General features: G+C 43.0%; 4 protein-coding genes and 1 pseudogene across 4 annotated transcripts; 4 read left to right on the top strand and 1 right to left on the bottom strand.

The window, feature by feature from the left end:
* Window positions 1-12,497: 12,497 nt before the first annotated feature.
* LOC142532529 (uncharacterized) lies at window positions 12,498-13,718 on the top strand. Its single transcript, XM_075638805.1, has one exon. The coding sequence runs from the start codon at window positions 12,498-12,500 to the stop codon at window positions 13,716-13,718; it is 1,221 nt and encodes a 406-aa protein (XP_075494920.1).
* Window positions 13,719-23,701: 9,983 nt separating this feature from the next.
* On the top strand, window positions 23,702-27,229 carry LOC142532528 (uncharacterized). The gene is made up of 2 exons (XM_075638804.1): window positions 23,702-26,716; window positions 26,906-27,229. Exons 1-2 carry the CDS (start codon window positions 23,702-23,704, stop codon window positions 27,227-27,229), a joined length of 3,339 nt encoding a protein of 1,112 aa, XP_075494919.1.
* Window positions 27,230-48,407: 21,178 nt separating this feature from the next.
* On the top strand, window positions 48,408-49,342 carry LOC142532942 (proteasome subunit alpha type-4-like; annotated as a pseudogene).
* Window positions 49,343-49,511: 169 nt separating this feature from the next.
* On the top strand, window positions 49,512-51,931 carry LOC142532527 (uncharacterized). Its single transcript, XM_075638803.1, has 5 exons — window positions 49,512-49,574; window positions 49,710-50,202; window positions 50,396-50,549; window positions 50,624-50,926; window positions 51,259-51,931. The coding sequence occupies exons 1-5, from the start codon at window positions 49,512-49,514 to the stop codon at window positions 51,929-51,931; spliced, it is 1,686 nt and encodes a 561-aa protein (XP_075494918.1).
* Window positions 51,932-71,666: 19,735 nt separating this feature from the next.
* LOC142533622 (putative aarF domain-containing protein kinase At1g71810, chloroplastic) lies at window positions 71,667-115,606 on the bottom strand. Its single transcript, XM_075640448.1, has 21 exons — window positions 115,205-115,606; window positions 114,402-114,446; window positions 100,590-100,628; window positions 94,111-94,281; window positions 93,823-93,975; window positions 92,008-92,043; window positions 91,528-91,571; window positions 87,008-87,098; window positions 86,864-86,905; window positions 86,672-86,780; window positions 85,512-85,626; window positions 85,381-85,430; window positions 85,174-85,252; window positions 83,798-83,848; window positions 83,526-83,667; window positions 83,349-83,393; window positions 82,736-82,840; window positions 82,601-82,642; window positions 81,576-81,737; window positions 72,253-72,372; window positions 71,667-71,833 (listed from the first exon to the last, which is right to left on the bottom strand). The coding sequence occupies exons 1-21, from the start codon at window positions 115,544-115,546 to the stop codon at window positions 71,729-71,731; spliced, it is 2,088 nt and encodes a 695-aa protein (XP_075496563.1). The 5' UTR covers window positions 115,547-115,606; the 3' UTR covers window positions 71,667-71,728.
* Window positions 115,607-117,049: the final 1,443 nt, after the last annotated feature.

Genomic DNA, 117,049 nt, shown 5'->3' with positions numbered 1-117,049 from the left:
AAGCTTGAGCGAGGACTTTAATGCCTTCCTCTGGGGGTCGAGACCCTTGGAAAGGAAGTGGCACTGGGCCCGTGGTCCCTGCTTGCCTCCCCGTGCTTGAGGGGGCCTTGGATTCCGCAGATTGAAATCTCGTTGGATGTTTTTCTATAAATTGTGGTTCCGATTTCGACAGGGCTCCTCTCTTTGGGCGAGATTCCTTTTCCGGAAATATTGTCGGCTGGATGCTCCTGCCTGTGTCCCCGCCCGTGGTTCTATATCCCCCATGTTGGCGTCGTCTCCTTAGGATCCGCCCTCGTGCGGAGCCTGGCATTCGCTGGCGCGTTGGTCTTGGAGATGTTTCCTTTTGGGATGACACTTGGCTCGGGGATGCTCCCTTGTCCCTCCGGTGTGTGGTCCGCGGGGGCCGTGATGTCCGGTATATCTCAGTTTTTGTCTGAGGGTCCTGGGATTTTGATCGCCTGTGTGCGGTAGTTGCTCCTTCGGTAGCCGAGGAGATCGTTTTGATTCCTGTTCTTTCGGGAGAGCCCGATCTCGCACGCTGGATCCATAGCTCTGATGGGTGCTTTTTCTGCGAGATATGCTTGGGAGCTGATCCTCAGCGTGCTCCGTCTTCTGATATCTTCCGCCCGTGTATGGGGGAGCTGGTTGAGGCCTACCATGTCGTTCTTTCTCTGGAGATCTGGCATCAATGGCTCCCAGTTGATGAGGTACTCCAGCGCCGGGGTTTTGCGTTAGCTTCGAGATGTCAGTGTTGTGATATTACGAGACATTCACACACATATTCCTTCGCAGCCCGGTTGCTCGGTCTGGTTTGGCGTTTCTTTGGCGCTGTTTTTCGGGTCCGTATTCCCGACACTGAGGATTTCCAGTTTGTTCCTCAGTGCGGTGAAAAGAGGCTTGGTCTGGTCCCAGGGGGGCCATGTGCGGAGTTTCTCCCCTGCATCGTTCCTGTGTTCCTCTGGACTGCGCGGAAACGATGCTAAGCACCGTCATTCTTCCCATCTCTGGGGGAGACGGTGAAGTACCAGATTTTGTCTTACCTTCGCCTCGCCCACTCTGCGCGTATTGTCAAGCCCAGACATTGGCTGGGTGTGTTTCATGTGGGCGAGATCGATGGGTATTCGGTTGCTCTCCACAGATTCATAGGACGGCGATTGTTCGCTGTGGCTTGCGACCGCCGTCCGGGTGCTTCAAGCTTAATGTGGATGGGAGCTCGCGTGGTTTATCAGGGGACTCTGCTGCTGGTGGCGTTGTTCGGGATGATTCCGGGAGGGCTGTGCTCTCATTCAGCGAGTTCATTGGAGCTGGGTCTTCTCTCCGGGCTGAGCTTTGGGCGGTTTGGAGGGGTCTTCTCCTTTGTTCCGATCATTCTTTTTTCCCTCTTGGATTGAGCTTGATTCTCTGACTTCTATTCAGCTCATTCGTTCCCGTCGATGTTGCTGGGATCTTGATCACATTGTATCCAGGATTCTAGTCCTTTTGAGGGGGCGGTCGGTTCATATTTCGCATATATTCCGGGAGGGTAATTCGGTGGCAGATGCGTTGGCGGCGAGGGCCCATACCCTTAGGCACTTTACCTTAGAGTTAGGTCCTTCCTCCCTAGGCACATTTCCACACTTGCTCGCTCGGATACATCCGGGCTTCCCTACCTGAGATATAGATCTTCTTAGCTGTTTGCAGCCCTTCCCTTCACTTGGATCCATTTCTTATGTCTTTCTATATATGTATATGTATATTTTTTCTTTGCAGGTACTGTTATTTCGGGGGTTTTCTTTATTCCCCGTTTTGCTAGTCTTGTGTGAGTGGGTCCAGACACTTGCACCCTCCTTGCTTTGCTCCATAGGGTTGGGGTGGGTCCCAGCACTTGCCTCGTTGGTGCTTTTCTATGGACTACCCCTGTTATCTGGCGGGCGTTCTCTGCAGGCTTCTCCTTGTCCGCCGACTTCTATTCTTATGTTTTTGCCGAGTGATATGGAGTTTCAGGATATTTTCTCTCAGTGGCTTATCTGGCTTAGAGTTCCATTCATTCACGTGACTCATGATGTGACTTTCCAGCTGTTTATTTTTTTGATTGCGGGATCCTATGCAGCTGCCTGTTCTTGGATTAGGATGTACTTTTCAGATTGGCATTACATCGACAGACGGCTCAGAGATGGGTACCATAGATGGTCTTTTGCACTTACTTCTGAGCTGGATCACTACTGTTAGATATGTTTCGATTTGTTTTCATGTATTTAGCGCTGATCACTTGTGTTTATTTGTATTATGCATTTTACTTAGGGATTAGTTTTTGGCTTGTGTATTTGCCACCCTAGGTTTCTGTTTTTTCTATTTGTATGACTAGCCTTTTGAGAGGTGTTGATTTTATCCTCCTCTCTTTAGGTTTTATCTTGTATTTTATGTTTGATGATATATACAGGTAGGGGTCTGCCTAACCCCCCCCGCTTCCGGCGGTGTTTATTCCAAAAAAAAAAAAAAAAAAAAAAAAAAAAAAAAAAAAAAAAAAAAAAAAAAACCCTAAACCCTAAACCCTAAACCCTAAACCCTAAACAAAACCATTTGCCCCCAAAAAAATTTTCTCTGAAAAAACACACAGTAAAAGGTGAGAAAACACACACTAAACCCGTCACTATTCACGCCCTACCCGCCGCCATGCCACCGCCGCCGGATCCCGGCCGGCCAACCACCCCATCCGAACCGCCACCTCACGACGACCCTCCCTACCAAATTTCAGCTCAAATGGAGTCCGATTACCCACTCATTTCTCCGGTCAAAATCGCGGCGGTTTCTTCACCGTCGTCGGCGCCGGCAACCGTCGCTCCTCCTGGTACGGGCCATACATCATTCTCTTCGCCTCACCCTCCCCTTTCATTTCCGGCACCTGCGCGACCGTCCAGTTTCCCCGTTCCGGCGTCATCTCCGTTCAAAGCTCCGCAGTTACTGTTCACTGCGCAGCCGTCGCTTGTTTCGTCGATTCCGGCCAACTCCGACATCCAATGTTCCATCCCGACCCCGATCTGTGACCCTCTCGTCCAGACGATTCCAATGGTTCAGGAATTGGAGTTCAAATCAGCCGTGAATTTCAGATCTAAGAACACGCCGTTCGACGCCTCACTGCCGTCTTTCTCACCGCCGATTTCAGGCACTATTCCGGCTTCTTTCTTCAATTCCTCTTTAGGGGTTGATCGTCCAGCTATGGGTCGCATTTTGCCATCTTCAATTTCTGGTTTCCGGCCACCGGTCGGAAACGCCCAATTCGTAGGGCAAAATCGAGTTTCTTCACATCCTTTGGTTAAATCGGACCCTCCAATGCCCGAGTCTGCACGAATTGGTCCCGGTTCTGGACTCCCCTCACCGTCGCCGGTCCATGGTGGTGCTCCGGTAGGTGACTCACGAGTCAACTCGGTCGAGTCGAATCACCGTGAAGGACGAGTTGACTCGGCAGTCAACCCTTGTGCTGAAACGGTCAAACCAGGTACGCGTGTTCCTATTCCGCTTACTGTCTCATTTCGTGATATCCTGACTCCACCATCCCCTCGGACGGCCAAAAAAAGCTTGATGAGTTGCACAACTCTATGAATGACATGCCTGTGCCGACTCTTCGAAATGGAAAACCGGGTATTCTCTTCCCGGATGAGGTTATTTCTACCCTCGCAGAACCTTTCAAATTTGCTTTGGTTGGAAAAATTTCAGGGAATCGATCTCTAGTTCCAAATTCTGGTATTTCTGCGGCTTTTGCTAAATTGGGACTAGTTAGATCTTTTGACTTAAAGTTCATGCCTCGGGGTTTTCTTGTTCTCACTCTTGCTTGTGAAGAAGACTATGCGTTCTTTTGGACCAAGGGGGTTATGCAGGTTGGACCTCTGTCGGTCCGCTTCTCTAAGTGGACGCCAGAGTTTAATCTTCAGGAGGAGTCACCCATTGCCCCAGTTTGGATCCGCTTCCCGGGTCTTCCCCTTCATTTGTTTTCTAAGCAAAGTCTCTTTGCTTTGGCCAAAATTGTGGGGAAACCGGTGAAGATGGATGATCATACTGCAGATTCTTCTCGAGGCGCTTTTGCTCGCGTATGTGTTGAAATTAATGTGCTCGAACCGCCGGTCAAAGAGATTTGGGTGGGTTGGGGTGATCATGCTCAAGAAATTGAAGTCATTTATGAGCGAATCCCCGGGTACTGCATGGATTGCAAAATGCTGGGTCATTCGACCAGTGTTTGTTATTCCCATGGAAAAAATCCCAAACCTGTTCGTCCTAAGCCTGCTGACCGTGCTTCTGGTCAGTCTCCCCCATCTACAGAGTCTGCCCCTCCAGGGGGTGTTAATTCTGGTTTTAATCTGGGGACCCAGCCTCAGCTTCAGAAAACTGGCACGGGTCCCAGACGTAGAGGGAGAAAGAGGCCAGTTCGGCAGGTTCTTCCAAGAAAGAATCCTCTTGAGTTGAATCCTTTTGAGGTGCTCTCGCATGGGCAGGACGCGGAGCCTGATCCTGTTGGATTAGATTGTGTTGATATGGACCCTCCATGTGGTCATCTGGAGGATGCCGGTGTTGGGTCTTCTGGAAAGGATCCTTTGGAGTCTGTTCTTGTTGAGGGTGTGATCCTCAGTGATGAGGTTATTGATGGAGGGTTACAGTTGGATGATTGTGTGGATGGTATTGGGGTCCCGTCTACTAGTGAGTTGCCTGTGTTTGGCTCTCTGGGGCCTTGTACTTTGAATCACAGTAGTCATTCCATCCCCTCTGTTCCTTTGTCTCCTGATGATGCTTCCTCTACGGTAGAGGAATTGGTTGCTAGGCAGGGTCCTTCTGTCAGTGAGCTGGTCTTCCGGCTGGAATCTGCTGGAGATACTGATCAGGAATTCGATCGGCATTCTGAGTCGGGTGATGGCTGTAGGTCTGAAGGTCGTATTCTGGATGCTGATATGGGGGATATTAAGAAAAGGAAGGAGAATGCTTTTCATAGGTCGCGTAAAAAGCGACAGGGCGGTTCTGGTGCCCATTCTCCATGAATTTTCTCATATGGAATGTCAGGGGGCTCCGGAGCTCGGAGTCTCAACAAAGGCTACATGCCCACGTTAAAGATAAGAGAGTCAAGATCTTGGCTATTTTGGAACCCATGATTGATCTGGATGTTCGTTTATGACTCGTCGTTTTGGTTTTTCTCGAGTTATATCGAACTCCTCGGGTCATATCTGGGTTTTCTTTGCTGAGGATGTCACGGTTGAGTGTCTTTTTGATCACACTCAATTCCTTCACTTCCGGGTTTCTGCTACTTTTTTGCCGACCACTGTCTTTTGTTCCTTTGTTTATGCTAAGTGTGACTACATTGAGCGCAGACAGCTTTGGAATTCTTTGCTTCAGGTTAAGCCTGCTCAGGGTCCTTGGCTTGTTGGTGGCGACTTTAATGTAGTCAGGAATTCGTCGGAGTGTTTGGGTTCTTCTGGTGGGCGGTTGCTTCCCATGGAAGAATTTAATCACTTTATTTTGGATTCTGGGTTAGTAGATGCTGGTTTTGAAGGGTCTTCGTTCACGTGGACGAACAAGACCATTTGGAAGCGTCTTGATCGGGTTTTTGTGTCTGTTGATTGGGGTGACCATTTTCATTCTATTCGTGTGGAGCACCTCATTCGTACGGTCTCTGACCATTGTCCTCTTTTTGTGTCAGTCCCGGTCTTTGCTAGTGGGCCGAGTTCTTTTCGCTTTCAGAGCATGTGGCTCAGGCACCATGGTTTTTTGCAGACGGTGAGGCTTAATTGGAATTTACCGTGTCATTTGAACGGTATGCCCCGTCTTTTTGTGAAGTTGAAGCGCCTCAAAAGCCATCTGAAGTGGTGGAATAAGAGTGTTTTTGGTGATCTTTTTGCCAAACTTGCTGAGGCGGAGCAGGCTGTACGGATTGCTGAGGCAGATTGCGAGGCTGCTCCTTCGGATTTGCATTGGACTAGTTTGTCCAATTGCAATGCAGATCTTGCTAGGGTTACCGCCATGGAGGCGGATTTTTGGCGGCAAAAAGCTGCTTGTAGGTGGTTAGAGGATGGTGAGAGGAACACCAAACTCTTCCACAATATGGTCAAGAAAAAAAGGGTGGCTAATAAAATCTTTCGTATTTGGGATAATGGCTCTTGCATTACTTCCCCTGAGCTTATTCAGCAGTCTGGGGCCGCCTTTTTTCAAAACCTGCTTACTGGGGATCCTTTTGTGCTTTCTTGCCCGGATTTTTCTGATTTCCCCTTGGTGATCTCGGATTTGGAGAACGCAAATATTGCTGCCCCTCCTTCTTTGGAGGAGGTGCGGGCGACTGTTTTCTCCATTCACCGTGATAGTGTGGCGGGGCCTGATGGATTCTCTTTGGCCTTCTTTCAGCATTGCTGGGAGATTGTCCATCAGGATGTTTTTGATGCGGTCCTGGATTTCTTTCGGGGTAGTCCCTTGCCACAGGGGTTTACTGCCACCACGATCACATTGATTCCCAAAGTCATGGGAGCTCAGGCTTGGTCGGACTTTCGTCCTATCAGCTTGTGTAATGTGACTAATAAGATAATTTCCAAACTTTTATATTCTCGGCTGAAGGAGGTGGCGGAGAGGCTGGTTTCGTGGAATCAGAGTGGCTTTGTTCCAGGGCGGGTGATTTCGGATAATATCCTCCTTGCTCAAGAGCTCACTCATAGTCTTTCTCTCCCCACCCGTGGTGGCAATGTTATTTTGAAACTGGATATGGCTAAAGCTTATGATAGGGTCCAATGGTCTTTTCTGTTGGATGTCTTGAGGCATTATGGCTTTTCAGAGCAGGTAGTGTCGATGATATCTGCCTGCATTTCTCATTGCCAATTTTCAGTTAATATCAATGGTTCACTCACTGGATTCTTTGGATCCACTAGGGGTCTCCGGCAGGGCGACCCTTTGTCCCCACTTCTTTTCATTTTGGGGGCAGAGTACCTTTCGCGTGGTCTTGATCGTCTTTATCGTCAGTATCCTGCGATTAGGTACCGATCTGGTTGTGATTTCCTTCTTTCCCACCTGGCCTATGCTGATGATATCATTATTTTTGCCAATGGTGGGACTCGTGAGATGAACAGTCTCATGGATTTTTTGCATCACTATGAAAACTGCTCGGGGCAGTTGGTGAATGCTGTTAAGAGTGTCATTATTTTGCCTCCGAGGTGTTCTGGTCGTACTCGTTCCCGTCTCCTTCGTATCACTGGGTTTGGGGAGGGTTGTTTTCCTATCAAATACCTCGGAGTTCCTTTGTTTCGTGGGAATAGAGTTTGCTCTCTTTTTGATCCCCTTGTGCAGATGGTGAGTAAGAAGTTGGAGGGTTGGGAGCTTAAAACTCTTTCCCCGGGGAGCCGTATGACTCTCCTTAGGAGTGTCCTCCTTTCGGTTCCCATTTACATGTTCCAGGTAGTCCAGCCACCTCTGGCAGTTATGGAGAGGCTTGAGAATGTTTTCAATGGTTTCCTGTGGGGATCCAGATCCTTGGATAAGAAATGGCATTGGGCGAGGTGGTCTCGTGCATGTCTTCCTGTCTCTGAAGGGGGTCTTGGATTTCGCAGGCTCAAAGATATTGTGGATAGCTTCTCCATTAAATTATGGTTTCGTTTTCGTCAAGGTTCATCCCTATGGGCCAAATTCATGATGAGAAAATACTGCCAGTTGGTGCATCCAGCTTATGTTTCATCTGCTGGGTTCATTTCTCCCACTTGGCGTCGTTTGCTTAAGATTAGGGCTCGTGCTGAATCTGGCATTCGATGGAGAATTGGGGTGGGAGATGTTGCTTTTTGGGATGACATCTGGTGTGGGGATGTTCCCTTGTCTAGTCAGGTCCTGCTTAGGGGGGATCGGGGTGTCCGTGTTTCTCACTTTCTTTCAGATGGGGCTTGGGATTTTGACCTTCTCTGCTCAGTTGTCCCACCCTCTGTTGCTGAGACTATTACTCTGATCCCTATTGCATCGGGGGAGCCCGATTCGGCTATTTGGGTGCATAGTTCTGATGGTGTTTTTTCGCTGAAATCCGCATGGGAGCTTGTCCGCTTGAGAGACCAAGTTTCTGATATCTTCACTCCTTGCTGGGGCAGTTGGCTGAGGCCTACTATGTCTTTCTTCCTCTGGAGGTTTTGGCATCAATGGCTTCCAGTTGACGATGTGCTCCAGCGTCGTGGTTTCGAGCTGGCGTCTAAATGTCAGTGTTGTGAGATGCCTGAGACATTCACGCACATTTTCATTGATAGCCCTCTTGCCAGGTCTGTATGGCATTACTTTGGGGCTGTTTTTCATGTCCGTATTCCCCTTACCAGTGATTTCAGACTCTTCCTCAGTGCTTGGAAGAGGCATCCGGGGTGGACTCATAGGGGCCACGTGAAGGAGTTTTTGCCTTTCATTGTTTTATGGTTTCTCTGGACGGCTCGTAACGATGCGAAACACCGTCATTTGCACATTTCCGCGGAGACTGTTAAGTCTCAGATTTTGTCTTATTTGCGCCTCGCTCACGCTGCGTCTACTGTTAAGCCCATGCACTGGCGGGGTGTTTTGCAGGCTGCGAGGGCTATGGGGATTTTGTTCAGTTGCGTAGGGCTCGTAAACTGACGATTGTTCGTTGGTTGCGGCCGCCGTTCGGGTGTTTTAAATTGAATGTAGATGGGAGTTCGAGAGGTAGTCCTGGGGACTCTACTGTTGGTGGGGTTGTTCGTGACTCTTCTGGGCATGTGGTGCTTTCTTTCAGTGAGTTCATTGGAGTTGGGACCAATGTCCGGGCAGAATTATGGGCTATTTGGAGGGGTCTTCTCATTTCTTCTGATCTTCATCTCTTCCCTCTTTGGATTGAGACTGACTCTTGGATTTCCATTCTTTTACTTCGTTCTCGTCGGTGCTGCTGGGATCTTGAACATTTTGTTACACGGATTCTTTTGTTGATGAGGGGGCGATCTGTTCATTTATCGCATATTTACCGGGAAGGGAATTCTGTGGCGGATGCATTGGCGGCGAGGGCTCATACTTTTAGGCAGTACACCTTAGAGTTAGGTCCTTCCTTACCTCCAGACATCTCCACCCTTGCTAGATCTGATCATTCTGGGATTCCATACCTCAGAAACAGATCCTCTTAGCCATTTGCAGCCCCTTCTTCTTTTTTGGATCTCTTTCTTTATGGTCTCTGGCTCTATATCTATTTATATCTATATACATATATATATATATATATATATCTATATATTTATTGCAGGTTAGTGTACTTGGAGGTTGTTTTTCACTTCCGTATGGTCTGTGCAAGTGGGTCCAGACACTTGCACATGATGTGTGTATTCTTGTTTGTTCTGAGTGGGTCTCTGCCCTATTTCTGTTGGTGCTTTCCTTTGGCACATTCATGGTTCCTGGAGGACGTTTACTGCTGGTTCTCCTTGGCCGCCGTATCAGTTATTGTAGAGGTGTTTGCTGGATGTCATGGTGGATTCATGAGGTGCTTTCTAAAGGATCCTCTGCTTCTTATGACATGTTCGTCAGACTCCTACTTCATGGGATCGAGATCTCTGCTCTTTTGATTCAGATGCTAGATATTTTTTGTTCTGGCGGGATTGCGATCTATATATTACTCTGTGATCGCCATTATTGGACTCTCCAGGATGATAGCTCCGGGATGCGAGCTTTTGCATGGACTCTGCGATCATCTCGCCATTATCATTTTGTCTTCCTCAGCATGCGGTTCATAGCGCTTCTCCTTTTTGATTAGTTGTTGCCGCTTATTTGGTAGTCTTCTAGGGTTCGTTTTGCTTTTGTAATTCCTTCCCTAGGTTGCTTTGTATTTATGTTTCTACTGCTTTAGCCTTTTTGAGGAGGTTATGGTTTTATCCACCTCCTCTTTTAGGTTTTTTTTTTTTTTTCTGTATTCTGTATTTTGTTACTGTTTATTTTGTGGATATATACAGGTAGGGGTCTGCCTAACCCCCCCGCATCCGGCGGTGTTTTCCGGAAAAAAAAAAAAAAAAAAAAAAAAAAAAAAAAAAAAACCCTAAACCCTAAACCCTAAACCCTAAACCCTAAACCCTAAACCAACCAAACCATTTGCCCCCAAAAAAATTTTCTCTGAAAAAACACACAGTAAAAGGTGAGAAAACACACACTAAACCCGTCACTATTCACGCCCTACCCGCCGCCATGCCACCGCCGCCGGATCCCGGCCGGCCAACCACCCCATCCGAACCGCCACCTCACGACGACCCTCCCTACCAAATTTCAGCTCAAATGGAGTCCGATTACCCACTCATTTCTCCGGTCAAAATCGCGGCGGTTTCTTCACCGTCGTCGGCGCCGGCAACCGTCGCTCCTCCTGGTACGGGCCATACATCATTCTCTTCGCCTCACCCTCCCCTTTCATTTCCGGCACCTGCGCGACCGTCCAGTTTCCCCGTTCCGGCGTCATCTCCGTTCAAAGCTCCGCAGTTACTGTTCACTGCGCAGCCGTCGCTTGTTTCGTCGATTCCGGCCAACTCCGACATCCAATGTTCCATCCCGACCCCGATCTGTGACCCTCTCGTCCAGACGATTCCAATGGTTCAGGAATCACTCCAATCGGAGTTCAAATCAGCCGTGAATTTCAGATCTAAGAACACGCCGTTCGACGCCTCACTGCCGTCTTTCTCACCGCCGATTTCAGGCACTATTCCGGCTTCGTTCTTCAATTCCTCTTTAGGGGTTGATCGTCCAGCTATGGGTCGCATTTTGCCATCTTCAATTTCTGGTTTCCGGCCACCGGTCGGAAACGCCCAATTCGTAGGGCAAAATCGAGTTTCTTCACATCCTTTGGTTAAATCGGACCCTCCAATGCCCGAGTCTGCACGAATTGGTCCCGGTTCTGGACTCCCCTCACCGTCGCCGGTCCATGGTGGTGCTCCGGTAGGTGACTCACGAGTCAACTCGGTCGAGTCGAATCACCGTGAAGGACGAGTTGACTCGGCAGTCAACCCTTGTGCTGAAACGGTCAAACCAGGTACGCGTGTTCCTATTCCGCTTACTGTCTCATTTCGTGATATCCTGACTCCACCATCCCCTCGGACGGCCAAAAAAAGCTTTGATGAGTTGCACAACTCTATGAATGACATGCCTGTGCCGACTCTTCGAAATGGAAAACCGGGTATTCTCTTCCCGGATGAGGTTATTTCTACCCTCGCAGAACCTTTCAAATTTGCTTTGGTTGGAAAAATTTCAGGGAATCGATCTCTAGTTCCAAATTCTGGTATTTCTGCGGCTTTTGCTAAATTGGGACTAGTTAGATCTTTTGACTTAAAGTTCATGCCTCGGGGTTTTCTTGTTCTCACTCTTGCTTGTGAAGAAGACTATGCGTTCTTTTGGACCAAGGGGGTTATGCAGGTTGGACCTCTGTCGGTCCGCTTCTCTAAGTGGACGCCAGAGTTTAATCTTCAGGAGGAGTCACCCATTGCCCCAGTTTGGATCCGCTTCCCGGGTCTTCCCCTTCATTTGTTTTCTAAGCAAAGTCTCTTTGCTTTGGCCAAAATTGTGGGGAAACCGGTGAAGATGGATGATCATACTGCAGATTCTTCTCGAGGCGCTTTTGCTCGCGTATGTGTTGAAATTAATGTGCTCGAACCGCCGGTCAAAGAGATTTGGGTGGGTTGGGGTGATCATGCTCAAGAAATTGAAGTCATTTATGAGCGAATCCCCGGGTACTGCATGGATTGCAAAATGCTGGGTCATTCGACCAGTGTTTGTTATTCCCATGGAAAAAATCCCAAACCTGTTCGTCCTAAGCCTGCTGACCGTGCTTCTGGTCAGTCTCCCCCATCTACAGAGTCTGCCCCTCCAGGGGGTGTTAATTCTGGTTTTAATCTGGGGACCCAGCCTCAGCTTCAGAAAACTGGCACGGGTCCCAGACGTAGAGGGAGAAAGAGGCCAGTTCGGCAGGTTCTTCCAAGAAAGAATCCTCTTGAGTTGAATCCTTTTGAGGTGCTCTCGCATGGGCAGGACGCGGAGCCTGATCCTGTTGGATTAGATTGTGTTGATATGGACCCTCCATGTGGTCATCTGGAGGATGCCGGTGTTGGGTCTTCTGGAAAGGATCCTTTGGAGTCTGTTCTTGTTGAGGGTGTGATCCTCAGTGATGAGGTTATTGATGGAGGGTTACAGTTGGATGATTGTGTGGATGGTATTGGGGTCCCGTCTACTAGTGAGTTGCCTGTGTTTGGCTCTCTGGGGCCTTGTACTTTGAATCACAGTAGTCATTCCATCCCCTCTGTTCCTTTGTCTCCTGATGATGCTTCCTCTACGGTAGAGGAATTGGTTGCTAGGCAGGGTCCTTCTGTCAGTGAGCTGGTCTTCCGGCTGGAATCTGCTGGAGATACTGATCAGGAATTCGATCGGCATTCTGAGTCGGGTGATGGCTGTAGGTCTGAAGGTCGTATTCTGGATGCTGATATGGGGGATATTAAGAAAAGGAAGGAGAATGCTTTTCATAGGTCGCGTAAAAAGCGACAGGGCGGTTCTGGTGCCCATTCTCCATGAATTTTCTCATATGGAATGTCAGGGGGCTCCGGAGCTCGGAGTCTCAACAAAGGCTACATGCCCACGTTAAAGATAAGAGAGTCAAGATCTTGGCTATTTTGGAACCCATGATTGATCTGGATGTTCGTTTTATGACTCGTCGTTTTGGTTTTTCTCGAGTTATATCGAACTCCTCGGGTCATATCTGGGTTTTCTTTGCTGAGGATGTCACGGTTGAGTGTCTTTTTGATCACACTCAATTCCTTCACTTCCGGGTTTCTGCTACTTTTTTGCCGACCACTGTCTTTTGTTCCTTTGTTTATGCTAAGTGTGACTACATTGAGCGCAGACAGCTTTTGAATTCTTTGCTTCAGGTTAAGCCTGCTCAGGGTCCTTGGCTTGTTGGTGGCGACTTTAATGTAGTCAGGAATTCGTCGGAGTGTTTGGGTTCTTCTGGTGGGCGGTTGCTTCCCATGGAAGAATTTAATCACTTTATTTTGGATTCTGGGTTAGTAGATGCTGGTTTTGAAGGGTCTTCGTTCACGTGGACGAACAAGACCATTTGGAAGCGTCTTGATCGGGTTTTTGTGTCTGTTGATTGGGGTGACCATTTTCATTCTATTCGTGTGGAGCACCTCATTCGTACGGTCTCTGACCATTGTCCTCTTTTTGTGTCAGTCCCGGTCTTTGCTAGTGGGCCGAGTTCTTTTCGCTTTCAGAGCATGTGGCTCAGGCACCATGGTTTTTTGCAGACGGTGAGGCTTAATTGGAATTTACCGTGTCATTTGAACGGTATGCCCCGTCTTTTTGTGAAGTTGAAGCGCCTCAAAAGCCATCTGAAGTGGTGGAATAAGAGTGTTTTTGGTGATCTTTTTGCCAAACTTGCTGAGGCGGAGCAGGCTGTACGGATTGCTGAGGCAGATTGCGAGGCTGCTCCTTCGGATTTGCATTGGACTAGTTTGTCCAATTGCAATGCAGATCTTGCTAGGGTTACCGCCATGGAGGCGGATTTTTGGCGGCAAAAAGCTGCTTGTAGGTGGTTAGAGGATGGTGAGAGGAACACCAAACTCTTCCACAATATGGTCAAGAAAAAAAGGGTGGCTAATAAAATCTTTCGTATTTGGGATAATGGCTCTTGCATTACTTCCCCTGAGCTTATTCAGCAGTCTGGGGCCGCCTTTTTTCAAAACCTGCTTACTGGGGATCCTTTTGTGCTTTCTTGCCCGGATTTTTTCTGATTTCCCCTTGGTGATCTCGGATTTGGAGAACGCAAATATTGCTGCCCCTCCTTCTTTGGAGGAGGTGCGGGCGACTGTTTTCTCCATTCACCGTGATAGTGTGGCGGGGCCTGATGGATTCTCTTCGGCCTTCTTTCAGCATTGCTGGGAGATTGTCCATCAGGATGTTTTTGATGCGGTCCTGGATTTCTTTCGGGGTAGTCCCTTGCCACAGGGGTTTACTGCCACCACGATCACATTGATTCCCAAAGTCATGGGAGCTCAGGCTTGGTCGGACTTTCGTCCTATCAGCTTGTGTAATGTGACTAATAAGATAATTTCCAAACTTTTATATTCTCGGCTGAAGGAGGTGGCGGAGAGGCTGGTTTCGTGGAATCAGAGTGGCTTTGTTCCAGGGCGGGTGATTTCGGATAATATCCTCCTTGCTCAAGAGCTCACTCATAGTCTTTCTCTCCCCACCCGTGGTGGCAATGTTATTTTGAAACTGGATATGGCTAAAGCTTATGATAGGGTCCAATGGTCTTTTCTGTTGGATGTCTTGAGGCATTATGGCTTTTCAGAGCAGGTAGTGTCGATGATATCTGCCTGCATTTCTCATTGCCAATTTTCAGTTAATATCAATGGTTCACTCACTGGATTCTTTGGATCCACTAGGGGTCTCCGGCAGGGCGACCCTTTGTCCCCACTTCTTTTCATTTTGGGGGCAGAGTACCTTTCGCGTGGTCTTGATCGTCTTTATCGTCAGTATCCTGCGATTAGGTACCGATCTGGTTGTGATTTCCTTCTTTCCCACCTGGCCTATGCTGATGATATCATTATTTTTGCCAATGGTGGGACTCGTGAGATGAACAGTCTCATGGATTTTTTGCATCACTATGAAAACTGCTCGGGGCAGTTGGTGAATGCTGTTAAGAGTGTCATTATTTTGCCTCCGAGGTGTTCTGGTCGTACTCGTTCCCGTCTCCTTCGTATCACTGGGTTTGGGGAGGGTTGTTTTCCTATCAAATACCTCGGAGTTCCTTTGTTTCGTGGGAATAGAGTTTGCTCTCTTTTTGATCCCCTTGTGCAGATGGTGAGTAAGAAGTTGGAGGGTTGGGAGCTTAAAACTCTTTCCCCGGGGAGCCGTATGACTCTCCTTAGGAGTGTCCTCCTTTCGGTTCCCATTTACATGTTCCAGGTAGTCCAGCCACCTCTGGCAGTTATGGAGAGGCTTGAGAATGTTTTCAATGGTTTCCTGTGGGGATCCAGATCCTTGGATAAGAAATGGCATTGGGCGAGGTGGTCTCGTGCATGTCTTCCTGTCTCTGAAGGGGGTCTTGGATTTCGCAGGCTCAAAGATATTGTGGATAGCTTCTCCATTAAATTATGGTTTCGTTTTCGTCAAGGTTCATCCCTATGGGCCAAATTCATGATGAGAAAATACTGCCAGTTGGTGCATCCAGCTTATGTTTCATCTGCTGGGTTCATTTCTCCCACTTGGCGTCGTTTGCTTAAGATTAGGGCTCGTGCTGAATCTGGCATTCGATGGAGAATTGGGGTGGGAGATGTTGCTTTTTGGGATGACATCTGGTGTGGGGATGTTCCCTTGTCTAGTCAGGTCCTGCTTAGGGGGGATCGGGGTGTCCGTGTTTCTCACTTTCTTTCAGATGGGGCTTGGGATTTTGACCTTCTCTGCTCAGTTGTCCCACCCTCTGTTGCTGAGACTATTACTCTGATCCCTATTGCATCGGGGGAGCCCGATTCGGCTATTTGGGTGCATAGTTCTGATGGTGTTTTTTCGCTGAAATCCGCATGGGAGCTTGTCCGCTTGAGAGACCAAGTTTCTGATATCTTCACTCCTTGCTGGGGCAGTTGGCTGAGGCCTACTATGTCTTTCTTCCTCTGGAGGTTTTGGCATCAATGGCTTCCAGTTGACGATGTGCTCCAGCGTCGTGGTTTCGAGCTGGCGTCTAAATGTCAGTGTTGTGAGATGCCTGAGACATTCACGCACATTTTCATTGATAGCCCTCTTGCCAGGTCTGTATGGCATTACTTTGGGGCTGTTTTTCATGTCCGTATTCCCCTTACCAGTGATTTCAGACTCTTCCTCAGTGCTTGGAAGAGGCATCCGGGGTGGACTCATAGGGGCCACGTGAAGGAGTTTTTGCCTTTCATTGTTTTATGGTTTCTCTGGACGGCTCGTAACGATGCGAAACACCGTCATTTGCACATTTCCGCGGAGACTGTTAAGTCTCAGATTTTGTCTTATTTGCGCCTCGCTCACGCTGCGTCTACTGTTAAGCCCATGCACTGGCGGGGTGTTTTGCAGGCTGCGAGGGCTATGGGGATTTTTGTTCAGTTGCGTAGGGCTCGTAAACTGACGATTGTTCGTTGGTTGCGGCCGCCGTTCGGGTGTTTTAAATTGAATGTAGATGGGAGTTCGAGAGGTAGTCCTGGGGACTCTACTGTTGGTGGGGTTGTTCGTGACTCTTCTGGGCATGTGGTGCTTTCTTTCAGTGAGTTCATTGGAGTTGGGACCAATGTCCGGGCAGAATTATGGGCTATTTGGAGGGGTCTTCTCATTTCTTCTGATCTTCATCTCTTCCCTCTTTGGATTGAGACTGACTCTTGGATTTCCATTCTTTTACTTCGTTCTCGTCGGTGCTGCTGGGATCTTGAACATTTTGTTACACGGATTCTTTTGTTGATGAGGGGGCGATCTGTTCATTTATCGCATATTTACCGGGAAGGGAATTCTGTGGCGGATGCATTGGCGGCGAGGGCTCATACTTTTAGGCAGTACACCTTAGAGTTAGGTCCTTCCCTACCTCCAGACATCTCCACCCTTGCTAGATCTGATCATTCTGGGATTCCATACCTCAGAAACAGATCCTCTTAGCCATTTGCAGCCCCTTCTTCTTTTTTGGATCTCTTTCTTTATGGTCTCTGGCTCTATATCTATTTATATCTATATACATATATATATATATATATATATATATATCTATATATTTTATTGCAGGTTAGTGTACTTGGAGGTTGTTTTTCACTTCCGTATGGTCTGTGCAAGTGGGTCCAGACACTTGCACATGATGTGTGTATTCTTGTTTGTTCTGAGTGGGTCTCTGCCCTATTTCTGTTGGTGCTTTCCTTTGGCACATTCATGGTTCCTGGAGGACGTTTACTGCTGGTTCTCCTTGGCCGCCGTATCAGTTATTGTAGAGGTGTTTGCTGGATGTCATGGTGGATTCATGAGGTGCTTTCTAAAGGATCCTCTGCTTCTTATGACATGTTCGTCAGACTCCTACTTCATGGGATCGAGATCTCTGCTCTTTTGATTCAGATGCTAGATATTTTTTGTTCTGGCGGGATTGCGATCTATATATTACTCTGTGATCGCCATTATTGGACTCTCCAGGATGATAGCTCCGGGATGCGAGCTTTTGCATGGACTCTGCGATCATCTCGCCATTATCATTTTGTCTTCCTCAGCATGCGGTTCATAGCGCTTCTCCTTTTTGATTAGTTGTTGCCGCTTATTTGGTAGTCTTCTAGGGTTCGTTTTGCTTTTGTAATTCCTTCCCTAGGTTGCTTTGTATTTATGTTTCTACTGCTTTAGCCTTTTTGAGGAGGTTATGGTTTTATCCACCTCCTCTTTTAGGTTTTTTTTTTTTTTCTGTATTCTGTATTTTGTTACTGTTTATTTTGTGGATATATACAGGTAGGGGTCTGCCTAACCCCCCCGCATCCGGCGGTGTTTTCCGGAAAAAAAAAAAAAAAAAAAAAAAAACCCTAAACCCTAAACCCTAAACCCTAAACCCTAAACCCTAAACCAAAAACCAACCCCATTTTGCCCCAAAATTTTTTCTCTCATTTGTGAATAGTGTCAAAAAAGCCCATTTTCGCCTTAAAAATCGCCCCCATGTCGGCGCCGGTTTCCGGCCGGCCACCGGTACGATCAGGTGCGCCTCGGCGAGACGAGGCTGCTGTCCGAATTTCAGGTCCAACGGAGGTCGTTTCGCCGGCCAAATCGACGGTCAAAGCTCCGGAAATTGCGCAGATTCCGTCGCCCGGAATCACACCTGTCTTCGATCATCGTCCGGCGACGATTGTTACACCATTCGAATCGTCTCCTCCAGTCGATCCTCTGGTCCAAAAATCAGCCCAAACGGAGTTCATTTGCATCCCGAAATCGTCCGGCGATGTTCCGTCAGTACTGTTCACCGCGACGCCGAATGTTTCGGCTCCGATTACGGCCAGCTCCGGTCTTGGTTCTCCGATCAAGACCCCGATCCGGAATGCCCAGGACCAGGCGCTTCCATTGGTATCTTCAATTGCTTCGTCGGAGTCCGGTGGCGGCGGGAATTTCAGATCTACGAATTTCAGCCCCCAAGTTATATTTGCGTTGGCTTCAAAACTCAATTACTCCGGATCGGTTGCTGATTTTTGCAATTCCTCTCTACTACAAACTCATCTAGCCATGGGTAAGATTTCTATGCCTTCAATTTCGGAAAATTCATCGCCGATCGGAAACGCCCAAAATCATGTGTTTGGTTCGTCTCCGGCGAATGTTTCCGGTCAATTGCCTCCGTTTCAGCCCGGTTCTTCACCTTTGGTCACCGGTTCCGTGACCCCCTCGTCGTCGCCGGTGGTTGGTGGTGCTCCGGTGGTTGTCTCGCCGTCGCCGGTTTTTGCCGGTCAACCGATGGTCAACTCTTCGGTTTCTTTTGCAAATGCAATTCCGGCCTCTGTTTCCGCTTCCTCAGCAACTCCCTTGGCTTCTTTTAGGGATGTTACTGCTCCTTCTCCAGCCAGACAGAGTTTTGCCGGGTTTGGTGGTTTGGTGGGCGAGATTCCTGAACCGGACTTTGTTGATGGTATACCGGGTATTCTATTCCCGGATCAGGTTATTTCTTCTCTGTCAGTGCCTTTTAAATTTGCGTTGATTGGCCGTGTTACAGGGAACCGGGGTGTTACACCCAATAGTGATATCTTGGCTGCTTTTTCTCGTTTTGGCTTTTTGGCCTCATTTACATTGAAATTTCTTCCCCGAGGATTTCTGGTTCTTATTTTCTCTAGTGAGGAAGATTATTTGAAGTTCTGGCCTCAGGAATTAGTTTCTATTGGGTCAGTGTCGATACGCTTTTTCAAATGGACACCGGAGTTTAAATTTGAGGCTGAGTCTTCGATTGCTCCGGTTTGGGTTCGTATTCCTGATCTACCGTTGCATTTATATGACAAGAAGTGTCTTTATCAGATTGGTAAGCTCTTAGGAAACCCTGTTATGGTGGATGAGATCACCGCTGATGGTTCTCGGGGATCTTTTGCCCGTATTTGTGTTGAGATTGATGTGTTGCTTCCTCGTCTGGATGAGATCTGGGTCGGGTGGGGCAGCCACCGGCAGACTTTGGGGGTGGTTTATGAAAAAGTCCCCTATTTTTGCACGGATTGTAAGATGCTAGGTCATTCAGTGCAGCGTTGTTCTCGTTCTGGTTATAAGGCTCTTGGTGGCCGTTCTTTTGCTCAGGGGCAGCGGTCTCCTTCTTCGGGTCAGCCTCAAGGTTTTCCGCCTGGCTCGGTTCCTTCTAGTGGTCCTGGTTCTGGGAGTACTGAGCCAGGATGGGTTCAGCCGAGACGTAGGCGCCGCCAGGTTTCTAGTCAGGTTACTCCACAGTCTCCTATTTCGAGTAATCAGTTTGCGGTTCTTCACTCCATTTCAGGAGATTCCTTTCCAGGTGGTAATTCTGGTGTTGGTTCATCTTCCTGCCCATCGTCTTCTTCTCATGTTTTAGAGGCTATTGTTGAGGATGTTCCATTGGTGCCTCAGGTTGTTGTGGCTCCGATGCAGTCTCCTTCTGCTATCCCTGTGGTTGTTACATCAGTTATTGTTGGTGATGCTCAGGGGTCTGGTTCTGGAGCGAGCTCTTCTCTGGTGGATGTTGTTCCAGTGGTAACAGACCCGATGATTGTTTCCACTGTTCCGGCACAGATGGTTGTTCCTACAGTTTCTGGTCCCATTACTTCGCTACACATCGACCTTGGGAATGGTTCTCGAGTGGCTGATTTGGATCTTCCTCCTACTACTTCCTGTCAGTCCTTGCCATTACCAGGTCGCACGCGCTCACAGCAGCGTCGGTTTTACAGATCTCAGAAGAGTCAGGCGGGGTTACCCTATGGGCGACCGCCTGATTCAGGTTGACATGTTTTTCTGATGGGCGTTCACTGCAGAGTTCTCCTTGCCCATCAGTATTATTAGTTTGTCTGATGTATTCCGGGGCGCCCGATGTTTTTATTTTCTGTGTTTTGCTTTATTATGGGCTGCCCTGTTGTAGTATGTCGTTCTTTTTTTTATGATGTTATGCTTCTGTAGCCTTTTTCTGCGGAGGTCTTGGCCTAGTCCCCCTCCCATCAGGCTTTCTTTGTACTGCGCTTTCGTTGTATATAAATAAAATTTTCAAAAAAAAAAAAAAAAAAAAAAAAAAAACCCTAAACCCTAAACCCTAAACCCTAAACCCTAAAAAAAAAAAAAAAGAAAAAAAAAAAAAAAAAAAAAAAAACCCTAAACCCTAAACCCTAAACCCTAAACCGCTCTCAACCCCAAAAACCCAAAAAAACCCCTAAAAATCGCCCAAACTTGCTCTCACCGCCGCCATGCCGCCGGCGCCGGTTCCCGGCCGGTTCACCACACCACCCGACGCGCCATACCCCAACGAACATAATATCCAAAAATCATCGTCATCAGAGCACGTTTGCCCCACCAAATCGCCGACACAAATCCCGCAAATTCCGGCCATAAACGCGTCGACTTCATCTACCGTTCCGATTGGCGCCGTTTATGTACCCTTAGATTCACCTCTTCCAAGCGACCCTTGTGTCCAAAAATTAGGTAAATCGGTGTCCATTTGCCCCGCCGATTTAAGCTCCGAACTTCCGCCTGCACTGTTCATCACGCCTCCAGCCACGTTTCTGTCCATGCCGGCCGATTCCGGTCACCTCTGTTCAATTGGGACCCCGATCTGGAATCCCCATGAGCAGTCGATTCCAACTCTACAAGGCCCGTCATCATCGGTGTTCAATTCCGACGGGAATTTCAGATCTACACCTCGCACCACTGAAACCCTAACGCCGACGGGGTTTTTCTTCAATTCCGGCGTCGTCGCCGCTCCGTTGGTGAATTCCTTTCAACCGTGTACTCCACTTTCGATGGGTAATCCAATTTTATCTTCAATTTCAGGTAATTCATCTCCGATCAAAAACGCCCAAATTGGCGATTTTCAATCGATTTCATCCAATTCTAGTGTCCAATCGGCCCCTCCGACGTCCGGTTCTCGTGCTTTGGATACCGGTTCTGTACTCCCCATGACGTCGCCGGCGATCGCTGCAACTCCGGCCGGTAACTCGCGGGTCAACTCGGGCGAGTCAAACCGTCGTGTTGACCGAGTTGACTCGGCAGTCAATGGTTCTGCATCTGCGGTCAAACCCGTCCTTCGTGCTGAGGTTCGGGCTACTGTTTCTTTTCGTGACGCTCTTGCACCTCCGTCTCCTCGTACCGTGCAGAAAAGTTTCGAGGATGTGCGTAATTCGATGGAGGAGCTGCCTGAGCCGTCTATTCTGGATGGCAAGCCGGGTATCCGATTCCCGGTTGAGGTAATTTCTTCACTGATCGAACCTTTTAAATATGCTCTAGTCGGTAAAATTTCGGGGAACAGGTCCTTAGTCCCTAATTCTTCGATTTCTGTGGCTTTCGAAACAATGGGACTAGTGCGATCGTTTGACTTGAAATTCTTACCCAGAGGTTTTTTGGTCATTTCTCTCTCATGTGAAGAAGATTACGCGCGCGTTTGGTCGAGGGGGAACATTTTTGTGGGACCACTTGGGATCCGTTTTTCTAAGTGGACCCCCGAATTTAATCTGCATGAGGAATCCCCCATTGCGCCAGTCTGGATCCGTTTTCCGGGCTTACCCTTGCATTTGTTCAACAAGCGTACTCTTTTTGCTCTTGCGAGTCTTGTGGGTAAGCCTGTTAAGATGGACGACCACACCGCTGATGTCTCTCGAGGCGCTTTCGCCCGAGTATGTGTGGAAATTGATGTTTTACAGCCTCCCATTCAGCAGGTTTGGGTTGGTTGGGGTGATCACACACAGGTTATTGATGTCATTTATGAGAAGATCCCCGCATATTGCATTGACTGTAAGATGCTGGGACATTCAGTTACCGTGTGTTATTCTCACGGGAAGAATCCTAGGCCGTCGAGGCCTAAACCCGTTTTTCAAAAATCTCAAGATCCAGTTCCTCCCAAAGCACAAACACCCCAGGAGGGTGCTGTTCCTATCTTTAATCCTGGACCACAGCCTCAGCTTCATTTAAATGGCGATGGCCCTAGACGTAGACGGAGGAGGCGGCCTGTGCACAGGGGTCATCCTGCTGGAGCCCCCCCTACAGTTCCTGATGTTCCGCATCAAGTTACTTCCTCAAATGCCTTTGAGGTTTTGTCACCCTGGCATGATGAGGCTCAGCGTTGCGACGCTACTGAGTTGGTTGGTCTTAATCCTGATCTTGGATCCCACTTGGAGGTTGTGGGTGATGGTTTACTTGGAGATGCTCCTTTGGATCAGGCTCCTGTTGTTGATGTTGACCCGATTAGTTTGGGTCTGCCCATTGTTGACGCCTTACCTTCGGGTACGGCTTGTGTGTCTGTTCAGTCTTTGGTTCATCAGTTTGAGGAGGGGGGTTTTGGCACTTCTGTTCAGTGCATGGAGAATCACAGCTGCCATTCGATTCCTTCCATTCCTTCTTCTCCAGATGTTTCCTCTCATCTTGAGGAACTTGTTGCTCAACAGGGGTCTCCTGTTTGTGAGCGGATTGTCGAGCGTATGTCTGCTGATGACCTCGACACGGGGTTTGATCGACATTCTGATTCTGGTGCTCAGGATACTGATATGTCGAACGTGAATAAAAGGAAAAAGAAAGCGTTGGGAGTTTCGTTTAAGCGGCGGCCGGGTGCTTCTGCTCATCGATCTCCATGAATTCCCTCATTTGGAATGTTCGGGGACTTTGGAGTTCGGAGTCCCAACAGCGGCTTCATGCTTATGTGAAGGCGCATCAGATTAAGATTTTGGCCATTTTGGAGCCGATGATCATGTTGGACCAGAGATTCATGACTCGCCGTTTTGGTTTTTCTAGAGTCATTTCGAATCTTTCTGGTAATATTTGGGTTTTTTCATCCGCGGATGTGCAGACTGAGTGTGTTTTTGATCATGCTCAGTTCCTGCACATCAAGGTGTCCGCCTCTTTTTTACCGACTGAGGTGTTTTGTTCATTTGTTTATGCCAGCTGCGGCTACGTTGAGCGCAGAGATCTTTGGTCTTCCCTTCTTCAGGTCAAGCCTGCTCTGGGTCCTTGGCTTGTTGGGGGTGATTTTAATGTAGTCAGAGATGCATCTGAGTGTTTGGGCACCCGTGGTGGTAGGCTTCTACCCATGGAGGAGTTCAATACTTTCATTTTGGATTCTGGTCTGGTTGATGCCGGTTTTGAGGGCTCTTCGTTCACCTGGACGAATAAGACCATTTGGAAGCGATTGGACAGGGTTATGGTCTCCGTTGATTGGGGTGATCATTTCAGCTCCATTCGTGTTGAACATCTTCCCCGTACTTTCTCTGACCACTGTCCGCTTTTGGTCACCGCTCCGGTTTTTGCCCGTGGGCCGAGCTCGTTTCGCTTCCAGCGTATGTGGCTTCGGCATCATGGTTTTTTGCAGACTGTTCGGCTTAATTGGTTTCTGCCTTGTAGTTTGAGTGGTATGCCTCGCCTTTTTGCTAAGATTAAGCGCCTCAAACATCACCTCAAGTGGTGGAATCAGGATGTTTTTGGGAACCTGTTCGATAAAATCATTGAGGCTGAGAGGGCTGTTCGGTCCGCTGAGGTTGTCTGTGAGGCTGATCCTTCTGAGTTGAATTGGACTTCTCTGTCTGATCGCAATGAGGATCTGGCCCGTGTCACCGCCATGGAGGCGGATTTTTGGAGACAGAAAGCTGCTTGCCACTGGTTAGAGGATGGTGAGAGGAACACCAAACTCTTTCACAACATGGTGAAGAAGAAAAGGGTGGCGAATAAGATTTTCCGCATCTGGGATAATGGGGTATGCCTGACGTCTCCTGAGTTGATTCAGCAGTCGGGAGCCTCGTTTTTCCAGCATTTGCTTACTGGTGACCCCTCTGCGCTTGCGAGTCCTGATTTTTCGGGCTTCCCCTCCGTTATCTCTGCTGTGGAGAATGAGGGTATTGTTGCGACCCCTTCTTTGGAGGAGGTTCGTGCGACCGTCTTCTCCATACATCCTGATAGTGTGGCTGGGCCTGATGGCTTCTCCTCGGCGTTCTTTCAACATTGTTGGGAGATTGTTCATCAGGATGTTTTTGATGCTGTCCTGGATTTTTTCAGGGGTTCTCCCCTCCCCCAGGGTTTTACCGCCACCACAATCACTCTGATCCCCAAAGTCGCGGGTGCTCATGCTTGGTCGGACTTCCGTCCGATTAGTCTGTGCAATGTCACTAATAAGATCATCTCTAAGCTGTTGTACTCTCGGCTGAGGGTTGTGGCGGAGAGACTTATTTCACCGAATCAGAGTGGCTTCGTTCCGGGTCGGATGATCTCCGATAATATTCTCCTAGCCCAGGAGCTCACTCACAGTCTCACTCTCCCCACTCGTGGCGGTAATGTTATCCTGAAGTTGGATATGGCCAAGGCCTATGACAGGGTCCAGTGGCCTTTCCTCTTCGAGGTTTTGAGACACTTTGGTTTCTCGGAGCGGGTTGTGGAGATGGTCTCGGCTTGCATATCTCATTGTCATTTCTCCGTGAACATCAATGGCTCTCTCTCGGGGTTCTTTGGTTCCACTAGAGGCCTCAGACAGGGCGATCCCTTGTCCCCCATGCTTTTCATTTTGGGGGCGGAGTACCTATCGCGCGGCCTTGACCGCCTCTACCTGCAGCATCCTGAGCTCAGGTACCGCTCTGGTTGTGATATCCTGATTTCCCATCTGGCTTATGCTGATGATGTCATTATTTTCGCCAATGGTGGGTCTCGTAGTTTGCGGCGCCTTATGGGTTTACTGCATCATTATGAGAATTGTTCGGGTCAGCTGGTGAACGCTGTCAAAAGTTCTGTTATCTTGCCTCCGAGGTGTTCTGAGCGACTTCGCTCTCGGATTTTGCGCATCACCAGGTTTGCGGAGGGTCATTTGCCCCTCAAGTACCTCGGAGTCCCCTTGTTTAGGGGTAACCGAGTATGTTCCCTTTTTGAGCACCTCCTACAATCTGTTCGTAGGAAGTTAGAGGGTTGGGAGATCCGGACGCTCTCTCCGGGTAGCCGCATAACCCTTATCCGCAGTGTGCTCCTCTCCATGCCGATTTATCTGTTTCAGGTGGTACAGCCACCGCTTGCTGTCATGGAGAAGCTTGAGCTGGTTTTCAACGCTTTTCTCTGGGGGTCGCGGACACTGGAGAAGAAATGGCACTGGGCCAAGTGGTCTCGAGCCTGTCTCCCAGTGATGGAGGGTGGTCTTGGCTTCCGCAGATTGAAAGATCTGGTGGATAGCTTTTCTATTAAGTTGTGGTTCCGGTTTCGGCAGGGCTCCTCTCTCTGGGCGAGATTCCTTTTACGGAAGTATTGCCAGATGGATGCTCCTGCCTCTGTTCTCCCTCGTGGTTTAATATCCCCCACCTGGCGTCGTCTCCTACGGATCAGACCTCGCGCCGAGCCCGGCATTCGCTGGCGCGTTGGCCTTGGAGACGTGTCCTTTTGGGATGACATATGGTTTGGGGATACTGCTCTGTCCAGCCAGTGTGAGGTCCGTGGGGGCCGTGCTGTTCGGGTTTTTCACTTTTTGTCTGAGGGGGCTTGGGATTTCGATCTTCTTTGCGCTGTGGTGGCCCCTTCTGTTGCTGAGGCGATTACTTTGACCCCGATTGCCTTTGGCGAGCCTGATTTGGCGCTTTGGATTCACAGTTCTGACGGTGCTTTTTCGATTAGGTCTGCTTGGGAGCTTGTCCGATTGAGAGACCCTGTTTCTGATATCTTGACTCCTTGTTGGGGCCGTTGGTTGAGGCCCACGATGTCTTTTTTTCTTTGGAGATTTTGGCATCAGTGGCTCCCGTTGGATGATATGCTCCAACGTCGTGGCTTTGAGTTGGCTTCTCGATGCCAGTGTTGTGATATGTCGGAGACATTTACACATGTCTTCATTGATGGCCCGATAGCCCGTTATGTCTGGCATTTCTTTGGGGCCATATTTCGTGTCCGGATCCCCTGCACAGGGGATCTCAGGTTGTTCCTTAGCGCTTGGAAGAGAAATCTTCATTGGGCACCTGGGGGCCACGTCAAGGAGTTTCTGCCCTTCATTGTTTTGTGGTTTCTCTGGATGGCTCGTAATGATGCGAAGCACCGTCAGTTGCGTATTTCTGGGAAGACTGTGAAGTCTCAGATTTTGTCTTATCTGCGTCTTGCCCATGCTGCTTTCATTGTTAAGCCCAAGCACTGGCTTGGTGCCTTTGAGGCGGCGAGATCGCTGGGAATTTTTGTTGCCTTTCAGCGGACCCATAGGTTAGCGATTGTCCGGTGGCTCTGTCCACCACCTGGGTGCTTTAAGCTGAATGTTGATGGGAGTTCGAGGGGCAATCCTGGGGAGTCGTCTGTCGGTGGTGTTGTGCGTGATTCTTCTGGCAGGGTGGTGCTCTCCTTCAGCGAGTTTATCGGAGTCGGGACCAATGTCCGGGCGGAGCTTTGGGCGGTTTGGAGGGGCCTTCTTATCTGTTCCGATCTCGGTCTTTTTCCCCTTTGGGTTGAGACCGATTCTCAGATTTCTCTTCAGATCCTGCGTTCTCGTCGGTGTCATTGGGACCTTCATCATACAGTCACTCGGATTCTGTTTCTTTTGAGGGGGCGGACGGTTCATTTTTCACATATTTTTCGGGAGGGAAATTCGGTGGCGGATGCGTTGGCGGCGAGGGCTCATACCATTAGGGTTTATACCTTAGAGTTAGGTCCTTCACTACCCAGACACATATCCATACTGACCCGCTCGGATATCTCCGGGCTTCCCTACCTTAGATACAGATGTTCTTAGCTATTTGCAGCCCCTTCCTTTATTTGGATCTATTTCTATATATATATATATATTTATATATATCTATATGTATTTTTTCCTTTGCAGGTACTGTCTCTTTGGAGTGCTTTGTTTCTTTGGATCTGGGTGGACTCTCGCACCTTCTCCATTGGTGCTTTTATTTGGACCACCCTGTTCTCTGGCGGTCGCTCTCTGCAGGCTTCTCCTTGGCCGCCGCTTTCTATATTTTGTGTTCTCTTGCCGGGTTTTATGGTGGCTTTGGATGATCTCTCTCAGTGGTTTCTCTGGCCCAGAGCTCCATTCATGTCGGGATTTATATGTTCTCTGCTTTTGCTACGTGCATTGGTGGCTCTCCATGTTATCTCTTGGCTACCTCTTATATCAACGTTCCAGTCACGCTTGGATTTATGACGTTATGAGCTCCATACGTTTTCACCTTCTTCTGGGGATTTGAAGTTTCTCTTACTTCAGCTGGATTGCGACCGATCTCGGACTAGGACGCCATTTTCATGTTGGACTTACAGCGACAGACGGCTCAGAGATGGGTACAATTGGTTGTCTTTTGCACCTACATCTGAGTCGGATCTTTACAGTTTAGACATGTTTCGATTTGTTTTGATGTATTTAGCGCTGCTCTTATATGTTCATTTTATTATGCGCTTTTCCTAGGGATTAGATTTTGGCACGTGTATTTGCCACCTTAGGTTTTATGTCTTTATGTTTTATGTGTTGTCAGACTCGCTTTTAGAGAGGTCTTGGTATACCTGCCCTCTCTTTAGGCCTTATCTTGTATTTCTTTTGTGTTTATATATACAGGTAGGGGTCCGCCTAACCCCCCCGCTTTCGGCGGTGTTTTATTAAAAAAAAAAAAAAAAAAAAAAAAAAAAAAAAAAAAAAAAAAAACCCTAAACCCTAAACCCTAAACCCTAAACCCTAGAAAATCTAAAAGACGCTGCATCCCACGAGACCCACCATTGGCAAAAATAATGATATCATCAGCATAGGCCAGATGGGAAATCAAAAGATCACAACTAGAACGGTACCTGAAAGAAGGATGACGCAAGTAGAGTCTGTCAAGGCCACGCGAAAGATACTCCGCCCCTAAGATGAAGAGAAGGGGGGACAATGGGTCTCCCTGCCTGAGGCCCCTGGTAGAACCGAAGAACCCCGAAAGAGAACCATTGATATTAACGGAGAAATGACAATGAGAAATACAGGCCGAGACCAACGCCACAACCTGCTCAGAGAAACCAAAATGGCGCAAAACAGCAAAAAGGAAAGGCCATTGGACCCGATCATAGGCCTTAGCCATATCCAACTTCAAAATAACATTACCACCACGAGTGGGAAGAGTGAGACTATGAGTGAGCTCCTGAGTTCATTGGAGCTGGGTCTACTATCCGGGCGGAACTCTGGGCGGTCTGGAGGGGTCTTATCCTTTGTTCTGATCTTTCTCTTTTCCCTCTTTGGATTGAGGTTGATTCCCAGATTTCTATTCAGATCCTCCGATCTCGTCAGTGTTGTTGGGGGTTGGATCACATTATGTCTAGGATTTTGGTTCTCTTGAGGGGGCGTATGGTTCATATCTCGCACATATACAGGGAGGGTAATTCGGTGGCGGATGCTTTGGCGGCTAGGGCTCATGACCTTAGGCAGTTTACCTTAGAGTTAGGTCCTTCCTTACCCAGACACATATCCATCCTTGCCCGTTCTGATCATTCAGGGCTTCCATACCTCAGATCCAGATATTCTTAGCCATTTGTAGCCCCTTCTTCCTTTTGGCTCTCTTTCTTTATCTATATATATGTATATTTTTTCTTGCAGGTCTTTTGTGCTTGGAGTTTGTTTTTTATATCACATTTGAGCGGTGCAAGTTGGCCCAGACACTTGCACTCTTCATATTTTGTTCCTTTGGATTTGGGTGGGTCCCAGCACTTTCTCCGTCGGTGCTTTTCTTTGGACCATTCCTGTTATTCGGCTGGCGCTCACTGCAGACTTCTACTTGACCGCCGCTTTCTTACTTTTATGCTCTCTTGTCGATTGTTATGGTGGCTCTGGATGATATATTTCGGTGGTCTCTTTAGCCCGGAGCCTCATTCATCTCGGGAGTTATATGGTTTCTACTTCTGCTCCGTGCATTGGTGGCTCTGGACGTTCACTATTGGTTGCCTCTTATTTCAGAGTTACAGTCATGCTTGGATTTCTGATTTTATGAGCTCCGTCAGTTGTCCCCCTCTCCTTGGGTCTTTGAGATTTTCTGACTTGAGCTGGATTACGGTCCTCCTTTTGTGTTTCGACCATTTTTGCACAGTATCTTTCCAGCTGCATATTATTTTGACGGCCAGATCGTGTATAGCTGCCCGTTCTTGGATTAGGATGTACTTTTCAGATTGGCATTACATCGACAGACGGCTCAGAGATGGGTACCATCGATGGTCTTTTGCACCTACTTCTGAGCTGGATCACTACTGTTTAGATATGTTTCGCTTTGTTTTCATATATTTAGCGCTGATCATTTGTGTTTATTTGTATTATGCATTTTACTTAGGGATTAGTTTTTGGCTTGTGTATTTGCCACCCTAGGTTTCTGTTTTTCTATTTGTATGACTAGCCTTTTGAGAGGTGTTGATTTTATCCTCCTCTCTTTGGGTTTTATCTTGTATTTTGTGTTTGATGATATATACAGGTAGGGGTCTGCCTAACCCCCCCGCTTCCGGCGGTGTTTATTAAAAAAAAAAAAAAAAAAAAAAAAAAAAAAAACCCTAAACCCTAAACCCTAAACCCTAAACCCTAAACCCTAAACCCAGTCACGCTTGGATTTATGACGTTATGAGCTCCATACGTTTTCACCTTCTTCTGGGGATTTGAAGTTTCTCTTACTTCAGCTGGATTGCGACCGATCTCGGACTAGGACGCCATTTTCATGTTGGACTTACAGCGAAAGACGGCTCAGAGATGGGTACAATTGGTTGTCTTTTGCACCTACATCTGAGTCGGATCTTTACAGTTTAGACATGTTTCGATTTGTTTTGATGTATTTAGCGCTGCTCTTATATGTTCATTTTATTATGCGCTTTTTCTAGGGATTAGATTTTGGCACGTGTATTTGCCACCCTAGGTTTTATGTCTTTATGTTTTATGTGTTGTCAGACTCGCTTTTAGAGAGGTCTTGGTATACCTGCCCTCTCTTTAGGCCTTATCTTGTATTTCTTTTGTGTTTATATATACAGGTAGGGGTCCGCCTAACCCCCCCGCTTTCGGCGGTGTTTTATTAAAAAAAAAAAAAAAAAAAAAAAAAAAAAACCCTAAACCCTAAACCCTAAACCCTAAACCCTAAACCCTAAACCAAACCAGCGAAAATGCTCTCTTCCAAAAAAAACCCCAAATTCACCCCAAAAATCGCCCTACAATGACCCTACCCTCGTCGCCGCCGCCGCCGCCGGTTCACGGCCGGTTCACTTTACCATCGGAACCGCCTCTCTTGGGCGACCATCATATCAAAAAATCAGCTCAATCGGAGTTCGGTAGCACCTCCAAATCGCAGATCGAATTTACGCCGCTACAGTGCTCTTCTTCGTCGCCGGCCACCGCGGCTCCTTCCGGTGCCGGACCTACTCAGGCAGACTCGCCTCAACTCTCTCGTCACTTTCCGACACCTGCGCGACCAGACAACTCAGCCGTTCAGGTGCCATCTCCGGTTGAAGTTACGGTAGCACTGTTCACCGAGGAGGCTACTGGTTTTTCCCAGATTCCGGCCACCTCCGGCAATGTTTGTTCAATCCAGACCCCGATCTATGATCCTATGGTCCAGACGATTCCAACCATCCATGAATCGGTCCGAACGCCGTTCATTCCCGCCGGGAATTTTAGATCTAAAATTCCGGCTGAAATCGTACCTTCTCCGTCAATTTCATCGTCGATTTCTAGCCCGAATCCTGCGTCTTTTGTCAATTCCTCTTCAGCGTCTGATCGTCTAGTCATGGGCAATTGTGTAACACCTTCAATTTCGGAAAAACCGCCGGTGATCGGAAATCCCCAAATTCCGGTTTTTCCTCAATTTTCGACCACTGTTTCAGTTGATTTCCCCTCTCTGCCGCCCGGTTCTGCCGTGTTTGGGTCCGGTTCCTTGCTCCCTGGGGCGTCACCGTTCACTGCTGGTTCATCGGTCGGAAAGTCAACGGGAAAGTCAACGGTCAACCATCATCAGTCAACTCTGCGGAATCGGCGTTTGAACTCAGTCAATACAGGTAATTTTGTGGGCTCTACTCGCACGATTGCACCTGTTACTCCTTCTCTGTCATTTCGTGATATTTTGGCCCCGTCGTCCTCTCGGACGACCAAGAACATTTTCGAGGATGTTCTTGGGTCAATGGATGAGATGCCCGCACCGTCCTTTAGGGACGGTAAACCGGGCATTCGCTTTTCGGATGAGGTCATCTCATCTTTATCTGCACCATTTAAGTTTGCTTTGGTCGGTAAGATTTCTGGCAACCGATCGATTGTGCCCAATCATGCTATTTCTGCGGCTTTTGCCAATTTCGGGTTTGCGCGACCATATACCTTGAAATTCTTGCCACGGGGATTTCTGGTGATTGTTCTCTCTTGTGAGGAGGACTATGCCCGTCTCTGGACTAGGGGCAGTCTGTTTATTGGTCCACTGGGTATCAGACTCTCCAAGTGGACCCCGGAGTTCAATTTCCAGGCGGAGTCTCCTCTAGCCCCGGTTTGGGTCCGACTTCTGGAGTTACCGCTCCATCTTTATGACAAGAAGAGCCTTTGCGCTCTTGCTAAGCTTTTGGGCAATCCCATTAAAATTGATGATCACACAGCAGATGGCACTCGGGGGTCCTTTGCCCGCATTTGTGTTGAGATCAATGTCTTGGAGCCCCCTGTCCAGTCCATCTGGGTGTCATGGGGGGCTCACCTACAGGAGATTGAGGTAGTTTATGAGAAGATTCCAGCATATTGTACTGATTGCAAGATGCTGGGACATGCTACCAGTGTGTGTTATTCGCATGGGAAGAATCCCCGCCCAGTCCGGACTAGACCTGCTGGTCCTGTTCCCCCGCTTCAGGTAGATACTGTGGGCATGACACACCAGGAGGGTGTGGCACCTAATGTGGCTCAGGGTCCTCAGGACCAGAATCCTGATCAGTTCGTTGGCCCTAAGCGCAGGAGACGGAGGCGGGCTGCGCCTCGTGTTCCTCATGTGAGGGCACCTCCTGCTGCGCATGTTGTCCCGGTGGGTACCTCGAACGCTTTTGATGTCTTTTCGCCTTGGCAGGCGGAGGCGGAGCGAGGTAGTGATTCCAAGGTAGTTGGTGACAGTCCTGATGATGTTCTTCCTTTTGGGGATGAGGGTGTTGGTTGTCATGGAGAGGCGCCCTTGGCGCCGAGTTCTCCTGTGGGTGTTGGTTTTGATCATTCGGGTACTCCCATTGTTGAGGTGCTCCCTTCGAGATCAGTTGGTGTGCCTGCTCAGTCTTATGGTCAGGTTCTGGAGGAGGATGAGTCTATCCCTTTTGAGGATTGTATGGATGAGTTGGGATCTTCAAAAGATGGGGTGGCTGTGTTGTTTGGTGATTCCGTTCTGTGCTTGGAAAATCACAGTAGCCATTCTATTCCTTCCCTCCCTGGTTCTCCGGAGGTTTCTTCCATGGTGGAGGAATTGTTTGTTAGACAGGGGCCCCCTGTTTGTGAGTTGGTTGCCAGACAGGTGTCTGAGGAGGATCCTGATTCGGGGTTCGATAGACACTCTGCGTCTGCTGTTCCGGACATTGGTATGTCTGATGTGAAGAAGAGGAAGCAGGACGATCTTGAGGATTCGTCCAAGAGGCGGCAGGGTGATCCTGATGCCCACCCTTTATGAATTGCATGATCTGGAATATCCGGGGACTTCGGGGTTCGGAGTCCCAGCAGAGGCTGCATGCCTTTGTGAAGGAGAAACAGGTTAAGGTTTTGGCTGTTTTGGAGCCGATGATCGATTTAGATCAGAGATTCATGACTCGTCGTCTTGGTTTTTCTCGAGTCATTTCGAATCTTTCTGGTCACATTTGGGTGTTTTTTGCTGCTGATGTGCAGGCTGAGTGTGTCCTTGATCATGCTCAGTTCCTTCACATTAAGGTTTCTGCCCCTTTTTTACCCACATCTGTTTTTTGTTCTTTTGTTTATGCCAGATGTGATTATATTGAGCGTCGGGACCTCTGGTCTTCCCTGCTTCACGTCAAGCCTGTTCTGGGTCCTTGGCTGGTTGGTGGGGATTTCAATGTTGTTCGTGATGCGTCTGAGTGTTTGGGCACCCGTGGTGGTAGGTTGCTACCCATGGAGGAGTTCAACACTTTCATTATGGATTCTGGTTTGATTGATGCTGGTTTTGAGGGGTCTTCGTTCACTTGGACGAATAAGACCGTTTGGAAGCGGTTGGACAGGGTTATGGTTTCTGTTGATTGGGGTGATCATTTCAGCTCCATTCGAGTTGAACATCTCCCCCGTACTGTTTCTGACCACTGTCCGCTTTTGGTTACCGCTCCGGTTTTTGCCCGTGGGCCGAGCTCGTTTCGCTTCCAGCGTATGTGGCTTCGGCATCATGGTTTTTTGCAGACTGTCAGGCTTAATTGGAATTTGCCTTGCAGTCTGATTGGTATGTCGCGTCTTTTTGTTAAGTTGAAGCGTCTTAAGAATCACCTCAAGTGGTGGAATCGAGATGTTTTTGGTAGCATCTTTGATAAAATCACCGAGGCTGAGAGTGCAGTTCGTTCCGCTGAGCTTGCCTGTGAGGCCGATCCTTCTGATTCGAATTGGACTGCCCTGTCCGATCGTAATGCGGATCTGGCCCGTGTCACCGCCATGGAGGCGGATTTTTGGAAACAAAAAGCTGCATGCAACTGGCTAGAGGATGGTGAGCGGAACACCAAACTCTTTCATAACATGGTTAAGAAGAAGCGTGTGGCTAATAAGATTTTCCGCATATGGGATGATGGGGTTTGCCTGACGTCTCCTGAGATGATTCAGCAGTCGGGTGCTTCATTTTTTCAGCACTTACTCACTGGGGATCCCTTTGTGCTTGATTGTCCTGATTTTTCGGGGTTTCCTTCGGTGATTTCTGATGAGGAGAATTATGGGATTACTGTTACCCCCTCCCTTGAGGAGGTGCGTGCGACTGTTTTCTCCATTTCTCCTGACAGTGTGGCAGGCCCTGATGGCTTCTCTTCGGCGTTTTTCCAGCATTGCTGGGAGATCGTTCATCAGGATGTGTTGGATGCGGTTTTGGATTTTTTCCGAGGCTCTCCCCTGCCCCAGAGCTTTACTGCCACCACGATTACTTTGATCCCTAAAGTCGAGGGTGCTCGGGCTTGGTCGGATTTCCGTCCGATCAGCCTGTGTAATGTCACGAACAAAATCATTTCTAAGTTGTTGTACTCTCGTTTGCGGGCTGTGGCGGAGAGACTCATTTCTTTGAATCAGAGTGGTTTTGTTCCGGGACGGATGATTTCTGATAACATCCTCCTTGCTCAGGAGCTCACTCATAGTCTCACTCTTTCCACTCGTGGTGGTAATGTTATTTTGAAGTTGGATATGGCTAAGGCCTATGATCGGGTCCAATGGCCTTTCCTTTTTGCTGTTTTGCGCCATTTTGGTTTCTCTGAGCAGGTTGTGGCGTTGGTCTCGGCCTGTATTTCTCATTGTCATTTCTCCGTTAATATCAATGGTTCTCTTTCGGGGTTCTTCGGTTCTACCAGGGGCCTCAGGCAGGGAGACCCATTGTCCCCCCTTCTCTTCATCTTAGGGGCGGAGTATCTTTCGCGTGGCCTTGACAGACTCTACTTGCGTCATCCTTCTTTCAGGTACCGTTCTAGTTGTGATCTTTTGATTTCCCATCTGGCCTATGCTGATGATATCATTATTTTTGCCAATGGTGGGTCTCGTGGGATGCAGCGTCTTTTAGATTTTCTGCATCACTATGAGAACTGTTCGGGACAGCTGGTGAATGCTGTCAAGAGTTCCCTGATTCTTCCTCCGCGATGCTCTGAGCGCCTTCGCTCTAGACTTTTGCGTATCACTGGCTTTGCGGAGGGGCATCTGCCGATCAAGTACCTAGGAGTTCCCTTATTTCGAGGAAATAGGACGTGTTCTCATTTTGAGCCCCTCTTACAGTCTGTTAGGAGGCGGCTGGAGGGTTGGGAGATTCGTACTCTTTCTCCGGGGAGCCGCATGACCCTCATTCGTAGCGTGCTCCTCTCGATGCCCATATATTTGTTTCAGGTTGTTCAGCCTCCGTTGGCTGTCATGGAGAAACTTGAGAGAGCCTTTAATGCCTTTCTTTGGGGGTCTAGGCCCTTGGAGAAGAAATGGCATTGGGCTCGTTGGTCTCGGGCTTGCCTCCCCGTGGAAGAGGGGGGTCTTGGCTTCCGCAGATTGAAAGATCTCGTGGATAGCTTCTCCATAAAACTGTGGTTTCGGTTCAGGCAGGGATCTTCCCTCTGGGCCAAATTTTTGATGAGGAAATATTGCCTCTTGGCGCACCCAGCTTGTGTCTCTTCTCGTGGTTTTATCTCTCCCACTTGGCGGCGTTTGCTCCAGATCAGGCCTCGTGCGGAGAGTGGTATTCGCTGGCGTGTCGGCCAGGGAGATGTTTCATTTTGGGATGATTGTTGGTTCAGGGATGTTCCCCTGTCCAGTCAGACTGAGGTCTGTGGAGATCGTGGTGCCCGGGTTTCCCATTTTCTTTCGGAGGGTACCTGGGATTTTGACCTCCTTTGTTCAGTAGTTGCTCCTTCTTTTGCGGAGCAGATTGTGTTGGTCCCGATTCTCTTGGGAGAGTTGGATTCGGCTCGTTGGATTCATAGCTCCGATGGTGATTTTTCTGTAAAGTCCGCTTGGGAGTTGATCCGTTTGCGCGCCCCGATCTCTGGCATTAATCGCCCCTGTTGGGGTAGCTGGTTGAGGCCTACGATGTCATTCTTTCTTTGGAGATTTTGGCATCAGTGGCTCCCAGTTGATGAGGTGCTTCAGCGCCGTGGCTTTGCGTTAGCGTCTCGTTGTCAGTGTTGTGATATGTCTGAGACATTCACGCATGTGTTTATTCGCAGCCCGGTGGCTCGCCCTGTTTGGCATTTTTTTGGTGCTGTCTTTGGGGTTCGTATCCCTGACACTGAGGATTTCAGGTTATTCCTTAGTGCGTGGAAGAGGGATCTGGTCTGGGCTCCAGGGGGCCATGTGAGGGAGTTTCTCCCTTTCATTATTTTGTGGTTTCTCTGGACGGCTCGGAATGATGCGAAGCACCGCTTGCTCTCCATTTCTGGAGAGACGGTGAAGTTCCAGATCTTGTCTTACCTGCGCCTCGCCCATTCTGCGCGTACTGTCAAACCCAAGCATTGGGTGGGTTATTTCCAGGTGGCGCGTTCGCTAGGGATTTCGGTTTGCTTTTACAGATATCATCGGACGGCGATTGTTCGTTGGCTTCGGCCGCCGTTCGGTTGTTTTAAGCTTAATGTGGATGGGAGTTCGAGAGGGAATCCTGGGGATTCTTCGGTTGGTGGCGTCGTTCGTGATCATTCTGGGCGGGTCTTGCTTTCGTTCAGTGAGTTCATTGGAGCTGGGTCTACTATCCGGGCGGAACTCTGGGCGGTCTGGAGGGGTCTTATCCTTTGTTCTGATCTTTCTCTTTTCCCTCTTTGGATTGAGGTTGATTCCCAGATTTCTATTCAGATCCTCCGATCTCGTCAGTGTTGTTGGGGGTTGGATCACATTATGTCTAGGATTTTGGTTCTCTTGAGGGGGCGTATGGTTCATATCTCGCACATATACAGGGAGGGTAATTCGGTGGCGGATGCTTTGGCGGCTAGGGCTCATGACCTTAGGCAGTTTACCTTAGAGTTAGGTCCTTCCTTACCCAGACACATCTCCATCCTTGCCCGTTCTGACCATTCAGGGCTTCCATACCTCAGATCCAGATATTCTTAGCCATTTGTAGCCCCTTCTTCCTTTTGGCTCTCTTTCTTTATCTATATATATGTATATTTTTTCTTGCAGGTCTTTTGTGCTTGGAGGTTGTTTTTTATATCACATTTGAGCGGTGCAAGTTGGCCCAGACACTTGCACTCTTCATATTTTGTTCCTTTGGATTTGGGTGGGTCCCAGCACTTTCTCCGTCGGTGCTTTTCTTTGGACCATTCCTGTTATCCGGCTGGCGCTCACTGCAGACTTCTACTTGACCGCCGCTTTCTTACTTTTATGCTCTCTTGTCGATTGTTATGGTGGCTCTGGATGATATATTTCGGTGGTCTCTTTAGCCCGGAGCCTCATTCATCTCGGGAGTTATATGGTTTCTACTTCTGCTCCGTGCATTGGTGGCTCTGGACGTTCACTATTGGTTGCCTCTTCTTTCAGAGCTACAGTCATGCTTGGATTTCTGATTTTAAGAGCTCCGTCAGTTGTCCCCCTCTCCTTGGGTCTTTGAGATTTTCTGACTTGAGCTGGATTACGGTCCTCCTTTTGTGTTTCGACCATTTTTGCACAGTATCTTTCCAGCTGCATATTATTTTGACGGCCAGATCGTGTATAGCTGCCCGTTCTTGGATTAGGATGTACTTTTCAGATTGGCATTACATCGACAGACGGCTCAGAGATGGGTACCATCGATGGTCTTTTGCACCTACTTCTGAGCTGGATCACTACTGTTTAGATATGTTTCGCTTTGTTTTCATATATTTAGCGCTGATCATTTCTGTTTATTTGTATTATGCATTTTACTTAGGGATTAGTTTTTGGCTTGTGTATTTGCCACCCTAGGTTTCTGTTTTTCTATTTGTATGACTAGCCTTTTGAGAGGTGTTGATTTTATCCTCCTCTCTTTAGGTTTTATCTTGTATTTTGTGTTTGATGATATATACAGGTAGGGGTCTGCCTAACCCCCCCGCTTCCGGCGGTGTTTTCCGGAAAAAAAAAAAAAAAAAAAAAAAACCCTAAACCCTAAACCCTAAACCCTAAACCCTAAAACCCTAAACCCTAAACCCTAAACCCTAAACCCTAAAACCCTAAAACCCTAAACCCTAAAAACCCTAAAAACCCTAAACCCTAAACCCTAAAACCCTAAACCCTAAACCCTAAACCCTAAACCCTAAACCCTAAACCCTAAACCCTAAACCCTAAACCCTAAACCCTAAACCCGGCGGTGTTTTTCGGAAAAAAAAAAAAAAAAAAAACCCTAAACCCTAAACCCTAAACCCTAAAAACCCTAAACCCTAAACCCTAAACCCTAAAACCCAAAACCCTAAAACCCTAAACCAAAACCCAAAAACCCTAAACCCTAAAACCCATAAAACCCTAAACCCTAAACCCCTAAAACCCTAAACCCCAAACCCCAAACCATAAACCCGAAACCCTAACCCCAAAACTCCAAAACCCCTAAACCCTAAACCCTAATTTTTTCTCTCATTTGTGAATAGTGTCAAAAAGCCCCAATTTCGCCCTATAAATCGCCCCATGTCGGCGCCGGTTTCCGGCTGGCCACCGGTACGATCAGGTGCGCCTCGGTGAGACGAGGCTGCTGTCCAAATTTCAGGTCCAACGGAGGTCGTTTCTCCGGCCAAATCGACGGTCAAAGCTACGGAAATTGCGCAGATTCCGTCGCCCGGAATCACACCTGTCTTCGATCATCGTCCGGCGACGATTGTTACACCATTCGAATTGTCTCCTCCAGTCGATCCTCTGGTCCAAAAATCCACCCAAACGGAGTTCATTTGCATCCCGAAATCGTCCGGCGAAGTTCCGTCAGTACTGTTCACCGCGACGCCGAATGTTTCGGTTCCGATTCCGGCCAGCTCCGGTCTTGGTTCTCCAATCAAGGCCCCGATCCGGAATGCCCAGGACCAGGCGCGTCCATTGGTTTCTTCAATTGCTTCATCGAAGTCCGGTGGCGGCGGGAATTTTAAATCTACGAATTTCAGCCCCCAAGCTATATATGCGATGGCTTCAAAACTCAATTACTCCGGATCGGTTGCTGATTTTTGCAATTCCTCTCTACTACAAACTCATCAAGTCATGGGTAAGATATCTATGCCTTCAATTTCGGAAAATACATCGTCGATCGGAAACGTCCAAAATCAAGTGTTTGGTTCGTTTCCAGCGAGCGTCTCCGGTCAATTGCCTCCGTTTCAGCCCGGTTCTTCACCTTTGGTCACCGGTTCCGTGACACCCTCGTCGTCGTCGGTGGTTGGTGGTGCTCCGGTATTTGTCTCGTCGACGCCGATTTTTGGCGGTCAACCGATGGTCAACTCATCGGTTTCTTTTGCAAATGCAATTCTAGCTTCTGTTTCCGCTTCCTCAGCAACTCCCTTGGCTTCTTTAGGGATGTTACTGCTCCTTCTCCAGCCAGACAGAGTTTTGCCGGGTTTGGTGGTTTGGTGGGCGAGATTCCTGAACCGGCCATTGTTGATGGTATACCGGGTATTCTATTCCCGGATCAGGTTATTTCTTCTCTGTCAGTGCCTTTTAAATATGCGTTGATTGGCCGTGTTACAGGGAACCGGGGTGTTACACCCAATAGTGATATCTTGGCTGCTTTTTCTCGTTTTGGCTTTTTGGCCTCATTTACATTGAAATTTCTTCCCCGAGGATTTCTGGTTCTTATTTTCTCTAGCGAGGAAGATTACTTGAAGTTCTGGCCTCAGGATTTAGTTTCTATTGGGTCAGTGTCGATACGCTTTTTCAAATGGACACCGGAGTTTAAATTTGAGGCTGAGTCTTCGATTGCTCCGGTTTGGGTTCGTATTCCTGATCTACCGTTGCATTTATATGACAAAAGTGTCTTTATAAGATTGGTAAGCTCTTAGGGAACCCTGTTATGGTGGATGAGATCACCGCTGATGGTTCTCGGGGATCTATTGCCCGTATTTGTGTTGAGATTGATGTGTTGCTTCCTCGTCTGGATGAGATCTGGGTCGGGTGGGGCAGCCACCGGCAGACTTTGGGGGTGGTTTATGAAAAAGTCCCCTATTTTTGCACGGATTGTAAGATGCTAGGTCATTCAGTGCAGCGTTGTTCTCGTTCTGGTTATAAGGCTCCTTGTGGCCGTTCTTTTGCTCAGGGGAAGCGGCCTCCTTCTTCGGGTCAGCCTCAAGGTTTTCCGCCTGGCTCGGTTCCTTCTAGTGGTCCTGGTTCTGGGAGTACTGAGCCAGGATGGGTTCAGCAGAGACGTAGGCGCCGCCAGGCTTCTAGTCAGGTTACTCCACAGTCTCCTATTTCGAGTAATCAGTTTGCGGTTCTTCACTCCATTTCAGGAGATTCGTTTCCAGGTGGTAATTCTGGTGTTGGTTCATCTTCATGTCCATCGTCTTCTTCTCATGTTTTAGAGGCTATTGTTGAGCATGTTCCATTGGTGCCTCAGGTTGTTGTGGCTCCAATGCATTCTCCTCCTGCTATATCTGTGGTTGTTACATCAGTTATTGCAGGTGATGTTCAGGGGTCTGGTTCTGGGGCGAGCTCTTCTCTGGTGGATGTTTTTCCAGTGGTAACAGACCCGATGATTGTTTCCACTGTTCCGGCACAGATGGTTGTTCCTACAGCTTCTGGTCCCATTACTTCGTTACACATCGACCTTGGGAATGGTTCTCGAAAGGCTCATTTGGATCTTCCTCCTACTACAGCCTGTCAGTCCTTGCTATTACCAGGTCGCACGTGCTCACAGCAGCGTCGGTTTTACATGACTCAGAAGAGTCAGGCGGGGTTACCCTATGGGCGACCGCCTGATTCAGGTTGATATGATTTTCTGATGGGCGTTCACTGCAGAGTTCTCCTTGCCCATCAGTGTTATTAGTTTGTCTGATGTATTCCGGGGCGCCCGATGTTTTTATTTCTGTGTTTTGCTTTATTCTGGGTTGCCCTGTTGTAGTATGTCGTTACTTTTGTTATGATGTTATGCTTGTGTAGCCTTTTCTGCGGAGGTCTTGGCCTAGTCCCCCTCCCATCAGGCTTTCTTTGTACTGCTCTTTTGTTGTATATAAATAAAATTTTCTTAAAAAAAAAAAAAACCCTAAACCCTAAACAGTTGCAACTGAAAAAAATTCTCTCAAAAAAAATTCCCAAAAAATCCTCAAATTTGACACTATTCACGTGCCACCGCTGCCATGTCACCGCCACTGGATCCTGACCAGCGCCACCTACCACCAGAACCGCCTCCTCATGGTGGTCATCATACTCAAAAATCAGCCTTATCGGAGTCCTGCAACCCTTCCAATTTTCCGTTCGAAAATGAGAAAATTCCGTCAAAATCTTCGTCGGTGCCGGTTTCTGCTCCTCCCGGCGCCGGACAGCCCTCGCTTGACTCGCCTCTTTAGGCGGTTCGATTGGTACCATCCCCACGCTCAATAAATCAGTATCGCCACCGGAATCGTTGTTCAAAGTGATGTCGTCACTGTTCATTACATCGCCAGAAATGCTTACTTTGATTCCGGCCGATTCTTGCAACATTAATTCAATCCAAGCCCCGATTTGTGATACACACTCTCAGACGATCCCAATCGTACCGGTTTCCTGCCCAACGCCATTCTCCGTCGCCAGCAATTTCAGATCTAAGAATCCAGCGCCGGACGTCTTTTTTTCGTCATTTTCTTCGCCAAATTCCGGTGCCATTCCGACGTATTTTCTCAATTCCTCTTCACAGGTTGGTCATCCGGTCATGGGTAGAGTTTTGCCTCCTTCAATTTCCGGTTTCCGACCACCGGTCGGAAACCCCCAATTTCTAGGGCCAAATCGAGTTTCTTCGAATTCTTTGGTTAAATTGGACCCTCCATTGCCCGAGTCTGCTCGAATTGGTCTCGGTTCTGGACTCCCCTCACCGTCGCCGATCCAAGGTGGTGCTCCGGCAGGTGACTCACGAGTCAACTCGGTCGAGTCAGACCGCCGAGTGGAACGAGTTGACTCGGCAGTCAACCTTTGTGATGAAACGGTCAAAACAGGTACGCGTGTTCCTATTCCGCTTCTGTGTCATTTCGTGATATCCTGACTCCACCGTCCCCTCGGACGGCCAAAAAAAGCTTTGATGAGTTGCACAATTCAATGAATGACTTGCATGTGCCAACTCTTCGGAATGGAAAACCGGGTATACTATTCCCGAAAAAGGTAATTTCTTCCCTGGCAGAACCTTTCAAATTTGCTCTGGTTGGAAAAATTTCAAGTAATCGATCTCTAGTTCCAAATTCTGGTATTTCTGCGGCTTTTGCTAAATTGGGGCTAGTTAGATCTTTTGACTTAAAGTTCATGCCTCGGGGTTTTCTTGTTCTCACACTTGCTTGTGAAGAGGACTATGCGTTCTTTTGGACTAAGGGGATTATGCAGGTGGGACCTTTGTCAATCCGCTTCTCTAAGTGGACACCAGAGTTTAATCTTCAGGAGGAGTCACCCATTGCCCCTGTTTGGATCCGCTTCCCGGGTCTTCCCCTTCATTTGTTTTCTAAGCAAAGTCTCTTTGCTTTGGAAAAAATTGTGGGAAAACCGGTAAAAATGGATGATCATACTGCAGATTCTTCTCGGGGCGCTTTTGCTCGAGTCTGTGTTGAAATGAAAGTGTTAGAACCGCAGTCAAAGAAGTTTGAGTGGGTTGGGGTGATCATGCTCAAGAAATTGAAGTCATTTATGAGCGCATCTCTTGATACAGCACGGATTGCAAAATGCTTGGTCATTCGACCAATGTTTATTATTCACATGGAAAAAATCCAAAACCCGTTCGTCCTAAGCCTGCTGATCATGCTTCTGGTCACTCTCCCACATCTACAGAGCCTTCCCCACCAGGGGGTGTTAATCCTAGTTTTAATTTGGGGACCCAGCCTCAGCTTCAGAAAACTGGCCCGGGTCCCAGGCGTAGAGGGAGAAAAAGACCAATTAGGCAGGTTCTTCCAAGAAAAAATCCTCTTGAATTGAATCCTTTTGAGGTGCTCTCGCATGGGCAGGATGCGGAGCGTGATCCTGTTGGATTAGATTGTGTTTGTACAGATTCTCCATGTGGTAATCTGGAGGATGCAGGTAGTGGTCCTTCTCGTGGGGCCAAATTTGGTTCTGTTCTTCATGAGGGTGTGGACCCCAGTGGTGGTGACGTTGAGGAAGGGTTGCCTTCTGTTGATTGTGTGGATGCTATTGGGGTTCCATCTTCCAGTGTTATGACGGTGCTTGATACTTTGGGGCCTTGCGCTTTGAATCAAAGTAGTCATTCCATTCCCTCTGTTCCTCCATCCCCAGCTGATGCTTCCTCTATGGTAGAGGAATTGGTTGCTCGGCTGGGTCCTTCAGTTAATGAGCTGGTTTTCAGGCTAGAGTCTGCTGGTCATACTGATCAGGAATTTGATCGACACTCTGAGTCGGGTGATGGTTGTAGGCCTGATAGTCGTGTTATAGACACCGATATGGCCGATATCAAGAAGAGGAAGGAGAATGCTTTTCATCTGTCGCGTAAAAAGCGACAAGGCAATTCTACTGCCCGTTCTCCGTGAATCTTCTCATATGGAATGTAGGGGGCTTCGGAGCTCGGAGTCTCAACAAAGGCTTCATGCCTATGTCAAAGAAAAGAGAGTTCAGATTTTGGCTGTTTTAGAACCTATGATTGATCTTGATGTTCGTTTCATGACTCGTCGTTTTGGTTTCTCTAGAGTTATATCGAATTCATGGGGTCATATCTGGGTTTTCTTTGCTGAGGGTGTGATGGTTGAGTGTCTCCTTGATCACATTCAATTCCTTCATGTTAGAGTCTCTGCTCCTTTTTTGCCGACTCGTGTTTTTTGTTCTTTTGTGTATGCTAAGTGCGACTACATTGAGCGCAGGCAGCTTCGGGATTCCCTGCTTCAGGTTAAGCCTGATCACGGCCCTTGGCTTGTTGGTGGCGATTTTAATGTGGTCAGAAATGCGGCCGAGTGTTTGGGTTCTTCCGGTGGGAGGCTTCTTCCCATGGAAGAGTTCAATCATTTTATTTTTGATTCTGCGCTTGTGGATGCTTTTTTTGAGGGGTCTTCCTTCACGTGGACGAACAAGACCATTTGGAAGCGTTTAGATCGGGTTTTTGTGTCTGTTGACTGGGGTAATCATTTTCATTCTATACGTGTGAAGCACCTCTACCGTATAGTCTCTGATCATTGTCCCCTTTTTGTGACAGTCCCGGTTTTTGTTAGGGGCCCGAGTTCTTTTCGCTTTCAGAGCATGTGGATTAGGCACCATGGCTTTTTGCATACGGTGAGGCTTAATTGGAATTTGCCGTGTCATTTGAATGGCATGCACTGTCTTTTTGTGAAAATGAAGCGTCTCAAGAGCCACCTTAAATGGTGGAATAAGAATGTTTTTGGTAATCTTTTCGCCAAACTTACTGAGGCGGAGCAGGCTGTCCGGATCGTCGAGGAAGTTTGTGAGGCTGATCTTTCTGAGTTGCATTGGACTTGTTTGTCCAATTGCAATGCGGATCTTGCTCGGGTTACCGCCATGGAGGCGGATTTTTGGCGGCAAAAAGCCGCTTGTAGGTGGTTAGAGGATGGTGAGCAGAATACCGAACTCTTCCACAATATGGTCAAGAAAAAAAGGGTGGCCAATAAGATTTTTCATATTTGGGATAATGGTTCTTGCATTACTTCCCCTGTGCTTATTCAGCAGTCTGGGACAGCCTTTTTTCAAAATCTGCTTACTGTAGATCCTTATGTGCTTGATTGCCCTGATTTTTCTGAGTTTCATTCGGTGATTTCGGATTTGGAGAATGCCAGTATTGCTGCCCTTCCCTCTTTAGAGGAGGTGCGGGCGACTGTTTTCTCCATCCACCCTTATAGTGTGGCAGGGCCTGATGGTTTCTCTTCGGCTTTCTTTCAGCATTGCTGGGAGATCGTCCATCCGGATGTTTTGGATGCGGTTCTGGATTTTTTTCGGGGTAACCCCATGCCCCAGGGGTTTACTGCCACAACGATCACTTTGATTCCCAAAGTCGAGAGTGCTCATGCTTGGTCGGACTTTCATCCGATCAGCTTGTGCACTGTGACGAATAAAATTATTTCTAAGCTTTTGTACTCTCGTCTGAGGGAGGTGGTGGAGAGGCTTATCTCGTTCAATCAGAGTGGCTTTGTTCCAGGTCGGATGATTTCGGATAATATCCTTCTTGTTCAGGAGCTCACTCACAGCACTCTCTCTCTCCACACTCGTGGTGGTAATGTTATTTTGAAATTGGATATGGCCAAAGCCTATGATAGGGTCCAATGGTCCTTCCTTTGGATGTTTTGAGGCATTATGGGTTTTCTGAGCAGGTTGTATTGATGATATCTGCCTGCATTTCTCATTGTCATTTCTCAGTGAATATCAATGGCTCCCTCACTGGGTTTTTTGGATCCACTCGGGGCCTCCGTCAAGGAGATCCTTTGTCCCCGCTTCTTTTCATTCTGGGAGCTGAGTACCTTTCGCGTGGGCTTGATCATCTTTACAGACAACATCCTGCGATTAAGTACCGATCTGGTTGTGATCTCCAGATTTCCCACCTGGCTTATGCTGATGATATCATTATTTTTGCTAGTGGTGGGACTCGAGAGATGCAGTGCCTTATGGATTTTTTGCATCATTATGAAAACTGCTCGGGGCATCTGGTGAATGCAGTTAAAAGTGTCTTGATTTTACCTCGGAGGTGTTCTGGGCGTATCCGCTCTCGTGTTCTTCGTATCACCAGATTTGCGGAGGGACACTTGCCCCTCAAGTACCTCGAGGTCCCCTTGTTTAGGGAGAATCGTGTCTGTTCTCTTTTTGAGATGCTCCTACAGTCTGTTCGTAGGAAATTAGAGGGTTGGGAGCTTCGGACGCTCTCCCCGGGTAAACGTATGACTCTTATCCGCAGTGTGCTCCTCTCCTTGCCGATTTACTTGTTTCAGGTGATTCAGCCACCGCTTGCTATCGTGGAGAAACTTGAGCTGGTCTTCAATGCCTTTCTCTGGGGTTCGCGGCGCTTGGAGAAGAAATGGCATTGGGCCAGGTGGTCTTGGGCCTGCCTTCCAGTGTTGGAGGGTGGTATTGGCTTCCGCAGATTGAAAGATCTGGTGGAAAGCTTTTCAATTAAGTTGTGGTTCAGATTTAGGCAGGGATCCTCTCTCTGGGTGAGATTCATTTTACGCAAGTATTCCCAGCTGGATGCTCCTGCTTATGTTCCTCCTCGTGGTTTTATATCACCCACCTGGCATCGTCTTCTATGGGCCCGCCCTCGTGCGAAGCCTGGTATTCGCTGGTGCGTTGGCCTTGGAGACGTGTCCTTTTGGGATGACATCTGGTTTGGGGACACTCCTCTGTCCAGTCAATGTGAGGTCCGTGGGGGCCGTGATGTTAGGGTTTTTCATTTTTTTGTCTGAGGGGGCTTGGGATTTTGATCTTTTATGCTCTGTGGTGGCCCCCTCTGTTGCTGAGGCGATTACTCTGATCCCGATCGCCTTGGGCGAGCCTGATCTGGCTCTTTGGATTCATAGTTCTGATGGTGCTTTCTCGCTTAGATCTGCTTGGGAGCTTGTCCGATTGAGAGAACCAGTTTCTGATATTTTGACTCCTTGCTGGGGTCGTTGGTTGAGGCCGACTATGTCTTTCTTCCTTTGGAGGCTTTGGCATTAGTGGCTCCCGGTGGATGATATACTCCAGCGTCGTGGCTTTCATTTGGCTTCTCGATGCCAGTGTTGTGATATGTCGGAGACTTTCACACATGTATTTATTGATGGCCCGATTGCTCGTACCGTTTGTCATTTCTTTGGGTCCATCTTTCGTGTCCAGATCCCCTGCACTGGGGATCTCAGGTTGTTTCTCAGTGCTTGGAAGCAAAATCTTCATTGGGCACCTGGGGGCCACGTCAAGGAGTTTCTGCCATTTATTGTTTTGTGGTTTCTCTGGACGGCTCGTAATGATATGAAGCACCGTCAGTCACGCATCTCAGGAGAGACTGTGAAGTCTCAGATTTTGTCCTACCTGCGTCTCGCTCAGGCTGCTTTCATTGTTAAGCCCAAGCACTGGCTTGGTATGTTTGAGGCGGCGAGATCGCTGGGGTTTTTTGTTGGTTTTCAGCGCACCCATAGGCTAGCGATTTTTCGGTGGCTCTGTCCACCTCCTGGGTGCTTTAAGCTGAATTTTGATGGGAGTTCGAGAGGCAATCCAACGGAGTCATCTGTTGGTGGTATTGTTCGTGATTCATCTGGCAGGGTGTTGCTTTCCTTCAGCGAGTTTACCAGAGTTGGGACCAATGTTCGAGCGGAGCTTTGGGCGGTTTGGAGGGGCCTTCTTATCTGTTCTGATCTTGGTTTTTTCCCCTTTGGGTTGAGACCGATTCTCAGATATCTCTTCAGATCCTTCGATCTCGTCGGTGCCATTGAGATCTTCATCATACAGTCACCCGGATTCTGGTTCTTTTGAGGGGGCGGGCTGTTCATTTCACTCATATTTTCCGAGAGGCAAATTCGGTGGCGGATGCGTTAGCGGTGATGGCTCATACCCTTAGGGTTTATATCTTAGAGTTAGGTCCTTCCCTTCCTCGGAATATTTCCATCCTGACCCGCTCGGATATCTCCGGGCTTCCCTACCTTCGATACAGATGTTCTTAGCTTTTTGCAGCCCCTTCCTTTTTTTGGATCCAATTCTTGTTTTTCTATATATGCATTATTTTTTTGCAGGTACTGCTTTTTTGGGGTTTGTTCTTCTCACTTTTTGACAGGTGTGTGCGAGTGGGTACAGACACTTGCTCCCTTGATGCTGTCTTTCTTTGGATTTGGGAGGATTCGAGTACCATCTCAGTTGGTGCTTCTCTTTGGTCCACTCCTGTTCTCTGGCGGGTGTTATCTGCAGGCTTCTCCTTGCTCGCCGACTTTTATTTTTGACTTGCCGAGTGTTGTGGTGGCTCTGGATGATCTTTCTCTTTGGTTTTTCTTGCCCGGGGCTCCATTCATGTCGGGACTACTCTGTGATATATTTTGCTGCGTGCATTGGTGGCTCTGGATGTTCTCTCTCGGTTGTCTCTTTTTTCCGAGTCACCGTCTTGCGATTCATGATTTCACTTCGGACATTATGAGCTCAGGTCGTTATCACTATCTTCTTGGGTCTTGGAGATTCTCTGATTTGAGCTGGATCGCGGTCTTATTTTGGTGCTTCGACTGTTTTTGCATAGTGATTTTCCAGCTGATTACTATTTTGACTGTGGGATCCTCTACAGCTGATCGATCTCGGATTAGGATGTTCTTTTCAGTTTGGCATTACATTGACAGACAGCTCAGAGATGGGTACCATCGGTGCTCTTTTGCACCTATTTCTGAGCTGGATCATTACGGTTTACATAGATTTCGATTAGTTTTCATGTATCTAGTGTTGTTCTTAGGTGTTCTTTTGTATTATGCATTTCACTTAGGGATTCGCTTTTGGCTCGTGTATTTGCCACACTAGGTCTTTGTTTTTTATATTTGTATGACTAGCCTTTAGAGAGGTTTGGTTTCATCCTCCTCTCTTAAGGTGTTATCTTGTATTGTTGTTTTGATGATATATACAGGTAGGGGTCTGCCTAACCCCCCCGCTTCCGGCGGTGTTTTATTAAAAAAAAAACCCTAAACCCTAAACCCTCTTGCTGCGAAAGCCAAAAGCTGCTCTCTAGGCAGATGTCTCGAAGATATGACAGCCGCACAACAATTTTTTCTCCAGAAGGTCAACTATACCAGGTTGAGTATGCAATGGAAGCAATTGGTAATGCCGGAAGTGCTATAGGCATTTTGGGCACGGATGGAGTCGTACTAGCTGGCGAAAAGAAAGTCATTTCCAAATTGCTTGAGACCTCCACATCAATTGAAAAAATGTACAAGATTGATGACCATGTAGCATGTGCTTGGCTGGAATCATGTCTGACGCCAACATTCTCATCAACACAGCCAGGCTCCAGGCCCAACAGTATGCATATGCTTACCAAGAACCAATGCCAGTTGAACAATTAGTTCAGTCTTTATGTGACACCAAGCAAGGTTATACACAGTTTGGGGGGCTATGCCCCTTCGGGGTTTCATTCCTATTCGCAGGCTGGGACAAAAATTTTGGATTTCAGCTCTACATGAGCGACCCCAGTGGAAATTTCGGTGGTTGGAAGACTGCAGCAATTGGAGCTAATAACCAGGCTGCTCAATCCATTCTCAAGCAGGATTACAAAGATGACATTTCTAGAGAAGAGGTTGTGCAGCTTGCGATAAAGGTTCTCAGCAAGACTATGGATAGCACAAGCCTGAATTCGGAAAAGCTCGAACTTGCCGAGATTTTTCTCTCCTCCGGGAAAGTGAAGTTCCAGATATGCTCACCTGATAAGCTCAACAAGCTGTTGGTGAAGGCAGGATTGACCCAACCTTCTGCAGAAGCCTAAAGTTATTTTGATCATTACTTTTTATAGTATTTGTAAGAACATTTGTTGTCTCTACTCTGTTTAGAGTTTGGATTCAACGGTGTTAGAATAAGCCAAGATTCCTCAGCTTCCATTTTTGTTTGAAATTTTTCGGAATTTATTGCATCACAACTTTCTATGAAAAAAAAACCCTAAACCCTAAACCGTCAAACAGCAGTCAACCCTTGTGCGGATGCGGTCAAACCAGGTACGCGTGTTCCAATTCCGCTTACTGTGTCATTTCGTGATATTCTGACTCCACCGTCCCCACGGACGACCAAAAAAAGCTTTGATGAGTTGCATAATTCAATGGATGATATGCCTATACCGACTCTTCGAAATGGGAAACCGGGTCTCCTTTTCCCGGAAGAGGTAATTTCTTCCCTGGCGGAACCCTTTAAATTTGCTTTGGTTGGGAAGATTTCAGGGAATTGATCACTAGTTCCAAATTCTGGTATTTCTGCGGCTTTTGCTAAGTTGGGACTAGTGAGATCTTTTGATTTGAAGTTCATGCCTCGCGGTTTTCTTATTCTTACACTTGCTTGTGAAGAAGACTATGCATTTTTTTGGACTAAGGGCATTATGCACGTGGGACCTCTGTCGATCCACTTCTCTAAGTGGACGCCAGAGTTTAATCTTCAGGAGGAGTCACCCATCGCCCCTGTTTGGATCCGTTTCTCGGGTCTTCCCCTTCACTTGTTTTCTAAGAAAAGTCTTTTTGCTTTAGATAAGATTCTGGGGAAACCTGTTAAAATGGATGATCATACTACAGACTCTTCTCGAGGTGCTTTTGCTCGAGTCTGTGTTGAAATGAATGTGTTTGAACCACCAGTCAAAGAAGTTTGGGTGGGTTGGGGCGATCATGCTCAAGAAATTGAAATCATTTATGAGCGAATCCCTGGATACTGCATGGATTGCAAAATGCTATCGACCAGTGTTTGTTATTCCCATGGAAAAAATCCAAAACATGTTCGTCCTAAGCCTGCTGACCGTGCTCCTGGTCAGCATCCCACTGCCACAGAGTCTACACCAAGGGAGGAGTTAGTCCTGATTTTAACCTGGGACCCCAACCTCAGCTTCAGAGAAACGGCACGAGTCCCAGGCGTAGAGGGAGAAAAGACCCATTAGGCAAGCTCTTCCGAGGAAGGATCCTCTTGAATTGAACCCTTTTGAAGTGCTCTCACATGGGCCAGATACGGAGCACGATCCTGTTGGGTTAGATTTTGTCGATGCGAATCCTCCAAGTGGTCATATGGAGGCTGCAGGTGTTGGTCCTTCTGGTGAGGCCCAATTTGAGACTGTTCTTAATGAGGGTGTGGGCCCTAGTGGTGGGGATGTTGAGGAAGGGTTGCATTTTGTTGATTGTGCGGATGCCCTTGAGGTTTCGTCTACTTGTATGATGAATTTGTTTGATATTCTAGGGCCTGCAATTTGAATCAAAGTTGTCATTCCATTCCCTCTGTTCCTCCGTCCACTGCCGATGCTTCCTCTATGGTAGAGGAATTGGTTGCTCGGCAGGGCCCTTCAGTTAGTGAACTGGTCTTTCGGTTGGAATCTGCTGAAGATACTGATCAGGAATTTGATCGACATTCTGAGGCGGGTGATGGTTGTAGGTCTGAAGGCCGTGCTCCGGACTCTGATATGTCGGACATTAAGAAAATAAAGGAGAATGCTTTTCATAAGTCGTGTAAGAAGCGACAGGGCGATTTTTCTGCCCGTTCTCCGTGAATCTTCTCATATGGAATATTAGAGAGCTCCGGAGTGCGGAGTCCCAACAAAGGCTACATGCTTATGTCAAAGAGAAAAAATTAAGATTTTGGCTATTTTGGAACCCATGATTGATCTTGATGTTCGTTTTATGACTCGTCGTTTTGGTTTCTCTAGAGTTATATCAAATTCATCGGGTCATATCTGGGTTTTCTTTGCTGAGGATGTGATGGTTGAGTGTCTCCTTGATCACATTCAATTCCTTCATGTTAGAGTCTCGGCCCCTTTTTTGCCGACTCATGTTTTTTTGTTCTTTTGTGTATGCTAAGTGCAACTACATTGAGCGCAGGCAGCTTTGGGATTCCCTGCTTCAGGTTAAGCCTGATCAGGGCCCTTGGCTTGTTGGTGGCGATTTTAATGTAGTCAGAAATGCATCCGATTGTTTGGGCTCTTCCGGTGGGAGGCTCCTTCCCATGGAAGAGTTCAATCATTTTATTTTGGATTCTGGGATTGTGGATGCTGGTTTTGAGGGGTCTTCGTTCACGTGGACAGACAAGATCATTTGGAAGCATTTAGATCGGGTTTCTGTGTCTGTTGACTGGGGTGATCATTTTCATTCTATACGTGTGAAGCACCTCTGCCGTACAGTCTCTGATCATTGTCCCCTTTTTGTGTCAATCCCGGTTTTTGTTAGTGACCCGAGTTTTTTTCGCTTTCAGAGCATGTGGATTAGGCACCATGGCTTTTTGCAGACGGTGAGGCTTAATTGGAATTTGCCGTGTCATTTGAATGGCATGCACCGTCTTTTTGTCAAACTGAAGCGTCTCAAAAGCCACCTGAAATGGTGGAATAAGAGTATTTTCGGTAATCTTTTTGCCAAACTTGCTGAGGCGGAGCAGGCTGTCCGCCTGGCCGAGGAAGTTTGCGAGGCTCATCCTTCTGAGTTGCATTGGACTAGATTTTCCAATTGCAATGCGGATCTTGCTCGGGTTACTACCATGGAGGTGGATTTTTGGCGATAAAAAGCCGGTTGTAGGTGGTTAGAGGATGGTGAACAGAATACCAAACTCTTCCACAATATGGTCAAGGAAAAAAGGGTGGCCAAAAAGATTTTTCGTATTTTGGATAATGGTTCTTGCATTACTTCCCCTGAGCTTATTCAGCAGTCTGGGGCCGTTTTTTTTCAAAACCTGCTTACTGGGGATCCTTCTGTGCTTGACTGCCCTTAATTTTCTGAGTTCCATTCGGTGATTTCGGATTTGGAGAATGACAATATAGCAACCCTTCTCTCTTTAGAGGAGGTGCGGGCAACTGTTTTCTCCATCCATTGTAATGGCGTGGCGGGGCCTGATGGTTTCTCTTCGGCGTTCTTTCAGCATTGCTGAGAGATCGTCCACCAGATGTTTTGGATGCGGATTTTTTTCGGGGTAGCCCCATGCCACAGGGGTTTACTGCCACCACGATCACTTTGATTCCTAAAGTTGAGGGTGCTCATGCTTGGTCGGACTTTCGTTCGATTAGCTTGTGCAATGTGACGAATAAAATTATTTCCAAACTTTTGTACTCTCGTCTGAGGGATGTGGTGGAGAGGCATATCTCGTTGAATCAGAGTGGCTTTAATCAAGGTCGGATGTTGTCGGATAATATCCTTCTTGCTCAGGAGCTCACTCATAGTCTCTCTCTACCCACTCGTGGTGGCAATGTTATTTTGAAATTGGATATGGCCAAAGTCTATGATAGGGTCCAATGGTCCTTCCTGTTGGACGTTTTGAGGCATTATGGGTTTTCTGAGCAGGTAGTGTCGATGATATCTGCCTGCATCTCTCATTGTCATTTTTCTGTGAATATCAATGGCTCCCTCACTGGGTTTTTTGGATCCACCAGGGGCCTCCGTCAAGGAGATCCTTTGTCCCCGTTTCTTTTAATTCTGGGGGCTGATTACCTTTCGCGTGGGCTTGATCATCTTTACAGACAGCATCCTGCGAATAGGTACCGATCTGATTGTGATCTCCTTGTTTCCCATCTGGATTATGTTGATGATATCATTATTTTTGCCAATGGTGGGAATCGAGAGATGCAGTGCCTTAAGGATTTTTTGCATCATTATGAAAACTGCTCGGGGCAGCTGGTGAGTTCTGTTAAAAGCGTCTTGATTTTGCCTCCGAGGTGTTCTGGATGTATCCGCTCCCGTGTCCTTCGTATCACTGGGTTTGCGGAGGGTCATTTTCCTATTAAGTACCTCGGAGTCCCTTTGTTTCGTGGGAATAGAGTTTGTTCCCTTTTTGATCCTCTCTTGCACTCGGTGCGTAAGAGGTTGGAGGGTTGGGAACTTAAAACTCTTTCCTCGGGGAGCCAGACCCTCGGGGGTCCAGACCCTTGGATAAGAAATGGCAATGGGCGAGGTGGTCTCGTGCCTGTCTATCTGTTGATGAAGGGGTCTAGGCTTCCGCAGACTGAAAGATATTGTGGACAGCTTCTCCATAAAACTGTGGTTTCGGTTCTGGCAGGGTTCTTCCCTCTGGGTCAAATTTTTGATGAGGAAGTATTGCCTCTTGGCTCACCCAGCTTGTGTCTCTTCTCGTGGTTTTATATCTCCCACTTGGCGGCGTTTGCTCCAGATCAGGCCTCGTGCGGAGAGTGGTATTCGCTGGCGTGTGGGCATTGGTGCGGTCTCCTTTTGGGATGATTGATGGTTCAGGGATATCCCTCTGTCCAGTTAGACTGAGGTCCGTGGTGACCGTGGGGCCCGGGTTTCCCATTTTCTTACTGAGGGAACCTGGGATTTTGATCTGCTTTGTTCAGCTGTTGGTCCTTCTTTTGCGGAGCAGATTGTGTTTGTCCCGATTATTTCGGGAGAGCCGGATTTGGCTCGTTGGATTCATAGCTCCGATGATGCTTTTTTTATCAAGTCCGTTTGGGAGTTGGTCCGTTCGCGGGCCTGATTTCTGATATTATTCGCCCCTATTGGGGTAGTTGGTTGAGGCCTATGATGTCATTCTTTCTTTGGAGATTTTGGCATCAGTGACTCCCAGTTGATGAGGTGTTACAGCGTTGTGGCTTTGCATTAGCGTATCGTTGTCAGTGTTGTGATATGTCCGAGACATTCACACATTTGTTTCTTCGCAGTCCGGTGGCTCGCTCTATTTGGCATTTTTTTGGTGCTATCTTTAGGCTTCGTATCCCTGACACTGATGATTTCAGGTTATTCCTTAGTGCGTGGAAGAGGGATCTGATCTGGGCTCGAGGGGGCCATGTGTGGGAGTTTCTCCCTTTCATTATTTTGTGGTTTCTCTGGACTGCTAGGAATGATGCGAAGCAGCGCCAGCTCTCCATTTCTGGGGAGACGGTGAAGTTCTAGATCCTGTCTTACCTGCGCCTCGCCCATTCTGCGCGTATTGTCAAGCCCAAGCATTGGGTGGGCTTCTTTCACGTGGCGAGATCGCTGGGGATTTCGGTTTGTTTACACAGATATCATCGGACGGCGATTGTTCGTTGGCTTCGGCCGCTGTCGGGTTGTTTTAATTTAAATGTGCATGGGAGTTCTAGAGGCAATCCTGGAGATTCTACGGTTGGTGGCGTCGTTTGTGATGACTCTGGGCGGGTCTTGCTTTCATTTAGTGAGTTCATTGGAGCTGGGTCTAATATACGGGCAGAACTCTGGGCGGTCTGGAGGGGTCTTATCATTTGTTCTGATCTTTCTCTTTTTCCTCTTTGGATCGAGGTTGATTCCAAGATTTCTATTCAAATCCTCCGCTCTCGTAGGTGTTGCTGGGATTTAGATCACATTGTGTCTCAGATTTTGGTCCTCCTGAGGGGGCGTATGGTTCATATTTCGCATATCTTTCGGGAGGGTAATTCGGTGGCTGATGCGTTGGCGGCGAGGGCCCATGACCTTAGACAGTATACCTTAGAGTTAGGTCCTATACATATATATATATATATATATATATATATATATATATGTATATGTGTATTTTTTTCTTGCAGGTTATTGTTCTTGGAGGTTTTTTCCCTCCCCTCTACTCTGTGCAAGTGGGGTCAGACACTTGTACATGATGTGTTTTGTTACTTCTTGTTCCGGGTGGTCTTCAGCACTTTTTCTATTAGTGCTCCTCTTTGGTCCTTCCCGGGTTCCTGGTGGGCGTTTTCTGCAGGTTCTCCTTGCCCGCGCTTCAGTTATTGTATCTGTGTCTGCTGGATGATGTGGTGGTTTCAGGGGTTCCCCTCTGCATCGCTATATCTCTCTAGTCTGACTCCTTCCTCATGGGCCTGGTGCTTTTATTCTCTTACTTCAGAGGCTGGATTTTTTTGTTTTGTTTTGGCTGGGTTGCGATCTACATTTTGCTCTTTGATCACCACTGTACAGTGACTTCCTGGTCTTTTCTTCTTTTGACTGGTGGGCTTCATACAACTGACAGATACCAAATTAGGATTGTTTCTTCAGGGTGATGGTTCCGAGATGAGGGCTTCTCTATGGTTTCTGCGTTCATCTCGCAGCTATCATTTTATCTTCATCAACATGTTGTGCTTAGCGCTGTTCGTCCTTGATTAATTTTTAGCACTCTTTGGTGGTATTCTAGGGTTAGTTCTATTTTTGTACTTGCTTCCCTAGGTGTTTTGTTTTATGTTTCTACTGCTTTAGCCTTTTCGGGGAGATTGGGTCTTGTCCCCTCCTCTTTTAGTTTTTCTTTATTCTGTTACTGTCTATTTTTGTGGATATATACAGTAGAGGTCCGCCTAACCCTCTGCATCCGGCGGTGTTTTCCGAAAAAAAACCCTAAACCCTAAACCCCAAACCCCAAAAAACCCGAAACCCGAAACCCCTAAACCCTAAACCCTAAACCCCAAACCCTCAACCCTCAACCCAAAACCCTGACCCCTAAACCCCTATACCTTAAATCCCAAACCCCAAACCCTAAACCCTAAATTTTGATCTTCTTTGCTCCATGGTGGCCCCCTCAATTGCTGAGGCGATTACTCTGATCTCGATCGCCTTGGGCGAGCCTGACCTGGCTCTTTGGATTCATAGTTCTGACGGTGCTTTCTCCCTTAGGTCTGCTTGGGAGCTTGTCCGATTGAGAAACCCTGTTTCAGATATCTTGACTCCTTGCTGGGGCCGTTGGTTGAGGCCGACGATGTCTTTCTTCCTTTGAAGGTTTTGGCATCAATGGTTGTGACACCATGACCCGTTTTAAAATAATAAACTCTATAATGCGTAAGCTTTTAAAAAAATAGACTTGGAGGAAAGTATGTACTTTTAAAAATAAATTTGACAGAGTTTCCTCGTAAAAAGAAACTCACCACATGTCTCAAGCAATAAAACCAATACATCATAAAAATTCCCACAAATAATACATAAAGATATACAAAGTCAAAATTATTGCATTTGATTACCAAAATAATTTAGTCACGTTTAAACTCTCAAAATATCAGGTGGGTTACAACAAAATATATTCACCACTTCAACCATTTCAAAACAAAATAAATTCTTAACCATCCATAGACAAAATAATCATTTCATCCTTCCTCCAAGCTTGGCACATTTCCTTCTTCCGTCTCAACACCACGCCGTATCAGTCTCGGTTACCTGCATCTGCATCTCATGAACATAACTGAAATGAGTTATAAAAACTCAGCAAGTAGACCTTTAAATAACAAGTACATATACCATAGTGTAAAGAAGGAATCAATACTATTTCTTAACCGTAATATGCCATCAGTCAATAAAATGTGTATATAAAAATTATAAGATGACATCTATAGAACAATTAATTTTTTTTCATTTGTATGGCATTGATAGGTCACCAGTCAATAGTACACATGTACGTCTCAGTCAAAATCAGTCACAGTACATGTCATTATGTTGATCAACTTCAGTCAAGTGGGTTTAGAATTACCATAGGTAACACCACAATATCATATAACCATCAAGCCATAAAAACATTCATTGAAATATTTTATCAGACATGTGGTGTGCGTGCTAAAGTATTAGCTCATTTACTTTGCTCTTGTCAACAATCTCATTTATTTTCAATATATAATTACATACAATATACATAATCAATGATTTAAAGGAGCTAAAATCAATATAAACTTCATTTATCATATACATAGCTCATGAGATGCATTCAAAGGAAAAGTCTATTGACAACCCAATATACAAGTAGTTGTTTAGCTCTTGAGGGATTCCTACAACACAATGATAATAATAATAATACCATCAATCATTATATTAACAACCTTATCTCAACATTTAAACCTAGCGCACGGAGCTCTGCCCGGAGCGATTCTTATCACTCCGCGCTTGGGCGGTGATGATGTTGCGTCCTAGCGCGTCATGCTCTGTCCAAAATGTGCTTCAATGCTGAGCTGGGGCGGAAATGAAGTGGCGTCCTAGCACGTCGGGTTCTGTCCACAATCTTTTATAATACCGCGCTGGGGCGAACAAGAAGTAGCGCCCTAGCGCGCCATGTTCTGTCTGGAACGCTAGGTTTCAAATTAGCAAAAGTGATCAACATGAAAGTTGTACATCTATGTGTTGGCTTTTATTTGCCACTGATCTCACTCAATTTGCATATCGGACTCGCAAGTTTTGCTTGTTCTCCCAAAATATGTCAGTTCAGAACTTCAATGCACATGATACACTTCAGGAGGATTTTGCCCCTATTTTCAAATGGATTTAGACAAAACTCAAAACATGAAAATTGCATTACTATGTATTAGCTTTTTAATGAAATTGATTTTATTTCATTTGAACTAATACTCAAATCATTATACTATAAACTGTAACATGTGTCACTTATATACGTCATGCACTTAATAATATACAATGTCAGAAATTATCGATAATCAACATATGATTTACGATCATACGATACACAATCCTTACAATGTCCCTCTTGTTCTCATCTCACATAGTGTTTCGTTACAGGGTACTACCTTTGATCCGACCCCGTCCAGTGGTGTTGATTTTGAGCATCCAGAGCAAGCTCCAAAGCGTCCCCGACGTCGGCCTGTTTTGAGGAAAGATCCGGCTCGACCTATTTCTTCGAAGAATTATTTTGAGATACTGCAGAATTTACCTACTTATTCTGGTCCTAGTGAGTCTTCGGATGCTGTGAAACCCCGTCCCCACAGGTTTAAGACTCTTCTCAGTAAGCTTGTAGCGGAACAAAATGCTGGGGTGAGTTGTCTGTCTCCGGCAGCTTTAGCTCCAGTTCTTTCGTCTCAGGCCACGGATTTGGTTGTGGTAGAGGCTACTTCTGTTGCAATTGTTCCTGCACATGTGGTTGTTCTAGTTTCGGTTGTTGAAATTGCTCCTTTTGATCAAGATTTTGTGGAGGATCCTCTTGTTTCTCTTACATTGCCTTCATTTGAGTTTGGTTCGGAGAGTATGGGCAGTGAGGAGAGTGTGGTGTCTTCTTCTACCACTGCCTGTTTATCATTAGCTCTCCCTGGCCTTACGCGCTCTCAGCAACGACGATATTACCGGCTTAAGGCGATACAGTTAAGTTCGCCCTATGTGATGGCGTGGCGGGGGCCTGATGGTTTCTCTTCGGCGTTCTTTCAGCATTGCTGAGAGATCGTCCACCAGATGTTTTGGATGCGGATTTTTTTCGGGGTAGCCCCATGCCACAGGGGTTTACTGCCACCACGATCACTTTGATTCCTAAAGTTGAGGGTGCTCATGCTTGGTCGGACTTTCGTTCGATTAGCTTGTGCAATGTGACGAATAAAATTATTTCCAAACTTTTGTACTCTCGTCTGAGGGATGTGGTGGAGAGGCATATCTCGTTGAATCAGAGTGGCTTTAATCAAGGTCGGATGTTGTCGGATAATATCCTTCTTGCTCAGGAGCTCACTCATAGTCTCTCTCTACCCACTCGTGGTGGCAATGTTATTTTGAAATTGGATATGGCCAAAGTCTATGATAGGGTCCAATGGTCCTTCCTGTTGGACGTTTTGAGGCATTATGGGTTTTCTGAGCAGGTAGTGTCGATGATATCTGCCTGCATCTCTCATTGTCATTTTTCTGTGAATATCAATGGCTCCCTCACTGGGTTTTTTGGATCCACCAGGGGCCTCCGTCAAGGAGATCCTTTGTCCCCGTTTCTTTTAATTCTGGGGGCTGATTACCTTTCGCGTGGGCTTGATCATCTTTACAGACAGCATCCTGCGAATAGGTACCGATCTGATTGTGATCTCCTTGTTTCCCATCTGGATTATGTTGATGATATCATTATTTTTGCCAATGGTGGGAATCGAGAGATGCAGTGCCTTAAGGATTTTTTGCATCATTATGAAAACTGCTCGGGGCAGCTGGTGAGTTCTGTTAAAAGCGTCTTGATTTTGCCTCCGAGGTGTTCTGGATGTATCCGCTCCCGTGTCCTTCGTATCACTGGGTTTGCGGAGGGTCATTTTCCTATTAAGTACCTCGGAGTCCCTTTGTTTCGTGGGAATAGAGTTTGTTCCCTTTTTGATCCTCTCTTGCACTCGGTGCGTAAGAGGTTGGAGGGTTGGGAACTTAAAACTCTTTCCTCGGGGAGCCAGACCCTTGGATAAGAAATGGCAATGGGCGAGGTGGTCTCGTGCCTGTCTATCTGTTGATGAAGGGGTCTAGGCTTCCGCAGACTGAAAGATATTGTGGACAGCTTCTCCATAAAACTGTGGTTTCGGTTCTGGCAGGGTTCTTCCCTCTGGGTCAAATTTTTGATGAGGAAGTATTGCCTCTTGGCTCACCCAGCTTGTGTCTCTTCTCGTGGTTTTATATCTCCCACTTGGCGGCGTTTGCTCCAGATCAGGCCTCGTGCGGAGAGTGGTATTCGCTGGCGTGTGGGCATTGGTGCGGTCTCCTTTTGGGATGATTGATGGTTCAGGGATATCCCTCTGTCCAGTTAGACTGAGGTCCGTGGTGACCGTGGGGCCCGGGTTTCCCATTTTCTTACTGAGGGAACCTGGGATTTTGATCTGCTTTGTTCAGCTGTTGGTCCTTCTTTTGCGGAGCAGATTGTGTTTGTCCCGATTATTTCGGGAGAGCCGGATTTGGCTCGTTGGATTCATAGCTCCGATGATGCTTTTTTTATCAAGTCCGTTTGGGAGTTGGTCCGTTCGCGGGCTTGATTTCTGATATTATTCGCCCCTATTGGGGTAGTTGGTTGAGGCCTATGATGTCATTCTTTCTTTGGAGATTTTGGCATCAGTGACTCCCAGTTGATGAGGTGTTACAGCGTTGTGGCTTTGCATTAGCGTCTCGTTGTCAGTGTTGTGATATGTCCGAGACATTCACACATTTGTTTCTTCGCAGTCCGGTGGCTCGCTCTATTTGGCATTTTTTTGGTGCTATCTTTAGGCTTCGTATCCCTGACACTGATGATTTCTGGTTATTCCTTAGTGCGTGGAAGAGGGATCTGATCTGGGCTCCAGGGGGCCATGTGTGGGAGTTTCTCCCTTTCATTATTTTAAGGTTTCTCTGGACTGCTAGGAATGATGCGAAGCAGCGCCAGCTCTCCATTTCTGGGGAGACGGTGAAGTTCTAGATCCTGTCTTACCTGCGCCTCGCCCATTCTGCGCGTATTGTCAAGCCCAAGCATTGGGTGGGCTTCTTTCACGTGGCGAGATCGCTGGGGATTTCGGTTTGTTTACACAGATATCATCGGACGGCGATTGTTCGTTGGCTTCGGCCGCTGTCGGGTTGTTTTAATTTAAATGTGCATGGGAGTTCTAGAGGCAATCCTGGAGATTCTACGGTTGGTGGCGTCGTTTGTGATGACTCTGGGCGGGTCTTGCTTTCATTTAGTGAGTTCATTGGAGCTGGGTCTAATATACGGGCAGAACTCTGGGCGGTCTGGAGGGGTCTTATCATTTGTTCTGATCTTTCTCTTTTTCCTCTTTGGATCGAGGTTGATTCCAAGATTTCTATTCAAATCCTCCGCTCTCGTAGGTGTTGCTGGGATTTAGATCACATTGTGTCTCAGATTTTGGTCCTCCTGAGGGGGCGTATGGTTCATATTTCGCATATCTTTCGGGAGGGTAATTCGGTGGCTGATGCGTTGGCGGCGAGGGCCCATGACCTTAGACAGTATACCTTAGAGTTAGGTCCTATACATATATATATATATATATATATATATATATATATGTATATGTGTATTTTTTTCTTGCAGGTTATTGTTCTTGGAGGTTTTTTCCCTCCCCTCTACTCTGTGCAAGTGGGGTCAGACACTTGTACATGATGTGTTTTGTTACTTCTTGTTCCGGGTGGTCTTCAGCACTTTTTCTATTAGTGCTCCTCTTTGGTCCTTCCCGGGTTCCTGGTGGGCGTTTTCTGCAGGTTCTCCTTGCCCGCGCTTCAGTTATTGTATCTGTGTCTGCTGGATGATGTGGTGGTTTCAGGGGTTCCCCTCTGCATCGCTATATCTCTCTAGTCTGACTCCTTCCTCATGGGCCTGGTGCTTTTATTCTCTTACTTCAGAGGCTGGATTTTTTTGTTTTGTTTTGGCTGGGTTGCGATCTACATTTTGCTCTTTGATCACCACTGTACAGTGACTTCCTGGTCTTTTCTTCTTTTGACTGGTGGGCTTCATACAACTGACATATACCAGATTAGGATTGTTTCTTCAGGGTGATGGTTCCGAGATGAGGGCTTCTCTATGGTTTCTGCGTTCATCTCGCAGCTATCATTTTATCTTCATCAACATGTTGTGCTTAGCGCTGTTCGTCCTTGATTAATTTTTAGCGCTCTTTGGTGGTATTCTAGGGTTAGTTCTATTTTTGTACTTGCTTCCCTAGGTGTTTTGTTTTATGTTTCTACTGCTTTAGCCTTTTCGGGGAGATTGGGTCTTGTCCCCTCCTCTTTTAGTTTTTCTTTATTCTGTTACTGTCTATTTTTGTGGATATATACAGTAGAGGTCCGCCTAACCCTCTGCATCCGGCGGTGTTTTCCGAAAAAAAAACCCTAAACCCTAAACCCTAAACCCCAAACCCCAAAAAACCCGAAACCCGAAACCCCTAAACCCTAAACCCTAAACCCCAAACCCTCAACCCTCAACCCAAAACCCTTACCCCTAAACCCCTATACCTTAAATCCCAAACCCCAAACCCTAAACCCTAAATTTTGATCTTCTTTGCTCTATGGTGGTCCCTTCAATTGCTGAGGCGATTACTCTGATCTCGATCGCCTTGGGCGAGCCTGACCTGGCTCTTTGGATTCATAGTTCTGACGGTGCTTTCTCCCTTAGGTCTGCTTGGGAGCTTGTCCGATTGAGAAACCCTGTTTCAGATATCTTGACTCCTTGCTGGGGCCGTTGGTTGAGGCCGACGATGTCTTTCTTCCTTTGAAGGTTTTGGCATCAATGGTTGTGACACCATGACCCGTTTTAAAATAATAAACTCTATAATGCGTAAGCTTTTAAAAAAATAGACTTGGAGGAAAGTATGTACTTTTAAAAATAAATTTGACAGAGTTTCCTCGTAAAAAGAAACTCACCACATGTCTCAAGCAATAAAACCAATACATCATAAAAATTCCCACAAATAATACATAAAGATATACAAAGTCAAAATTATTGCATTTGATTACCAAAATAATTTAGTCACGTTTAAACTCTCAAAATATCAGGTGGGTTAAAACAAAATATATTCACCACTTCAACCATTTCAAAACAAAATAAATTCTTAACCATCCATAGACAAAATAATCATTTCATCCTTCCTCCAAGCTTGGCACATTTCCTTCTTCCGTCTCAACACCACGCCGTATCAGTCTCGGTTACCTGCATCTGCATCTCATGAACATAACTGAAATGAGTTATAAAAACTCAGCAAGTAGACCTTTAAATAACAAGTACATATACCATAGTGTAAAGAAGGAATCAATACTATTTCTTAACCGTAATATGCCATCAGTCAATAAAATGTGTATATAAAAATTATAAGATGACATCTATAGAACAATTAATTTTTTTTCATTTGTATGGCATTGATAGGTCACCAGTCAATAGTACACATGTACGTCTCAGTCAAAATCAGTCACAGTACATGTCATTATGTTGATCAACTTCAGTCAAGTGGGTTTAGAATTACCATAGGTAACACCACAATATCATATAACCATCAAGCCATAAAAACATTCATTGAAATATTTTATCAGACATGTGGTGTGCGTGCTAAAGTATTAGCTCATTTACTTTGCTCTTGTCAACAATCTCATTTATTTTCAATATATAATTACATACAATATACATAATCAATGATTTAAAGGAGCTAAAATCAATATAAACTTCATTTATCATATACATAGCTCATGAGATGCATTCAAAGGAAAAGTCTATTGACAACCCAATATACAAGTAGTTGTTTAGCTCTTGAGGGATTCCTACAACACAATGATAATAATAATAATACCATCAATCATTATATTAACAACCTTATCTCAACATTTAAACCTAGCGCACGGAGCTCTGCCCGGAGCGATTCTTATCACTCCGCGCTTGGGCGGTGATGATGTTGCGTCCTAGCGCGTCATGCTCTGTCCAAAATGTGCTTCAATGCTGAGCTGGGGCGGAAATGAAGTGGCGTCCTAGCACGTCGGGTTCTGTCCACAATCTTTTATAATACCGCGCTGGGGCGAACAAGAAGTAGCGCCCTAGCGCGCCATGTTCTGTCTGGAACGCTAGGTTTCAAATTAGCAAAAGTGATCAACATGAAAGTTGTACATCTATGTGTTGGCTTTTATTTGCCACTGATCTCACTCAATTTGCATATCGGACTCGCAAGTTTTGCTTGTTCTCCCAAAATATGTCAGTTCAGAACTTCAATGCACATGATACACTTCAGGAGGATTTTGCCCCTATTTTCAAATGGATTTAGACAAAACTCAAAACATGAAAATTGCATTACTATGTATTAGCTTTTTAATGAAATTGATTTTATTTCATTTGAACTAATACTCAAATCATTATACTATAAACTGTAACATGTGTCACTTATATACGTCATGCACTTAATAATATACAATGTCAGAAATTATCGATAATCAACATATGATTTACGATCATACGATACACAATCCTTACAATGTCCCTCTTGTTCTCATCTCACATAGTGTTTCGTTACAGGGTACTACCTTTGATCCGACCCCGTCCAGTGGTGTTGATTTTGAGCATCCAGAGCAAGCTCCAAAGCGTCCCCGACGTCGGCCTGTTTTGAGGAAAGATCCGGCTCGACCTATTTCTTCGAAGAATTATTTTGAGATACTGCAGAATTTACCTACTTATTCTGGTCCTAGTGAGTCTTCGGATGCTGTGAAACCCCGTCCCCACAGGTTTAAGACTCTTCTCAGTAAGCTTGTAGCGGAACAAAATGCTGGGGTGAGTTGTCTGTCTCCGGCAGCTTTAGCTCCAGTTCTTTCGTCTCAGGCCACGGATTTGGTTGTGGTAGAGGCTACTTCTGTTGCAATTGTTCCTGCACATGTGGTTGTTCTAGTTTCGGTTGTTGAAATTGCTCCTTTTGATCAAGATTTTGTGGAGGATCCTCTTGTTTCTCTTACATTGCCTTCATTTGAGTTTGGTTCGGAGAGTATGGGCAGTGAGGAGAGTGTGGTGTCTTCTTCTACCACTGCCTGTTTATCATTAGCTCTCCCTGGCCGTACGCGCTCTCAGCAACGACGATATTACCGGCTTAAGGCGATACAGTTAAGTTCGCCCTATGTGATGGCGTGGCGGGGGCCTGATGGTTTCTCTTCGGCGTTCTTTCAGCATTGCTGAGAGATCGTCCACCAGATGTTTTGGATGCGGATTTTTTTCGGGGTAGCCCCATGCCACAGGGGTTTACTGCCACCACGATCACTTTGATTCCTAAAGTTGAGGGTGCTCATGCTTGGTCGGACTTTCGTTCGATTAGCTTGTGCAATGTGACGAATAAAATTATTTCCAAACTTTTGTACTCTCGTCTGAGGGATGTGGTGGAGAGGCATATCTCGTTGAATCAGAGTGGCTTTAATCAAGGTCGGATGTTGTCGGATAATATCCTTCTTGCTCAGGAGCTCACTCATAGTCTCTCTCTACCCACTCGTGGTGGCAATGTTATTTTGAAATTGGATATGGCCAAAGTCTATGATAGGGTCCAATGGTCCTTCCTGTTGGACGTTTTGAGGCATTATGGGTTTTCTGAGCAGGTAGTGTCGATGATATCTGCCTGCATCTCTCATTGTCATTTTTCTGTGAATATCAATGGCTCCCTCACTGGGTTTTTTGGATCCACCAGGGGCCTCCGTCAAGGAGATCCTTTGTCCCCGTTTCTTTTAATTCTGGGGGCTGATTACCTTTCGCGTGGGCTTGATCATCTTTACAGACAGCATCCTGCGAATAGGTACCGATCTGATTGTGATCTCCTTGTTTCCCATCTGGATTATGTTGATGATATCATTATTTTTGCCAATGGTGGGAATCGAGAGATGCAGTGCCTTAAGGATTTTTTGCATCATTATGAAAACTGCTCGGGGCAGCTGGTGAGTTCTGTTAAAAGCGTCTTGATTTTGCCTCCGAGGTGTTCTGGATGTATCCGCTCCCGTGTCCTTCGTATCACTGGGTTTGCGGAGGGTCATTTTCCTATTAAGTACCTCGGAGTCCCTTTGTTTCGTGGGAATAGAGTTTGTTCCCTTTTTGATCCTCTCTTGCACTCGGTGCGTAAGAGGTTGGAGGGTTGGGAACTTAAAACTCTTTCCACGGGGAGCCAGACCCTCGGGGGTCCAGACCCTTGGATAAGAAATGGCAATGGGCGAGGTGGTCTCGTGCCTGTCTATCTGTTGATGAAGGGGTCTAGGCTTCCGCATACTGAAAGATATTGTGGACAGCTTCTCCATAAAACTGTGGTTTCGGTTCTGGCAGGGTTCTTCCCTCTGGGTCAAATTTTTGATGAGGAAGTATTGCCTCTTGGCTCACCCAGCTTGTGTCTCTTCTCGTGGTTTTATATCTCCCACTTGGCGGCGTTTGCTCCAGATCAGGCCTCGTGCGGAGAGTGGTATTCGCTGGCGTGTGGGCATTGGTGCGGTCTCCTTTTGGGATGATTGATGGTTCAGGGATATCCCTCTGTCCAGTTAGACTGAGGTCCGTGGTGACCGTGGGGCCCGGGTTTCCCATTTTCTTACTGAGGGAACCTGGGATTTTGATCTGCTTTGTTCAGCTGTTGGTCCTTCTTTTGCGGAGCAGATTGTGTTTGTCCCGATTATTTCGGGAGAGTCGGATTTGGCTCGTTGGATTCATAGCTCCGATGATGCTTTTTTTATCAAGTCCGTTTGGGAGTTGGTCCGTTCGCGGGCCTGATTTCTGATATTATTCGCCCCTATTGGGGTAGTTGGTTGAGGCCTATGATGTCATTCTTTCTTTGGAGATTTTGGCATCAGTGACTCCCAGTTGATGAGGTGTTACAGCGTTGTGGCTTTGCATTAGCGTCTCGTTGTCAGTGTTGTGATATGTCCGAGACATTCACACATTTGTTTCTTCGCAGTCCGGTGGCTCGCTCTATTTGGCATTTTTTTGGTGCTATCTTTAGGCTTCGTATCCCTGACACTGATGATTTCAGGTTATTCCTTAGTGCGTGGAAGAGGGATCTGATCTGGGCTCCAGGGGGCCATGTGTGGGAGTTTCTCCCTTTCATTATTTTGTGGTTTCTCTGGACTGCTAGGAATGATGCGAAGCAGCGCCAGCTCTCCATTTCTGGGGAGACGGTGAAGTTCTAGATCCTGTCTTACCTGCGCCTCGCCCATTCTGCGCGTATTGTCAAGCCCAAGCATTGGGTGGGCTTCTTTCACGTGGCGAGATCGCTGGGGATTTCGGTTTATTTACACAGATATCATCGGACGGCGATTGTTCGTTGGCTTCGGCCGCTGTCGGGTTGTTTTAATTTAAATGTGCATGGGAGTTCTAGAGGCAATCCTGGAGATTCTACGGTTGGTGGCGTCGTTTGTGATGACTCTGGGCGGGTCTTTCTTTCATTTAGTGAGTTCATTGGAGCTGGGTCTAATATACGGGCAGAACTCTGGGCGGTCTGGAGGGGTCTTATCATTTGTTCTGATCTTTCTCTTTTTCCTCTTTGGATCGAGGTTGATTCCAAGATTTCTATTCAAATCCTCCGCTCTCGTAGGTGTTGCTGGGATTTAGATCACATTGTGTCTCAGATTTTGGTCCTCCTGAGGGGGCGTATGGTTCATATTTCGCATATCTTTCGGGAGGGTAATTCGGTGGCTGATGCGTTGGCGGCGAGGGCCCATGACCTTAGACAGTATACCTTAGAGTTAGGTCCTATACATATATATATATATATATATATATATATGTATATGTGTATTTTTTTCTTGCAGGTTATTGTTCTTGGAGGTTTTTTCCCTCCCCTCTACTCTGTGCAAGTGGGGTCAGACACTTGTACATGATGTGTTTTGTTACTTCTTGTTCCGGGTGGTCTTCAGCACTTTTTCTATTAGTGCTCCTCTTTGGTCCTTCCCGGGTTCCTGGTGGGCGTTTTCTGCAGGTTCTCCTTGCCCGCGCTTCAGTTATTGTATCTGTGTCTGCTGGATGATGTGGTGGTTTCAGGGGTTCCCCTCTGCATCGCTATATCTCTCTAGTCTGACTCCTTCCTCATGGGCCTGGTGCTTTTATTCTCTTACTTCAGAGGCTGGATTTTTTTGTTTTGTTTTGGCTGGGTTGCGATCTACATTTTGCTCTTTGATCACCACTGTACAGTGACTTCCTGGTCTTTTCTTCTTTTGACTGGTGGGCTTCATACAACTGACAGATACCAGATTAGGATTGTTTCTTCAGGGTGATGGTTCCGAGATGAGGGCTTCTCTATGGTTTCTGCGTTCATCTCGCAGCTATCATTTTATCTTCATCAACATGTTGTGCTTAGCGCTGTTCGTCCTTGATTAATTTTTAGCGCTCTTTGGTGGTATTCTAGGGTTAGTTCTATTTTTGTACTTGCTTCCCTAGGTGTTTTGTTTTATGTTTCTACTGCTTTAGCCTTTTCGGGGAGATTGGGTCTTGTCCCCTCCTCTTTTAGTTTTTCTTTATTCTGTTACTGTCTATTTTTGTGGATATATACAGTAGAGGTCCGCCTAACCCTCTGCATCCGGCGGTGTTTTCCGAAAAAAAAAACCCTAAACCCTAAACCCCAAACCCCAAAAAACCCGAAACCCGAAACCCCTAAACCCTAAACCCTAAACCCCAAACCCTCAACCCTCAACCCAAAACCCTTACCCCTAAACCCCTATACCTTAAATCCCAAACCCCAAACCCTAAACCCTAAATTTTGATCTTCTTTGCTCTATGGTGGCCCCCTCAATTGCTGAGGCGATTACTCTGATCTCGATCGCCTTGGGCGAGCCTGACCTGGCTCTTTGGATTCATAGTTCTGACGGTGCTTTCTCCCTTAGGTCTGCTTGGGAGCTTGTCCGATTGAGAAACCCTGTTTCAGATATCTTGACTCCTTGCTGGGGCCGTTGGTTGAGGCCGACGATGTCTTTCTTCCTTTGAAGGTTTTGGCATCAATGGTTGTGACACCATGACCCGTTTTAAAATAATAAACTCTATAATGCGTAAGCTTTTAAAAAAATAGACTTGGAGGAAAGTATGTACTTTTAAAAATAAATTTGACAGAGTTTCCTCGTAAAAAGAAACTCACCACATGTCTCAAGCAATAAAACCAATACATCATAAAAATTCCCACAAATAATACATAAAGATATACAAAGTCAAAATTATTGCATTTGATTACCAAAATAATTTAGTCACGTTTAAACTCTCAAAATATCAGGTGGGTTACAACAAAATATATTCACCACTTCAACCATTTCAAAACAAAATAAATTCTTAACCATCCATAGACAAAATAATCATTTCATCCTTCCTCCAAGCTTGGCACATTTCCTTCTTCCGTCTCAACACCACGCCGTATCAGTCTCGGTTACCTGCATCTGCATCTCATGAACATAACTGAAATGAGTTATACAAACTCAGCAAGTAGACCTTTAAATAACAAGTACATATACCATAGTGTAAAGAAGGAATCAATACTATTTCTTAACCGTAATATGCCATCAGTCAATAAAATGTGTATATAAAAATTATAAGATGACATCTATAGAACAATTCATTTTTTTTCATTTGTATGGCATTGATAGGTCACCAGTCAATAGTACACATGTACGTCTCAGTCAAAATCAGTCACAGTACATGTCATTATGTTGATCAACTTCAGTCAAGTGGGTTTAGAATTACCATAGGTAACACCACAATATCATATAACCATCAAGCCATAAAAACATTCATTGAAATATTTTATCAGACATGTGGTGTGCGTGCTAAAGTATTAGCTCATTTACTTTGCTCTTGTCAACAATCTCATTTATTTTCAATATATAATTACATACAATATACATAATCAATGATTTAAAGGAGCTAAAATCAATATAAACTTCATTTATCATATACATAGCTCATGAGATGCATTCAAAGGAAAAGTCTATTGACAACCCAATATACAAGTAGTTGTTTAGCTCTTGAGGGATTCCTACAACACAATGATAATAATAATAATACCATCAATCATTATATTAACAACCTTATCTCAACATTTAAACCTAGCGCACGGAGCTCTGCCCGGAGCGATTCTTATCACTCCGCGCTTGGGCGGTGATGATGTTGCGTCCTAGCGCGTCATGCTCTGTCCAAAATGTGCTTCAATGCTGAGCTGGGGCGGAAATGAAGTGGCGTCCTAGCACGTCGGGTTCTGTCCACAATCTTTTATAATACCGCGCTGGGGCGAACAAGAAGTAGCGCCCTAGCGCGCCATGTTCTGTCTGGAACGCTAGGTTTCAAATTAGCAAAAGTGATCAACATGAAAGTTGTACATCTATGTGTTGGCTTTTATTTGCCACTGATCTCACTCAATTTGCATATCGGACTCGCAAGTTTTGCTTGTTCTCCCAAAATATGTCAGTTCAGAACTTCAATGCACATGATACACTTCAGGAGGATTTTGCCCCTATTTTCAAATGGATTTAGACAAAACTCAAAACATGAAAATTGCATTACTATGTATTAGCTTTTTAATGAAATTGATTTTATTTCATTTGAACTAATACTCAAATCATTATACTATAAACTGTAACATGTGTCACTTATATACGTCATGCACTTAATAATATACAATGTCAGAAATTATCGATAATCAACATATGATTTACGATCATACGATACACAATCCTTACAATGTCCCTCTTGTTCTCATCTCACATAGTGTTTCGTTACAGGGTACTACCTTTGATCCGACCCCGTCCAGTGGTGTTGATTTTGAGCATCCAGAGCAAGCTCCAAAGCGTCCCCGACGTCGGCCTGTTTTGAGGAAAGATCCGGCACGACCTATTTCTTCGAAGAATTATTTTGAGATACTGCAGAATTTACCTACTTATTCTGGTCCTAGTGAGTCTTCGGATGCTGTGAAACCCCGTCCCCACAGGTTTAAGACTCTTCTCAGTAAGCTTGTAGCGGAACAAAATGCTGGGGTGAGTTGTCTGTCTCCGGCAGCTTTAGCTCCAGTTCTTTCGTCTCAGGCCACGGATTTGGTTGTGGTAGAGGCTACTTCTGTTGCAATTGTTCCTGCACATGTGGTTGTTCTAGTTTCGGTTGTTGAAATTGCTCCTTTTGATCAAGATTTTGTGGAGGATCCTCTTGTTTCTCTTACATTGCCTTCATTTGAGTTTGGTTCGGAGAGTATGGGCAGTGAGGAGAGTGTGGTGTCTTCTTCTACCACTGCCTGTTTATCATTAGCTCTCCCTGGCCGTACGCGCTCTCAGCAACGACGATATTACCGGCTTAAGGCGATACAGTTAAGTTCGCCCTATGGGCGACCTCTTGATCCTGTTGATCTTGTTTTTCCGCCTTTTTGGACGTTGGCTGCAGAGTTCTCCTTGCCCACCCTTCTGTCTTCTTTTGTTTGATGTATTCTGGGTTGCCCTGTTGTAGTATGTCGTTATTTACGTTATGATATTACGATTGTATAGCCTTTTCTGCGGAGGTCTTGGCCTGGTCCTCATTTGTTGTATATACTTGTAGGGATCCACCTAACCTCCGTTTCCGACGGTGTCTTTTTTTAAAAAATAAACCCAAAACCCCGATGGTGTTTTTCCATTGAAAAAAACCCTAAACCCTAACCCTTAAAAAACCCTAGACCCTAAAATCGAAAACCTTGAAACCCTAAACCACTCAAGCCTCATGTTTTGAGGTGATCAGATAGTATCTCTCATCGTAATTGTCTCTTCAGAGAACTTTTTTGGCTAATTTTTTGTTAAAATTGATTTTTGGCTCAAAACAATATGATGTGAGAAAAAAAAACATTTTGGTTATCGAGGGGGTGCAAAGATGTGCACGGGAATAAGTTATTCCAATTACATAACTATCTATGTTTATATAAGAATATTTCTCACGTCCAACACACGTCTTTTTTTTCTAGTTATGATTAAATATTACAACTGAAAGCATATCATAACCGTTAGGAACCATCCTTTAAAAAATTTAACATGCTTGCGTATGAAATTAAATATAATATAATTCAAACAATTGTAAACGTTATTTTTTTTCCAACAATCAGATATTTCACATTCTCAACCATCTCACCTGCTATAATGAAAAGGTAAAAAACTGAACATATCAAACAACAAATATTTTTGAAACTGTCAATGCATGCCAATTTTTTAATGGCACATGAAGGGCAAAGGCAAATCATGGCAATCAGTTGATCATGCTGAAAAGATACACATGTGGATGTACTCAAGAAAAAGCTTGTCTTATTGTCCTCGCAGCTGCCCTAGAAACTAACTTTCCGACAAGATCTGCTGGCAATTGTAACAACTGCTGTTGTGATTCTTGTGGGAGCTGAAAATTTTCGCATATTGAACTGCTTCATCAGTTGGGGAAAGTAATCAAAGAAACAGTTTTCAGGTATGTTTAAAGCAATTATATTCTCTGTTCCTTTATAAACAAAGCAAGCTCTGAAGGGTTAACTGATGGAGAATAGTCCAATTCATAACCCCGGCAATTAATTTAGTTATTCAATCTACATCAGCGAACAGTCTCACTAGTTAGGATTAACCTAGATTTAGTTGTAAAATTCTATATTTAAAATCCTACTAATCAAACAGTCTGTATAGGATGGTTCACATGCTACAACAATGAACTAAGTCAGCTGAGAACTGGTAAACAGATCGTAAACTAGTCAAATGGCACCATCATTCCTCTAAAGATACGCAAGTTCACTTCTCAATGAATTCAAACGCCTAACGTTTAGTCCTTACCTCTACTATTACTGATAGGAGGGGTAACAGTTCTTGACCAGATTCCAAAAGGTAAGGGAGCAATGAATCTTCATTTGAAGATCGTTTCTGAACCTCATATGAATTGACTTTTTTGATATCCTGCAATAAAGGATTGACACTTTGTTAAACCTTTGTTATGGATCACTACCTATTTCCTGTAGCTTGAGCACTGTTGTTATCCGTAAACTAAGCATGGAATAGAATGTCAATGCCATGTATAATGTTTTCCTTTCAAATGACTTGCGAGGCATGTTTACAAAAAACATTAATACAACATAAAGAGTATCCAATTTCAACTTTGCTATGAAAATCAAACCTGAAAATCTAATCGTGGACCGGTAGTGACTAACATGTCAATTTCCATTAATCCATAATTAATGTCGATATTGAGCATACAAGATAGTTGAAATTAGGCTCGGTACAGTTAGTTACTGCTCAATAACGAGAAAGGATAGTGATTAATTGTTCTTTAACTCAAATTTGATCTCTTTCCATGCCTCAGAAGTATTAGTTTATAACTCAGTTACCCGATTATTATAAATTCAGGAAAGGAAAGACCCTAAAATCTTTCCTCCTATTTCTCTCTCACATGCTTGTACATGCTGTCACAGCATGGTTCACCCATCATCGAGTTCATTTATCAAAACAGAAGTTTCACTGGACATAGATCCCCGTATACTGATGCCCGTTATTTTCAAATAGGCTGACCAATTAAACATCTAGAAACACAATTGTAAGAACAATGTATGTAGAGAGAGAAAAATTTGAAAATGCTCTCTCCCCCCTCAAACCACCGACCAATTGGATTTCTTCACCGTTCATTCACTGACTTCAAAAATCTCTGAGCCTCATCGATCGTTTTCAACCTTTGTCTCCGGCACCGGAAAACGGCCGGCGGGGACAAACATCCTCTTCTTATAAAAAAAAAATTCAAACCTATCGTTTGTCGTCCTTTTTTCCATTTCTTTCTGAACCTTCTTCATTATTATTCCCGATCTCCCTTGTTTTGTTTTTATCGACCCTTTAGCATTTCACTTATCCTTCGATCATTAACCTAGCCATTTGCTTTCAATCACCGAGTTTTATAACGTTCTAAACCCTCACCGATATAGATCTTTTCTTCTGGTATCCCGTAAACCTGAAAATAGTCGAGATGTATAAGGGTTTGCTCAGAAACAATTACAAATCAAGTTGTGAGATCAAAGTTGAACAAAAACTGTTCTTAATCAGCAGGGGCAGGAGGGGTAACACGGTCATGGTGACCGAAAGAACCAGAAATGCAAGCTATGTACTGGAAATGAATCTGGAAAGTTTAGACTGGATCATATCAAAATTGTGGGAATACATTAATAAACCACAATCCTGCCCTAGTTTCAATAGATTCAGAGGCAGAGAAGCAGTGGTTTCTATGCAGAAATTTGTGAACGGTCGAGGAAGTTACTTAGAAATATCTAAGCTAGTTTGGAGGGGCAAGATACAGCGCATCATCATACCAAGTGGACGATTCAATGGGGGATGGAAATGGATGGCAAACAATTTGTCCAAATTTAGGATAAACAGAAGGGATAATGTATTGAATTTCAGAGTTAATAAAAAGCCAACGGAACAACCACAGAAGCGGCAAAATGTTCGGTTGAATGTTGGCGAAAAGGGATTTTCAGAAGTGGCAGAGTCGGAACAATCACCAGATATGATGTCTAAGGATTGGAGTAAGGCTATTATCATTACAAGGGATTGTGTCAACACATCGTGGGAGTTGGTGAGTAAAACACTTGGAAAGGCCGTCCAGAGAAAGATTGAAGTGTTTCCATTCCAGGCCAACAAAGCAGTTTGGTGGCCACATAACGAAGAGGATGCATTATTCTATTTGCGATTGAAGAACTGCTTTCTGGAAAATAAAGTCACATTATCTTTTCAGAGATGGAGTCTTAATAGCAATAGCGAAGAGGAAGTGTTCGTGTTGTAACAGTTGGATCCGTTTATTAGGGATACCTTGGGATTTATGGTCCAAAGATCTTTTCAAAATTATTGGTGATCAATGCGGACGATTGTTAGGCATCAGCCAAGATACTGTTCTATTAAGAGACTTATCAGCAGCAAAAATAAAAGTAGTGGGATTCGAAGGAAGTTCCATCAACAGAAACCTTCAGATCAAAACTAAAAGAGGACCTTTGATCATTCGCATTATTGTGGATTCAGTCAAAATATCAGAGTACGACAAGTATGAAAAAAGATCTTACGCACAAGTGGTGATGAATGGAGCTAGAGGCGGGACAGGCTGGGGTAACAAGAAATGATTCAAAGAAACCGTTTCAAATGCAGAAAACATGAATGACATCCAAAGAAAGCAGGAGGACAACATCACAATTCATCCAGTTGAAAAACAAGAAGGACTGGTCACGTATAATCAGAATTGTGAGTCGGCGAACATGTACAAATTTAAAGAAACCAATGGTCTTAAGATCGTCGAGAAGGATGATAATTCTGGAGAACGGAGCTGTGTATCAGAACCATGGTACCGCGGGAAGCATATCAAGATTCTCAAAAAGTTAAAGCCGAAAGATGAGAATGAATTTCAGAAGGGGAAGATTGAATCTACAAACATTCTTGAAACACAAAAGAATGGACATCAAAACTTAGAAAAGGAATATTGCCCTGTTGAAAGAAAATTTGAGCATGTATATCGCAGGAAACAAGTAAAGTCACATCAAGAATCATTTCACTTGCGAAATAAAGAAACTTCAAAGATATCAATCATAGAGATCGACAAATATACAATTCACGGGGAAGATGGAATTTGGGAGGATCAACTATATCATGGAGCGAGGGATGATACTTCAGATGATGGCGGAGCTTTCAGCGATGCCGACAGTCATATCTCTGATCACTCGGATAAGTCAACAAGAAAATCACTGGAATTCGATGATTTGGGCGAATTTTTTGAAGAATCTCCGAGCAAGGTATGCAATTTACCCAACAATTCCAATTCTCATCACTCTCCTTTCCATTCTCTTTCTGTCTCAGATTCCTTTATCGGGTCGAGGGGAGGGGTAGAGGTTATGGGTGAGCGGAGAATTATTTCAGTGGTTGAAAAAGTGGGTTTATCCGGAAATAACTTCACAGGGCATCACGAGGGGATGGATGAAGATGCGAATATTGATGGTATGGGAAAGCAGGAATTCAACTATGCAGATAAGAATGAGTGCTTAAGATTGATGGGTGTAGAGAAGGCGGAATTTAACGACTTAGACGAGTGTGGAACGATGTTGGAGAGTGAAGAAGCCAGCTGTAGTAAGAATAAGAGGGATGCGGAAGTGAATCAATGAAAGACTTTTCATGGAATATCAGGGGGAGTGGATCAGCCACAAGAAGGGGATTGATACGAGCCATAATCGCCAAAGAAAAACCAGACTTAATAATTCTGCAGGAAACAAAAAAAGAAGTGGTCGACAGGAGATTAATTTCAAGTCTATGGAAGTCGAGATTTGTGGAATTGGTAACTTTACCTGCATTGGGTAGGTCGGGGGGATTATCATTATGTGGGATCCAAGAGTTATAATGGTCAAGGATAATTTGATTGGGGATTTCTCTGTTTCAATTCACATTCAAAATGATGCACAACACGACTGGTGGTTCACAGCTGTTTACGGGCCATGCCGTCCAAGTTTACGAAATAATTTCTAGGACGAGCTTGCAGGGTTGAGGGTAATATGCGGAGATAGATGGTGCTTGGGGGGAGATTTCAATGTAGTAAGGTCAATTCGAGAGAAAATTTGTAATGCCCGAGAATCTTAGGTTGGTAAAACAAAATTATGAAGTGTGACATGGAAGAGAGGTCGCACCCGCGCCGGCATTTCTACTGCGCCCGCGGTTGTAGGGCAGTAGGGTATATTATAGAGAACAGACCCCACACCGCAACCGCGCCAGAAGTGCTACCGCACCCGCGGTGTTGGGACGTAAGGACAGCGCACCCGCGGCCCAAGACATAGTGCACCCGCGGTCGTTCCTTCTGAATTGTTGGATGTGATCCAGAACGCTCAGCGCACCCGCGGTCCGATGAATAGCGCACCTGCGGTGCAACGTGCAGAATGGAAAATGAACCATGTGTTACTCCCCATGCAAGAGATATATAGAGACTTGGCTTCATTCTCTTCACTCTTTCAGCAGATTCCACCGAGAGAACCTCCATGAAAAGTCCCTCAAGTTTCTTAATAGCTTAGATTGTTTGTTGTGAAGAATCTAACCACCCGATTTTCAATCTGAGACTAGATTCGTGTTCCTCTCATCACCAGCTTCGAAAGGAGGTAAGTATTATTACATTTCAGCATGTTATGAAGTTGAGATGTTGGGGAAATCAGATTTTGGTTTCTATTACGTGTTCTTGTGATTATTATGAACGTATATTCGCAACCGGATCGAAGAACGAACATCGTATGCTATTATTATTATGTTCACCATGTCTTGAGTTGGGTATATGCAGATTTCAGCATGGTAGATGTGTTTATGATGAGGAGTATGAGTTCTTGTATTGATTATTGATGTTTGAGTTGACCGGTATCGCGAGATTACGCCGTTATGTTGTCGAATCAGTAGATTGATATTAATCCGATGCAGGATTGATTAAGATTTGATATTAGATTTGTATTATCATTGATTATGAGATGTTGGGATTGATATCTGATAGATATGATATTTCAGGGTATATCGTTCTTGTGCAGTTATGCCGTTTAAATAGAATTTGATTTCGTTCTGATTATATCCAGTATTGATTCGAGAATGTTTATTGATATTATGGCTATTCGGTATTATCATTGCCAGATTGGGTATGGACAGATTTGAATTTGAGACTGAGACTTCGACTTCGTCAGATCGAGAAGAGAAATGTGTAAATCGATGTTAACTGGGAGATCGACTTGAGTTAGATTTAACTCGAGTTTCCCTAAACCACATACTTGTATTGTTCTGTTTTCATACCTTTGTGTTATGTGAATGAGTATGTTCCTGTTAGTGATTGATAGGAAAGCAGAGGATAGCAGATAGCTATTGAGTGAGAGTCACTGACAGAGGGGCTAGATTATGACAGAGTAGTCACTGGCCCATTGCACATTGTCAGAGTAGGATTAACTAGTCTTTGGCAGATATGCTAAGACACTGGACGTTTGGTGTATCGATATGCTTATGAGACAGAGCTGTCCTTATTGCAGATAATTCGATATAAAGTAGACCAAAGTCCAGAAATAAGAACGTACCACCACCGCGAACGGTAGTAGTAGGTGGGAGACTTGTTACGTTCTTATTCACTGGGATCCCTAGATTAGAAGAGAGATAAGTCGAGTCTGAGATGCCGAGCCAAGAATTGAATTACAGATTGTATAGAATATGTTTCGTAGATTACGATCCATGTTTTAGTTACTGTTTGATATTGAATCAAATTTCAGATTATGATACATGCAGTGATATATGTTCCATGCTTTTATGTTAGTTCAGTTAATTGTATGTATACATTGTTTATACTGGGATTTATTATCACCGGAGTTATCCGGCTGTTGTCTTGTTTGTATGTGTGCATGACAACAGGTGGGGCAGGATCAGGGTCGAGACAAAGATGAGAGATCGAGATAGCGTGGTGATCACGGGCGTAGCAGATAAACTAGTAGTGTTTACATTTAATATGTAATGTGTTTCAAATACTAGTTTATTTAAGTATGAAATGGAACAAGACACGTACTTATGTTTGTTGAAATCAAATAGAGGTATCATTTGTGTATGATTTTTATACAATTGTTTTTTATATTAAAAGCAAAAAATTTTGACCTACATTTTCTAGCAAAGATTCAATTAATCCCAAAGATAATTGAGCTAGAGCCCGGGTCCCCACAAAATTTATAGTTGCTCAATGACATCGAGTATGCATTGTTTTGATAGCTTGATACAGGAACTTCAGTTATGTGATCCACCTCTATTGAATGGTAAATTCACTTGGTCGAATCTCAGGACTTAACCCATTTGTTGCCGATTAGATAGATTCATGTTCACGGTGGGATGGACTGAAATTTACCTATTCTACAGACAATCAATCTTACCGAGAATCACTTCAGATCATTTCCCTCTGGTTCTTGATTTGGAAAAAACTAAGTGGGGCCCAACACCTTTCAGATTCGAGAACGTGTGGTTAAGGGATTCAAGCTTTAAAAACTTGACACAATTGTGGTGGAACAACTCGAACTCACAAGGATGGGCGGGATATAGACTAATGATGAAACTAAAGACAATTAAGGGTGACATCAAAAAATGGAATGAAGAGGTATATGGAATGATGGAAATGAGAGCAACAGATTTATCAAACAAAATCAGCATAATTGACAAATTGGAGGGCGAGGGGAAGGCTTCGGAAGGATTAGTGAACGAGAGAAAAGAAGCGAAATTGATGTTAGAGGATTGATAAGACGAAAGAATCAAATAAACTTTCAAAAAAGCAAGGTCAAATGGATCAAAGAAGGGGATCAAAACACAAAATTCTTCCACTCCATACTTAACCATCGTAAGAGTAAGTCAACCATTGACAGACTCGAAAGAGATGATGGTTCCATTACAACTTGTGAGGATGAGATTGTTTCAATAATTTCAGAATTCTTCAAGGGACAGTACAGTAAGCCGGATGCAAGATGTTGGGGTATTGAAGACGTGGAATGGTGTCCAATTGAAGTGGAGATGAGTCGACAGCTAGAAAAAAAATTTACCGAGGACGAGGTGAAGGAAGCAGTCTTTAAATGCGATGGAGGAAAGAGCCCGGGAGCTGATGGATTTACTTTGGGTTTTTTCCAAGAATGTTGGGAAATAGTCAAAACAGATCTTATGTTGGTTTTTGATGAGTTTTTTCAAAGTGGCATCATAAACGGAATCACCAACGAGACTTATATATGCTTGATTAGAAAGAAAGTTGACTCGTACAAAGTGAAGGACTTCAGACCGATCAGTCTAATAACAAGCTTATATAAGATAATATCGAAAGTTCTAACAGAGAGGATGAAAAGTGTGATGGAATCGACAATTTCAGAATCACAAAATGCTTTTGTCGAAGGAAGACAAATTCTCGATTGTGGTCTTATAGCGAACGAGTTGATCGAAGAGGCTAGGATTAAGAAAAAACAAAGATGGGTTTTGAAAGTGGATTTTGAGAACGCTTACGATAACGTGAGTTGGGAATTTTTGGACTTTGTTTTAATGAAGAAGGGGTTTGGAATAAAATGGAGATCATGGATGAGAGGATGTGTATCGAATGTATCATTTTCAGTTATGATCAATGGGAGGCCAAGAGGAAAATTTAGGGCTTTCAAAGGTCTTCGTCAAGGAGATCCATTGTCTCCTTTTCTATTCAATTTGGTCGTCGATGTGTTGGGAAGATTGATAGACAAAGCTAAGGAATCGAACCTAATAAAGGGGATAGAGGTCGGCAGAGAAAAGATTGAGATATCTCATATCCAGTTTGCGGACGATACACTTTTTTTCGCACAGACTGATGATCACATAATATTCATGGTACAAGTGGTGAGTTCTTTTTGTGATATGTCGGGTTTAAAAATCAATTGGGAAAAGAGTGCGTTGTTGGAAATTAACCGTGAACATATAGAAGTTGAAAGGTTAGCAAGACGATTGGGATGTGGTAAAGAGTCATGGCCGATTACATATTTGGGTGTACCTCTGGGAGGTAATCCATTACAAGCATCATTCTGGCAGCCGGTGGTTGCTAAAATGTCCAGAAAATTGGCTATATGGAAGAAAGCATTTTTGTCTAAAGGGGGTAGATTAACATTGATACTTTCGGTTTTAAATTCCATCCCGATATATTACATGTCATTATTCAAGGTCCCAAAAAGTGTTGAGGAATCGATGGATAAGATATCAAGGAATTTTTTATGGGATGGAGCGGATGGAGATAGCCACCTACATTTGGCCTCATGGGATCAAGTTTGTAAACCAAAGGAAAGAGGTGGATTGGGCATTGCTAAAATCAAATTAAAAAATACAGCCTTACTTGGGAAGTGGTGGTGGAGATTTTTCCAAGAAGAGGGGACATTATGGAAAAAGATTATTGTTAGTAAATATGAGTTACAAGAAAATGGGTGGGATGCGGGGTTGGCAAGAAATGTAACGTTTAGATGCCCTTGGAAGTTTATTTCCCGGATATACCCAACTTTTAAGCATAAGATTTTAGTTAAGGTGAGAGGAGGGAATAAGGTCAAATTCTGGTAGGATAATTGGTTGGGGGACTGTTCGTTCAAGGTTTGTTTCCCAGCTTTATTTCAGCTGTCATCTTTTCACAATTTGCCTATTTCTTATTTTGCTCTTTTTGATAATGCAACATGCGACCATTCTTGGGATTTTCACTTCAGAAGGGGGGTGAGAGATGAGGAGATTGATGAGTTGACAGGGTTATTAGAAGTCTTAGAGTCGGTTAGATTAGTTGAGGGGGTGGACGATTTTATTCAGTGGAGCGGGGATTCGTCGGGTATGTTTTCAGTTAGTTCATTCTACGAGTCTTTCTTCTCAAATAATCTTTATCCAAAATTTCAACTTTTCGATGCTATCTGGAAAGTCCATGTTCCTAGCAAGATTCAGCTTTTTTCTTGGACAGCCACTATGGGTAAGCTACCAACCTCGGAGACGATTCAAAAAAGATGCCACGGGATTGCTTTGTGCCCCAATTGGTGTGTTCTATGCAGGAATGATTTAGAGACTCAGGACCATTTTCTCATACACTGTCCATTCACGTTTTCATCGTGGGTTAGAGCGTTGCAAGAGATGCGGTTGGTTTGGGTCATACCTAAATCAACAAAAGATTTATTCAGCATGGATTTGGGTCAATCCACGGGTAAGAGAGGAAGACTATTTTGGCAAGTCGTGGTTCACTGTATATGCTGGACGGTTTGGTTGGAAAGAAACCAAAGAATCTTCGAAGGAAAAGAGACAAATATTGACAAATGCTGGGAGAAGATCAAGATTAACGTTGCCATGTGGATTGGAAGTCACAAAGATTTCAAGAATGTTTCAGTTTTTGATTTGATAAGACAATGGGAATATGTGTATCACTAAATTATCATTGCTATTGTGTGCTAAATTAGGATAGTGTATTTCTATAAATTATGACATTGCACTTCTAGTCCACTGATGTAATCCTTATTACTATATCATTAATAAAATATTGTTTCCTATCAAAAAAAAAAAATTAAACATCTAGAAACAATATGGTATTGACTTTTGCCGAAGGATAGGAACATTCATCCTTAAAAAATATTTCTCACCTGTTGAATCCCTGAGAATAGAGTAATGAGGTGTTGCAACGTTCTCACATTGTTGATATCTTCATCAGTCAGCAAGGAAACAGAATCAGGTCTGAAGGGTAGGTTTACGGTCAGTGCAGATGTAATTGAGTCAAAGGTGGCTATCCCAAGTGCATCCAAGCCCTATGACCAGTTGCAGAAACAAACAGTAAGTACCAATAGCAATCATCAAATATAGGTGCTCAAATGTGATTTCAGAAAATATGACACTTGTAACCCAGAAGTTAACAATAAATAATAAATTCAGAAATTTTTATCTCCGAAAAAATTTACTTTTCAAAACTATTCCAGGTATAGTCGTTTCTACATATTTCGATGCCTTGATCATTTATAAGGCCGAAACTTGGAAGTAAACAATAGAATGCTCAGTTATTTTGAAATAGATGTGTGTTTTTTACAAGTCAAAGTTTGAAGAAGAGCCAACACAACAAAGTTTTTCTCAGATGTATTCAGTAAGCTAGAGTTGGAGGAGGTGGAAGAGGCAAAAAGGTTTTGAGAAGAGAGGTTAGATGCTGTTGTGGGTTCACCAACAAATATACAACATTTCTCTCCCACAATATTTCACTATTTCTTCTATTCTTCTACTAGACTAAACATGCTATTTCAAATACATTATTTGATAAAGATAACTCATTTAAAATATTCAAACAACATATGAAGGAAGCTGATCCATTCATAGCAAAAATTTAAACAAAACAGAACACAACTCCCATTATTCGGATAGTGGTTAAATTGATTAGAACTGATTGAAGATTATGAGCCCTCGGTCAAATAGCAGTTAAATTGATTAGAACTGACTGAAAGTTATGCGCATTTATGAACATTCAGACAAGATTTAAGTCAAGTAACTATCAATCATGATACAGGTTTTCCCAAGCTCTTTCACTTGTTTCTTGTTTTGTTCTAGCAAAGAGAATAAAAGATGAAATAGAACAAAGATACTAAATCCAAAACAAGAAATGTGGAAAGGTGTCCCAAAATATTACCTTTGCAAATTCCTCGAGAAGTATTTCTCTCATGAATGCACTCTGCAGAAAATAGAATACATTTGAAAAATCTCTAAATAGTCTGATCCCTTGATTCTGTCCAGTAGTTAATGATGAGTTACAAGTGAGATTTACCTTCTCATTCAAAGCAAAGGACACAATTTGTCTGATAAACATCTTAGATTCATTATCTGTTTCCAGCTTTCTAGCCAATGTTCGTTGTGTTCTGGCACGCATTGACTGCCACGAGCGAAAGTTATAGAAGTATGCTGAGTGAACTTAACAAGTCATAAGAACAGTTTGTGAGTGTTTTCAAGTCACCAACCATCACACACACATTCAAATTTTTGCATTTTAGGACAGAGCAATAGCAGAAAGAAAATAGCTACTTTACCAAAACAATGCAACTGAGAAGGGTCAACAAATGAACCAGATATGAAATATCCGATTAAATATAAAGCTGAGGGATTCAAGTGATATGGTGACAGAACTAATCATAGTTTTAGATACCCAGCGCAGCCATAAGTTTCAGCAGGAAGCCAGCCATGTCTAATCTAAGAAGGTTGCTTGCATGAAGCTGATATAGATTTATGCCTCAAAGTTATGAAGCTCAAACTCAGTGAAGTATCTCATAAGCTTATCAAGTGCTTAACGAGGTGATGGACAAGAAAAGTTCATCTCAATCCTTTTGAACTCTTGCTTAAACTAATTGACAGGCTGATGCACGAGAGATTTTTTATTATCTCACCTCTGTTAAGAGAGACTCTAATCGGTCAACCCTGAAGACTCCACCCTGTTTAAGAACATGGAATCAGTACAGCTGTCTTTATTAAACATTACTTCCAGACAGAAAGATATTATTTTTGAGGCAACGCATGCTAAGCTATGAAAAAATAGCTAATTTTCCTTCATGGAGATGATGTACCTTGTAAAGAAGAGCTTGCAAAGAAGATTTCAATTTTGGCGAGCTGTTAGTAAGCACCTTCTGGGCAATCCAAGGATATGTACTGCCCAGAACTTTGTATTCTGGGTTGAAGCCGATAGCAATTCCCTCCAAAACAGCTAGGCTGGATGTTACAGATGATTTATCTAACTTAAGTGAAAAAATTGACAGTAACTAGAAAGAAAAATGTGCCATATCTAATGTATGAAAGCATTATTTTTAACATGTGATGGAAAATAAGAAATTACAATCACCTTCTAATGACGAGAGAAAAATAAGAAGGAATTCTGAATTTGAAGTTGTACCTGCAATATGAATTCCCCAGAATAAATAATTAGGTAATAAGTAAATGCATAAATAAATACAGGGGTAGATCACTCTCTTCACACATTGAAAACCTACACAAATTTAACCAAATCAATTAGTGTAAAAAAAGGTGCAACTATTGCACTGTTTTAGTATGAGTTTGAGCGCAAGTGGTTAGTACGGCACCAGTTTACCTTCCATCCACATCTATTTTTAAAAAAAAAAAACCTTTGACTAAAAATACATAATAAAATCCATTGCATAATGCTATTTTAACGAATGGAGATTATTTTTTAAATTAAAATTTGTGTAGGGTCATTGACCCAATTCTCCCCAAGTAGTTTGGTATCTTGTATCTTCAAACTAATGTACAATTGTACAATAGACAGCCCAAATTTAACAAGTAATATCTAAACAGTTAACTGTTATAAAGGAAGAAATCTACAAGAAACCAATGAAGGGCTGAGAAAGAGGATATATACAGAGTAGACAAAAAAGAAAGGAGCGTTAGTATTTCTGAAATACATAAAATACCATTGTACAAGGTCTGACACATAATTTATCCTATACAAATTCCAGAATTATAATAATATTTGTTCAAATACGATATCTTCTGTAAGAAAAATGCAGGTTTATTTATAATTCACAGAATGCTTCATATCTATTTTCAGGTTCCTAATAAAGGTAACAATCGATCCTCTTATTCCTACTCAAGCCATTTAATCGTGTTTAGTTTAATTTCTTCATGTGACGTAATAAATAATCTCCCTTTGACATTGTTACTCAATAGATTTCTAATTTCTTATGGTATAAATAACGAGTTTTAATTTGTCCAGAAAATTATTAAAAAAAACGCTTTCCTTACCCCCAAGGTCTCATGACTCTCGCTAATAGATTATTTTCATTGGATTCATCAGAAACTTATAGAATGGCTAAAGGAGTGTCATTAGTAGTGTCCAATTCCGTGAATTCAGAGCAAGGATTTTCAATCATGCTAAAACTTAACTTAAAGGATCATAAATAGCCCTTGTATCAACATCTTATCCATTTTGTTTGTGTCCATACAAGGTCAGCTGTACCAGTGTTATTATTCAGACGGATAGTATGGAACATACGTAAAAATTGATCCCAATTCTAAGAAATTTTCCAAGTAAGCTACATTTTAACATGAGCTTGAGTACATGTTTGAACTCTAGATTGGCATTTATTTACAGAAAGTTGATTAAAGCTAAGATGGCTTGAGCTCATTCGAATTATATACATGAATCCATCATAAATGATCCCATATAAATCCAACAAAGGGAAAAGATAAAAGGATTTTTACATGGTGGCTCCCAAATTTCCAAGAAGATCCTCAAAGTTTAGATAGCGAACTCCTTTGGAAACAGCATTCCGGAAGACACCTACATATTCTTTCATTTTAGGGCAACTGAAAGCAAATATGGAAATTCTGAATCTACAAACCAAGACCAATGGTCAAGCTGACAGTTCCAGGGTTTGACTAGATGAAGAAACTATTCTCAGATAAAACCTGTTAATGCTTGTGTCACAGCATCCTTATCAGCAGTTGGCGGAAGAAGCCTGTTGAAAATATTTTAGAAGCTGTCAGTAACATCACAAGAAGTTCACCATTAGCTGAATAAAGATAGATAATCTAGGTACCCAAGTGTTACAAAGTCTTTTGCAAGTGAATCATAATCACGGTTTACAAGGTGGAGACAAGCTTCAATGAAGCCGTCACGAAGTTCTTGTTTGAACTCACCCATCATGCCAAAGTCTGAGAGTTAAAGTAGATCTTTCAGAACTGGGTGAGATATAATTATATTTAAAGGTTAGAATCACAATATAATAATAAAATTAGGCTCATAAACTAAACAGAACATATTAAGCTGTTACTTTTCTATGAACAGTATCTTTGTGTGCTCATCTCAAAATTCACATACTATTTTTAATAATTTGCTATGGACGTAGCTACAGAATCAGAGTGCTATTATGCCTTGCTGTCTTTGATGCAACTAATCTGGCAAATAGTCCGTCTCAAAGTTAAGTGACAAAACAAGATATTTTCTGGTCAAACTTGATTCAAAATACAGTAATGACTAATATCTTATACTCACTCTTACCATTCCCAAATTCCCCCAACACTCCATCGGCACTCTCAAAACACTGAATCTCCTTTTCACTTTATAAAAATTTCCAAAGGAAAATCAAATTCTGAGTCACTCATAAATAACCACAGACAGCCATTGGTGAGTACCATAAAAATTCTAGAATATGCAGTCTGAGTGTGGAATACACCAATCATGTTACTGCTTCGCGACCAATAAAAAAAAGTGATTTAAAGAATAAATTTTTAAAATGCTATCAAAATCAGTACCAATTTAGTCCTCATCATAGATAAATGATCAGGAAGTTTCTCCGATAACTTTATCCACGTGTCATCAATACTACCTTAACTCCACAATTATCTCTAAGCACTCTCATTTAAGCGTAAACTTTTGCTAGTGAAAGAAATCAACTGAAGGGATTTATTGAAAACAATGGATAAATATTCACGTCGAAGACATGCCTACGTACATCCTGGTTTTGTAGAAATGCCATTAGGTCAATAAAGATAATCAATCCGATAAAGGAAACTATCTATTATGTTTATAATTACTTGATACATAGGGCACTGGCTTGAAAAAAATGATGAACGAAAGATAATTTTTATTTTCTAACAATCCATGTAAGTTCTTGAATTTCAAGGTTATTTATGCAATATTCAGTTACAAGTTATATTCCTCATATGTGTAATCATGAATACAATTTTGGAAAAATACCCAAGTAGGCCAGTTTTCCGTCATATGTACGAAGTAGGTTTCCTGGATGTGGATCAGCATGATAGAATCCAAACTCTAAAAGTTGATTGAATGAACAATAAACTCCTACCTGCAGAGAACTTAAAATAGCAACTTACGACATAGGCATTTGTCAGGTAAAATTGCATTTTTCAAGTAGTTTCGAGAACAGACCTCAATCATGTATAGATCCTTAACTTCTGTCAACTTTTGACCCTGCATTCATTCAAAATGACAAATTGTTTCATCAGAAAACAAAATCATTAGCGATAGCGAGTTATAATTAACTTACATTTAGAACAAAACAAACAAAATCACCTCCACCCATTGCATGATGAGAACCTTGCTAGTTGTTTGATCTATGTACATTTCTGGAACCACAACATCTTGTATACTGCCATATAACTGTCTGATTAAGCAAGTAGCACACAAAACTAGATATCATCAGTTGGAGGCGCGTTTCCTTGATTAAAACACAGTCAAATCACAGAAAAATGATTGTGTTAACCATGAAAAAGGATTCAAAAACACAAATTGAAAGATTATTCTGCATCAACTTCTGTTTGTGCGAATAACGAATTAGCTCCTCTGGGAGAGTTTGTCCGTTGGACCTCAAGAAACATCACCGCACCACTTTTCCAATCAAATCATAAAAAACCATCAAAACTCTTTGTACTCATTCATAGTGATGTTTGGAGACCTTTCAAAACATCAACAATCACAAGGAAGTCATGGAATTGAATTTTAAAGCACCCTTAACTATTTTTAAGGAAAAATTTCCCTTGTCACACTTGACTTCTGATTTGCCTCCTTAAATATTTGGATGTAATGTCTATGTTCATTTGCATCAAAATCACCTGCCCAAATATTGCCTATGCAGTTAATGTGGTAAGTAAGTTCATGCACTCACCATATGAAGGACATCTGAAACAGTTTCTAAAATCTTGAGGTAACTGAAGAATTTACTAGGGAAGTGTCTTAATGAATCATAGAAGCCTTTACTGAGGCAGATTAGGCCGCCTCGATATCAGATAGACTACAAGTTATTATACTATTCTTTGAGGAAATCTATTCAGCTAGAGGATTAAAACAAAGAACGCGGTGGCTCGAAGTAGTACTGAGGCTGAATTAAGAGTTGTGGGCAATGGAGTTTGTGAGATTTTGTGGCTAAATTTGGCATTTGGAGAATTGAAACTAGACTTGAACGGTCCAATGAAACTATTTTATGATCACTGTTGTTTTATGAGGGGAATAGATATGTGGATGGAAGGGATAATCTTTTTATTCCACTCGTCCAGTCGTCCTCAATGAATACAGTCTTAGATATACACAAAATGAAAACTAGCAACCTAATCTATCCGAAGATTTAAATTACAGACTAAAGGATAAAAGTTTAAATATGAAAAACATCTTATCCAAGTTGATCTTTTTGGATCTGCAACAAAGTTGGGTCGTATATGTTGATCATGCCCAACTTGGATACCAAGTTTTCAAATGTCGCTCTGACTAGGGCCTTAGTTAGGATGTCTACAACTTGTGTGTGGCCAGGGACGTAACAGAGTTTCAAATTCCCTTTCTCGAGTTTTTCACTTATGAAATGACGATCATGATGGACTGGGTTCTTGGCAATACTTATTGTAGCTTGATTGTCACACTTTAGTCCAATATCTGATGCCCCTCTAATTTCAGTTTTGCCAACAACTTTTGTATTCATATACCTTCGCAAGTTCCATTGGCCAAGGACCGAAACTCGGCATATGCACTGCTTCTTGATACCACAGGTTGTTTTTTGCTTCGCTATGTTACAAGGTTACCCAATACAAATGAGCAATACCCAGATGTGGATTATCTGTCAGTGAAAGATCTTGCCCAATCAGCATCACTGTATAACTGTATATTTTTTAGAGCTGTCTTGTGTAAGCATATTCCCTTTTCCAGGGGATCCTTTGAGGTACTTCAATACATGAAAAACAGCATCCATATGTTCTTCAGTTGGATTGTTCATGAACTGATTTACAACACTTACAACAAATCCAATGTCAAGTCTTGTGTGAGATAGGTATATCAGCTTGCCCACTAACCTCTGATATCCTCATTTGTCAACTGTTGGACTTTTCTCATTCTTTCCAAGTTTTATATTTGGATCCACATGAGTATCTACAGACTTGCATCCCAACATCCCTCTTTCTATCAAAAGGTCCAGGACATATTTTCTCTGAGAAATAAAATTTCCATGTTTTGATTTGGTCACTTCTATTGCCGATAAATATTTCAACTGCCCTAGGTTCTTAATCTCGAATTCTTTTGAAAGTACTTGTTTGATCTTAGTGATATCTTCTTCATGGTTCTAGTAATAATAATGTCGTCAACATATACAATGATAATAGAAATATTGTCTTGGTTGGAATGTTTGACAAACATTGTATGATCCGATTGGCACTGTGTATCCACTTTCTTTCAAGACTTTGGTGAACTTGTGGAACCAAGCTCTGGGGGATTGCTTCAAACCATAAAGTGATTTCTTTAAACTGCAGACTTTATTGGCAGTAGTTTTGGATTCGAATCCATGTGGAATACACATGTAGATCTCCTCTTCCAAATCCTCATTTAAGAAGGAATTCTTCATATCGAGTTGATATAGAGGCCAATCTAGATTTGCAGCAATAGATAGGAGGATAAGAACCGTGTTTAGCATGGCTACATGGGCAAAGGTCTCTGATAATTGAGTAAACCTCTTTGCTACTACTCGGGCTTCATATCGTTCAATGTTTCCATTAGCCTTATGTTTGATTGTGAAAATCCACTTGCATCCAACAGTTTGTTTTCCAAGTGGAAGTTCCGTTATCTGCCAAGTGTTGTTCTTTTCAAGAGCATGTATTCATCAAAGGCCGTTGCCCTCCATCGTGGATGTTGAAGAGCTTCGGTGATGCTTGATAGGACCTATTCCTAGTCTAAATTCACAACAAAGACTCGATATGCAGGAGATAATAGATCAAGAGAGAAAAAATTACTTATAGTGTGTTGGGTGCATGATCCGACCCCTTTTCTCAATGCAACTGGTCTATCATCGATATCAGGTGAGTCGGAGCTTGTCGTACCTTGATTGTTTTTAGAGGATCTGGTATTAAGGGAGTGTTCCTGGTTTGTTGATTGTGTGTTTGGTCTTGAGAAGGCTTCATGCGAGAATAAACATGGTCAAAAGGTAGAATTTGGGAATTATCTGGTGGGTTTGTGTGTATTGTATCAATATAAACGGTAGGATGTGTATGAGGTTGGTCACTTGGTATGTGGAAAGGATCCAGATTCTGAGGTTCATTGATCATCTGCTCCCTCTGAACTAAGGAAGGTGGAAAGAAAGGGTCAGACTCATTGAAGGTGACATGCATTGAATTGTAGAATTTCTTTGTGGTCAGTGAACAACATTTGTACCCTTTCTGATTTGGTGAATACCCAAGAAAAATACATTTGATTGAACGTGGATCAAGCTTTCATCTATGCTGAGAATGAATTTGCACAAACGATGAGCAACCAAAAATACGTAGAGAATGTTGTGTAGTAAGTGTGAGTTAGGATAGATGCTGAGGAGAGATTTAATAGGTGTTTGGAACTTAAGGACTCTAGAAGAAATTCGATTGATGAGGTAAATGGTTGTGAGGACAGACTCACCCCAAAAATGATGAGGGGCTTTATGTGTGAACAATAAAGAACGAGCCACCTCGAGGAGATGGCGATTTTTGCGTTCTGCGATAGTTATTGTTGTGGTGAAAAATTTAGTCGGTGGAGCAATGTGATGATTATATCATGCAACACAAGTGATAATATGATCCACCACTGTATATGATAAAATAAGAGGAAACCAAAAATTTACCATGCACTCTCAGAGGTATAAAGGTAACGAAAGATTTCAGTTATAGACATGATGATGAAAGTGGTGGTAACGAATTGCAGAGGAGGAGGAGCATGTTGAATATTGAAAAAGAAGTAAGGGAAGGTGTTTGGTTGGAATATTGTGGGTATGCCATGTGTCACTTTGACACCAAAATGAAGCAATTTCAAGTTGTCTGTTGGTTATGACATCTTTGCTTGATGCCAACTTACAGAATGTTGTGCTCGAAGTAGTGCCGAAACTGGATTAAGGGCTGTGATTAGTGGAGTTTGTGAGATACTGTGGCTGAAGTTGGAACATGAAAAATTGATTTTAAAGCCGATAGCTCCAGTGAAACTATTTTGTCATAATAAATCCACAATCAGAATTGCAAATCATCTCGTTCAACATAATCACAAGAAGCATATTGAGATTAACAGAAATTTTAGCAAAGAAAAGTTAGAAAATGGAGTAATTAGTATGCCATGTGTCACTTTTGAACAAAAAGTTGATGGTGTTCTCACAAAAGTTCATTTCAGAAACAGATCAAGGCTTGAAGACTTCACTAGAAAGTTGGACGTGATAGATATACATGCGCGAACTTGAGGAGTGTAGAAAATAGAAAATATTGCAGTAAAATATGAATATCTACTATACATAGAAATGTAGATCTTGTTTGAATACTCTTAATTTTATAAGAACATTTAACTTCCTTAGTTGAGGAAAGTCGGTCATTATGATTAGATGCTTTATATCCTAATCATTGTAAGACTGAAAATAATTATAAGCAATACTCTTTCATGTTCCTTGCTCTACATTTTCTCTCCTCCATCTTTATTGTTCAGTAATAAACACTACCATAAGGGTAAACGTTTATGGATCCAGACTCCATGAAGAGGCTTATAGTTGCAATAAAGAATTACTTGCTGCTATCTTAGATTAGGATCAAGGCAATGACAAAACGATTGCTTACCTAAATTTAATTCCATTGTTTGCTTCAATCTTGTAATCCATCTCCTGCATTCAATTGGATTACCTGTATTCAATATGAAGCACTAAGAATATTCCTCATGCAACACCTACAAAGAAAAGTTACAAGGGCGGGTTCTCCATTTTCTCAATTGGAAATGTGAAATATATAATTTAAACAACATTAAATGTTCCAACAAGGTTTCCCGTTATTTATAGAAAAACGATCCCAACTAATAAATCAAGCCAATCTACCAAAAAATTGTTCATATCAAAAATCCATGTTTGTGTCCAGTCGAAAACTTCTATTTACTTGGTTAGTTTATCGTGAACGAAAAACATAACCTATATTTACCTAAGAGGAAGGAATTCTATCAAGCATATGCAGTTGTAAAAATAAAATAAATAGCTAGCAAAGCAAATATCAGTTTCCTCTTTAAAATTGTGTAATATACTATAATGAGATTGTCAAGAAGTTAAATACCCGGAAAAGACTTGATGCCCACTCGTCAATGATAGCCTGCAATTGATGCTCGGGATTTTGTTCATTAATTATTTAGAAAATTGTAAAAAAACTAGTAATCTGGCATATTGTCAGAAGCACAGGTTATGAAATGGCCGTAAATTGCTGATGTGCTCTTAATAAAGGAGAAATTGCATACATACCCATAAGAAATACCTATATTGCTGATAAACGCCATGACAAAAATGATCTATTAACTTTTCAACTATTGAGTACATGTACCCCTAAAAACACTTACGTATAAGTGTGTGTATGCTCAATATTTGAAAACTTGGGGATGTGTGCGCTCAGTATTTGAAAACACAAGAAGTTAATAGTTTTTTTTTCATAGTTGCTTTCACCAATATAGGGATTTCACAAGGGTAATATGCAATTTCCAAAATAATGAAATATAGGCTTTCATGATCTAACATATCCACTTTTATAAAGAAACAAATCAAATTAGAATCCTGATACAACCATGAGAATTCTAATAAATTAAACAAATCATAATAATAAAATTTTAAAGTTAAGAAATATATTTTCCAGAACTGTCATTCAAGCATATAACATTGAACACTTCATTGTCGGACAATATTATGTAAAAAATCAAATTCAGTGACTCCGATCATGGTGCAATTCATAATCCTCTAAGCACCAAGGTTTCTCCAGAAACCACTTCTTTGTTTCACTGTTATTTAACATCCACATGCTGAAGAAAATAGCAAATGTATTTATTTTCTTTTAGAGCTTGATATAATGTTTTCAATCATATTAAGGAAAGAGTTTTTAATTTTTAAAAGTTGGTCCATCATTTTATTATGTTTGCTTGCTTGTTGAATTCATGCAACCATTATTTCAATCATGCATATTCATGCAAATTTAATAGTATGAGAGCGCCTTAAATCACATCTACAAATAAGTAATACAATGAGCATGTTCTTTCCTCCAATGTGAACCATGTGAGCCTTTCGTAGATCAAATGTCAGTCTACAGTCTATGTAATTGCGTAATACAATCATGTCATATTTTATATGCATGCATACATGTGTGCGTCCTTTATGGGGCAAGTCACATTGGGCCACAATTTTTTTTTGTCTCCTAATATGCGCTGTAAAGTACAGAATTGACATGCATGTACTGTTGACAAGTTATTGAGATGTAAATTATAAAATCAAGATCTTATATGTTGAGATACCTAAATTAATAAAGAATTAGATCAAAGTACAATCATAATATGATTTTCAAGCGCATTTACATATGCTGGAATATTACAACTCACAAAAAGTGGTTGAATTCAAGATTATGTACTCCAAAAATTTTAATTACATTACAATCATAAAATGTTCAAAGAGAAGGTGACATAGTATGCGTAAAACCGTGGAGAGCATTGCACCCAGAAAAGTTAAAATAAAACAGACAAAAAATGCAGTTTTTTGGGCTTCAACTTCAATTTCTTTGAAAATAAATGAAAATTCTTTTCACTATTACATAGACATATACAAATACTCCGGCTTTCCTTAAAGAAAAAAACACATTTTAACCTGCAAGCTTTTGTTTAAAAAGTTTCCCGTGGTCACCATTGTTTTGGATTGATTAATCCTCTTAGATAGACACTTAGTATTGTAGACTATTACATAGACATATATAAATATTTCGGCTTTCCTTAAAGAAAAAAACACATTTTAACCTGCACGCTTTTGTTTAAAAAGTTTCCCCTGGTCACCATTGTTTTGGACTGATTAATCCTCTTAGATAGACACTTAGTATTGTAGATGAATTCCATTTAGATAATACCTGAAGGTTAGTGTTAAATTTTCCAGCTATCCTTATCAACCCTGAGAGATAACGCAAGATCAGTAAGTCCAAGGAAATTGCAGCTTTAACTCCCGGCCTCTGCACTTTTATGGCAACAACATTCCCACTGGACAGCAGCCTACCTTGGTATACCTTTTTCAATATGAAGAATATCAGATTGAAATAACAGTACCACGAAAACTAATTTGATCTTTGCAATTGTGATATGCATCAAGATAACGTCACGTAAAACCTACTCCCAACTAAATGACATAGAAATGAACTAACCTGTCCAAGTGATGCAGCTGCCACAGGCTCAGGTGAGATTTCCGAGAAAAGCGTATCTATTGGTAGCCCTAATTCTTGCTCTATAGTGTCAAAGGCAATTTTTGTGGAAAATGGTGCAATTTGATCTTGCAAGAGTGAAAGCTCATTCAAATATGAGGGTGGTATCAAATCCTACAAGAACTCAAGAAGCATAAATTTAACAGATAATTTACTGTTAATGACACGAGAAAATCCCCAATTCAATTCAATCTAATAACTCTTAATCTCTCCAGCAAGTGCAGCATTCCAGTGAGTTCCATTCAGCATTCCAGTGAGTTCCATTTAACAATATCAAAACTTACAGCAGCAAATTTCTAGAATTTTCTTTTTGCAATGCTAAAAAATAAGATGGCTAATAGAGGTTTGGCAAACACCCATGGTAAAGTATGTAACAAAATGTTAGGGATTTGGTATTATCTAATCAGTTTGTAAATACAAAATTATAGGATTAGATCACTATGATCGAGATAGAGTTTCCTAGATCTATGGAATTCTACAGCTCGAGAAACATGCATGTTTATGAACACAGCTCAAGAAATTTTGTAAACAATAGAACAGATGTATTCGAAGAAAAACGATGTTGCACATATCTATCACATCAATCTCAAGTTCATGATGTGCAAACAAGATACTTTCTCTATCACGGAATAGATAATTTGTCTAAAAATCTGCAACAGGAAATAAATTACTATAAATGTATCTCGATATGAGATCATGAAGATGTCACCACTCTTCGAAATCTAATGAAGAAAGACAAAACGTTTGGTTTCTTGACGGGCCTTCCAGAGGAGTTTGATAGAGTGCGAGAGCAGATTTTTGGTAGAGGAGTTTCCCTTGAGGCTATTGCTATTGTTCAAATCTAAGAAAATAGACGCGGAGTTGTACTTCAAGACATGACCTCCATTGAGCATTAGCAGCTACTGGACCTAAAAAGGCCAAAGTTCTAACATATACTGCACTTATTGCAAGAAGAAAGGACATATGAAGGATCGATGTTGGAAGCTCCATGGAAAACCTGGAACTGAACAAACAAGTGAGTTAGGCAGTGGACAGAGAAGGGTCAAACCTATTTGGCAAATGCACATGAGAATACTTCAGACCAGCAAGAAGAAAATAGAACACCCCTCCCGACAAACTTGATATTGAATGACTGAAATCATTCTTGGATATGCCAGATAACCACCAGGTAATCGTGCCTTCGTTAAATCAGGTATGCTTCCTTCTGCAAATGCTGTAAACGCCTTAGAGATAGGAAAACCTAGCCCTTTGGATCATATATTTAGGGGCCACCAATCTTGTACTAACTCATCACACCATTTTTGTACATAAAAAACTTGTCCAAGCTCAAAAAGATAATTAAAGCAGATGGAACTCATATCACAGTTGCTGAAATAAGAGACATTCGCGTCAGCCATACTGCAACATTAATAGATGTTCTTCATGTTCCAAAACTGGCCACAAAATTTATTTCTGCTAAAATATGTGTGGTTTTCAGGACAAAGTCACCGGGAAGACGATTGGACATTCTAGGGAAAGGAATTAAAATTCAATACATCAGTTTGTGGAAAACTCCTCCAAGAAATAAAGAATCTGTCTTCTCCATCATCGAACAGGTCATCCGTCCTTTCAAGTTTTAAGTGTCATGTTTGCTTCTATCTTTACAAATGTAGATGCCAGGGAGTTTCATTGTGATATTCAAGAGTTTGATAAACACAAACACGTCTCTTTTCCTCAAGCAATAAAAGATCATTTTCCCTTTCAAATTGATTCACACAGACATTTGGGGTCCATTTCATGTGATACCACAACAGGTGCAACCTTGGTTTGTCACTTCTGTAGATGACTGTAGAAGGTTTACTTGGGTTTTCCTTTTGAAACAAAAATCGGATATCACCATGATATTTCTCAACTTTCATAACATCATCCAAACGCAATTTGGAGTGAAAATTAAGAAAATTCGAGAAATAGGAATGTTTTAACACATAGAAATAGAATATTTATAAAAAAAAATAAATATAATATTTTACTCCTACAATTAAGGATATATTATTGTGCAGCTACTTTATTAAAAACGTAGTATGTTGTGTAATGTAGGTGTCTTGCACTATAATTATTTATTCAGAAAAGAAGAAACAAGAGATATAACATAATTTATCTTGCTTTTTCCTTCCTGTTAATATGGCATAAGAGCCTTGGCTTTGATAACCTACCAAAATCACTACTTAGTTCATAGCAGTCGTCCTTGTATAATGGCAAAAGAAAAGTTCCACTATTCTTTATATTGCATCAGCGATTATATCCATCACCTGTCCTTATGCTTCTGATGACTCCTATAACTTGGTTCGTCGCACTTCCTTCCTTCTACAGCCGCGAAATACCTCTTGTAGAACCAATGGTTAATCGCAAGTCTCCGGATCTTTGAATTTGCGAGATGACTGGATCCAGCGACAAGAGTTTGATGGACCTCAGGAGAGCCTGGGTGTGAAATCATCTCACTCATACCCTGTAAACCCTAACAACTTCGAAAGCCCCTCTATTCAGCTAACAATTCATAAATGGAATGGTAAAAACTACCTGGAACGGGCTCAATTCATAAAGCTAATTATTGACCGAAAAAGGTTAAGCGGGATATCTCAGCAGGGGAATAACCGAGCCAGCAAAGAACGACACTTCATGGACCAGGAAATCGGATAACTCTGTGGTGACATGTTTAGTCAAATATACAGAACCTACCATGAAAGACATATTTCTGCTTGCTCGCTGCCAAAAATATAAAGGATTCTGATTTGGAAAACTTCTCACAAATTTATGAGTTAAAAACCAAATTGTGGCAGTCTAGACAAGGGGAAAGAAAAGTGTTCGAATGTCATAATGAAATGACTGCATTGTGGAAGGAACTGGATCTGTGTTATGAAGATAAATGGGAGTGCAAATAGACATTGTTGGCCATACAGACTCAAACTTTGCCTGCTCTCAATCGGATAGGAAGTCCATGTCAGGATATATATCATTTGTTGGGGGCAATTTGGTGACATAGACAAGTAAACATCATGTAGTTTCATTGTCTAGTGCGGAAGTTGAACACAGTGCTTGTCATCATGCAACTAAGAAGCTTACCAGGCTGAAAATTCTCACAAATACCCATGACACACTTCTAACGATAACATACCAATTACCAACTATTGAGATTGCAAATAATCTAGTGCAACACAACTGGACAAATCATGTTGAGATTGACAAGAACTATATCAATGATAACTTAGATTTTGGCAGGATAAAGTGTGAGAACCCAAATTTTTGGGCACGTAATTAATTAAATATAAACGTGTATAAGAATTTATTTTCGAGTTATGGTATTATGTAAAAATAATAAATTCAAAAATGTTAAATAACACATGATATTGGAAATTTCAAACCTATAAATACATGAAATTCAAAATACAGTGCAAATCATGTATTAATCTCGAATTAAGGTAGAGATATCCGTCTATTTGAAAGAAAATATTGTATACAAGGCGGTTTTTCTCAACAAAGAATCATCTCGAAATTATGGAAGAAGCATCTCAATATTTATGAAAGGAGCATCTCCAAATTATGGAAGGATATCAAAATAATATCGTAAGATTATAAACCACCCTCTATAAATAGAAGAAGCTCTCATTCGAAATTTACACCACACTCAAATTTTCAAGTTTTACTCTCCAAATTTTCGAAATTCCTCTCCAAAATTCTGCTGCAGTAATCAAAATTCTGTCCAATTTCGAAAAATATTTCTCTTGCTCCAGTGCTCGGAATCCGATCTTCACCGTTCAGAATATGCTTTCATATGTTTTGAATAACATATCCAAATTTCAGCCAAATCCAACGGTTAGTTTTTTGTTTATGGCCCTCGCAAGAAAACTGCTCAAATTCTATGCGGGAACAGCATACCTACGGTTGTTTGTCCATGAACAGGTTATAACGACTTTCAAACCCGATCTCCACCGTTTGTAATTTATTTGACATACTTGTGAACGTGTCCAAGTTTGAGCCCGATCCGACGGTGCAGTAAGTCGCAAATAATTCTGCAAGGCGATTAAATTTTATGGTCGAAATGCCACTGCGTTTTGGAAGTGTCATCGCATGATTCTTCTGCTATTTTAGAATTTTTCCAAGCAATCATAAGGTAAGTGGATTTGTTTTAAAATATGTCGTGTATTAATTATTTTGTGTTTGAAAGTTTCGGTGGAGCACCGTTTTTGTTTCTACCCCTTCTTGATATGATTATCATATGTTCTATGTTTTGGCATTGTGAGGATCCAACTGGATATGGGTGGCAATCTCAATATGAGTCATGTTTATGGTCCTTACACGGTGGGATTGTAACCGTATACGGCCTCGCCCTCTTAGAGGAGTAAAAGATCTTTGATTCATCATTTCATCTCACAGTTACAATTTTCAAGACATTGTCTTTTCACGAAGCGTATGCCAGAAAAAGTTAACGCATGTTATCATATTGAATTAAAATATAAGCATCGATAGAAAATAATTATCAAAGACGTTTGGTGTGCATCTGCAAAGCGTATCACTCCAAAAATTAGAGACATGGCATAATGCAAAGAAGGAATTAGGTTTAATAATCATAATGGATTGATTACATATACCTCTCATGAGGCTTGCAATAGTTACAAACTTTGAAATTTACATATACCTCTCCAGAGATTTGTACCAATGTTACATTTACACGCGTTGATTTTAAAAATTAGATATAGCTTCCTTGAGGTATATATCCATCTTACATTTATTCCTTAAATAAAAAAGACAGTTGTACCAGTTAAAACCTTGATGGATACGCACTTTAGCGGGAATGAACACAAGATCGATACAAACTTGGGGGAGGTATATGTAATTGTTGAAGATTTTGTAAATCTTAGATAAGATAATTAGGATATTTATTTAAGTTAAACTTTGAATTTAGAATAGATATATTAGATATGGTAGAGATAAGATCTAGGTTTTTTTATGTATATTGATTCATGTACATTCAATGATAATAAGAATTTTATTCCACCAAACTCACATTGTCTACGTCGATGACATCGTTCTCATATGGGAGAGTGAACCATAAATGAGTCGCATAAAAATAATCCTTTCAAGGGAATTTGAAATGAAAAATCTAGGAAAACTCAAATATTTTTTGGGTATGGAAGTGGCAAGATCATCTCATGGAATTTCAATCTCGCAACAAAAGTATGTTCTAGATCTACTGAGAGAGACTGGAATGTTGGGTGCAAACCACCAGTTGACACTTCAATGGATCCAAATGTGAAAATAGGTACGAATCAAGATCGAGTACTTGTTGACAAAGGAAGATACCAGCGATTGGTTGGAAAATTGATCTACCTATCACACACTCGACCTAACATAGGATACATTTTAAGTGTTGTCAGTCAGTACATGACTAAACCTACTGAAGAACACATGGAGGCGGTATACCCAGTGTTGCGATACTTGAAGAGAGCACTTGGAAAAAGGTTGTTCTTTAGGAAGACTGCAATCAGAAATGTTAGGAGTCTACACTGATGCTGATTTGGCAGGTTGTCCTGTTGATAGAATTTCTACTTCGGGTTACTGTTCATTTGTATGGGGTAACCTCGTAACTTAGAGAAGGGAGAAACAACCAGTTGTGGACAGAAGCAGTGCAGAAGCAGAATTCAGAGCTTGGTCCAATGGGATTTGTGAATGCATGTGGCTTAAAACGCTACTCAATGAATTAAAGATAGGAAATAGTCATCCGATAGAGATGATGTGTGACAACCAAGCGGCCTTAAATATTGACAAGAATCCAGTTCATCATGATCGAACCAAGCATATGGAAATCGACAGACACTTCATAAGTGAAAAGATTGAGAAGAAAATAGTTGATCTCCACTGTGTTCCCTCACACATGCAGCTGGCAGATATTTTGACAAAGGTACTCCATCGATCGCACTTTGAAGAATTAAAGACCAAGCATGGCATGACAAACATATACTGCCAGGCTTGAGGGGGAGTGTGTAAGATTTTTTATATCTTAGATAAGATAATTAGGATATTTATTTAAGTTAAACTTTAAATTTTGAATAGATATATTAGATATGGTAGAGATAAGGATCTAGGTTTTCTTTATATATATTGATTCATGTACATTCAATGATAATAAGAATTTTATTCCACCAAACTCCAGTAATTATTAAATTAAGCTGGGTTCTTTTGAAATTATAAACCTAGGTGGAGGTGTATGTAATCAACCCATCATAAAGCTTTTTTAAAAGTTAACACACAGAATCCATTTTCATTCATACTCATTTTTGTTTGTTCTTTAAAAAAACGAAGAATTCCCCTTCAATAAATTAAAAAAACATGTCAATATTTGAATATCATAATAATATTTAAATTGGATAAAATAACAAGTAACTTACTGGCCGAGATGAAATAGCCTGAGCAATTTTAACATATGCCTGCACACAAGGAAAAAAATAGAATGTTACTTCAATAAGATATAGCTTTCAGATGTAACATCTTGCTGTGAATTGGAAAAGTATGCATTATTAAAGTCACAACATGACAACTGACTATGTCTGATTATGATCCAACCATAAACATAATAAGGTACCAGTTGTGGAAGTGAACTGTTTGCGAAAATTCAAAATAAATAAGGGCTGCTATCATTTCATAGTTTCTGACAATAAGAAACTTAACGACACTTGTTAAATTTAAATAAGACGGAAGATCGAGAAAAGAAACACACATGTAATATAGGTGTATGGTGTTTACCATAACATCAAATGCCAAAACTCTTGCTTATTTTAAATTCAATTACCACACATTCATACAGGTGAAAAATATCTAACATATGAATATGGTAGACAAAAGTTTTCCAATTAAATTACAATAAAATCAGACATAGTATTAGTATTTTAAATCTAATTCCAACATGTGAGCTTCCATTTTATCGGACACCGATCAACATCAAATTTCGAAACAAAAAAGTAACCATTTGTCATATTTCCTCTTCTCTAGTTCTAAAAGAAGTCTTGTATGTGGTAATTTTGTGGAGTTATATGGAGCCAGCCAGTGTGAGCCCTAGAGAGAGAATTTTTTAAAAAATGCTCTCTCCTCTTTTCCGCTCCAGCGCTTCTTTCCCGTTTCCCTCTATGCTTCTCGGTTGCTGAGGAAACGCGTCGCTGCCTTCTACAGTTACCGGCGCCGGCCTTCATCGCCGGCGGCGAAATCGGGTTTCACTTTCTTTTGATTTCTTCTTCCGTTTTTCTATCCCTTTTCTTTCGGTTCTCTTCGGAATAATCTCTCGTGCGGGAATCTTTCTCTTTCGAAGGATTTCTGTGCTTCCAGTATTCAGTTTCCTTCTTACACAAAAAACGGGTGGTTATTTTCACTTTCCAGTAGGCACCTTTGGTTTTCGTCGGCAAAAATATGAACAACGGGTTAAACGCAAGAGCGCCAGCTGTTTTAAGGAAAAACACAACGGACGGAGTCTTCATTGAACATAAGATTTTCAACCTGAGATCGGGTAATGGGGGCTTGTCTATTTGGTGGTCTGAAAGAACGAGGAACGCAACATATTTTCTGGATTTGGACCGAGAAGCAGCTAGCTGGCTATGTCTAAGGTTCAAGGATTTCATCTTTAATCCTGTCTCGGGCAAGGATTTCCATCGGTTTAGGGGCAGGAATACGGTGTTTACTATTCAAAGATTTTCAAACAAGCGTGGCAGATTCTTAGAGATTACTAAGTTCAGTTTCAGAGGTCGAAAACAGATCACGATCGTTCCTAGCGGCTATAAAGCAGGGGGCTGGAATAAAATCCTGAATACAGTGATAAGGTTGCTATCGGGGTTGTCTGACAGGAATGTGCTTCAACCTACCTTAAGATACGGTCCAGCTAACACAAGATGGAATACAGCAATCCCAGTTAACGGTAAAAAAGTGGAGGAGGGTAACCGAGGACTGCTGAAAGTGAAGGAAGACAATGACAGACCGTTGATGGTTAGGAAGTGGAATGAAGCACTAATTGTTACTAGGGGAAGAGTGAACAGCTCGTGGGATCAGATAAAAAATGGACTAGCCAAATACACAAACAAAGTGGTTGAACTATTTCCATTCCAAGCTAACAAAGCGGTTTGGTGGCCCTCCGACCATTGCGAGTATGCATATTATCTTAAGCTGAAGAAAGGATTCTTTGACAATGGGGTGTCTTTGAACTTCGAGGCTTGGAAACCGGATATCAATACCGCGGATACGGTGGAAAAATGTTGCAATAGTTGGGTTAGGATCTTTGGACTACCGTGGAATCTATGGTCGAAAGAAACCTTCAAAACAATAGGGGATCAATGTGGGGGGTTGATCGACATACATGCGGACACACTACTACTTTCAGACTTAGGGGCAGCAAAGATTAAGGTGAAAGGCACGGAAGGAGGGTTTGTTTGCAATAAGATGAAAATTCAGCTGGAAGGGCAGGCCCTTGACATTCGGATTCAGGTAGATACCTTTGATCTAACAGCCTACGAGAAGTACGGTAGGCAAACATACGCTCAGGTGGTGATTAATGGTAAAAGGACCGTGGCGGGGTGGGGTAACTCAAATTTGACCCGAAAACAATTCGAAAATGAAGATCAAGACAGCGGCCATAACGATGGGATGAATCATTCAGTGGTTAAGTTGCAGCCAGCTACAACCACAAATGAAGGGAGGTCAAGAGGTGGGTCTGGCAATAAAGGGTTAAGGTTGGAAGTTGGGCAGGGGAGTTGTCAGTTCGATACAAATCAGAAAGGGCCAGCTGATAAGAGTGCGTTGTCAACACCTATTCCGGGGGATAAGGCAATCAAAATTCTGAAGAAGATCAGGCCAAAGGAACTCTCGAGTTTTAGCAGCTCACCGGTCCAATCCATGAATAACGAAGGAGCCGAGGAGCAAATTAGGAGGGCCAATACCGTGAGTGTCAACGTACAGATGCCTTCATATGGGAAAGTTTACACTCGAAGATTGAATGTAGGCACTTCGGCAGTTAAGCATGCCATTGTCAAATGCGCACAGACAAGTTCAGATTTATTGAAGCTTGAGGAAAATAGCAGGCTGCGAGAGTTTGATATGAGAGATGAAGAAGATTGCTTGTTCAACGATTCACAAGATGACTTGTTCGAGGAAGAGTCCGAATTAGAAGACACGGCCAGCTTTGTTTCTGAGAAATCTAATGCATCGGTTAAAACAGTAGGAGTGCTGGGGGATATCCACGAGCTATTTTCATCAGAATATGAGCCGCCTCCAATCCCCGACCCACTTCCACAGGAAGATGCGACACCTTCAGCGGGACAGGTATTTTCCGGATTCCAATCTTCCTTTCTTAACCATTCCTTCAAACTTCACGCCTTGTTTCCATCTTCTTTCTCTGTCCTCGGGTTGTCTAGTGGTTATTTAGGTGGTGGGGGTCTGAGGGTAGATGAAAAGTCGAGTACCGAGGACGTTGTTCTTACAGGGGCTGCTAAAGCCGACAAAATGGATACTACATTCGAGGTTCAAGGAGGGCATCCAGAATCTAAGTGTTGGGGAGGATTTAAGAAATCTACTGGTCTTTTGAATAGAGAATTGCAAAGATTGAGTTTTGGGGTTAATTACGAGAGAGGTTCGACGTCGAAGGGTTCTTCAAAGTTAATATAAAGATTTGCTCTTGGAACATTAGGGGAGGGGGAGCAGCACGGAAGAGAGAATTGATTCGAAAAGTCATTCGGAAGGAAAAACCAGATATCGTTGTAATTCTAGAAACAAAGCAACAACTGATAGAAAGAAGATTTGTCGCAAGCATGTGGAAATCTAGATTCGTGGATTGGGTCTGTTTACCGTCAAATGGGAGATCTGGAGGTATTTTGGTGCTGTGGGATCCTAGAGTAGTTAGGGTCAGCGACAATTTGATAGGGGAGTTCTCGGTGTCAATTGAGATAGAGGGGAGTGATCAGATAAGATGGTGGTTCTCAGCCATTTATGGACCGGTTCATTCAAGACAGAGAGAATTATTTTGGGATGAGATAGCGGGGTTGCATTCTATTTGCGGAGATAAGTGGTGTTTGGGAGGTGATTTCAACGTCGTAAGGAACACGGGAGAAAAGCTGAACAGTCTTTCAAATACTACGAGTATGTCCTGTTTTGATAAGCTGATAGGGGAATTGCGTTTACACGATCCACCTTTGCTGAACGCGAGGTTCACATGGTCGAATTTCAGGGCTCAACCTATATGCTGCCGACTTGATAGATATCTACTTTCGAGGGGTTGGATGGAGATTTTTCCAAACTACAGACAAACGGTCTTACCAAGAATCACTTCGGATCACTGCCCCATCGTGCTTGATACAGTGAAATTAAGGTGGGGTCCTGCTCCATTCAGATTTGAAAACACTTGGCTGTCCCATCATAAGCTCAAAGAATTGGTCAGGTCTTGTTGGAATACTGGGGTTTCACGGGGTTGGGAAGGATATAAGTTCATGACGAAACTCAAGGGGTTGAAGGCCGAGGTTTCTAAATGGAATAAGGAGGTCTTCGGAGATGTGGGAGTTAGATACACGGAGGTGGTTAATCGAATTTATCAGTTGGATGGTTTGGAGGCCGAGGGGTCGTGGTCAAAAAGTCTTCACGAGGAAAGAAATGAAATGAGGACGGAACTTGAATTGTTGTCGTTTAGAAAATTTCAAATGGATAGTCAAAAAGCAAAAGTGAAATGGCTAAGGGAAGGTGACCAAAATTCAAGATTCTTCCATGCTCTACTCAACAATCGTAGAAACAGATCAATAATAGAAAAGGTGGAGTTGGAAGATGGGGTCTGTGATTACGGATGAGAAACAGATCGAGGAAAACATTGTTAGCTTTTTCAAAAATCTTTACCGGGAATCTGACGGGGGTGGTGGGGGTTTCGATGGATTGGAATGGTGTCCTTTAGACGCGAATGAAGCAGAGGAGCTGGAGATTGCTTTTTCTGAAAATGAGATTAAGAGGGCTGTTTTTGATTGTGATGGGAACAAAGCACCAGGGCCGGATGGTTTTACAATGGCCTTCTTTCAGATGAATTGGGATACGGTAAAGGCAGATTAAGTTAAGGTGTTAGCTGAATTTTTTAATGGTGGCATTGTTAATGCGATTACTAATGAAACCTATATCTGCCTTATCCCAAAGAAACAAGATGCAACCAAAGTTAAAGATTTTCGCCCAATCAGTCTGACAACGAGTCTTTATAAGATTTTGGCAAAGGTTTTAGCATACAGATTGAAGAATGTTTTGGGAAAGACTATTTCAGAGAGTCAATGCGCTTTTATTAAGGGAAGACAAATTTTGGATTGTTGTCTGATAGCGAATGAGATGGTTGAGGAACATCGCAGGAAAAAAAAGAAGGGTTGGGTTTTAAAGTTGATTTGGAAAAAGCCTACGACAACGTAGATTGGAGATTTCTTGATTATGTGATGCAAATGAAAGGCTTTGGGACAAGATGGAGGTCGTGGATTAAAGGTTGTGTCTCGAATGTTTCTTTTTCGATTTTCATCAACAGTAGACCGCGGGGAAAATTCCAGGGGAAGAGAGGCATTCGACAAGGGGATCCGCTATCCCCTTTTATCTTTAATCTTATGATTGATTGTTTGGGTCGGTTGGTTGATTGGGCAAAAACAGTGAACGAGGTCAGAGGATGGGTGGTGGGGAAGGAAAAATCGAAATATCTCATATACAATTCGCAGACGACACGTTTTTTGTCCAGTCGGATAGGCATCTTATGGCACTATTGGAGATTCTTAACAACTTCTCTCTTAAATCAGGACTGAAAATCAATTTGGAAAAAAGTGTTGTCTTGGGATTAAATGTTTTGGAAGGGGAAATCGTTGATATGGCTCGAGTAATTGGGTGCAAAAGAGATGATTGGCCGATCAAGTACCTTGGAGCACCTTTGGAAGGTGACCCCAAGTCTGCTGAATTTTGGGAGCCCGTATTATCGAAAATGGCTAAGAAACTAGCAAGTTGGAAGAAGTCCTTTCTTTCGAGAGGTGGTCGTCTCACTTTGATTAAAGCAGTCTTAGGCGCGATGCCAACTTACTATATGTCACTTTTCAAAGTGCCAAGTGGGGTGGCCAAAAAGATGGAAAAATTTATGAGGGATTTCCTTTGGGACGGAGCGGATGGGGAGACACATTGCCATGTAGTTGGGTAGAAACAAGTTTGTAAGCCAAAGGACAGGGGAGGACTGGGGTTGGGGAATATATGCTTGACGAACAAAGCACTTCTCGGAAAGTGGTGGTGGAGATGTTCGGTGGAAAAAGATTCTTTGTGGAAGACAGTTATCAGGAGTATCTATGATCTACAGGATAACGGTTGGGATGTGGGTTTGGCGAGGAACTCGACCTTCAAAAGCCCCTGGAAGTTTATCTCTCGATCGTACTCGGCTTTTCAGTTTTTGATTAGGGCGGTTTTAAAGGGGGGGAACTTGATACGCTTCTGGGAAGATATCTGGGGGGGAGGTGTTTTGTCTTTCAAATATCGTTTTCCATCTCTGTTTCGAATCTCTTCAACCGTTAACAAACCAATCACTAGCTTTTTAGAGGTAAATGATATGGGAGTTAACAATAATATTTTTCAGTGGGATGTGCGTTTCAGGAGAGCCTTAAATGAGGTAGAAGTAGAGAAACTAGGGGACCTTCTAGGGTTTTTAGACACGGTTAGGTTGGAGAGGGGTACGACTGATTTTAAAGTGTGGTTGGGGGATCCTTCGGGGTTTTTTTCTGTTCGGTCTTTCTATGCATCTTTTTTTCCGGTTACAGCTATCCCTTCATTCCCATACCACGATACTATCTGGAAAATACGGATCCCGTACAAGGTCCAAGTCTTCTCGCGGATAGTGGCGTTGGGAAAACTACCAACTAGCGACATTTTGCAGAAAAGGTGGCCCAATTGCGCTTTGAGACCACAATGGTGTAACCTATGCCGTAGTAATGAAGAAAACCAAGACCATCTTCTATTGCACTGTTCTTTTTCACGAGCTATTTGGACAAGAGTTTCGCAAGAGCTTCGGTTCGATTGGGCTTTTCCAAGAAAGGCTCGGGAGTTATTCATCATGGACACGACTATGGCAGATGGCAGAAGGAATAACACATTCTGGGTCTTGACGGTGCACTGCATTTTTTGGTCTCTGTGGTTGGAAAGAAATGGTAGATTGTTTCAGGATTCGGCAGAGTCTCTCGACGAAGTATGGGCAAAGATCAGCTTCAGGGTCGCGACATGGACAACGATGTTACCGGAATTTAAGCATTTAATTATTGCGGATGTGATTAGGGATTGGAATTATGTTTGTTGTTGACTTAAGATCTCTATTTTTATTTATTTCTTTGTACTCGAGTTCTTAGGATTACTATCCTTTGTAATCCACTATATTATTCTAATGAAAAGTAGTTTCGTATCAAAAAAAAAAAAAAAAAAGAAGTCTTGTATGTCCCCTCACTGTCTTACAATCTGTTGTCTGTTATTAAACTTACCGGAGGTTATAAGCATGATGGTGTCTATATCTCTTACATACCAAATCCGATTTTGATTGGCAAGACCGGACGATTTGCTTCCGCAATATTATTGTTTTTGATTCTCAGAATATTTTATTATGGCATTACAGCATAGGGCATCATAATTTAATTATTCGAAGAACAAGTTTCCACAACAAAATTCCTACTATATTTCAGTGCAAGTTTTGCGAATTTCCAAGTATCGTCGATCCATTTTTAATTTTAACCCCTATCAAAAGTCACAACTATTTACTCTAATTCATAGTGAGGTTTGAGGTCCCGTAAGCATAACAATTGTCACTGAAAATGGTTTATTGATGATCATGCTTGTCTTACCCAAGTTTTTTTTTAAAACGATAGATCTGATGTTGCCATAATTTTTTAAAAAAATTATCAAATGGTTAAAAATCAATTTCAATTGCAAATCAAGAATTTTCAGAGTGATAATAGAAAAGAATATTTAATACTATGGCAGGGAATTTTTTTCTAACAAAGGAATTATTCATCAAAGTTCATGCACAAATACTCATCAGCAAAATGGGGTGGGTGAACGAAAAACAAGTATCTCAATAAAATTGTCAGAGCTTTATTATTCGCAACTAAAGTTCTTAACTATCTTTGGGGGGATACACTTTTAACCACTGTTCTAAAGAGCATGAAAAAGCGTGGCTTAAGTGCGATTAAGCACGGAACGTCAGGAAAAAGCTTCACTTTAAACAAAACATGAAAAATAGTCAACCAAAAACCATATTAAGTTAAACGTATAAAAAACGTGCCAAAAAAAACAATTTTTTAGGTTAGATTATTATAATTTTTAATAAATTATATAGCTATAAAATTTTATTTTAAATAATGAATATTTAATTATATAACATTTTTAAACTAAAAAACCCTAAAGGATTTGATGATCATGATCCATCACGTTCTAATTGGGCAAATTGCATCATGAACCCCCGCCCACAATTTAAAAAAAAAAACCAAAATCCTCATGTGAAAAATTCATTGCATTTTAATCTCTGTGTTTTTAAAAATCAGGTATAAAATGTGATTGAGTTTTAAAAAATGGAAGATATATTAGCCTTTTAATGTTATTTTTATTGGATTCTCGTGCACAAAAATGGATCTTTGTACGATAGCTTAACAGCCAAAAAGGTTTTAAATGCTTTGACCCCTCTGGAAAAAATATTTTGGGTCTATGGATGTCACCTTCTTGGAGGTTACATCCTATTACACCAACTCCCATCTTCGAGGGATCTTCCATATCTAACACAACAAAGTCCACTGGGAAAATAAACTTGTCAACCTTCACTAAAACATCCTCTACTACTCCCCTAAGGTGGCACTATCATAAAGATGAGAATACTTCTCATAGTTCTGAATTTACAATTGAAGTTGATATTCGTCAAAGCGATGATCTTCCCGCACAAACAGGAGAAAATCGTATCACGACAGGAAGTAGGAAACAAACAAAAATGAAAAAGGTTCAAAGATCTTATTTATTCAGAGTAGCATCTCACAAAAAATACGAGAAGCCACTTCCCAAAGCATGACCAAGCATCACTCAAAGTTTGGATGAAGAAGTTTGTAATGATTTATGCGCAACAGTTGGAATACTTCAGGTTAATTGAATTGAATACGACACTCAATGATGATGATGATCAACAACATGAGAAATTGAGATGCAAGTGCAGTAAAGTAATAGAGACTCAAAGATTTATGCGGTTCGGTTCCTAACGACCTACTTTCACGGGAGACAAATCTTTATTGACCAAGATTGGATTCTGATAAAAAAGCAATAAAAACATTCAACACACTCTTGTTTCTATCTTTCTCTAGAAACACTCTTGATTGAATCTCTCTCTATTGCTTTGTGTTTGTAACATGATCTCTGCAAAAAAACTTCCCTTGATTCTTTTGAAGCTCTCTCTCTGTGTTTCTTCATTGACTTTCACTTGCTTGTTTTCAAATCTCAGTGAGAGTCAATAAGTACCAGCTTACATCTGTCTGCGCTTCAGTAACTGTCAAGTTAGTTTCCTTGACACGAGTCAAAATCAAATCGATCATGTATGACATGCTTGAGACTGTGTTCACATTTCTCCACCTTGTCATGTATTCATACACTTAGACTTGTCTCAACTAGCTCCTCTACACGGGGTTATTCATCTTTTGTTAGATTGATATCATCCAGACAGCAACTAAACTTGCTACCAGGAATTACCTTAGTTCACGTATCTGTTGGGTTCTGACGAGTGCTTATCTTCATTACTTGAACAGCTCCACTTTCAATGACTTCTCGGACAAAGTGTAGGTTAACATCAATGTGCGGTATCTTTTCTTGTGAAGAACCATTTGGAACCAACAACCTCGTGACCATGTGGTTTGGGTACAAGTTCCCATGTTTGGTTCTTTTCCAGTGAGTTTAGTTCATCTTTCACGACCAAAAGCCATTGTTCCCTGTCCACAGAGTCCATAGCTTTTCTAACTGTAGTTGGCTAATCATAACTAATGGCAGATGCTACTGTTAAAGCATAGGATATCATATTAGCATAGCCATGTCTGTCTGGGGGTTTAAATGTTCTTCTTTGCCTATCCCTGACCAATTGATGATCCTGTTTCATCCATTCACCTTGTGGATCCTCTTCAATGTGGTCAGGAATTTGAGCATAAGCCTGATGGTCCAGTGTAGAGCTTATTGGAAGCTCCACCTCAATGGGTAGGTGTATTCCCTGGAGCAGTTTGGTTTTTCCTAGCGGCAGCAGCAGTGTGAACCAAGCTTTGAATTTGTCTAATGTTTCATTCTTGTGTTTCAGAGTGTAAACCCAAACTCTCCTTGAGAAGTCGTCTATAATAGACATAAAGCATCTGTTTCCACCATTTGAAGATACTTTAGCTGGTCCCCAAAGGTCAGAGAGCACATAATCTTGAGGGGCCTTGGTTTGGTGAATTGACCTTGGAAACTGTTGGAGATTATTGGAAATATGTTCCATCATATTTTTTCCTTAAATAGATATAGAATAGGAAAATATATACAGTATAATCAAAAAAATGGGGTAGGATTTGATTTGATCAATCCGGGATTTTCATGATTATCTTTCCTTAAATTGCATGTGGACAAATGTGCATATATTCTGTATAAGAATTAATGAAAGGGCAAAAAACCATTCTTTTAAAAAAACTTAAAAGGCAAAAAGCCCTAGAGAGAGAATTTTTCAAAAATGCTCTCTACCTCCTTTTACCTTCGCTTTTGCGGCCGACCTCTTCCCCTCACAGTGCCTCGTGAATCTCTTCCTTTGTCGATCACTATCTCCTCACCGCGACCGGCGCCTACCGGCGGTCACCGGAAATTCTTAACAACTTTACGGGTTCTTCTGAACTTTTATTCGCGCACACCTACGATTTCTTTCCTTGTGGGTGGGGCGGTCTTAGGTTAAGCAGAGATAAATTTCTGAATGGATATTGTGGGTGGGGCGGTCTTTCCTTGTGGGTGGATATTGTACTAGTTTGATGGAAAAAAAATTTCTGAATGGAGATTTAGAAGAAGTTTCTAATGGAACCTCCAACTCAGTTTGATGAAATGTTTGGGGCCAAAAGTGTGCACATAAAAAATCTTTGTATGTCTTAAATAGCCACCCAAAACATAGTTTGATGATTAACCACTTTCATTAAAGGTCAAGGATTTACCAAGGACAAGCTAATCATACCTTCTTAATAAATCTACTAACGAAAAGACATCTATGTTGATTTTCCTTGTGGATGACATCATTCTGGCAGGAGATAACATAGAAGAAACGAATATATTAAAACAAGAAATGGCGACAAAATTAGAAATCAAGGATTTTGGGCAACTAAGAAACTTCTTGGGAATGGAAGCAGCTAGATCAAAGAAATTGGATTATTGTCTCATGATGCAAGTACATCCTAGAACTCTTAAAAGCAATCAGTATGAGCAGATGTAGATCTGCAAACACTCCAATTGATACGAATTTCAAGCTTGGGGAAGTAAAAAAGGCACTCTGGTTGACACAGGATGATATCAAAGATCAGTTGGAAAACTAATTTATTTAGGAGGCCACTAACCAATAAAGCTGATTTCATGATAATAAATCATGAATTTGCATCGCTCATAATCCAGTCTTACACGACATAACAAAACACACAGATAGACAATCATTTTCTTTTACAAAAGAAAAAATATAAGGAACAATTTGTATTTATTTTGGCAAGATTGCAACAGGTTAAGACAACCTTTTAAGGTTCAAGTTAGCATGTTGGGCATGAAAAATATTTTTGCACCTACTTAAGGGGGGGCTGTTGATTAATTAAGGAGATTTTTTTCCAAAATAATTAGGTTAATTTGGGGATTGATCGAGCGCTCGTCCCAATATATGTGGGACTATAATACTTTTCATTTTTAGTTTCATTTTTGCCTTTAAAAGACTTAACATTGTTATGAACAAGAAAGCAAGACAAATAAAATAAAGAGTTTTTCTCTTCCTCGCTTACAAAAACACCAATTTGTAGTAGTTTGGCTACTAATAGCCTACATCTATCATTCTAAGATAGTGCTTGAGATTTCTGATATCACCATTTGCTTGCAAGGATTCTAGGTCCTTACACACAAACACAGTGTGCTTGGGAACACCATTGGGAGGCAACCCGAGAAATCTAGAATTTTGGGAACCCATGGTTTCAAAAATGTCTAAAAAACTTGCAAGTTGGAAGAAGGCATTACTCTCACGAGGCGGTCGTCTTACACTGATAAAGTCGGTGTTAAGCGTCATGCCAACATACTTTATGTTTCTTTAAAGTTCCAAACCGGGTGGTCAAACAATGGAAAAATTGATGAGGGATTTTTTGTGGGATGAAGCCGATGGGGAGGCACATAGCCATGCTGTTGCTTGGGAACAAGTCTGCAAACCTAAAGACAGTGGAGGTCTAGGATTGAGAAATATTCGTCTGAGGAATAAGGCGTTTTTAGGGAAGTGGTGGCGGATATGCTCGGTCGAAAGGTAATCTTTGTGGAAAAAAGTTTTGGTAAGCATTTATGGACTTCAAGATAATGGGTGGGATGTAAGGATGGCTAGGAACTCGACCTTTAGAAGTCTTTGGAAGTTTATCTCTCGTTCTGACACGGCTTGTCATCAGTTGATTAGAGCGGTGCTCAAAGGGGGGAATATCATTCGTTTTTGGAGGATAGGTGGGCGGGGGCTTTGTCGTTCAAAGAGCGTTTTCCATTTCTTTTTCTTATCTCCTCCAAAATCAACAAACCGATTTGCCAATTCTTCAATGTCGTCGATATTCAGGGTAATTCCAGCATTCAATGGGATGTGCGTTTCAGAAGAGCGTTAAACGACGTCAAATTGGGAGAGTTCAGCACTCTTTTAGGGGTCTTAGATTCAGTTAGGATGAGTTTGGGCACGGAGGACATTCGGGTTTGGTTGGGGGAGCCTTCTGGTGTTTTTTCTGTTAATTCTTTTTACACTTCATTCTTTCCGGATCCCAATTTTCCTTCATTCATCTACTACTCTAACATTTGACAAGTACCTATCCCACATAAGGTTCAAGTTTTCTCGTGGATCGTGGCTTTGGGGAAATTGCAGACTTGTGATGCTTTGCAAAAACGCTGGCACATCTCTGTCTTATGCCCACAATGGTGTAGCTTATGCAAGGAACATGAGGAGAATCAAGACCATCTATTGTTGCATTGTTCCTTTACGACTCGTATTTGGATTAAAGTTATGCAAGAGTTGGGTTTTGAATGGACGTTTTCGAGCAGATCACAAGACATGTTTATCATGGACCCGGGATTTCTTACCGGGAAAGCCCTTAGGAACTTTTGGTACTTCGAAGTTCATTGTATCTTTTAGTCGATTTGGTTAGAGCGCAACAGTAGAATATTCACTGATATATCGGAGTCGTTGGATGAAGTATGAGAGAAGATTAAATTCAGAGTTGCGACTTGGGCAACTAAGATGCCACAGTTTAATGACCTGCTAATATCGGACCTAGCTAGGGATTGGAAATTTATTTTTTACTAATGATATTGTAGTTCCCTTAATTGTGTGGTGTCTCATGGATCGGTCCCATTAATTTTTCTATGTACATCTACCTTCTTTATCAGAGAAATTCTTGCACTGACATCACAAGTCTCATTAAACATTACCAAAGATATTCTATATGCAGAAAAGAAAGGTGAAAACTTTTAGCATATATATTAATAGATCTACGCCTAAATATGTATAGATTCTGCAAAATAAGTTCATCGACCCCATGTACTCGATATGACTCAAATCCAGGACAGAAGTCCTAGAAAATCAAATGCCTACCTTGGCCACATTTGTTCACACATAAAAATTCGATCATCTACAATAGAGATGGAGTAATGGGAGAAAATGTTCAAGGAAGAATTCAATAAACCCCCTCAATAACCTTAGAATGTTGTTTTGTGCGTAGATGCATTTCATCCATTGCAGACGTAATGTATCCCAGAATCTTATTTTTTTCTGGCCTAAATGAAGTTACGACGATTTGAAATCATGCAACTTAAAAGTATATTTGAAACTAATTAATGATAATGAATGTAACACGAGCTGTTTCGTAAGTAACACAATAAAAATGATGCTGACAGCAAGAGTGGGAATGAAAGGAAAGGGATTCAAATTAACTATTATCTGATAAATATGGAACAAGATTTACCGGGCCAAGTTGTACTAGTATCTTCCTTAATTCCGCTGCCCTCACCTACAAAGATATAAGTCAAAACTATACTTAGTGAATTCCTAACAGTAAAGTGTGATTTTGCGGTATGACAATTTTAACTAAATAAGAATAACACATGTTTTCACTAATAAAAAAGTAACAAGACAGCTCATTAACTCATATATAAACGATGCATCAACAAGACAGTGGCATATAACAACTTATATCCAGCAGAATCAAGCTTCACTAATGTTGGCACCACAACTTAAAAAGGATATTTGGGCTCCAAGATGGATGTGTGAGCAACGTTGACAACCAAATAACAGTAGTTAGCAGTTATCGTTCAAGCAGTTAACTACGTGAAAATTGATACAAATGCAGCTGATTTGCTGAGACAGTGATTAAGCTAGCAAGAAAAGTGATCGCAGAATTGCACCAGTATGCAATCCAAAATAAATAATTAAGCTCTCATCATAAAAATTCTTCCGGAAATTTAAGGTAAATTCCGTCATCTTTGCGTGTCTCAGGTTGTACAATTTTGAAGTTTTGTGCACTACAGTATTTCTTCCGACCAGAGTTGTTTCTGCTTGTAAACCTTCGAGGATTTAGTTGTAACCTCACCAATCAACCTTTCATTGTACAGTTTTTCATTGGTCATAAACATCATATTTTGGTCAATCCCAATTACTGGAGGCTACATTCGTTTGACCAATTCAATGAGATTGAAAAACTTTTAACTCGGAAGCACATGTAGAAAATGACGTTCAAATTCGAAAACTATTTGCGCTTAAGATTCATACCTCGAACATCAAATCGGCACGCTCTGTAAGGTTGTCGTAGTACCGTAGAGCGAACCACTTGCCCAGGGTGGTGGTTATTTGGAAGAGTCGTCGCAAAAGAATAAAAGGTTTTTTCAGATATATAGCTCTGATTTTGGAAATGTTGTATTCAGTCAATGATTCGCCTTCGGATGCGGTCATCTGAAAGAGGTAGCCGGAGTACTGAGTGAAAGCATCCAGTTTACTAGAAGCCGCTGCCTCCATAGTGGAAAGGCGTCGAGGAGTGAATGTCGACGGAACCCGCCCGGGAGTGAAGGTAATTGTGGGTAACAGAAGTTGAGACGGTGAGAAGAAAGGTAGCATTGTACGTCTGGGGGTGAGACGAATGAGTGTAGAAACGGTTGGCCTGTCTTTTAAATGTTTTATCTTATTTATCCAAATCCACGAATGTTTCTCTTATTTGCGGAAATAGGATATAATAACTGATTTTGGGGCGATTCTTGCATGACCAACAGGTTGTGCATGATAACCAGGGGTTAAATGTTTATATTATTTATCCAAATCCACAAATGTTTCTCTTTTCTATCCAAATACACGAAATAGGATATAATAACTGATTTTGGGGCGACTCTTGCATGACCAATAGGTTGTGCATGATCTGCATTGAGTAGCCGACAGGACCCTTAGTTTTTGGACAAAAACTTGTGCAATATCGTCTCATGTATCTAAGACATCTCTTACCACCCGTCCAAACTATCTACCCGAACCGGTATTTTACCCAATTTGTGATGCAAAACCCTACTCTAGCAAATCTGATGGATCTAATATTGCCCTTTCTCCTTATCAAGAAGAAAAATGCAAGCTTCTTTAATAGGATTAGAGAAAATAAAAGGATCGACTGAAGTGTTTACAAGGGGTTCAATATACACTTCCAAAAATTTCTTTTTTCAAAAATAATTCAGTCTGGTTAGAAACAAAATTTGATATTCTCAATTGTCAATGTTAGACTAACAAAATATGTCCGAAAAGAAGCCAAATTGATAGATTAGTACGGTTCAAATAATGGTTTGACAATGTAAACTTAATGGCAAACTGAAACTAAAATATACGCAAGTTTGTTTCTGGATGTTCGGAGAACTCAAGCTTCTACGTCCCTCCTGCTTCTTTTTGGGAAGGCTCACACTAGAAGGGTTTGAGCTTTAGAAGCAATTTACGAAAACCTAGTTCAGTTTGGACTTAACACTGCCAAAATTGAAACTCCTAGTTTACTCAACTGAATGAAGAAATAGTATACAAATTGTTCTCGAATACAATGAATTACAAAGATTTCTTCTAGCACTTAATAAACCTTAATGATTAGATACAACTTTGAAAAGTGTGCTTTATGATCAGTTCTACTTGTATGTTTGAAAGCTTGAATCAAATGTTTGTCTGTGTAATCTTTTTGTTCTGTAGGTTACTAACATCCGCTCAACTAATCTGCATCATTATTTATAGATTTCAAACTATGTTAGGATCAATTTGGGGGGAAATCGTTGAGTTATAATAACTCGGTTCTTGAAATATTGAAAGCCGACTAATTAGATCGAGTTTGGTGTTCAAACCAAGAGGACGATACTCGAAATAATCCTTCGTAGAAATCGATTGTAATGCCCGAGATCTTAGTTTGATACTTTTGAGTTATCTCATATTATGAATAAAGGAATGGAAGAACAGACATGGAGAGTCGACGTTGCAATTCGAGTTTTGGTGGTACAGTAGAGTCAGTGCACCCGCACCATAAAAGTGACCGCACCTGCGGTGTTGGGACAGAGAGGGCAACGCACCCGCGGTCCAAAAGATAGCGCACCCGCGGTCGTTTCTTCT

Source organism: Primulina tabacum, chromosome 18 (genome assembly GCF_025594145.1).
Source record: "Primulina tabacum isolate GXHZ01 chromosome 18, ASM2559414v2, whole genome shotgun sequence".
In the NCBI taxonomy this organism is placed as follows: Eukaryota; Viridiplantae; Streptophyta; class Magnoliopsida; order Lamiales; family Gesneriaceae; genus Primulina; species Primulina tabacum.
The sequence above is the reverse complement of the archived record's forward strand: the minus strand, read 5'-3'. Positions and strand labels throughout refer to the sequence as shown.

Coding starts and splice junctions, on each gene's coding strand:
- LOC142532529 (XM_075638805.1), top strand. CDS start 12,498: ATGAATTTTCTCATATGGAATGTCAGGGGGCTCCGGAGCTCGGAGTCT.
- LOC142532528 (XM_075638804.1), top strand. CDS start 23,702: ATGGAGGCGGATTTTTGGAGACAGAAAGCTGCTTGCCACTGGTTAGAG. Junction 26,717..26,905: donor CGAGGGCTCATACCATTAGG/GTTTATACCTTA, acceptor TTTCCTTTGCAG/GTACTGTCTCTTTGGAGTGC.
- LOC142532527 (XM_075638803.1), top strand. CDS start 49,512: ATGGATGATATGCCTATACCGACTCTTCGAAATGGGAAACCGGGTCTC. Junction 50,203..50,395: donor GCCTGCTGACCGTGCTCCTG/GTCAGCATCCCA, acceptor CACATGGGCCAG/ATACGGAGCACGATCCTGTT. Junction 50,927..51,258: donor GATTTTTCTGCCCGTTCTCC/GTGAATCTTCTC, acceptor CATTGAGCGCAG/GCAGCTTTGGGATTCCCTGC.
- LOC142533622 (XM_075640448.1), bottom strand. CDS start 115,546: ATGCTACCTTTCTTCTCACCGTCTCAACTTCTGTTACCCACAATTACC. Junction 85,253..85,380: donor TGTGACACAAGCATTAACAG/GTTTTATCTGAG, acceptor AAGAATATGTAG/GTGTCTTCCGGAATGCTGTT. Junction 81,738..82,600: donor TTCTCGAGGAATTTGCAAAG/GTAATATTTTGG, acceptor AACTGGTCATAG/GGCTTGGATGCACTTGGGAT.